Raw genomic sequence first — 110,811 nt, 5'->3', positions numbered from 1 at the left:
AAAAAAAAAAAAAAAAAAGCCTTTCCCCCCGTAACCCCACACACAAAGACAGCCACTAAATGTTTGGGTGTCATCCCTGCAAATGAGATGGAATATTGGAATATTTGAGTTACGGATGAGTGAATTAATGGATAATTCAAATAAATGCAGAAGAGAACAACTGTAGCTTTTCCAGCTTTAGTAGCTTAAGGTTCAAAGTTTTCTTAGAGGCAGGGGTCAGAGAGCATGCTTAGTTTTTAATTTCAAAGAATTTTCTAGAATCATATAGCACAGCAATAGAAAACAAACGTAATTGGTTAGTCTCTCTTAGCATAATGAAATTTTACCTGTATCCCATACAATCAGTCCCATTAATCCAAAGTGGTATAATATCCCTCTCATAAAAGTATATGCCAAAGTGGACTTACATTTTCACTAAATTCCAACTTGCAATGACCTGTTTCCCACAAACCATCTTTAATTCTTACAATTCCTTCTAACTTGTGTACTGAACCTTTTTGACAAGCCCTCTGTGTCCATTCTCATTTCTACTTTCCTTAGCTACCTGGATTCTTTCCCTCACCCCCAGGGTTATGATGTAATTTTTATTTGTAAAACCTTCAGAAAGGACATGCCTGTTTGCTCACCACTGTATCCTGGCAGGTAGTACTTGACTACGAACTGTCACGCATGACATAGTGCTTACAAGCACTAGCTCTGTCGCTAGGCTAAATTCGAACCCAGACTCTTGCCACTGAACACCTCTTAACACCTTTAGCAGTTTCCTTAACCTCTCTTGCTTCACTTTTCTGATGGGTAAAGTGGGTAGACTGTCTTTATCTCATATAATCATGTGCGGGTTAAACGATCAGCAGCAAAAGTGCCTGGCATATACAAGTATTCACAAAATACATTAGGGAAGTAAGAATGACACAGGAGGGCAAACCATCTCGAGAATGGACCTCCTTAGCACTAGTTAGGTGCAGAACAATAATTCCTAACAATGTCCTGTTTCTTGCAGGGCATGTGCCAAGGCACAGGGAAATGGTACGGTGCAACAGACACAAACCCTTTCAGTAAGACTAGGAGTGGGAATGGGCATGGGAGATGGGACTGAGACCAGAAGTGGCAAGTTTTGTAGGGATTAGAGATGTATCATCTCAAATTTATCCTGTAGACTGATAGGGGAAAAAGACCTGGTTCAAACAGGTGAAGTGGGACCCACTTGTCTACATATGTAGTGGACAAAACTGGAGACATGAATACAAAATATTTGGCTGTTTTTCATACTTGGTGGAAGTCAACGTCCACCATTATCTTTAAATAAGAAAACATTTGGCAGTTTATAACACACATATAAATTCTGTTCAGGAAAACTTAGTTTGCTCATAAATACCCGAAAACTTAGTTTGCTCATAAATACCCATGTTTAGCTCTCCAGTCATTGATGGTCCTCAGCTCACTGGATCTTCATGAGGTTGAATCTTTCTAATTAGAAAGTATGTGTGGCTGGGTGTGGTGGCTCATGCCTGTAATCCCAGCACTTTGGGAGGCTCAGGCGTGTGGATCACCTGAGGTCAGGAGGCGGAGGCGAGCTGTGATCGTGCCACTGCACTCCAGCCTGGCGATAGACGGAGAGTCCGTCTCAAAAAAAAAGAAAAAAAGAAAGAAAAAAAGTATGTGTGAACGGTCCTTAACCAATACATCCTGCATACTATTTTCCCTAAAATGTACCAGATACAATAACCTCATAGCCACTTTAGATAGTTATGCAGTCTAACAAAATTATAACTGGGGCCTTTACATGAAGACTATCCAGAGCCAGTGCCATTTGACCATTTCTTAGCCCGGAATCAACCATACTAGCTTCTACCTGCCACTCTGTGGTGTTTAGCTCCAATGGGGTGGGTGGGTGCATTCTACAAGGCCATTCTGCCTGCCCTTCTCCAATCCTGCTTTGCATGCACTAAGATTCACAAAGTACACTGTGAATCTATTTTACTCACTGTTTCGAAAAGCCAAAAACAGTTCCTTAAAAGAAGAAAATAAAGAGTGGGTATACTGAGGATAAGAGCCCAAGATTTGTCAAGCTATCATGTGGGCAATGAACCAATTTATTTTTATCGTTATAAAAACAGGAGTTGGCTCATTACTTATCTGTTTCCATTACTACGAAAACCAAAGCAGAAATGTATGTAACAGGAACATGAATATAATACACCCTTTGGTGTTCTGCACCTAATGCTTTGAAAATGTTTTGATGTTTGTGAGGAAAATCTGAACTCAACCAAAGAAAAAAACCAGGAGACAATATGATAATAAGAGGCATATTTTATTCAGTTTCCCAGTAAGTCAATTAGAAACATGCACTGCTAAAATGCAAGTTACAATTCAAATGGTACCATAAATAATTAGAGTATACACTGAGCATTTTCAGAAATCAGCTTCCATATCTTGATCACTAAATGGAAAGGTTCTTCAGAACAGTCCCTTACCCTATATACAGAAGGAGAAGAAAAATTAAGGATGCCATAATGACATCTATCAGAATAACTGGAAAACATTTTAATTTAGCATATATTATTGACATGTAAAAAACACAAATGAATTTGTTGTGAACATTTCTATAAGGAAGACATTCCATTAGGAGGAGAATGATAAAATTCATGTTGAATATATGCTGGAACTAGGATACTATTAAGAAAGAAACACATTTATGAAGCCCAATTGGTAAAGATGTCATTATAACTAAAGGAGGAAAATTACATATTTGAATATATGGCTTCTTTCCTATCTTCAACATTCAAAAGGGCCATTTCTTAACTACTTCGCCTAAATTTTATCATGTTGATTCCTTTGTTTCCTCTCAGAGATTTTATTTCTACCCCATATAGCTAGAGTTCTGCTTACAAATGATAAAATACAGGTAAAGCATTAAGAGGAATGCAAATATGGAACAAAACTGAGAACATTACATTTTACTTCCTCTACCACATACCCTAAAACAGTACATAAATATTTCATATTGAAAAAAAAGTCCTGAGTACTTATTTTTGTTAGGAATAAAGTGGTACTTAATAATGGCAAAACATTTCTATTATTTTAAAACAAAATTTTGAGAAAGTAGAGTGAAATGAGATAGCTATCAGGGAATGAAGAAAACAGGATGTATTAATAACGATTTAAGGGTGAATATAAGATGCTCCCCCTGGTCAAAACCTCGAAATTCCAACCTCATTTCTGATGACCTTCAAGAATAAAGTCTATCCAGAGTGTAAAAAATGTCTGTGCTTTCCAGATCTCAACTATTCTCCCAACCCTAGAAAAAACTGTAACATCTTTGAGAGCCATACCTAACACTTCTATGAGCCCTCAAGTCTGACCAATCACTTGGTATCACTTTTGCCATAAAGTATAATAAAAGCAAAAAATTCATGACAGATAGCATTTGAAAACTATACAGCTACTCTAAAAGAGGAATGCACATTTATTCAGGAGCATTCACTAAATAAATTCAATCTAGTAGGTCTTGCAGAGTTCCAAATTGCACCTCAGCAAAATTACAGAGTGTAGGAAAATCATGTAACGTACATAAGAGAGTTGATAGGGTTCCTTTCAAATAGGTAGTCTGGATATGCTAAATTGGGGAGTATAAAAAGCCCAGAGTATCTTTTTCATTTCCCTTAAAAAAAATGGCTCTGAATATTTTGTCTACTTTAAGACTGGAACCCTGGTTAATAACGAGGTTTCTAAAGGGTAAGTTGGGGAATAGATACTAAAGGAGTTGAACAGTATTCTTAATATTCCAGTTTGTATTCTTTTGCATCTGCCTAAAGCTGAAGACCACTTTTAGATATATGCTATTCTGGTGGTTGCTGTTTTTCTAAGAATCCTTAACATCCAATTTTGACAACCATGTGTTATGTGGAATCTCAGCATCCAGCAGCCTTTTATATTACTAAAGCTGACCACTATTTTTATTTTAGGGGAGGAGAAACTGGGGGAGGGGGAGAGGCAGGAAGTATGATAAAACAAGCACTTTACAGACGCACACCACAATAGCACTAATTCTAAATATCAAACACCAATAAAACCCAAATCATAACGCTGAAAACTAAAAAATTAGACAAAAAATAAATGAAGGATTTTTTTTTAATAAATCTTTTATAGGACAGAAACCTTAGCTCATGTCTTCTGGTTGTCATCATCTTCCACTGAGCTGCACCTAAAACACAAAGAACAAGTAACAAGCAACTTTGTTTTTTAAAGAACAGGTAATAGTTTTGAAGGTATAAGATGAACTGTTTCTAGTGGAACTTACTTAAAAAATTATATAAAATGAAGCCATAAACATCACCAGAAGCATCAAATTGCCAACTACTTGGGGTGAAAATAACTACAAAAGACTTGAATATGCAGCATATTATCACCGAAATAAATAATGGTGGGAAAATCACTACCCATTTCATTAAGGTAGAATAGCTGCACCTGTGACGCCTTAGTTAAAAGGCTTCACTCTACCTGAAGATGAAAATCACCTTGTATTTATTTTAGTAAGTCTAAACCGTGAAGAGACGGGGTGTAGGTTCAGAGGTGGCTTATTATATCATCTATCACCTTCCTGGCTGTAGTTCATTTCATGTCTTTAAATGGAGCAAAACCCACCAGAAGAATCAATGCTGCTATTCTGATTTTCCATTCTTGAATGCACCAAAATGTGCATGCTTGTTGTAATTAGGTGCCTGGGTGAATAAAAAAATCCCATTTACAATTTAAAAATATGATTTGAACCCCTAAAATCTGATTATTTTCCATATTCCTCAGGGAGACAAGCATTAATTTTACCCCCCAAACAGCAAAGATTACATATATTTCTGAAAAATTCTCTTCTACCATGTTAATAATACAAATTCCTTTGTGTTGCAAAACCAAGCTGATTTACACGATTTTGTCTTAAATTGTTGCTAAATGTTTATCTACACATGCTGTCAGAAATAACCTTGTTAAGAAGGTGAAGCTGGTGTCTCAGCAAATCAGACCCCTTGGAGAAGGCGTCGAATGGCCTGTGCCCCGTTTTCCTTTTTCTCTTTCCGCACCATCAAAAGGAAAAGTGAGAAAATAGCAGAAACATTAGTTAAATCCTGAATTATACCCCATAACCTACAGGAATAATCTCACTACACTGAAAGCTGACAATATTTGTAGGATTTTTTGAAATAATTAGGATCCTAATTATTAATAAACTGGTAATTTTGGCTAGGTTTACATCTTTAACTAATAATACTTTCAATTAAAAACTTTCAGGAAAAAAACAAAAGGTTGCTTTTAACTATTTATGGTTTACCTGACTTACCAGCACTGAAGACAAAAACTTTTAAAAATGGCTACAAATGCCTTGTTCACAAAAGACTTTATTATCTAGTGATGCATACTGAGAACATACAGAAATCTGCATGGTCCACTTCACATGCAGTAGAACAATCTTCACTTTACAATAAGTGAGTGTCAACTGTTTTATGCAATAGACAACACTTTAAAGTCACATTCTTAAAGAAAAGCTTCATTTACAAAAGAAATAAAAGGTAAAGAAGCAATTACCGCTTTTAAAAAGCAGCTGCTTTGTTCAAGAGTGGAAGGTTTATGCCTGTATTGAAAGACAACATGATCACAAATAATGAAAACAATGAACAAATGAAAAACACTTTTACCATAAAGCAGTACACTTTCAAAATGACATACAAATAGTTAAAAATTTCATTACGTTGTCTAGCCTTTAAATATGAGGACTTTCAGAATTAGGCCTCAACATTTGTAATTAGTAAATGAAAACTACGCATCGTTTCTATGTCACTAGGAACTATATTTAACAAAATGTATATAAAGTCTATAGCAAGTTGATTTAAAAAAAGTAAAGTTAATAAGAAACAGTACACTGAAGGCGCTCTATCCATCAAGCGCGTTCTCTTCCAATTTTAAATGTGATGAACAAACAGAAATTGTAACTATGCCACAGTTGCAATGCCAAAAAATAAAACAAGATCAGTTATCACACATGCAGGGAATTCTGCCACAAAGCTAACATCCCTCATTTGTCAGTTGTTCCAATAAAATAACATCTTAAAACACCAGAGATGTTGATGGTTTAGCTTACCTTCAGTGTACTGAATGCTGCACACAACCTGCTTTAAAAGGAGACCATCCCTGCAGGCAGGCTCAAGAAGGAACAGACCCCTTTCGGCACTGACTACACCAAGGGCATGCTGCTGTGGCCTGCACACACACACCTAGGAAAACGTGAATATAAACAGCATTTATGCTGGCCATTTTATCTCAAGACCAAAATGAAGCCAAGTCTGCTAAGAACAAATCAACCACCCAATATTACTACTCATTTCATAACAGATGCTTTTGTCTTTATGTGAACTGCAACCATATACATTAGCACTGTAATTTTGTGCAGTCTTGGCAATTTAAAACAGTCTACAGTGAAATTTCACGTAAGACACAAAACAGATTAACTAACATTTCTAAAAGAAATATCACCCTTGGTGTTAATTCAAATATATCATGCTTCCTCAAATTTGCTGGAGAAATATTTATAAGTTTATATACATTAATAAACTGCTGTGAAATTTCTTCAGTCTTTGTATTTACTCAAACCCTTGGAGTTTCTTCATCTTGTTTAAATTTTTTCCTGGATGAAGGCATGCTGTAGGGCCTGGTTGATGCTAATTCGTTTAGCTGGGTCCAACATCAGAATCTGGTCCAACAAGTCCTTTAGCTGGTGTACTTTCTTACGTTGGTCTTCAGGAAGTCTCTGGCACCCAATCAAGTCAGCCAACAGGTCCTTAGTTGGATTAATGGTGCTCATAACAGTAACTTTCTCCTAAAAATAATTTTTAAAATGCGTATCTCTAAATAAGTTACTAAGCATATACAACTTAAATCAGATTGTTTTGGGGTCTATCAAAAATATTAAAAACATACATATACATACAAAATATATACACACAGTGCACATTTTGGGCAATGACAGACTGCATATATGACAGTGGTCCCTTAAGATTGGAATACCATATTTTTGCTCTCCCTTTTCTATGTTTAGATACATACATACACTTACCACTTGCAAAAGTGCCTACAGTATTCAGTCCACCAACTTACAGTTCAGGCCTAGAAGCAAAAGGCCATACTACTTACCCTAGATGTGTGTGAGTGTATGCTGTGGTTATGTGACGCATGACTGTATCATCATCATCTATTCATTTAAAACTTTGCTGTGGTTTCCTCTATGCTGTACATCTTTTTAAAACGTAACCAAAAAACTTAAATGAAAAAGTTGATGCCAACTCTGGGCCGGGCGCGGTGGCTCACACCTGTAATCCCAGCACTTTGGAAGCCCAAGGTAGGTGGATCACTTGAGCTCAGGAATTCAAGACCAGCCTGGGCAACACTGCAAAACCCATCTCTACTAAAAATACAAAAATTATCCAGGCGTGGTGGCACACAATTGTAATCCCAGCTACTCGGGAGGCTGAGGCATGAGAATTGCTTGAACCTGGGAGGCAGAGGTTGCTGTGAGCCAAGATCGTGCCATTGCACTTCACCCTGGGTGACAGGTGACAGAGCGAGACTCAGTCTCAAAAAAGAAAAAAAAAGTCAACTCCAAGTTAGCAATGAAAATTTACAATAAGATAAGCATGAGCTGTTTGCACTGTACTTTCCCTACCCTGAAGTGGTAAGTGACAGACATGTAAATAAGTTAATACCCTGAAGTATTATTAAGTGCTCTGACAAAGACAGGGACATATGCTATAATAATGGGACAAAAATAAGGAAATCATTACTTCAATCTGGGAGTTTTCAAAAGGCTCATACAGAATGTGTATTTCAGCTGAGGCTTGAAGATGATACATTTTTTAGGGGGTCGGGGGTGAGGCAGCACAGGAAATGACTAAGCTCAGGGAGGCCTGTTAGCAAAGGCACAAAGGTCTGAACCAGCACGCCTTCTGGCCAAATGTGGAAGGGTGGGGGTTCTGAATGTACTGAAGAGAGGTCTGAAAACTGAAGAAAGCAGCTGGATTTGTCATTCTGAGGAACTTAAATATTATTTCATAGGTAACAGGGAGCCAACAAAGGTTTTTAAGCAGGGACAGGAACATGACCAGATATGTTTTCAGAAACATCACTCTAGCAGCAATAAGAAAGCTGGATGGGAAGCCAGACCAAGAAAGTAATCCAAAGAAGATGTGACGAGGGCCTAAATATGACCTATAATAAAAATAAATTAATTATGCTAGAAAAACATTTTAAAATCCCTCCATCTTTTCCATGGTCTGATGTGTTTTATTTAGGAATTGGTCAACAGCAAAAAGGAAATACTTACTTTTGGGTTTTTGTTTTTTTTTAATTCACCAGCTCGTATGATTTAGTACTCAATTAACAATAAAATAACTATTGCATGCTGCATTTAAAACACTTACCCTCTCTGTTACTTTATCAACTTCTATGTACATGAAGTTGAGATTTTGATCAAAATGCTGATCTTTGAACACACCTTTTCGAATCATCTACAAAACAAAACAAAAACTTGGGTTTTGAACTATTATGAAACAGTCAGGCCTACTAACAATTTAATTAATATACAATAAGTCAAATAAGTATGTTATTTAGTCTCTGTAGGTTTGTTTGATCTCAGATTCCCTTGATCCCAGGAATTCATTAACATCTTTGCAAAAGCAAATACCAATGCTGTACCTAAAACTACTCAATAACATGAAATTATATTTGTCCAGGCAGTGACTTAAAACAATTATAACATCAAATTGTCCTTTCACTATTTAAAATTGGAGAGTCAACAAAGACTTTAAATTATTTCTTCCTAAAAATATCACAGAACTCAGGTTTTTTCTCCTTGGCAGTTAGGAAACCTAATGCCACTTTACTAATTATGCTCCAACAGCCCTGATACAGGTGAGACTTCATTAAAACTAATACCAACATAGCTCATTTTTATGTAACTTATTCTAAAAAAAGTCCAACCTAATAGAATTTGGACAATATGTACAAATCAGCCCGGTCAACATAGTGAAACTCCATCTCTACAAAAAAATTATTAAATAAATTAACTGGTTGTGGTGGCACATGCCTGTAGTCCCAGCTACACTGGAGACTGAGGCAGGAGAACTGCTTGAGCCCAGGGGTTCGGTTCAAGGCTGCAGTGGGCTATAATTGTACTCCAGTCTGGGACACAGAGCAAGATCCAGTCTCAAAACAACAACAACAACAAAGCACAACTGAAAACCATACAGTTTTCTGAACTTTAAGAAAAATGTGTAAATCTTTAGAAATTCAGCAAATAGGCTGAAATCTTAAAAAGCTAAGTTACAGCCGGGCGCGGTGGCTCATGCCTATAGCTACTCGGGAGGCTGAGGCAGGAGAATGGCATGAACCCGGGAGGCAGAGCTTGCAGTAAGCTGAGATCGCGCCACTGCACTCCAGCCTGGGCGACAAAGCAAGACTCCGTCTCAAAAAAAAAAAAAAAAAAGCTAAGTTATGGCCCTCAGATACTTTAATAAATGGTTACATTCTTGCTTCATGTTAAACAGAAACTAGCATTATAGCTGAAGTATCAGGGGTGAGTTAGAAAGATATTAAATAAGAAAAGGTACCAAGAAAGGTACCTTACTTTCTCAAATAACCTCCAATCTTTAATAAATTAATTAACACCAAGTTCCTCTTACAATATCTAATATTCACCTATTCATTCTCTGGCCACTAAGCACATTCTTGCATTTTACCTAATTCGATTTACATCTTTTTCCATTCTGTCTTCCAAACATTTTGAAACTTTTACCAATAAGGGTGTATCCCCAAAATATTGCTGCTGTCTGTCCATCATTGAAAAAGTTCTCTTATCCTTAGCACTTGGCTGATTAGAACCACTAATTTAAAACACCAGAAAAGGGAAAGACCCTAAGAAATCATGATAACCATCTACCCACCTTTCTGAAATTTTTGTTTTATAGCTCACTAGTGGTGAGCAAGTGTCAGCAGTCTTGCCAGTTAATAAGAAACTAAGACCTTAAAGAAGCTCATGCTAATGTCTTACCTTATTTGGCATCTTTCCTTTGAGATCCATTGCAAGCTTCAGCATATGGTTATTGGTTTTGCCAGGGAATAAAATTTTTCCAGTATAGAGTTCGTATAAGGTGCAACCTACAGACCACATATCTATACCATAGTCATAGCTTTTACCTATAACTGAAAACAAAATCAAAGTTTTAATATACGAGGATAAAGAAAACTGACGACTATTAATTTTTATTTCCACGAATGAGGGGCTACCTTAGCTTGGACTATAACCACGATCTTCATGCCTTAGTTTGACAATTAGTTTTGTGTTCTTTCCCACTAATTCTTAATAGAGACTCAAACTTAAAAACCTTAAAAAATGGAGGTGTGGGGGAGGAACTTAAAGGGCAAAAGAAAATATGTATTTCTTCTCTTTTCTCATTTCGCCTTTGGTGGAGGTGCTAATCAGCCTCAACCAAGGCAACAGGAAAAAACAAAGGTCCCATACAATCCATAAATGTGATAATCAGACCTTGAATAATCAAGAGCAGTCTTCTAAAGTCGAGGATTTTCCACAACTGTTTTGCTACTCTTGCCCGACATGATCAAGACTCCTGTCACAACTACCTTCATTCCACCTGAGGAGGATGAACTTGCTATGGTTCCCTTCCTCATGAATGAACTGGTGCAGCTGCTGAAGTGTGATGGAAAACAGTGCTTAGACATTAAGTATGCGGTTTCCACCACATATGATGGCCCAGGTCAAAGAACATTAAGAAACTTACTGATTTCAGGAGCACGATAAAATCTACTGACAAGATAAGGTGTTATGTCATTATCCGCAACATGTGAAGCCGACCCAAAATCGCAAAGCTTTAAAATAGTTTTGGATTCATTAACCTGCAAAACATTTTTTCAAGGGAATTTAATTCAAGCCAGGAATAATTAATACAAATAAATAAAAATTATTGGCTTTGAAAAGTTTTATTAATTCCAATACTGAGAACAAAGACATTCATTTAAAAATTCCTTTTCTATTTATTTTTAATTCAATTTCCTAACTATGAAAAGTTAATATGTATCAAATATTCATTACAATGAGTAAAAACTGTTTTCAGTGAGGAAATGGATATCACAAAGTACATTTAATTTTAACAACTGCATTTTTAAAAGGGTAGGGTACTGAGAGAAAAATCTAATTTCATGAAGCAAAGCATCTTCTAAAAAGACCCTGAATACCTGAATAAAGTCAAGTTTTATAACTAAGGAATCAGACTTAACTTTCAGTTGCCAGAGAATTACGATGGCAATGAAAGCAGAAGGGTGATTCAGAATAAACTTGGACAAAAACAAAATATTCTTCATCTGAAGCTGCTATATGATCCCAAATTTAGCCATCACTTCAAGTCTAAAAAATACTAAATCCCTCAAATATAAAGAAGGTATTAGTCAAGAAAATGTTAAATATATCTGGCAAAACTGATAAACATGAACTCTATATTAGTCATTTGTTTCTTTTTTCCTTTGTAAATACTTCAACATACACAGTAATAGTGACATCTGCTGAGAAAGGCTGGAGTTGCTCCCATGACTGCTGCCACTCATGAGTCAGAGGCATGTTCAGGATTAACAAGTGAAGATAATTCATATTCCAGAGTCCCTTCCCCCCTTCAAAAGAGACACACACAAATTCCGAGTTGGGACTTGAACTTGGCCTACTGCTCCCACCCCAAAGCAGCATAACACTTTAGCCTTAGGCAGTCTCTATGGGGAGACTGGACTATTATAAATGATATCCAGAGTTAAGCTATTAATAGGAACAGAAATGATTATTTTTAACTCCCACATTGATTACTATTCTTTTCATCCTGGGAATCAGAAAAGCATCTTAAAATAGAAAAGTTATTTTAAAACTTTTTAAAGTATAAGCTGAATTCAGCTACTTAAGCAGTTTCAATACCCACAGAAAACTTAAGAACCATTTTAAAATTAGAATCTATCAGTGGAACTCTTGGGCTGGCTAAAATGCCTTAAAGAATAGCAGCGTATCCATACTCATATGCACTTCAGTTTGCTACACAACTTCTACTCCTGTCATGAGGAATGTGGTACTTAAACCACACTGATACCTGAAATTACGAGCTAAAGGCTTTGGATTTTCATTAACAAAAATCAGCTCCGTCATTAAGGTCTATTTTTCCCTTCCCCAGGAAGAAGGGAAAACATTTCTTAAATGTATGTGAAAACCTATACTAGTTTAGCATTAGGTTTTAAAAACAAGAGTTTCTTCTGTGACACTGGCAAATGTGTTATTCTTTAACCTCCACAATGCTTACTGCTCACTGTAAATGACCTTTTAAATTGTACATGTTTTGCATATTCTTTGACATGAACCATGTATTTCACAATTAAAAAACAAAAAATTGGCTCACGCTTATAATCCCAGCACTTCCGGAGGCCGAGGCGGGCAGATCACGAGGTTAGGAGATCAAGACCATCCTGGCCAACATGGTGAAACCCCGTCTCTACTAAAATACAAAAATTAGCTGGGCGTGGTGGCACCTGCCTGTAATCCCAGTTACTCGGGAGGCTGAGGCAGGAGAATTGCTTGAACCAGGGAGTTGGAGGTTGCAGTGAGCCGAGATCACGCCACTGCACTCCAGCCCGGTAACAGGGCAAGGCTGCGTCTCATAAAAAAAATTGAGGTGAAAATCAACTATGAAATTGGCCACACAAATTTACAGTTCATTTTTAATGTACCTACCATTTCAATGAAATTACTCAGCTCCCCTAACTCCAAGTTACATTAGATATAAAATACAATAATAATTCAGACCAAACATAAAAATGGAATGCACCTCATTACTAATGTGGTTGTCTGGAAGGAAATAAAGGAAATATTTTAAGATATTAACAAAAAAGAAAAAGAGAAATATGAATTAAATAGCTTAGTTATTGATTAAAAAAAAAACTCCTTAAACTTTAATGAGATCACCATTTTTTAAAGAATTTATCTTGGCCAAGCATGGTAGCTCCCACCTAGAATCCCAGCACTTTGGGAGGCTGCAGCGGGAGGACTGCTTGAGCCCAGGAGTTTGAGACCAGCCAAACCTCATCTCTAAAAAGAATTTTTTTAAATTAGGCAGTCATAGTGGCATGTGCCTGTGGGTAGTCCCAGCTACTGCGGAGGCGGAGGCAGGAGAACTGCTTGGGCTTAGGAGTTGGAGGTTACAGTGAGCCATTATGGCACCACTGCACTCTAGCCTGGGTGACAGAACAAGACCTTGCCTCAAAACAAAACAAAACAAAACAAAAAAACAAAAGAAAAAATCAAAAGTATTTATTTTGTTATAGCTCCAAGAGTTCCCAATAAAGAACACCTTACACGCTTAGCTTTTAGTCTTCAGGATCTCTCCTAGGCATCAACTGTAGGAGAATTGATAAAGAGAACCCATTTTAAAAAAAATGAAATGCAGAATGTTACCAGCAGATAAGCTGGAATTCTCCAACTTGCGAACACGCCCCAAACTGAAGGCCACAAAACAGGGTGAAGTAATGGGGCCGGGGAGGGGAGGAGTGTGTGTGTGCATTAATCACATCACTATGATAATATGTATTTCAAAATTTCAAAAACATATACATTGTGAAATCTGCACGTTACCACCAGAAGTCACTAGTCGAAGAGAATTAAGATTTCAAAAGGTGAGAACACATGGACACACAGGGGAACAATACACACTGGGGTCCGTCAGAGGCTGGAGGGTGAGAGGTGGGAGAGGATCAGGAAAAATGGGTACAAACCCTCCACGACACAAGTTTACCTATGTAACAAGCCTGCACATGTACCCCTGAACTTGAAAGTTTAAAAATAAAATAAAATAAGCTTCAAAAGCGATGCCTTTAAATATAATACCTATAACCACAAGTGAGCTTTACTGTGTTTGAGCCCCCAGGAGCCACAGCTTAGGGAGCTATAAAATTAGCAAACAGAAGAGTACGGACACTCCTTACTTCAAAACAGCAACATGTGCAGCATTTTTCTAAAGGTAACAGAAGAAACTCATTACTACAGTAAAGCATTCCAGGATTGGTGCATACTTTAAATCCATCAGTCAAAAGAGAAAAAAAAGGGACAATTGCACATTTCCTTTTTCTTCATACTTGTCAATAAAATTTCACTGTCCGATTTCCAAGAAAGATAAAAAAGTATTAGTCATTTGAAATAGGTTATTAATATACTGAACTATGTTCTAAGATGTCGTTTCTCATAGTAATAATATTACTGCTAGTAAGAAGTGAAATGTATGTTCAAGATGTACAGTGCAGCTTGGCTGTTTGACTTACCAGGATATTGTCTGGCTTGATATCTGCATGTAGGATATTGCATCTTTTAAGGAGTTTCAATGCCAGGAACAACTGCTGACTATAGGATCTTACAGCTTTAATATGAAGACCAACATCTTTACCATATTTTTTTAACACCTCTCGTAAGTTCATGCTTTTAGGAGAAAATTTAAAAAAGAAAACAAAATAGGAGTTAAAATGCAAAATGGAAATATAAAAAGGCAAAAACATTTGCAAACATAATCAAGCGCAAAATAAAAATATGTAAGAACCACCCCCACATTTGATAAATCATTTTATATTGAAAGGAGAGCATATCAAATTGTATGTATATAACACAGTTTCCGAATAAATTCAATTTTCTAAATAGGTAGGAAGAAAGATATGCAAGGTAAAACTCCCATTTCGATTTTAGAATAGATTCACATCTGAAAACACAACAAAGCCATACTGTTGAGATAAAAATTCCTTCCTTGAAATATTTCATTTTAAGAGAGACTCTCTGTTGAACCCGGGAGGTGGAGGTTGCAGTGAGCCAAGACTGCACCACTGTACTCCGGGCGGAGCAACAGAGTGAGAGACTGTCCCAACAACAACAACAACAACAACAACAACAACAACAACAACAACGACTAGCTGTTAACCGCAAGTTAAAAAACAAAAACCAGAGCTGTGTGGATAAAACAAATCAAATACGCAGAAAATCTGTTACAGCATTTATCCAAAATGAGATGGTAAAGATGAAGAAGTTAAATTTGCAATTTAATGCACAGGTTTTGACATTGTACCTGAGAGGCTCGAATACGAGACAAAGATGCTGCTTGTGATAGAAGTGCCTGAAGAGTCTCAGACAATGAAATTTGTCATCAGGATCAGCATCATTAAGTTTTTTCAAGAACTCTAATTCTTTTAAACCAGTCTTTTGCCTAAAATAAAAAAAAAATTGGGTTAAAATTGAACATATACAGAATTTAGGAGCACTAAATAATGTATTTGCTAGCCCCAGTCTGACCATCAGGTGATGTGTGGGAGGAGTCTGTATATTTTTAAGTACTAATAAATCTACTGAGAAATGGTGTCTCTATATATCATTCACATAACACTTTATAGTTAGTCAACTATCATTATCATACATAGAGTTAATTTCCAAAATAATCACTGCACAAAACAGAAACATTGAAGAACAAACCCATCTTATTTTGATTTTTAAAAAATTTTGATTTTGCCTGAAGGAATATCAATCTTGTATATTTTATCTCAAAACAGGCCAGGCACGATAGCTCATGCCTGTAATCCCAGAATTTTGGGAGGCAGAAGTGGGTGGATCACTTGAGGTCAGGAGTTCAAGACCAGCCTGGTCAACATAGCTAAACCCTGTCTCTACTACAAATACAAAAATTAGCCAAGGGTGGTGGCAGGTGCCTGTAGTCTCAGCTACTCGGGAGGCTGAGGCAGAAGAATGGCTTGAACCCGGGAGACGGAGGGTTTGCAGTTGAGCTGAGATCCCACCATTGCACGCCAGCCTGGGCAACAAGAGCAAAACTCCATCTCAAACAAACAAACAAACAAACAAAAACAAACAAAAAAACAAAACAAAACCCACATCTTGACATTATTTTTAACAAAATGGAACCACACTGCACACTAGTCTTGGTTCCTTTAAGAATGCAGTAATGGGCCAGGTGCAGTGGCTCATGCCTGTGATCCCAGCACTTTGGGAGGCCGAGGCAGGTGGATCACTTGAGGTCAGGAGTTGAAGATCAGCCTGGCCAACATGGCGAAACCCTGTCTCTAGTGAAAATACAAGAATTAGCTGGGCGTGGTGGTGGGCGCCTGTAATCCCAGCTACTTGGGAGGCTGAGGAAGGAAAATCCCTTGAACCCAGGAGGCAGAGGTTACAGTGAGCCGAGATCATGCCACCATGCCACTGCACTCCAGCCTGGGTGACAGAGCAAAACCCTGTCTCAAAACAAACAAACAAACAAACAAACAACAAAAAAAACCAGAACATAGTAATGGATGCCTTATCAAATTTTAACACTTGGTTATCTGAGGAAATTCTTGTTACAATTTGTCAATAAGCTACATTTTATAGTAAGCAGCTAAATACAGAAGTTGGGGCTGCCCATCAAAACAAGGTCCTTTCTAAGCCTAGGGCAATCTAAACTTAACACTTATTTCCAACATTTCAAACACATTAAATTCATTTTAATATCAGCTCAGTGTGTGGTATTAAAACACACAGATATGGCAATTAACTTTCTATTGGAGGAAAACAGGAACAAATTAAAAAAAGACAGATTCTCATCACTCTGATAAATTTTCACTTTTTTGCAGGTCACCATAGTGACAGCTAATCAACATGATCCTTTCATTTCTCAACTCATCTTCAGATAAAGCAAAGGATGGCATAAGACAGGCAATAGAGGGAAGGAGTTTAAATTGTTATTGGTGCATACAGTAGGTACTACAATGCACTGAAATGAATTAAAAATAATCAGCCTGTTGTTCTAGTACATATGACATGGCTATAATTTTAAAATCCAGTCAAAAACAACTGTTTCCATTACTTTATAATTGCAATACTTGTTTTACACATTCTATCATGTATCACTTTAAAAAAATAGTTTAAAAATATGTTCTTTTGTAACTATCTGTACTGTTAAAGGTTTCCTCACGTCTTCTGAACTTACATGAGCTCATTGTTTCTGATGATCTTTACAGCCACTTCTTGGTTGGCTCTTGCATTATCTCTGGCTCGTACAACATTACTGAATACACCTTGCCCAGTGTAGCCATACACATTGTAACGTTTATCTAGGACTTCACCTATGTTCACACCTAAAAAGGCAAATTGAAAAATTAGAATTCTGACTATAATAAATAGAATCAGAAAGTAGGAAACGCAGTGCAGTCACTTAAAAATTGTGTTAAATCTCTACTATTTGGTTTCCTAGACACAATGAAGAATCAAAGCCATGCCTCCACTGATCACTCTATCAGAGTGTGGTTAGAAGCTGCATGCCTAGTTCAGATCACTACAAGAGTTCTTGTTGTCCTATCAACTGCTGATGATTTTAACAATGAGTAAGTTTTTCCAATTGTAGTCCCGCGTGACAAATACCGCATGACTGGCATCCAAAGTTTCCTGTTTGTCGTTTTTCTTGGTTTCAGATCAAGACAAGTAAGTGACGTACCCCTTCCTTCTGGAAGACTATCTCATGGCTGAAAATAATTTTGAATATATTTAGGCTGTACATCAAGACTTTACCTCACTCCATTTGTGATGTTTCTGGGCTGCTTTTAGAATACACACGAGTTCATGCAGCTGTTGGATGTGCCACACTTTTTAAAGATGGCACTGTGATGTGATTTTTCAGAGTTCTCCAATAATCTGTGATTGCATCAAGCAGCATGCTTTTGCATGGTGTTACAATGAACTCTAAAGTTAATATAAAATGTGAACTTACGATAATAGCCTTCTGCATCGGTCCAGTTATCTCTGAGGTTGGGATTCTCTTTGAAATCTTTTCCAATGCCAGCGGCCCGAAGACGAGCACTCTGAAATTAAAGAGGCAACATGAACAGTTTACCCACTTGTAGACATTTAAAGCACTTCCTTTAAAACACAAAAGGGTAACACCAGATATAATTTAATAAAAGCATTTTATTCCAAATTAAATAAACTCTTACTATCACTTATGTAAATCCAACATAGCTGAAACATGAGACCAAAGTATCTTGATTCAAAATAACACTAAAAAAAAAAAAAACCCTCCCAGCCTGGGCAACAGTGACACCCCTTCTCTACTAAAAATTAAAAAACAAAAAAAAAAGCCAGGTGTAGTGGCATGTGTTTGTAGCGCCAGCTCCTTGGTAGGCTGAGGCAGGAAGATCGCTTGAGCCCAGGAATTCAAGGCTGCGGTGAGCCATGATGTCACTAATTACTGCACTCTGCACTTTAGTCTGGGACAGAGGGAGACCCTATCTCAAAACAAAAGAGAAAAAAAAGAAAATAACTCAAAACCAGATACAAATTTCTATAGCTGTTATACCATTTGTGTTCTTCCCATACATGTATGAAATGTAGTAAGTCACTGGCTGCACTAGTTGACACTATGTGGAAAATTGAAAAATTAGAATATATGGTACTCCTGATTATTCTTTTTTTTTTTTTTTTTTGAGACGGAGTCTTGCTTTGTCGCCCAGGCTGGAGTGCAGTGGCGCGATCTCCGCTCACTGCAAGCTCCGCCTCGCGGGTTCATGCCATTCTCCTGCCTCAGCCTCCCGAGTAGCTGGGACTACAGGCGCCCGCCACCACGTCTGGCTAATTTTTTTGTATTTTTAGTAGAGACGGGGTTTCACCGTATTAGCCAGGATGGTCTCGATCTCCTGACCTCGTGATCCACCCGTCTCGGCCTCCCAAAGTGCTGGGATTACAGGCGTGAGCCACCGTGCCAGGCCCTTCTGATGATTCTTTATTGCACCTTACTCTCCAAGATACCCAGAAGACTCTTCAATATCAACCAAGCAAATGAGTATTGACACCAAAACTGGGTCAATACTCATTTCATCCTCTAATTCATTTATAGGTTGGTGTTCCTATTGATCTGTGTGTGTATGTGTGTGTGTGTGTGTATACATATACATGACTATTTATCTTACCACATTTTTATTTTCCCTGTTACATTTATCTTCTCTACCTCCTCTTATGAAGGCCTCTTATTTCTCATGTCCTTTGAAATTTATATTGAAAATGTCCCCAAGTTTGACCACGTTCATAGTTTAAGACTTTTCCAACATAAGGCATCAATAAAAATTTAAGAAAAAAGTGGTGAAATCACCAAAATTTCTTAATCTACTCCTTATAACATTTCCAATTCTTCAATAAATTCTATTAATAAGTTCTCAATCACCTACTAATATAATATAGAGGCCCCAAAGTGGAGTCTATTCTAATAAAGACCTAGAAAATACTGTTATCTCCTTATGGCACCTAACTACCACATGTATGTGTATGTATTTAAATACACAATACTGTACAAATGACTACATGTTTATCATTTGGTGTTTGACTTTTATAAAGCTCTCAAATTGTTTTGCCATACCTGTCTTAAAATTTTTGACATTAATTTTAGACTTATAAGATGCAAAACTAGTAGTTTTCAGATTCCTTTCACCCACACTGTTCAAAATATTTATTACATTTGCTTTATTCTTCTTTCTCTATATGTATATACACACCCATACATTTGTTATTTTTTTTGTTTTAACACTTGATTTAAAATAACTTACATCAAAATACGCAGCAAACATATCATCAGATTCTGTAAACATATCAGGTGCCAACAACTTCTTCTGAGATGAACCTTAAAGGAAATTAGCATTAATGTTTGAAAAGTGAAGAGACGATTTAAAACACAAAATAAGTGAATGGGAGTTGAATTACATTAATAGTAATTCAAACTTTTTTGCCCTCTTGCACATCAGTTTCCCAACAGTATTCAATTTAGAATCACTTTATTAACATTTATGATACATAAAGGTATTCACTTTTTAGTAACAGAGTGCATTTCAGAAAGTTGAAACACTGGCCAGGCATGGTGGCTTACGCCTGCAATCCCAGCACTTTGGGAGGCTGAGGTGGGTGGAACACCTGAGGTCAGGAGTTTGACACCAGCCTGGCCAACAAGGCGAAACCCCATCTCTACTAAAAATACAAAAATTAGTCGGGCATGGTGGCAGGTGCCGGTAATCCCAGCTACTTGGGAGGCTGAGGCAGGAGAATTGCTTGAACCCGGGAGAGGGAGGTAGCAGTGAGCTGAGATCGCGCCACTGCACTCCAGCCTGGGCGACAGAATTGGACTCTGGCTCAAAAAAAAAAAAAAAAAGTTGAAAGACCCAATGTTAACTTTTACTATTCTTAGTTTACATGAATAAGCTAATAGCTAAGCAATGACTTCACATTAAAATAAAAGCTCATCTTTAAAACATGTTATTTGCACCTTAAATCCCAAAAGGTTAATATTTCAACTATAGATTTAAATCTCTATGTATCTCTCCCTTTGAAAGTCCAATAATCCCACAGAAAACCTGGCTAAAAAATAAAAGGATTTTCTAGAAAAAAAAATCCAGTTGCTTTAACCATATGAATGCATGCTCATTATCACTTACATTAAGGGAAATGCAAATTAAAACTACAATGAGGTATCAATTTCTGACCTCTGATACTAGCTAAACATCCAAAAGTACAACAACATTCTGTTAACAAGGCTCTGGATATACAAGCACTCAGAAAGACGGCAAAATGGTACAACCCTTATAAAAGAGTGGAATTTGGTAATACATAGCAAAATTATATATTCACTCCCTCTTCTGACCCAGCAATCCCACTTCTAGGGAACTATTGTAAAACACAGTGGCCAAGAATTAAAGAATGACTTAATGCACAACGCCATTATAATCAGTACCCAATGAATAGACAGAAACTGGACACAATTCAAATATCAAAGTCTGACTGAATAAACTATGGCGGAGCCTATAAAAAGGAGTGAGGAGAAGCATTTCGATCTAGGTATGTATAGTTTGGTTTTGTGTGTGTAGGTAGGATACAACATATACACACATACATGCATACATGAAAGAATGTATTAAGAAAAAAAAGATGATTCCTAAAAATCAAAAGCAAATGAAAATAAACCTAAGCCTATCAAATTTGTGGCATACCATACAGAGATTTCAAATGATTTTAAGACAGAGAATTGTGCCTATACAACTTAGAATGTATCCTAAAAACCACCACTGAAATTTTAAGCCACAGTTAGTATATTTAGTAATGATAATCATACTGATGTCTAATGTGTATAAGTTTCAAGATAACCTATCTGTAATCATGTTAAGAACTAAATTTTTCACTGTAATAAAAGAGATAGAAATATAAAATCGTAAGTTAATAAACCCCAATAATCTCAATTTTAAATTGGCAATATCTGTGTAAACTCCTCCTTTCCAAAAGAGTAACTACTTCCTAACTTTGTCCAGTGCAAAGGCCCAGAAATCACAGACACTAGTAAGTGTGCAGTGATGTCTAAATGGCATTTCCTATTAAATGGAACCAGGGATCCTTGGAGAAATAGCTGATTCTGCTCTGGGCAGGACATGCACAAGATAAACCTGTGCATCTTGCTAGAGCAGGAGTCGGTAAACTATATACAGACTGTGAGCCAAATGTAGCTGGCTGCTTCTTTCTGTATGGCCTATTTTTACATTTGTAAGTGTTCGGGGGTGGGGGAACAGAATACTTTGTGGCAAGTGAAAATGAGATGAAATTCAAATTTCAGTGCCAAAGTTTTTTCTGGAACATAGCCATGTCCGTTCAACAATGTACTGTCAGCTGGGCGCGGTGGCTCACGCCTGTAATCCCAGCACTTTGGGAGGCCGACGGGCAGATCATGAGGTCAGGAGATCGAGACCATCCTGGCTAACACGGTGAAACCCCGGCCCTACTAAAAATACAAAAATTAGCCAGGCGTGGTGGCAGGCGCCTGTAGTCCCAGCTACTTGGGAAGCTGAGGCAGGAGAATGGTGTGAACCCGGGACGGGGAGCTTGCAGTGAGCCAAGATCGCGCCACTGCACTCCAGTCTCGGCGACAGAGCAAGACTCTGTCTCTTAAAAAAAAATAATAATAATAATAATAACCATATATTGTCTGTGGCAGGTTCTGCCCTCCAACAAGTTCACTATATGGAACTGTAAAGGAAAAGGCCAATATAATTACTAAAGGCTCAACCATTTACTACCTAACCTCTTAGACAAAAAGTTTGCTAGTTCCTGTTCTAGAAAGTAAGAAAGCTATATTGAATACTAAAGGGCTGGCACAAAAGGACAAGAGAAATCAACTGAAAAAGTGCTCCTTTCCCCAACCCAGTTAGAGAGACCAATCTGAGCTTCAGAAAGAAAAATAACAGCACCAGATCGAAACACATCAAGCACATAATGACACCAAACGATGAACACCTAACAAAACAGTCAAAATCTCATTAGACATCTCCGGAGCTTGTTAGGGCACCAACTGTATTCTAAAAATTGGTAAATAAAGAAAATAATAAACATGTATTTACCCTGCCTTTCCTATACAAACTATCTTTTGGGGTAACCAAAAAGTGGAAACCTCTTATTTAATGTTTTAAAACATTAATGTTCTTAACTGACAGAGAGACAAACAAGTACTCAGAAGGGGAATAAAATCATAATTGGATTTGCTTTAAAATAGCAAGCAAAACAAAAGGTAACGAATATGTGAGAGTTCAGTATACTATTCAGGATATGTGAACTAATAAAAACACATTTATAGAGAACATTTGTAAGGACATATTTAATATTATATTACTGCGATATTCAGCAGAAGCAACATGTCTAATCTTTTACTTTTCCCAATCCCACCCCAAATAAGGTCTCTTATTATAAAGTTACAGAGCTAAAAATTCAGAGAAAAGCGTCGCCAGGACAAAACTCTCTCACCATTATTCTGTTCAACTGTCATTAGATTATGCTTGGCTTTCACTGAGGCCTCAAATGTATCAACATTTTCCCGTTCATACTCTTTAACATCAGCAGCTACTCGCTCCAGAATGTCATCTGGAGATGGTGATCGTGTTCTCGTACTGCTCTGGGGGCTGCTTGGTTCAGATGGCACAGACATGTTGCTATCTTCAGCAAGGTATTTATATTTCTGTAATAACAATACAGAAGATAATACTTTCATAAAATTGGATGCTATCCAAATACATTCATGGCTAAGAGTTGCTGCAGTGAACAGTTAAGAGAACGTAGCAAATAATGTAACAAACCAAATGGTATTTATTGGTTCAATCAAATCCGCAATCCCTTATGTAATTTCTAAATTCACAAAAATCTGAAAAAGTTTTTCTTTCTTCAGTGCACATTCATCAGGTGGCAGCACTGGACCTGATCAGATGAGGCACCATTTATTGTCTTATTTTCTCCCCAGTGTGACTATTACAGTATGCCTCACTGTAGAAATATTAACGTGTTTGGTTATGGGGTCTGCTGCAGACCCCACTGATGGCACATAATAGAGGCACCATATCACCTTTCTAAAACTCAAAACTTTCTGAGTTCCGAAGCACATATGGCCCCAAGGGTTAGAGGTAAGGGGTTGCGGACCTGAGCAAGAATAAAAAAAGATTCATCCACATCTTCAGGGATATCAGTTTATTAACTACAATTTTACCAGTGTCCCAGAAAAGCTTCCTCCGGAATTAGTTTTGCCCTACTTCCTTTCTGGTGATGCAAGTTCTGTTCTTCACTCCAACGTGGCATACTATTACCTGATTTACGGTTTGCTATGTGTGTTTAGGTAAGCTGCCACAGCTGTTTTCTCCTTTTGTCTTCTAAGGAAGAGCTGACAACCTTCCAAGTCACCAAACCTTATAATTAAATGGCTATATCAAGATCTTTGTATAACATTCTTTCCCCACCCAATCTTCTTCATCATCTGGCTCTAGTCTTAAAATTATTTTTCAAATGTTTCATTTAAACCACCATATTCACATTACAAAACTTGCCATTACTAAATATTAAAATATTTACTTTATTCACATAGTAACATGCATAATTTTTTGCTAAATAAAATTCCTCCAGTTTATTCTATACTCATACGTGTTCATTAACTTAGAAAGCAAACTTCAGATTCTCATGTTTTACAGAAGAGGTTTACATCAGAATTCTATGTATAAACAACCAGAATTCTATGTATAACCAACAAACAGCAACCATCTCAGTTTTAGTAACTAAAAAAAGATCATTTTTTCAAACCTCACAAAGATAATTTTATATATACTATCCTTTTCTAAGGACCTGTTCAACTGTTATTAATGCTACATTTTTGTTAAAGCAAAAAAATCTTTTACTACAATAATGGTTATTTTTCATTAAAATCACATACCTGAACAATTGCCTGCCTTTGGATTCTTCTCTGTTCTATTAGGGCTTCTTCATCTTCTTCCTCTACATCAAAGTCTTCAAGGCTTAAAGAAAAATTCAAACACCCTTAAGAGATTCTAAAACCATACCCCTTATACATTTTAAAGTTAAAGGCAGGAAAATGTAGGTATCAGTAAGTTAGAGCAAAAGTCTTAAGTCCTATTACTTTTGTTTCCAAACCATCTCAGTTAACTGCCTGGTTTGGAATGTGGGGAAGTAACCTAACCTTTGTCTCAGTTTTCTTCTCATCTATTTCATGGCACCAAAATTGGGAATAAAAGAAATAACTCCAGGTTTACAAAAGTCACCACTAGTTTTTCCATGACCTTAGTAAAGTCACTTTACCTATCTAGCCTTAGTTTTCTCACCTATGAAATGACGGCAAGGGTAAGATAAGTAAATTGCTACCTTTTCTGGATGTCAGAACCGCCTGAAAGCTCAAGAAAGCTATACCCGTATTTCCCTATCAGAAATGCACATGCAAATACTTGCATATAATCTGAAGGGGAATGTGGCTCTACTCCGCAACACTGCCCCCAACCCTCCGCACTTACCCTCAAATACCACCTCCACAATCTTTATGATCCTTCCCAGTGCAACTCCTTCAATGATCTTACCTCCTGAATGTTCGCTGCAGAAGAATAGGCAAACTATACTCTGATTCTATCAGAATCTATGTAGAATGCCCTTCCCCCATCCAACTTTAATCACCTGGTTTTAATCAGGGTTTTTCATCCTTAGCATGATTTGTTTTTTGATATGGATAGTTCTTTTTGTGTGTGTGTGTGTGGGGGGGTTATCCCGTGCATTGTAGAATGCAGTATCCCTGGCCTCTAGCCAACAATCACAACAAGAAATGTCCTCAGACATGTCACCAGGAAGGCAAATAACCTCCTGTTGAGAATGGCTCTAGATTTGTCCCATTTATTTTTGAGATATTCCACTTAGACAATCAAGTCTGCATTTTATTTATTTTTGTTTTTTGAGACAGGGTCTCACTCTTTTTGCTCAGGCTGGAGTGCAGTGGTGTGATCAAGCTCACTTCAACCTTCTCCCCCCAGGGTCAAGCGATCCTCCCACCTCAGCCTCCTGACTACAGGCGTGTGCCACCAGGCCTGGCTAATTTTTGTATTTTTTGTAGAGACAGGGAAAAATGTCCCCACAACTGTATTAGACACTTGAAATGTTTCTACATTTTCACGTTGTAAAAAGGACACTCATCACAAAATAGCCTCAATTGCAAAGTATGTATCATCTAACACAAACTCAAAGGTCTAAACTTTTATAGAAAATTCCTCCCAAAATCTAGTAACTCTGGCTGGCAGGACTAATGTATGTATTGTTCATAATAAAAACAAAGGGTAGGCTCACAATAAAATGAAGGCCCAATGTTCACTCCAGCCAAAGCTGAAACACCTACATTCAGAAAACCGCTTACTAACTCTGTGATACAACCTATACAATATTCACAAAAGACTAACTTTTAAATTCAGAGCCAAATTAATGGAGCCACTTATAATATTTAGGTGGAAATTGTTTAACAATTTCCAAGTCAAATAAGACTTCTCTAAACTGGAAAAACAAAGTTATGGGAAAGTTCTATTCTTACTTATCATCAGACGAAGATTCCTGCTCAACTTTCATTCCTTCAGAAAGACTTCCTTTAAATTTATCTTCCTTTACTTTGCTTCTGCTCCTTCGTCTACGACCACCGCGTGATCGAGACCGCCTTCGCAAGCGTGATCTGCTCCTCCGACCTCTGTCCCTATTTAAAGAAGAAAAGACAGGTATACATTTTTTTAAATGTCAAAGTGGGAAAGGCATGCATGTGTGGGCACAGGGGATATATAGAAATTCTACTTTCTACTCAATTTTGCTGTAAACCTAAAACTCTTCTAAAATATAGTCTATTTTTTAAAAAGGTCATTTGAAAATTTTAAGTAAAAGAACAGAACATCAGAAAGACTGAGATAACCAGCTTAGCTGAAGATAACTAAAACATACCTACTCCTTATCAAATTCTGAACTAAGAAATTCTTCCCATGGATATGAACTTGAACTTGAATATAAGCTCTATAGGGATAAATACCTACTGTTTCTTTGTATTCTTACAGCACCAAGGTTGTATACACAGGCACTGGAGTGAAGGGAGAGACTGAAAAGGGGCAAAAGGGAACTTGGAGTGATGAAAACGTTCTCTAACTTGAGTGTGACTTATTTGTCTGTCAAAATTCACCCAACTTTACAACAAAAAGCATTTTACTTTATGTAAGTTATATAAATATATATATATTCAATGAGCTCAACTTAAAGAAACCTCACTAACATGACAGTAAATGAGTACTTAAAAAAAAAAAACTGGGGGCTGGGTGCAGTGGTACACACATATAATCTCAGCACTTTGGGAGGCCAAGGCAGGCAGGGAGCTCGGGAGTTTGAGACCAGCCTAGGCAACATGGCAAAACCCTGTCTCCACAAAACATACAAAAAGATTAGCTGGGTGTGGTGGTACGTGCCTATAGTCCCAGCTACTGGGAGGGTTCCTTGAGCCCAGGAGGTTGAGGCTGCAGTGAGTTGTGATCGCACTGCACTCCAGCCTGGGTAAAAGAGCAAGATCCTACCTCAAGAAAGAAAAGAAAAGAGAAGACAGAAGGGAGAGGGGAGAGGGGAGAGAGAAAAGAGAAAGATGGGAGGGGAAGGGAGGGGTGGGGTGGGGAGGGGAGGAAAACCCTCAGGCAAGGAGAATGTCATGAGAGATGATAGCAGAGATGAGAATAAAATCTTAGAATGTGCAAATTGGAGTAAAGAATAGTAACAGATCAAATTGAGCTGAATATTGGTCCAACATGAACACACAAGGTAAATCAGAAACAGTCAGAACATGTCACAAAACCCCCAGGAAGCCTCAGGAATTGGAGACTTCCTATCCTCTGCAAGATGGTGTGAGGTAAGAGCTGAGGACAGAATTGGTTGAAAGCCTTTATAAACAGCCAGACTCGGTATAGTCCCCTCCCCAACTCAGTGGAAAATGTCAACCACTCCCTTCACATTCCAGCAGAACACTTAAGATTTGCTTTCTAGAGAAGTGTTGGTCACTCCAGATACTGAGAGGCACATACCAAAGATAGACAGATTATAAGGAAGTTTACATTATGAAGGAAGAGAACTCTACTGGTAGCCAGGTCTATTTCCCAGGAGGAAATGAAAGGATTCCGGAAAACTCATAGCCCAAGAAAATATCACTAATATCCAAAAATATCTAATTACTCTGAAGTGATAACCACTAGCTGACAAGTTCTACACTGTCACAATAGAAGAAAAATCCCATTCAGCTTTGTCAGTACCTAAATATTAACTCAGAATAGGCAGCAATGAAGGATCCAGCTGTGTGAGAAAAGTCTTCAAATGAAAAGTAAACATGCAGCAAAAGGAATCTGGGAAGAAACACAATATAGCAAAGAAAACTATAAAGAACAAAAATCTCACACAATAACCTCGCTATTGTCTGAGAGACAAAAAATACTATTTCAGGAAAACATGAATAAAATGTTAATACGTGGAACAATACAGAAGGTCCAATTGGAAAAACCGGAAAGAAAGAAAAAAAAAAAAAAGCACAAAAATTTCCCAGAAGGCCATAAACTCCCTGCTTTAAAGGGCCTATCTAGTAATTAGCAAAATAAATGGGGATAAAGATCTACATACCGAGGCACATAATAAATTTCAGAACACAAGATATTTTTTATAAAAAGGGAAGAGAGAAAAAAGCAAGTCTTGAGATCAGCTTGGAGCGAGAAGACTAGCAGTGTCAGAAAGGAGGTCCTCTCTTCCCTCCTCTCCCAACTATTTGCTCAGCAATGAATACATACAGGATCACAATGATTATACTGACTCTAGAAGAACAAAAAAGTGTGATGAAATTAGGCAAAAGTGAAACATGAGTAAGGGGTAGTATTAAAAACCCTCATTGTGGCTGGGTGCAGTGGCTCACGCCTGTAATCCCAGCACTTTGGGAGGCCCAGACGAGCTGATCTCATTTGGGGTCAGGAGTTCGAGACCAGCCTGACCAACATAGTGAAACTCCATCTCTATTTAAAAAAATACAAAAAAAAAAAAAAAAAAGCCGGGCATGGTGGCATGGGCACCTCTGTAGTCCCAGCTACTTGAGAGGCTGAGGCAGAATTGCTTGAACTCAGGAGGTGGAGGTTGCAGTGAGATCGTGCCATTGCACTCCAGCCTGGGCAACAGAGTGAGACTTTGTCAAAAAAATAAAATAAAATAAAATAAAACCCCTCATTGACCAGAGTGTACTCAGACCATGCATTTCCACTTCTAGGAATACAGCATACAAAAATTCTGAGAGATATGTAAAGATGGCTACAATATAAGCCTTTGTTTCTTAAAAATTATATTCATTTATTACTTCAATTAAAAATGTTAAAAGATTGGCGAACAAATACCCATTTATGTTTTATATCAAAATATTTCATGTATGTATGAATTTTAAAAAATGATTCCCTGCTTTATAAACCACCTTTTTAACCTATTACTGACTACATATGCTTCAGATAAAATGGTTTCTATGGCAAATTAAATAGGCCTTTGCCTAAGTCTACAGTAACTATCAATATGCAAAATTAATATAAAATGTAAGAAACTGGGCTATATATTTACTACTACATGATCTACCTTGCCGGTTAAAAAAAAAAAATCCCTAAGCCTGGCTCATTTAGTATCGATTGATAAAAGAGAGAAAAAAGTCCTATTTTTAAAAGATTAATTTTATTGCATCTTAAATGAGCAATGATTTGTTTAAAATTCAAAGGAAACAATATAAAAGAAAACCCATGTGTAGAGATTGCTGGTAAAAGGAAACTATGGGAACACAACTACGATTTTTCAGAGAAAACTGGTCTAAAAGAAAACCTACCAACTGAGCTCACTGGTGGTTCAAAAACATTCAGAGTTTAATGAATCACAAGGATGAAATGCCTTTACCTTCTCCGAGGAGATCTGCTTCTTCTTCTTGGAGACCTGCTACGTCTGAGTGGGGAACGAGACCTCCTTCTAATGGGAGATCTACTTCTTCTTCGGGTTGGAGACCATCTATTGATGGGGCTGGCATCTTTTGATCTTTCACGTCTACTGAGGATATCATCTCGAGGTCGTGTTCTTAAGGGGATCAAATGCAAGTTAAAAGAAATATAAATCAAAGTAAATGATTTTTTTCTATATGCAAGGAACATCTGTAAGAAAAGGCACATTAGCCTAAAGAAAGTGAACTCTGATTAATGTGTTTTGTAACAAAATTTACTCAGATGACCACAATGACATTTTGGTGTTACTGCAGGCAAACAATGAAAGGTCTTATTTCCTCTGGTCCCACAATTTGAAAAATTACTAAAGGTTATTCATACCGGTAAAGTCACTGATTCTAATTTCAAATAAACAACTCAAATAAAACCTCCCCAAGTGAGTATAATACTCCATTTACTCAAATATTCCATTTTCATTGACGACTTTTTCTTTCTACATCCTGACATTTCTCCAATTAAGGATCTTTTTTTTTTTTTTGAGACAGGGTCTAACTGTCGCCCAGGCTGGAGTGCAGTGGCGCAAACACGGGTCACTGCAGCCTTGACCTCCCAGGCTGAGGCAATCCTTCCACTTCAGCCCCCCTGAGCAGCTGGAACCATAAGGGCATGCCACCACGCCTGACTAATATTTTGTTTTGTAGTGATGGGGGTCTCACTATGTTGCCCAGGCTGGTCTCGAACTCCTGGCCTCAAGTGGTTCTCCCTTGACCTCCAAAAGTGCTGAGGTTACAGGTGTGACCCACCATGCCCGGGCAAAAATCTTCTTTTTAATGTCAAGTATAATAGGCCAGGCACAATGGTTTACACTTGCAATCCCAGCACTTTCAGAGGCTGAGGGAGGACCGCCTGAGCCCATGAGGTTGAGGCTGCAGTGGCTGTGTTTGTGCCACTGCAGCCCAAGTGACAGAGTGAGAACTTGTCTCAAAAAAACAAAAACAATAGCTAGGTGTGGTGGCTCACACTCGTAATCCCAGCACTTTGGGAAGCTGAGGCAGATGGATCACTTAAGCTCATGAGTTTGAGACCAGCCTGGGTAACATGGCGAAACCCTATCTCTACAAAAAATATAAAAATTAGCCAAGTGTGGTGGCATGTGCCTATAGTCCCAACTAATAGGGAGGCTCAAGTGGGAGGATTGTGTAAGCCTGGGAGGCAGAGGTTGCAGTGAGCAGAGATCATGCCACTGCACTCCAGCCTGGGTGACAGAGTGTGACCCTGCCTCCAGCCTCCCCAGAAAAACCCCACAAAAACCCAACTTTTCAACACTTATCACACAAGTACCTTTCAGTGAGTTTTACTCTTGTTTAATGTGATATTTGTATTACAACAGGCCTTTCCACAGCTTAATTTTTTAAAACAGGTTTTGAACATTTCTTAATGTTATTCCAGGTTTGGTCACAACTATTCAATCTGAACAGTCAGACTGTAAATAGGTTTGTCTCCATAATCAAATAATATTACAGTATTTTCTTCATTTATTATTATTATTATTTTTTGAGATGGAGTTTCACTCTTGTTGCACAGGCTGTAGTGCAATGGTGTGACCTCGGCTCACTGCAACCTCTGTCTCCCAGCTTCAAGAGATTCTCCTGCCTCAGCCTTGAGTAGCTGGGATTACAGGCATGAGCAACCACACCCAGCTAATTTTATATTTTTAGTAGAGACAGGATTTCTCCATGTCGGTCAAGCTAGTCTCGAATTCCTGACCTCAGGTGATCCACCCATCTCAGCCTCCCCAAAGTGCTGGATCACAGGCGTGAGCCACTGCAACTGGCCTTCCTCATTTAATACAAACATAAAAACACAACCTGCCTTGCATGTTTCAGCACAGTATACAGAACCCAAGAATCTTTCTCTGATCCAGCCAAAATGAGCAAGGTAGACTTTGACTCAGATCTGTAGTGCTTACTTCTTGGTAGTGCTTACTTCTTGATAGGGCCATCTGAGGAAACTCTTTTATTTAATCTGCTCACATACATGCACAGTCTCAAAAGACCAGTTAAAAAATATAAATGGGCTGGGTGCGGTGGCTCACGCCTGTAATCGCAACACTTTGGGAGGCCAAGGCAGGCAGATAACCTGAGGTCAAGAGTTTGAGACCAGCCTGGCCAACGTGGGGAAACCTCATCTCTACTTACAAAAAAAAAAAAAAAATTAGCCGGGCGTGGTGGCGCGCACCTGTAGTCCCAGCTACTTGGGGAAGCTGAGGGAGGAGAATTGCTTGAACCCAGGAGGCGGAGGTTGCAGTAAGCCAAGATCACACCACTGCCCTCCAGCCTGGGCGACAGAGTGAGACTCCATCTCAAAAAAACAAAACAAAACAGAACAAAAACAACACACATATGTGTATATATATGTATATATAAATGGATGGGATAAAGTAAACTAGTATAGAAAGAAGAGTGTTGTCTGCTAAAATGCAATGAAAATAAACGGTGGCTCAGGCCTGTAATCTCAACACTTTGGGAGGCCGAGGTGGGCGGATCACGAGGTCAGGAGTTCAAGACCAGCCTGGCCAACATGGTGAAACCCCATCTCTACTAAAAATACAAAAATTAGCTGGGCATGGTGGTGCGTGACTGTAATCCCAGCTACTTGGGAGGCTGAGGCAGGAGAATCGCTTGAACACAGGAGACAGAGGTTGCAGTGAGCCGAGACCGCGCCACTGCACTCCAGCCTGGCAACAAAGCAAGACTCCGTCTCAAAAAATAAAATAAAATAAAATAAATAAATAAATAAAAATAAAGAAAATAAAAATGTTCACCCTCACTAGTCACCTAAGAAATTTTGATTAAAACAATTTTTGGGTTTTTTGTTTTGTTTTTAAGAGTGACAAAATACTATATGGTATCCTGGTAATAAAGGTTTTCCTAAACTTTCCTAATACAGTTTTAGGAAAAGGGGCAGTTTACATAGTCATAGAAGTAGAAGTAGAAATTGACCTAACTTTCCTGGATGGAAATTTAGCAATAACTTTCTACAATGTAAATGTACATACCCTGAGACTTTGCAAGTCCACTTCTATGAGTCTATTCTATAAAGAAACCTCACACATAACCAAGGCACATCTTCGCATATAATAGTGAAAAACTGGAACCAACCTAAATTTTTCATCAGTTTCAATAGGAGAATGATACTATAATACATCTACACTGAAATACCAGTTGCTGTCAGGCAGAATGAAAAACAATCTATATGTTTTGTCGCAGAAATGTTTCCTGAAAAAAGCAAGCCACATGTGAATATGAATAACATCACTCTAGTTTTGTTAAAAAAAAAAAATTCCCTTATATTCATGTTATTGTCTGTACAAGGAAAGACCTAAGATAACGTAAATTTCTAAGGAGTGGTAGTGGAGAAATGAAAAGAGAGCCAATTTACAGGCTTATTTGGATTTCTCTTTAATAAGTAAGTATGCACCACTTCTGTAATTTAAAAAAATATTTTTGTTTCAAATACTCAGCTCTAGTCCTTAATAAACTCCTCAGAATTTGCTCTTCAAACAAAGCAAACTGAAAGACCACCAAGATAATTAAGAAGCACTTGAGATAACAGAATCAGTAAAACTAATCACTGCCTCAATCCAGGAAGCCAAAGGAAAAAGGGGCTATTTCATTACAGTGCCACTCAGAGGTAAAGAATCAAGATGCTCTTAAGACACAGCACTTGGAAATAAAATTTGAAATTTCTCTGAAAATATGATGACTTCACTTTCAGGGTGAGTTTACATTTATACCCATTCACAGAAAATATTATTATGAACACAGTAAATGGCTAGGAATTAATAACATCGTTATATAGTATAAGCCAATTCTCTTTTAATAAGCAAAACCTAACTGGCAATTTCATAATACTTAAATACTAAATACAAAAAAGACATCAAGAAATCTGTTCCTAAAGTAGTTTAAGTGGTATAAACACTCCTCCCTGCAAATACTTCCGTTCTATGATCCTACGTAAATTATATGCATTCTCTGATTCTATTTCATTTATAAATTAGGTATAAGAGCCCCTTCACCTCATGAGTTAAGATAATCACATGAGGATTTATAAGAACTAAGACAATATATTATTCAAATAATACAAAATAATTTCATATACTATTCTTCTTAAGCTTAAGAGATACTACTTTTCAACAATGAGATTATATGTATTTATACAAATTTTTCCATTTTAATTATACTTTGGGGACCAAAAAATATTGGTATTGGTTTCTATTTATACAGTTAAAATTTAAAACTCATGCAAATACAAGAGAATGAACAGAACACAATTGTTAAACTGATTACCTTTACCCCTTTTCAAAGTTAAGAGTTTCAGCCTACACTGTTCATGAAGTAATAATCCTCTCTCTAGACGCCCCCAGTGAAGATTTATCAGCCAAATTACATGGATTGAAAGGAGTGCCTTAGCAAACTAGGTATTAAATCAAGAATGTGAAAAAACCCAATTCTATCATCAAGCTCAGTATTTGTTAAACACCTATACTTAAAATACTCATCGACAAAAGTGCAAATATTAACATGGTTAATGGATTGGGTTACTTAAAATTATGAAACTCATTACTACTTCATTTATTTTTATTTTTACTTACTACTTCATTTTTAATGGTCCACAAGTTCTAGTTTTCCGTTTAAAATCTCATGCACTGGCAAAAAGCTTTAACATTTTGTACACAAGTTACCTTGGAGAAGAAAGTCGTCTCCTCTCTGGTTCTCGTCGTTTTCTTTCTAAGGATCGGCTCTTGGCTCTTCTCCCAGGAGACAGTGTCCGCGAGGGGGATTTGCTCTGCTTAGATCTTCTATCATTCAAAAGTGGAGACCTGCTTCTTCTTGATTTATCACGTGGTTTTGGAGACAAACTTCTTCTTTTAGGACTACGACCAGGTCTTCTGCTGGGTGACCTATTTTCTTTCCCAGATGAAGCATCTTTAGAGGGAGATTTAATTGGCTTCTTTTCTTTATCAGTTTCAGACCGTTTTGATTTTCTCTCTTTGGACCGTGACCTTCTGTCTTTGGATTTACCTCTTAAATCAACTGGGGATCTGGATTTTTTACCTCGATCGCGACTTCTACTTTCATTTATAATTGGGGATTTTTTCCTATCTTTTGATTTACTTTTATCTTCAATTTTAACCTTATCATCAGTAGGAGATCTGGCCTTACCAATTTTCTCTTGAGATCGCCTTCTAAGGGTAGGGGATTTTGATTTCCTTGCTTGATCTTGAGACTTACTTCTTTTGGATGGGCTTTTAGATTTTTTCCTCTCCTTTGACTTGCTCCTAGTTGTTTTCTCTTTAACGATTTCAATACCCCCCTTACTTTTCTTTTTATCAGACCTATGTCTAGTCCGTTCTTTGGATCTGCTTTTACTTCGTTTTTTTGTAGTAATTTTATTGTCCACAAGTTCAAGTTTCCCCTTTGTACTTGAAGATCTAGTACTAGACCTATTTCCATTTCTTGCCTTTTCATGAATCTCCCCCTCTTCTTCAGAGCCAGACTCATAACCTTGCAAAATGAGCCCCATACCAGACTGGACCTTTCCTTCCATTAACTCATTATCAAGTTCGGCCTTAATCAAGGCTCTCTGTTTTTCCAAGTCTTCTAGCAAAGCTAAATCATCAAGTTTAGTTCTTTTTGCTGGAGACATACCCTCTTTATCAGAAGCATCAATAACCTCTTTTCTTTTGTGTTTCTTATGTTTATGCTTATGTTTATGTTTTTTATCCTTCTCTTCTTCTGAGGAATGTTTATGTTTCTTATGTTTACTTCTGTGTTTATGCTTCTTTTTTTTGTGACGACTGTGCTTATTTTGAGACTGGTCTTCTGATACTTCTCCATTTTCTTCATTTATACTCTTTTCAGAATTAGCATCTTCCATCCTATAAATATATCAAACACATTTTAAAATCATATCATTTATCAAGTATTCAAAGAGCCATAAGAAAATAACAGTAATGAGAAAATACATCTCAATGTAATACATGAAGTCAGTCACTAAAATTTTTTCAGAACAGCTTCAGACATTTTATTTCAAAGAAGGTCTACGGCAAGTACTGAGTTGGATAGTGATACAACTTTATTGTGTTTCTAATGGTTGAACTCACCAAAAGTATTAGAGGAAATCCCCAATGGAGTGAGCTTAAAAATTACAGGTTAGAGAAAAAGGGAAAAGCAAACCAGGCACAGCAAAACCTCATTAACATTGATTTAGTACAAGAAGCCACTCAGTAACTTAATTTTTAAACCAACATTTCTCATACATTAACAACCAAAGGGCCCGTTTTCTTTTTTAATAAGACCTACTAACTATTAACATACACTGGAAGACTAATCTCCTTCTCCACTTGAAATTCATAAAACTTGGTGTCTCTACAGTAAATCCAGCAAGTCACTTGTTTTGAGCAGATTTCATCTTATACCTTAAAAACAAAGCAAAACAAAACAAAACTCTAGAGCCAATACTGAGCTATACCCAAAATAAGCACTCAATCAATGTGCATTGGTAGCTGATACTGATGATGGTGATAGTATAAACACATCCTCAAAAGTTAAATCTTCAAAGTGAACTAAACCAGAAGTTAGGACCCTAGGCTTGTAGTAAGCAATCATACGACATTAGGCTGAACCACATGGAAGGGCCTTTTGTAAGTCAACAAGTCTAATATCAGTAATTTAATATAGTACAGCCCAATATTCATTCAGCAAGTGATTTAATCTCTCTGAATTTCAAATGAGAACTCAGTTTCCCAAAATACATTCACATTAACAGATGCTATGGAAATAAATAAATAAAGTGGGGGATTCTGTGCTTAAATGTTTGGCTTATGCTGAGTTAAAAAGTTTATGATTCTAAATTATTTTATCAAGCCCTTGGTGTTTAATAATCCCAGGTTAGATACCGGTTCAAAAGCATTATTTAACTTTCTCTTTAAAAGTTACTCTATAATAAACCATCATCCTAGAATATCAGACCAAAAGTGGCCTTAAATTATCTAGATTCAGGCCATCATACTATTTTCGGAGGAAGCTATGGATTATTTTGTCAGGTCTTCATATTATATATTCCTATACTTTTAGTAAGTTTATCCTTCCAACCTAAGAATTCATCCGTCTACTCACAATCTCTTTAACATTTAAAAAAAACTCACCAACCACGGGTAAGCATTAAGCCACGTGGCAGGAAAACAGATGTACAAGCCAGGCACGGTGGCTCACGTCTGTAATCCCAGCACTTTGGGAGGCCAAGGTGGGCGGATCACCTGAGGTCAGGAGTTCAAGACCAGCCTGACTAACATGGGGAAACCCCCTCTCTACTAAAAATACAAAAATTAGCCAGATGTAGTGGCACATGCCTATAATCCCAGTTACTCGGGAGGCTGAGGCAGGAGAATCTCTTGAACCTGGGAGGCGGAGGCTGCAGTGAGCCGAGATTGCGCCATTGCACTCCAGCCTGGGTGACACAGTGCGACGCAGTCTCAAAACCAAAAAAAAAAAAAAAAAAAAAAAAAGAAAGAAAACAGATTACAAAACCAGTATCTGCCTCCTTCAAAGAAATTAATGTCTGGTGGAAAACTAAGTCACATGACATAACCATAAAATACTGGAGAAGTGCAATGATGAAGACACAAATAGGGGCATTATGGGAACACTGAAGGATCACCTAAACTCATTTCGAGAACGGTCAGGGACAGTGTTTTGTAGATCACAGAAAGAAACCAATTTGTTAAGCAGGGACGTTAGGAGGAAAGAAGAAACGTTTACTGAGAAAGGACAGGGATTAAAAAAATAAAGGTTGGCCCAGGCACAATGGCTCACATCTGTAATCCCAGCACCATGGAAGGCCAAGGCAGGAGGATCACTTGAACCCAGGAGTTTGAGACAAGCCTGGGCAACACAGTGAGACCTCATCTTTACTAAAAATAAAAAAATTACCTAGGTGAGACCTCATCTTTACCAAAAAAAAAAAAAAAAAAAAATTAGCTATTCAGGAGGCTGAGGTGGGAGGATTACTTGAGCCTGGGAGGTCAAGGCTGCAATGAGCCATGATGGGGCCACTGCACTCCAGCCTGGGTGACAGAGCAAGACCCTGTCTTAAAAAAAAAAAAAAAAAAAAATTGAGTAACACTGCCCTAGAGAATGAGTAAGGAATTAACAAAAAGGGCAAAAGGGGCATTTCAAATAGAGAAATAAGGTGACAAAAGGCAGTTATATATAGCAAACTTCAAGTCAATCAGTGTTGTGAAAGACACTGAGGTAAAGATTCCAAGTGGAGCCAGGCATGGTGGTGCACACCTGTAGTCCCAGCTACTCAGGAGGCTGAGGTGGAAGATCACTTGAGCCCAGGAGTTTGCAGCTGCAATGACCTATGATCACACCACTGCACTCCAGCCTGGGCAACAGAGAGAATTCTCCATCTCATTAAAAAAAAAAAAAAAAAAAGATTCCAAGTAGACCAATTCCAGGAGATAACAAGATAATATATGATTCCAGGAGTGGGTAGTTGAGAGAGAATTAAAGGTTCACTGGAGTCACAGAGGCCCAGGAACTGCAAAAGTAGGTTGTCTAGCCAGGTCTCACAGTCTTGAATAAACTTGCTGGGAGAAGGGGTGGGGGAGAGAGAATGGCGGTATGACTGAGAAGTTACTAATTAGTTGACAACAATGAGGGGGAGTGAAAAACACATAGCCACTACAGGGTACCATACTCAAAGAACTTTGATTTTTGGATGTCACATTGCCAACTTCCATTTCTGGCAGGAAAAGGTATTTAAGAGATGTGCAGAAGAAGCTACGTCCTCTGGTGAAAGTCAGGTTTTAATTTGGGTTGACTTCTCTCTAATGGAGCATGAGAAGACACATGACAAATACAGTAGTGTTCGCTGGATCATTAATTTTTCTCAAAGACTTGGAAAAAGTGCAGTATCTTGGTATTATAAAAACACCACCAGGCCATGTGCAGTGGTTCACACTTGTAAGCCCACACTTTGGGAGGCTGAAGTGGGAGGATTCCTTGAGCCCCGGAGTTCAAGGCCAGCCTGGGGACCATGGTGAGATCCTATCTCTACAAAAAAATTTAAATTAACTGGGTATGGCAGCATGTGCTTGTAGTCCCAGTTACTCAAAAGGCTGAGGTAGGATCACTTGAACCCAGGAGGGGATCACTTGAGCCCAGGAGTTAAAGGCTGCAGTGAGTCATGATCACACACTGCACTCCAGCCTGGGCAACAAAGGAAGACCCTATCTCAAACACACACACAAAAAAACACCATCATTGTTTTATTATGGAAGGGAAAGAAGTCACATAGATTTCAGTAAAAAGATTCCAAGACATTTCAACTTTGTTCTTTATATAGGCTATATTCTCATCCTTTGTCCCCAGAAATCTCCCATCCCATAATCCAGAAGGTCTTTTTTTTCCTGAACCTTGACTTACAGGGGGAAAAGTCTGAGAAAAATTTAGGCTAATTCAAGTTATGAAGGTAGGAGAGTCTTTAAAGATTGAGAATGATCTTTAGGCATATAAAATCGAAGTGCCCAAAGTACAAAATTCTAGTCACTAAGCTCAAATTCAGAATTACCTAAAGTTTTGAGTTTTAACTCAAGACTGTCCTCAAGACAAAGGACAGCTGAGTGGTTAAGCAGTCTCTGGAGCCAGACTGCCTGGGTTCAAATTCCAGTTCCATTACTTACTAGTTGTGTGGTCTTGGCAAGTGATCCTCAGGCATTTCATCTACATGATGGAGAAAATAATAGTACCTACCTGAAAAGGTGTTATGAAGTTTACACAGTGAACAGATGTTAAATGCTTATGACAGTGCCTAGCACGGACCAACCCCCACCCCCCCACCAAATAAGCTATTATTATTGTATAGATGCTAGATAAATATATTTATTCACAAAAATCCTGTGGAGCTGAGAGGGCTGCTAATAAGAATGTTATTTTTAGGAACAGCATCAAAGAGCATAGATTCTGGAGTCAAACTACCTGGTTTAAATGCTGCCTCCAACATGACAAAGCTATTGTGACCTTAGGCAAGTTGCTCTTCTGTGCCTCGGTTTCCTCAACTGTAAAAAATGGGGAAATAGTACTGACAAATCATAGGCTTATGAAAATTAAATGAGTTCATAGTATAAAAGGCTGTCACACTAAGTGTTCAAGAAATGTCTCTCCATTTGAGTTGAGAATTTTGAGTTTCAAGGGACTTGCCTAAGGTCACACATACAACAAACCAGTGAGAAGGCTGTTATTTCAAGTCAATCAAAAGATCTTCCATTTGATTAAGATGCTTTAGAAGTCAGATTATGTCACTACTCTTTGTGAAACTTTATTGCTTTCTACCTTATTCAGAGCAAAAGGTCCTATACTTACAGCCCCAACATCCCCCACACTCTAAACCTAACACTCTTCTCCCACGGTCACCCTGCTCCAGCCACACCATGTTCCTTGAATAGGCATACTCACATCTCAGGTACGTGGGACCTGTTTCTCCTGCCAGGAATGCTTTCCCCAGATACATGCATTCCTGGCTACCTTGGCCTACCTTGTCTTTGCTTAAACGTCACTTTCTCAAACAAGTTTTCCTGATCAATCCATTTTAAATGCAAAACCACTCCACTGCACACATATTCTCCTGTGCTTAACATTTTTCTCCAAAGCAATTGTTACCACTAATGTAATTCTTGTTTGTCTCTCCCTATCATAATGTAAGCACTATATGAGCAGAATTTTCATTTCAGTTCACTGCTCTATCTCTAAGGGCCTAGATTATCTAATCTATAGCAGGTGCTCAGTAAGTATTGTTTGTGTTAATTATATACATAGAATAACATAAGGCCGGGCACGGTGGCTCACACCTGTAAACCCAGCACTTTGGGAGGCCCAAGCAGGCAGATCACTTGAGGTCAGGAGTTCAAGACCAGCCTGGCCAACATGGTGAAACCCTGTCTCTACAAAAATACAAAAAACTAGCCGGGCATAATGGCGGATGCCTGTAATCCCAGCTACTCCGGAGGCTGAGGCAGGAGAAGTGCTTGAACCTGGGAGGCGAAGGCTGCAGTGACCCAAGATTGCGCCATTGCACTCTAGCCTGGGTGGCAGAACAAGACTCTGTCTCCAAAAAAAAAAAAAAAAAAGGCTGGGCACAGTGGCTCACACCTGTAATCCTAGCACTTTGGGAGGCTGAGGCGGGTGGATCACCTGAGGTCAGAAGTTCAAGACCAGCCTAACCAACATGGAGAAACCCCATCTCTACTAAAAATACAAAAAAATTAGCCGGGCGTGGTGGCGCATGCCTGTAATCCCAGCTACTCGGGAGGCTGAGGCAGGAGAATTGCTTGAACCCAGGAGGCGGAGGTTGTGGTGAGCTGAGATCACACCATTGCACTCCAGCCTGCGCAAAAAGAGCAAAACTCTGTCTCAAAAACAAACAAACAAAAAGCATATAAAAGTTGTCTAAAGCTGATTTACACTATCAATAGATAGTGTAAATATAGACTCTTAGAACTTGAAAGTTAAGATTTTTGCTTTGCTCAGTTTTATCTCCAGTGCCTCACACAGTGCACACACATAGTAGGCACACACCTATTTTCTGACTGCGTGATATTCAAAATTACTTACATTTCATCAACCCCTCCCAAAGGAAAATCAGTTTTTTGAACCTTATCTTTTCTAATGCTAACAATTTACAAAAATCTTAGGAGTTTCATTAAAAATTGTTAAGAGTTTACCCACTGAGGAATCAACTTCTATCAAAAGAAAATCTAGCTCCTAGAGCTTCTGGGAATTAGAAATACATCACGATGACCAGTATCACTGTAGAAGGGTCATTCTCATGAGTGACTAGTTTCCATTGTAAATTAATGAGTATTATCTCAAGAAATAATGAGTAGGTTCCTGCTAAAAATGCTACCAGCTCGGTACAATTAGGTTAACCTTAATTATAGCATTTTCTTATACAGGGGCTAGGCATACAATGGATCTTTACCAGTCTCAGCTCATCTCTCAATGCAAATGTCACAAATGACAACTAAAGTCTGACCAGGTCAATCTGGAAACCGTGAAACGTTGAGTCAATGGCATAATGTATTACATACAACAGGCTTGTGCTAAAACAGCTAAATTAGCTTTATCATCAACGACTTGCTTCTAAAGCTCAAGAAAAAGGTTTCTTGTTAAGAAACCTAATGGTCCTCTTGGATAGTTTATACTGACAATAAATACAGGCCATATACATTTCATTTATATACATTTACGCTTTAACATTAACATTTTACAATTTAATATCCCACATTTAGCCAAGTGGATGTGTATACCAACCTGGTCAGAACAGGTTTATCACAAAATATTTATTGAGAACCTATTGAGTATTGGATAACATTCTTCAGATCACATTATTTGGAAGCAAAGGTGGATGAGAAGTACAGACAACATGGGGTTGCTTAACAGTATTTATTTGTTTTGTTAAGTTTTACCTTTTAAAAAACCCAAGTCTTGAGGCATCCAGCACAATGAATGAAAATCGTGGAACGCCTTTAAAATAACATAGTCACGGTCAGGTGCAGTGGCTTATGACTGTAATCCCAACATTTTGGGAGGCTGAGACTGGCGGATCACCTGAGGTCAGGAGTTTGAGACCAGCCTGGCCAATATGGTGAAATCCCGTCTCTACTAAAAATACAAAAATTAGCACAGCATGGTGGTGCATGCCTGTAATCCCAGCTACTCGGGAGATAGAGACAGGAGAATCACTTGAACCTGGGACGCAGAGGTTGCAGTGAGCCAAGATTGCGCTACTGCACTCCAGCCTGGGCAACAGAGACTCGGTCTCAAAAAAATAAAATAGTCACCAATCACCAACCACCAGCGTTATTTTAACTTCTTCTTTCACATTTTTTTCCAAACAATAGTCTTAGTGAATTTATTTGGTAGGCATTCAAAATATACAGAGACACAGAGAACTGACTGATTTAAATTTGTGTATGAATAAAGCTGTTTTTAAGCTAGACAATTCTTTAAAAATTTTTTTAGTGGTGAGCAAAGTGAACGCCACTGCTATTTACCAGGAAAGTAATTAAGCCTATTTCTCTGACAAGTTAAAATGTATATATTTTTTAAGAAACTGGGTCTCACTATGTTGCCTGGGCTAGATTCAAACTCCTAGGCTCAAATGATCCTCCTGCCTCAGACTCCCTAGCACCTGCAGCACTTGAGCCCAGTAGTTCAAGAACAGCCTGGGCAACATGGGAAGACTCTGCCTCTACAAAAATATTTAAAAATTAGCTAGGCATGGCCCGGCACGGTAGCTCACGCCTGTAATCCCAGAACTTTGGGAGTCTGAGGTGGGCGGATCAAGAGGTCAGGAGATCGGGACCATCCTGGCCAACAAGGTGAAACCCCGTCTCTACTAAAAATACAAAAATTAGCTGGGCGTGGTGGTACGTGCCTGTAATCCCAGCTACTCGGGAGGCTGAGGCAGGAGAATTGCTTGAACCAGGGAGTCCAAGGTTTCAGTGAGCCAAGATCGCACCACTGCAATCTAGCCTGGAGAAAAAGTGAGACTCCGTCTCAAAAAAAAAAAAAAATTAGCTGGGCGTGGTGTCATATGCCTGTGGTCCCAGCTACTCCGGAGGCTGGAGTAGGAGGATCATTTGAGGCTGAGGCTACAGTGAGCCATGATAATGTTACTGTACTCCAGTCTGGGTGACAAGAGCTCGTGTTTCAAAAATAAATAAATAAAATGAATAAAAATAATTAATGTAGCTATAAAAATCAGAATGGGTCCAAAAGACCAACTAGTCTTAAAACATTCCCTCTGGTCTCCGCTTTGCCAAATCAGGTTTGAGAAATTAGTTCTCAATAAATTAGACATGTCACATCAAAAAATGTATCTTTCTGGGACAGTGGGAAAAAACAAAAATAATTTCCTACTTGAAAAGCAATTTAAAAAGAAGCCACATTGTATAGTGGGAGGCCAGACAGTACAATAGTTAGCAGCAGGGCTTTAGAACCAGACTGCCTGAGTTTAAATGGGTGTGCCACTGAGTGTGACCTTGAGCAAGCTACTTAATTTCTCTGTGTTTCAGTTTCATCATCTCTAAAATAAGGAAAATAAAAGTATCTACCTCCCTAGGGTTGTTAAAAGAATTAAAGCCTTCAGGGAGCTTAAAAGCTGCTTCTTATATTTATTCTTTCTAAATTTTCTGTTTTGAATAGATTCTATATAACTGTAAACTACTCAGTGTTCTCTAAAGAACTGTTGTAGACACTATATTCAGGGACTCACTATGAGCACCAGGCATAGTTTGCTTTCATACCAAATGGTTATCTTCTTTGTTAAATACTTTCAAACTACTGAAAGTGAGACATATACAGACCAAATATCACATTTACACCAAGTGCTCTGTGGGGAAGGGAAGTTAAAGATTATCTCTGTTACTCATACAGCAGAGGCCTAAATATGTATTTTTGAAATTATTAAGTCTAATATTATTTGAATACAGTATGTGAATAAACTATGGCTGACCCACTCCTGGAAATGAATCTGAAACATCCCTAAAACCAAATAAATGGACATAATATTACAGAACTTTTCAGATTAGTAGAAAATGTAACCACATAGCATGAGATCTGCACGGTACTGGCATAAACACTGTAACTGTGCCACACAATGAACTTGGTGAGAAACAGTAAGAGGTTAAAGCTAATTTAAAACTTCAGAATCCATTTGTTCTCTGCTAAGTCAAATTGTAAAAATAATACAGCAGTTTTGAAAAGCCCTTAATTAAAAATTCCGTTTCTCTGCCTAGCTGAGTAATGCAGATGATTGAGGAGCCCAAAACTGGATGCACAGCAATTAAGTGTCAGGTTGTCTGGTGGCAAAGATTTCTTCTATAGCTCAGTCACAAGTTGCTGGGAGACTATACCTCTTTCTAAGATGGCTGGAAACATATCAGACAGTGCAGATGCAAAAAAAAAAAAAAAAAACGGTCGCTATAGGAACATTGCCGTAAAATCCATTCTCTCTGTTAAGGTTCTTGTTTGAGTTTTCCTAACATAGACATGAACAGCAAAATACTGCTTTAAGTTAACCAATGGTTAACCTTTGCAGCATACACTCGTATTTTTTTTTTCATTTTTCATTTGGCCGCATGGATTCTTAATATTAGCTTAATTATAGACACAAAGTGGTTTGGCAGTAGCTAGCAATTCCCACTACTCCTTCCACTCGTCCTCCTAAAGAAGGGTTATAAACTCAGGCCAAAAAAAAAAAAAAAAATGCCAGGCCTCAAAACCAAAGACTCTATCTTACTTTGCCTTAAGTTTGCAAGTTGGTAAAAAAGCTGCCGGTAGGCACTCAAAACAAAACAAAACAATACTGGGTGACTGCTGGACTAAAGAGTACAAGGTGACGAGATCAAGTATCCCGCTAGCCACAGACTAGCTCTGGGATGGCCAGAGAGTGTGACCCCAGCACCTCCGCTCTCTGCTTTCAGGTCCTAAACTGACACCAGTAAAAGGACGACTGGGGGTACCGCATGAGGAAGAAAAGACTTCGGGCTTGGCCCGCCTGCTGCCACTGACCCTCGTGTCCCCAACACCGATGCCGCTAAGAGCTGCGGCCAGGGAGCTCAGATGGGTCCCCAAGAGAGGAATAGGAAAGCGCGACCTCACTGCCGCGGCAGCCGCCACGCGCACCGGACCTGTAGAGGCCGCTCGCGCCTACGCCTCCCGGGGCAACGACGCGCGGCAGGCCGCGGCCGCCTTCACCCCAGCAGCCGCGGCCTCTGGGAGAAGGAAGCTCGAAGGCCGCCTGCTCCCCATGCCTCCCACCCCACAACGAATCGCGCCGGAAAAAGCAAAGTTTGACTCTCGCCGTTAGGCCCGAACTTTCCCGCCAGCCCGTGCAGCTCCCACTCAGCAGTCCCCGGGCTCCAGCCTCTGGCCCACTCACAGAGATTACTTACTCTGGCTGCTCCCGTAGCGACTGGGTCTCCGCGGCGGCCATCTTGAACTTCCTGACTCCTCGGCGGCGGTGGCGGCGGCTCCCGGACGGTGGAGGGTAGGGGAAGTGGAGGAAGAAGGAAAAGAGCTGCCGCGCATGTGCCGACCGCGTAGGGAAGAGCTGGGTTCTGAGTCCGCGCTAAGAATCCGGATATAAAACCCCACGTCCCGGGACTAGCGCAGGGCGTAGTGTCGCAGCTTCCGGGAGCATGGTGGGCGGTGCTGCTAAGGATTGAGGTCGAGTGTCAAGCTTGAGCTCTTCAGTCAATGCTAGAAATGGACGTTTAGTTATTGAATCCCGCTAACGAGGGGAGCCAACAAGAGAGGGATGTCGGCATCGGGTGTGCGGTTCCAAGAAGTGATTGGCTGTGGAGATTAGAAGTTGGGTGAAAATTCTCTTAAACTCGGGCAAACGAATTGATGATTTTTCCCCTGGTCGGTGTTAGAGACACAGTAAATGCTTAACCATCTCGCTAGATAGCTCAACTGAAGTGGCATTAACTTCCCGGGAAAGTGTGTAGAAAGGCATTTTTAAATACTGTAAACTCGAACGTAAATATCTTTTAATATGGAACTGTTACTACATTTAACACTGAACATCTTTTCAACTTTTACATAGTTCAAGGGTGACACGATTCAGTTCGTTATTTCCGTAATTGGAACGTGTAATGTTTTTTGGCCCAAGTTGCGTTATGTGATTTTGTTTTCTTCTATAACGACTCTACAGTAATGGGGTAGAATGGAATATTGTGGGGAAAACATTTACTGGCTCTTGGAGAACTCTCAAAACCAATTAGGTTCTTTAATTCCTCTTTAAAAAAAATATTTCTCGGCCTGGCGCTGTGGCTCACCCCTGTAATCCCAGCACCTTGGGAGGCCGAGGCGGGCGGATCACCTGAGGCCAGGATTTGGAGACCAGCCTGGCCAACATGGTGAAACCCCGTCTGTATTAAAAATACAAAAAATTAGCCGGGCGTGGTGGCGCGCGCCTATAATCCCAGCTACTCCGGAGGCTGAGGCAGGAGAATCGCTTGAACCCGAGAGGCGGAGTTTGCACTCAGATCACGCCACTGCACTCCAGCCTGGGCGACAGAGCAAGATTCCATCTCAAAAAAAAAAAAAAAAAAAATTATCCATACTTTGGAACCTGGAAGCAGCGTGACGATCACTTTCATTCTTGTAATCATCTGAGTTTGCCTTTGTCCTAGAAAATTGAGTTCGGAATCTCCAGACTCCATACATATCTCTTGATTTCCAGGAGAGAAGGGTTTTAAATGTTCTTACAAAACGTCTCGTTGCCTGAATTCCAAACGTTTTGAAATGTTAGGGCCAGGCGCGGTGGCTCACGCCTGCAATCCTTTAGCGGTGGCTCAAACGTTTTGAAATGTTAGGGCCAGGCGCGGTGGCTCAGGCCTGCAATCCTCTAGCACTTTGGGAGGCCGAGGCGGGCGGATTGCCTGAACTCAAGAGTTCGAGTCCAGCCTGGCCAACATAGCGAAACTCCGTCTCTGCTAAAAATACAAAAAATTAGCCGGCGTGGTGGCGCCTGTAGTCTCAGCTACTCGGGAGGCTGAGGCAAGAGAATCGCTTGAACCCGGGAGGCCGAGATCGCGCCATTGCACTCCAGCCTGGGCAACAAAAGCAGAAACGCCGTCTCAAATAAACAAACGAAATAAACTTAGTAAACTATTTTAAAATAATGTTAAAATTAACGGTGTATGTAGTAGAACTGTGAGAGATCTCATCTTGGAAATAGAGTGATATACTTGAAGGCAGAAGATTGGGTCAGGTACTATTAACACGTTTTACACATGAACAAACCGATACTAAGAGGTAAGGTAATTTGCTTATGATTGAGTTCCCAAGTACCAAGCTGATTTTTGAACTAAAATCTGACTCGAAAATCTGCTCTTTTCTTATCAGGCTGCTTTCTACAAAAATATAACCTCGCTTAGCATCTGCTTGTTGAGCATCCACCCTCACAGCTCTTTGGCATTCAAATGTTTGTTGAGTAGGGGTAATAGAGCACTACGTTCGAATCAGAAAATGCCTTATTTTTCCTTGCTTGCAAGAGCCTATTATAAATGAATGCCTTGTTTTCGCTGTGTCTCTTTCTTGTTGTCGAGAGCTCAGGCTGGTCTTAATTTCTGCAACCATAGTATTATCTCCCAGGTCTCCTTCTGCCCTGTGTATTTTGCAGTTATGCTTTATGTGGAGATGAAGCATCCTAAGTGTGGGGAAGGATATATGGGGCCCGAACAATAGGTGCTGAAGCCAGATTGTGACTAAAGTTGGTATTTGAACAAACCAAGTCTTTATTTTTTTAAAGAGCATGGTAAAAACTAAGTTTCAAAAATCGATGCTGGCAAAAATTTCCTTGAAAAAATTCTCACCAAGTTCACTTGCACGGTACTACCTGGGAAATGAAACAGATTTGTCAAGGACACGCCCAAAACTATGTTGCTGTTGTAGTTTTCAAAGACTGGGACCTTCGGCAGGGGGAGTTACAATTAAAGCAAACATCGGCGTATCAGTTTATTCATTCAGCAAACGTTTATGAAGCAACAAACGTATGCCCAATATTTCAATCTTGCTGCTCTTCCTCCCCAGATTCAGGAACCTTTGCAACGGAAAGCGGCCCCGGGCAGGCGCCTTTTGAGCAGAGGAGTAAAACCGGTAAGTCAGCAGTGGAACCCGCCTCCCCGGAAATCCTTGGAGGGGGCGGGGCCCTGGGGGGCGCGCTCTTCCCAGCGGCAGCTGGGGAGGCGCATGCGTACTTGCGTCATCGTTGGGTAGCAGCGGGGAGGCGTGGGAGGATCTGAGGCCTGCGGTGGGCCTTGGTCCCTTATGTCCCCGCCCCGAAGCCGCCTGCTCCAGCTGAGGGCCACCGGCCTCTATCCGTCGGTGCCGATGCTCCTTGCTTCCCAGCCAGAGCGTCTCATCTCTGGGCCCGGAGCCCCAGGCTCGTTCTCCTCAGCCCCTGCCGGCGGCGGCGCTCTTGCCGCCATTCCTGTGAGGTCGTTTTCCGGAGCAGCCGGGCCGGCCGAGGAGTAAGTAGGCGCCAGAGTTCTAGCTCGGGCATCTGCCTCGGGGCCCTGTCGCCGCCGCGCCCCGGATCCTGCGTTGGTCTTGTCCGATAAAGCGGAGGTCGGCCCTGCTTGCTGACGAGACCGTAAAAACCACGGCGCTTGGCGCCCTGCCGCCGCCACACCACACCAAAGTGTACCTGCCCGAGGCTGGCTTCGGGCGCGAGCTTGCATTTGTGACTTTCTTTTACCGTCTTTGTTTGCTTCGTTTTAAATATTACTTCCAGATAAGGGACACATTCTCGAAATACTTTGAAAACAGTTTTGAATTTTGTTCCTCCCGTTGAAACGGATTAAATTTGGACCTTTCAAGCTACACTGTGCAAATCATCAATCTCAATAAGCTCTTAATAGGCTCATTCTTCCGTAGGCTACAAGCAAAATAAAGATCATAACATCCTGCGGAGGAAGCCATTGGTCCATGTAGAGTCGCCAGATGTCAATTAAGAGTAGATCGCTTTTCAGAGAATACTTAACGACTCTGGTTTAGACCTGGACTTGGAACTTTGAGGTGTTTGGAACACTGGGCAGAATTTTCCTTTGTTACAAAACAAAGTTTATGAGAACGTAATTTGTTTTTGTTGTTTTTGTTGTTAGTATTGAAGCAATTTTGGTGCAAACCAAAGGATAACAAAGCAAAACAATGAAAATCACCCAGAGTTCCATTACCCACACTGAACCAACTTGAATATATGGGTTTATTTTGGCTTTTTTCTATATGAAATGTTAAATTTTCTTGTACTCACGTATAGAATATGATAGTTTGCTCTTTCATGTAACATGTCCCCCAATTTTTACATACATAATTCTAGTTTCAGTAAGCATTTTTATAACTACACTCTTTTTCCTTTGTTATTGTATGTCTAGGTTATTTCAACTTTGCACTGTTGCTTGTAACTACTATGTGATGAGGCAGTAGCTAGATTAGTATTTAGAACGTGAGCATTCAAGTCAGGCAGACCTGGGCTTCACAACTTACTGTGCAATTTCAAAGAGTTTAACTTTTTTGAGCCTCATTTTACACAGTAACATGGGGATAATGGTTCTGATTGCATAGAATGATTATGAGAGTAAGATGAAATAATGAGTGAAAGTGCCTGCAGCATGTATTGTTAGTAAATGCTGTATTACTGTAGGCAAATTTTCTTTTGTTGTGGTTTTTTGGTGACATGTATGATTTATTTCCAGATTTTGAATATACTTAAATACTATTAACCACAGTAGGGGTATGGGGTTTGATACACAGCTTTTCATATATTTTATACAATATATTGTGTGTTTGATACACAGCTTTTCATATACTTTATTATAAGTAACACATGAATTAGAAATAATTTTTCACAATAGGAAAAAATTTTTAAAAATTAAAATTTGTAATCCTGCTAACCATAGGTGAATAGTCACATTTTGGGCAATCCTGTTTTATGCATATATATGTAGTGGTTTTATTTTATTTTTATTTTTTGAAACGGAGTCTTGCTCTGTTGCCCAGGCTAGGTTGCAATGGTGCGACCTCGGCTCTCTGCAACCTCCGCCTCACGGGTTCAAGCAATTCTCCTGCCTCAGCCTCCCGAGTAGCTGGGATTACAGGCGCCCGCCGCTGCGCCCGGCTAATTTTTATATTTTTAGTAGAGACGGGGTTTCATCATCTTGGCCAGGCTGGTCTCGAACTCCTGACCTCGTGATCCACTCGCCTCAGCCTCCCAAAGTGCTGAGATTACAGGCATGAGCCACCGTGCTGGGCCTGTAGTGTTTTTTAAAAATAGAATTATATTATAAATTGGGCTTAGTAACTTGCTGAAAATGGCAGAGGCCAGTGCGATGAGAGTGGGGTGATTAAGGGAGTAGGAAGTAATGCAGGAAAGGGAGTTTGTAGGATTCAGATTTCACTGAAAGTGTACTGGACAGGTTGGGCATAGTGGCTCAGGCCTGTAATTGTGTCACTTTGGGAGGCTGAAGTGGAAAGATCCCTTAAGCCCAGGAGTTCGAGCCAGCCTGGGCAACATAGGGAGACCCTATCTCTATAAAATAAAAATAAAAATAATTATTTTGAAAAAAAGTTTACTGGACAGAGTAAGTTCAGGGTTGAGGAGTGACCTGATTTGTTTTAGAAGGCTCATTTGGCTGCCATATGGAGATAGACTGCAAGGGACCAGGGGAGGAAGATGCAATCCAATTAGGAGAGTATTTAAGTAATCTCTGTGAGAGATGGTGTTAGTTTCGATCAGGGTGTAAGTAGGGAAAAATGATTGGGTTCTGGATATATTTTGAAGGGAGAAGTTATAGGATTCACTGATTGATGGGATGTGGAATTCAAGAGAAAGTGACTTAAAGAATTTTGGTTTGGGCAGTTAAACAGATACAGTTGCTACTTACCAAGATAGAGACTGAAAGTGGGGGGAAACTAAATAGAGTTCTGTTTCAGTCATGTTACCTGTTGTGGAGTCTAACTAGTTGGAACAGGAGTATGAAAGACTTAATCTTCTGTTCTTGAGGTATCAATTTGTCCCTTCATTTCTGTCAGTTTTTGCTACATATATTCTGTTACTAGGTGCATCTATCCTTGTAAATTGTTACATCTTCCTTGTGGGTTTATCCTTTTATCATTAAAAATGTTTCTCTTTTTCTCTAGTAACATTGTTTTAAAGTCTGTTTTGTCTGATATTAATGTAGCTATTTCAGTTCTCACGTGATTACTATTTACATGCTTTGTATCATTGAATCTAAAATGTGTCTCCTGTAGACATATAGTTGGATCTTGGTTTGTTTTTTGTTTGTTTGTTTGTTTTTTGTTTTGAGACAGAGTCTCGCCCTGCCTCCTTGGCTGGAGTACAATGGCGTGATCTGGGCTCACTGCAACCTCCACCTCCCGGGTTCAGACGATTCTCCCACCTCAGCCTCCCCAGTAACTGGGATTACAGGGGCCCGCCACCACACCCAGCTAATTTTTGTATTTTTAGTAGAGACGAGGTTTCACCATGTTGGCCAGGCTGGTCTCGAACTCCTGACCTTGTGATCCACCTGCCTCGGCCTCCCAAAGTGCTGGGATTACAGGCATGAGCCACTGTGCCTGGCCGGATCTTTTTTTTTTTTAATCTGATAATTTCTGCCTTTTGATCCAATTGTTTAATCATTCACATTTAATGTTATTGATATAGTTGGATTTATGTGTGCCATCTTATTTTTGTTTTCCTTATGTCTTGTCTTTTTCTTTTCCTGTCTCTCCTTTACTGCTTTGTTTTGGATCAAGTGAATATCTTCTAATGTAGCATTTTAATTTCTTGAGTGGATTTCTTACACTGTTTTAAGTTTTTTTTAGAGACCGTAGTGGTGCTCTAGGGCTTACCGTACAATTAGCTTAACTTATTAGAATCAGCTTCGGATTTATACTAACTCAATTGCAGTGAGATATAGAAACCTTACTCCAATATAGTTTTATTCCATGTCCCTGTTTTTTTGTGGTTTTGTTGTTGTACATGTTATAGTTGTTACAAACTCAACAATACATTACTACAATTATTACTTTTACATCATTTAAAGAAAATGAACAAAGGAAAGCAAATATATATTTGTAGCTTTTGTTATAGTAACCTTATTTATCATTTCAGGTAGTTTGTTTCTTTTTCTTGTGGATTCGTTACCATCTGGAGTAATTTTTTTTTCTTTTTCTTTTTTCTTTTTTTTTTGGAGGGGTAACAGGGTCTTGCTCTGTTGCCCAGGCTGCTGGAGTGCCGTGTCATGAATATATCTCACTGTAGCGTCAAACTCCTGGACTCAAAGTGATCCTTCCACCTCAACCTCCTGAGTAGCTGGGACTACAGGCACATGCCACCAGGCCTGGCTAATTTTTGTATTTTCTGCACCTCAGCCTCCTGAGTAACTATATTACTCTATAAGCACACATCACCACACCCAGCTAATTTTTAAATTTTTTATAGAGACAGAGTCTCACTGTGTTGCTCAGGCTGGTCTCTTAACTCCTGGCCTCAAGTGATCCTCCAGCTCTGGCCTCCCAAAAGTGCTGGGACTACAGGCATGAGTTCTTTGTGTGAATTCCTTGTATATTTTGGATATTAACCGCTTGTTAGATAAAAGGTTTTTCAGTATTTTCTCGCATTCCGTGGATTGCCTTTTCATTTTGTTGTTTCCTTTGCTGTGCAGAAGGTTTTTTGTTTGGTTTAGTTCCATTTGCTTATTTTTGCTTTTGTTGCCTGTGCTTTTGGTGTCATTTACAAAACAAAGAAACAAAATTATTGCCAAGACTAATGTCATGGAGCTTTTCCACTGTTTTCTTCTAGTTTTACAGTTTCATGTCTTACATTTAAGTCTTTTCACTTTTTTTTTTTTTGAGACAGAGTCTCCCTCTGTTGCCCAGGCTGGAGTGCAGTGGTGTATGATCTTGACTCACTGCAACCTCCACCTCCTGGGTTCAAGCGATTCTCCTGCCTCAGCCTCCCGAGTAGGTGGGATTATAGGCATGTGCCACTGTGCCTGGCTTATTTTTTGTATTTTTAATAGAAATGAGGTTTCACCAGGCTGGTCTTGAACTCCTGACCTCAAGTGATCCACCCGCCTCAGCCTCTCAAAGGACTAGGATTACAGGCAAGAGCCACTGCGCCTGGCCTCTTTTAACCATTTTGAATTGACTTTTGTGGATGGGGTAAGATAAGGGCCCAATTTCATTTCTTGGCATGTGGTTATCTAGCTTTTTCAACACCATTTGTTAAAGAGACTATCCTTTCTTTATTGTGTACTTTCGACACCTTTGTTGATGATTAGTTGGCCACATAAACGTGGATGTATTTCTGGGATTCCTATTCTGTTCCGTTGGTCTATATGTCTCCTTTTATGCCAGTACCATACAGTTTTGATTACTGTAGGTCTGTAATATAATTTGAAATAAAGAAGTGTGATGCCACCAGCTTTGTTCTTCTTGCTCAAGATCGTTTTAGATATTCTGGGTCTTTTGGGTTCTGTATGGATGTTAGGAATTTTTTTTTTTTTCTGTGAAAAATGTCACTGGAGTTTTGCTAGAGATTGCGTTGAATCTGTAGACTACTTTGTGTATTGCAGACATTTTGACAATAATGATTCTTCTGATCCTGAACATGGGATAGCTTTCCATTTATTTGTGTCATCTCCAGTTCTTTCATTATGTATTGTAGCTTTTAGCATACACGTCTTTCCCCTCCTTGGTAAAACTTATTCCTAAGTATTTTATTCCTTTTGATGCTATTGTAAATGGGATTGCTTTCTTAATTTCTTTCTTGGATACTTCACTGTTAGTGAAGTGTAATTGATTTTTGTATGTTGATTTTGTATCCTGAAACTTTACTGGATTCGTTTATTCATTCTAACAGTTTTTAGTGGCATATTTAGGGTTTTCTGTATATAGGATCATGTCACCTGCAGAGACAATTTTACTTCTTCCTTTCTGATTTGGATGCCTTTTATTTCTTTTCCTTGCCTAATTTCTGTGGCTAGGATTTCTAGTACTATGTTGAATGTAAGTGATAAGTGTGGGCATCCTTGTCTGTCCTTGTCACATTCAGTTGTATGTGCAATACTGGAACCATCCAGCTCATAGTCACATAATTCCTCTTTGTGCAGCCTCATGTAAAATCACACCCCTGTTCACATTTTTTTCTGTCTGTCTCCCACCTCTCCAGGCCCCTGCCCTGCAACTTTCAGCTACTTCAGACTCTCAGAAGACTAGCCTCTAAATACCTCAATTTATCTGCACTACTGTGATCTACTTGAAATTCTCTTCCCTCTTCTGCATTTGTAATGGCATTCAGGCCAAAAGCTGTAGTAGTTTTAGGGCTCTCTTCATTTGCTTCTCTGCTCCTAGGGATCATAGTGCTGTGCTATCTGTTGTCCAGCATCTGACACAGTTGGTTTTATATTTTGTCTAGTTTTCTAGTTACTAAGCAGGTTAAGTCTGGTTCCTGCTGTTCCATATAGCAGGAAGCAAAGGTTCTCTCATGAATTGTTAGCATAATAACATAAGCGTGGATTCTAAAAATTCATTACACAGATCCTGGAAATCTGTTGACTATGTTTTATACATTCTGTGAAAGCTAGAGAATATATATTTGTTTTACTATGTGTATCACAAATAAAATATCAATTTCATGTGCCAGAGAATTGAATACAGTATCAAAGGGTCATTTCATAATGTTATCATCACCATCCATCCTGTAAGTCCTTTGAAATTTCTTCTTTTCTATGGATCTAACATTTATCAATAACGAATTGCTAAGCATCTATATTAGTTAGCCCAGTGTTTCTCAAAGTCCACTGCATGTAAAAATCATCTAGGGAATCTTGCTAAAATGTGGATTCTGATTTAGTAGGTCTGGGGTGAGGTCTTCCCTTTTGCAATTCCAGCAAGTTCCCATGGGATGCTGGTACTGGTTAATGGAAGTCACTTAGAGTAGCAAGGAGCCTGTTTGCCTAGTATTTACAATGAGCACATGTTTTGGGTATCATCAAAACAAGAGAATCTAAAAATGTATGGTGTGGGTGGAAGGTTGTATTGTTTGATATTTCAAAAAGATCATTGAAATCAGAAAATCTCAGAGATATGTTGGATTTCATCACATTTATTCCGTGGCTTAATGTTGTTTTATTTTGAATATATAATAAGAGAGATACCACAAATCTTTAGCTATTAATATTTAGGGATGTTAATGTCCTTAATTCATATTGTCTCAAATGTGATTCATTCCCTCTATAGGTATACTAAAACAGGCATTCATGCCTACAAAACCATCTTCCTAACTTTCTTTCCTCTTTTTAGTCTCTTCCTGAACCAGTGACAGTGGTTCTCAAACATTTTGGTCTGAGGACCCCTTTATGGCCTTAAAAATGATTGAAGAGCTTTTATTTATGAAGGTAATACCTGCTAATACTTGTTGTAATCTATTAACGTAGACAAATGTAAAAATTTGTATTAATTAAAATATCAATAAACCCATTATTTGCTAATATAAATTGCACTTTTTAATGAAAAATAACTTTAGTTTCTACTGTGTGCTTCTGCATTTTGAAAATATGTCTAGGATATGGTATGTATTTAGGAGATATTTTCTAAATAAATGCATATTCATTTTTTAAAATGGGACAAATGTAGCATAGACATATTTTTGCTAACAATATCCATATAGTTGCAAATTTCACTTTTAGAATTTGCTTTCAAAAACAGGTTGTTTATTCTTCTTTGTTATGCCTTAATTAGTAAATCATATATTATAAAACTTCTTCAATGCAATTGGTCTTTGGTCAGCCATTGACATAGGAAGAATTAGAAAGAGTCCAGGGCTCCTTGGTACTGGCTGTGACTGGATAAGTAGGTTGTGGCTTAGTTTGTGTTTAGGTGTCATAACTAGGCTAGGTTTGGGTCCCAGAAAGTGCTAGCCTTACTGTAGGAGAGGAAATGGTATTGCTGGGTGTGTCCTCAGGTCAGGAAGTGGGACGGGTGCAGTATTGAAGCCCAGGGGGGTCCTTGTGACTGGAGGAAAGGTGAGGTTTCCAGTAAAGGATTCAGAATTCGGGCATGGTGCAGCATGCCTATAGTCCCAGCTACTCAGGAGGCTGAAGTGGGAGGATCACTTGAGACCAGGAGTTCAAGGTTGCAGTGAGCTGTCATTGCGCCACTGCACCCCAGCCTGGGTGACAGAGTGAGACCTGTCTCAAAAATAAATACATAAAAATAATAATTTTAAAAAAAGGATTCAGAATTCTAGAATACATATTATCTTTCTATCATGCAGATCTGTTCTTAGGATTGTATTTTCCAAATCATGAATAAAATAATTTCCAAAATACTTACTGGGAAATTATATGTATGTACTGTATTACTTGGAATAAAAATCAAATAAAAGTCAAACTTCTTAATGTGGCCTGTAAAGCCTTGATAATTTAAACCTTGCCTATTTTTCAGTTTAATCTTTTAGCCACACTGGCCCTCGTGTTAATCCTAAAACATGCCATGCTTTTTCCTACATTAAAGCTTAGGGTTTTTGATATTTCTACTGCCTGGATTTCTCTGTTCTCACTCTTCCTCTTGATCACCATGGCTTATTTTTCAAGTGTTGGCTTAAATGTCCGTCTCACAGATACCCCTTATCTAAGTAACAGCTTTCCCTCTGGTTCCTAGATAAATTAGGACCTGTTTTTTCTATAACTTTCTTAAAGTATCCTATTATTTTCCCTGATAAAACCTTGTTGGACTGTTTGTTTGTCAGTATATTTATTTGCCTGTTTGTTTGGTGTCAGTTTCTCTTTTTTTCTGTGTGTTTTGTTTGTTTGTTTGTTTGTTTTTTTGAGATGCAGTTTCACTCTGTCACCAGGCTGGAGTGCAATGGTGCAATCTCGGCTCACCACAACCTCCACCTCCCAGGTTCAAGCAATTCTTCTGCCTCAGCCTCCCGAGTAGCTGGGATTACAGGCATGTGCCACCATCCTGGCTAATTTTGTATTTTTAGTAGAGACAGGGTTTTTCCATGTTGGTCAGGCTGGTCGCAAACTCCAGACCTCAGGTGATCCGCCTGTCTCGGCCTCCCGAGGTGCTGAGATTACAGGCGTGAACCACCACACCCAGCCTGTTTGTTTGTTTTCTTATTAGACTATAAACTATATGAGATCAGACCATGTCTCTTTTGTTTATCACTCTGGCCTGCCTGCTAACACAGTGCTTACACATAATAGTAGGTGCTCAAGACATACAGTGTTTGATGGATGAACGTAAAATTGTAAGAGCCTGAACTAGTGTAATATTGAAAATAGGGAGGAAGACATGAATTAGGAAAGCCTTTGAAAAATTAGCATGTTCTGTGATAAAGCTACATCTAGGCAATATTTTTTGATACTTTTTAAAAAAAAAACTGTAATAGCTACCCAATATTTAGGAATGATATACATCACACATCTCAGTGAGGTATGTAGCCTTTTGTACTGGTGAAGAGAGCCAGGTGAAGTCTAATTCTAAGGATCTAAACACTCCATTCTAGTAGAGAGCCTGGAGAAGTGCTCTTGCATAAGCTCATCCATGTAAGACCATCCATAACTTAGCGAAATAATTTTCATTGCTGTTTAGTTGCAAAAATCACTCACTGTTTTGCCTTCATAAGATTATCGGTTTTAGTGTTTAATCGTTCACAGCCTTGTCAAAACCGAAATGGCTAGGGAGAGAACTATTTCCCTACATTAAAACTTCGAGCAATGCTCTTCATAGATTTTGTTTTGAATTGTTTAGGCCCATCTCAGAGTTCAAGACACTTAGTCTCTCCTAAGAGAAATCATGGTCACAACAAACAGAGATTAAATAAAGAGCAAGAAATTAGAAGAAACTCAAACCATTCACTTAGATTATTTGTTAGATTCTGGCCTTAAAAAGAGACAAAGTTGCTTGAAACAAGTGATTAAACTGACATTTTTAGATTATTATTTTATTCATACCTTTATTGTGAATAAATTGGCCACATGATAACATTTTATAATATTAAATAAATATGATATATACAAATCTGTATACCACAACAATTAAATTGGAGGGTGATTTGTCATTTAAATAATTTATCATAGGATTTTTATAAGATCAAGCGCTTAGTGCATATCAAAGAGACAGAAAGTTTTCGTTTCAGTTCTGCACGTTCACTGAGTACCTCTTATGTACCAGTTGCATTGTTCTAGAATCTTATCTGTCATGTAAAGCTAGGTACACCTGAAATAGTTTAGTTATGGCAAAGTTAGACTGCAGTTATTGGCTGGGAATTTTTTGTGTATCTTCCATAAGAGGGCAGCAAAGGACCAGCATGATTTTTTCCTTATCATGAAGTCATAGCAGAGATTGCCTCATATTGCAAACTTAATAGAAATCTTCTCAGAGTAAGGGCAAGCAGAGGGCATGGTTACAAGTTTACTTACTGTCTAGCCTGTCTTTTATATGGTCTGACATGGCTTTTTAGTACATAGATTATCTCACATCACAGTGATAGCCTAGTGATTAAATGTTGATCCGGGGTCAGTTGTCAGGCTTTAAATCCTGGAACCATAACTTAACTAGCTTCGTGGTCTAGAAAGACTACTCAGTCTTTCTGAGCCTCAGTTTCTTCCTCAATTTTTTAAAAAAAGGAGGGCAAGGGATAGTAACAATGCCACTTCACATGGTTTTAATAAACAAAATAAAATTTGTGTCCTGAAGAGGCTAAGAACAGTTAAAAGGTGGAGCTAGAAAAACCACCCTATACTAGCCTTAGGTGTATTGTATTTATTTAAGTTAAACTCTTATTAAAAAGAGTCTCATAAAGGAAAATATAGGTCATTACTTTCTGTAACTACTTAGTATTTTTAGTTAACTAACATATATATCTATGTACTGACCAATTATTTGCTCATACAATTTATCAAACCAATTAAATATACACTGTTAAATTTATTTCCCTGTCCCCTGAGACAGAACCTGGCTACGTTGCCCAGGCTGGAGTGCAGTGGCGTGATTTTGGCTCACTGCAACCTCTGCCTCCCAGGTTCAGGCAATTCTCCTGCCTCAGCCTCCTGAGTAGCTGGGATTACAGAGGCCTGCCACCATGCCTGGCTAATTTTTGTATTTTTAGTAGAGATGGGATTTCACCATGTTGGCCAGGGTGGTCTCAAACTCCTGACCTCAGGTGATCCAGCCGCCTCGGCCTCGCAAAGTGTTGGGATTACAAGCATGAGCCAGCACGCCTGGCCTGAAAATACATTTTGATGAACAAAAAATTTTTAATTTTTTTTTTTTTTTTTTTTTTTTTTACCTGAGACAGAGCCTTGCTCTGTCACCCAGGCTGGAGTGCAATGGCGTGATCTTGCCTCACTGCAACCTATGCCTCTTGGGTTCAAGCAATTCTCCTGCCTCAGCCTCCCGAGTAGCTAGGATTACAGGCATGGGCCACCATGCCCGGCTAATTTTTTGTATTTTTAGTAGAGACGGGATTTCACCATGTTCGCCAGGCTGGTCTCAAACTCCTGACCTTGTGATCCGCCCCCATGGCCTCCCAAAGTGCTGAGATTACGGGCGTGAGCCACCACGCCCGGCCAAAAATTTTTTAATTTTAAAAGTCAATGTATATCATTTGTATTTTATAGTTAGTGCTTTTTTTGTATTGTTTAAATTTTTAAAATTCTTCCATTAGTCTAAAATGTTTTCATGTGTGCTTTCTACTAAGAGAACTTAAGTTTTGTTTTTGACATTATAGTTTTTAATACATTTGGATTTGGATCTTATATCTTGTATGATACAGAACTCTAATTTTCACCTTTAACTACATGCATAATCATTTTTTCCACCTCCACTTATTGAATAGTTCCTAATTTTCCCATCAATATCATGTGTTTCTTCTGGCATAGCCAAAGTCCCATAAATGTGTGGGTCTGTTGTAGTTTCCTATTTAATTCAGTTAATTTGTCCAATTTGTTTTATTATGCCTTAATTACCACAGCTTCACAGTAAGTCTTTATGTCTGATAGGGCAACTTCCTCTAGTGTCTTCAGAAATTTCCTGACTTTAAAAAAAAATCCTTATTGTTCATGCTTTTTTAAAAAATTAGCTTTACATGATGCATGAAAAAGATCTGTTGGAATTTTGATTGTAATTATGTTAAACCTATAGGTCAACTAATTACAATATTGAATCTTCTTATGCACAAACATGGTATATTTCTCCATTTATTCAGGTCTTTATTTAATGTCTCCTAATGTCTTTTTGTAGTTTTTACTTAGAGATCTTGCATATTTGTTATTATATTTACTCCTAGGTACTTGGTATTCTCTAAGATTATTGAAAATGCTGTCTTCTTTTTAATTACATTTTCAGGTATTTGTCATTGGTATAAAGAAATGTATTTGACAGTAATCTTATGTTCACCTTAAATTCTCTTATTTCTAATAAATTGTACTTTTTTTGGTTTTCTACAAAAATCATATCTACAAATAAAGTTAGTTTTGTTTATTCTTCTGCATCATTTTGAATTCAGTTTATTATTTCATGTGCTATTAGAACCTTTAATTTAGTATTATTTATTTTTTGATTTGTAAATCGGAATGCTTTTATTATCTTTTCATTTAGGATGATGTTTACTGTAGGTTACTTAGATAGGCTCTATGGAAATCTCTTTTATTTTTTCTAAGACCTTTTATTATGAATTTAATGTTGAATTTTATCAAATGCTTTCTCTGCATTTATTAGAATAATTATGATTTTTCTCTATCTGTTATTATAATGGGTCAGATTTATAGATTTTTCTCATATTAAGCCTATCCTTGTATTCCTTGGCTAAATCTAACTTGGTAATGTTTACTTTTTTCATAACTTTTAGCTATTAAGTAGATACCAAATTTTCTTTCAAGGTCAAGTTTGATAGTTATAAAAAGCCAGTGATACTAAGTCATAGAAAATATACTTTATTTTACAAAAAGACTTTAACTGTAAAAAGTAAAAAAAAAAAAAAAAAAAACCTGGCTGGGCACGCTGCCTCACGCCTGTAATCCCAGCACTTTGGGAGGCCGAGGCGGGCAGATCACGAGGTCAGGGGATCGAGACCATTCTGGCTAACACGGTGAAACCCCGTCTTTACTAAAAATACAAAAAATCAGCCGGGTGTGGTGGTGGGTGCCCGTATTCCCAGCTACTCGGGAGGCTGAGGCAGGGGAATGGCGTGAACCCTGAAGGGGGCGGAGCTTGCAGTGAGCCAAGATTGCACCACTGCACTCCAGCCTGGGAGACAGAGCAAGACTCTGCCTCAAAAAAAAAAAACAAAAAAACACCCTAGAATTTTAATTACTGCCTTTACTTTTAATTCAGTGGTTTTTAGTATATTCACAGAGTTGTGTAACAATCACCATAATCAATTTTAGCATATTTTTATTACTTCAAAAAGCAACTCTGGACTCATGAGCAGTCATTCACTCCCCATCTGCTCCGAACCCCTTTGTTCCCATCCGCCCACCCAGCCCTAGGCAGCCACTAATCTACTTTCTGTCTCTACAAATTTGCCTGTTCTGGACCTTTCATATAAATGGAATCAGGCAAAAGAAAGGAGATTTCAGTGCTCAGTGTTGCCAGGTATCTCTGCCTCCAGTTTTGCAACTTCCTGGAAAGCTCATTTTGTTCAGATTGTCTGACTGCCTCTATCTGTCCTGCCTTCCATGGATAGCAGAGATTTCATCTCTTTTGTTTGCACAGCCTTGAAAGGTGCTTGATACAGAGATGCTTGGTAAATACTTGCAGAATAAATTATAAAAGTAACACATACTCATAAAAATTTTAAAGTAAAAATATGTATAGTAATAAGAAACACTTGGTGCTTATTACATATCATCCAGTGGGATAAATGCTTGTAAGTGTAGTCAGCCTTCTGTTTCCCCGGGCTCCAGATTTGTGGATTCAACCAGCTGTGGCTCTAAAATGGCATCTGTACTGAACATGTACATATTTCTTTTCTTGTCATTCCTTAAACAATACAGTATAACTATTTACATAGCATTTATACTGTATTAGGTATTATAAGTAATCTAGAGATTATTTAAAATATACTGGAGGATGTGCATAGGTTATATGCACATACTATGCCATTTTATATCAGAGACTTGAGCATCCAAGGATTTGGGTATCTGCAAATTTTGGTATTCTTGGGAGGTCCTGGAACCAATCTCTCACAGATACCAAAGGATGACTGTATTCTCCATTCCTTTTCACCAGCTGAGATAGTACTGTTATCTGCACTTAACAGATTAAGAAAGAGGTGTAATGAGTAATTTGTTTAAATTCTGTGGTTGATTGTGTTACTTTTCGACTGTATTCTGTGCTCTTCCCTACAGGAGGATTATTCATTCCTGTTTACTTGAATTCAGGCAACATCATGTAACTTGATTTAAGGAACCGATACATGAGTGGAAATTCTGTGTGGCATTTCTGAGCAGAAGTTTTATGAGGCAGCACATGCTCACTGTGTTACCTGTTCCTTCTGCCATGAGACTGGCAGATGGACATTCTCTATCAGCCAGGATATCAGAATGAAGAAATGTAGAACATAGACCAAAACACCAATGAGAAATAAGCCTTTGTTGTTTTAGGGAAAGTGTGTTACCAGAGCATAATTTAACCTATCCCAAGTGAATACATGTTCATGGAGTTAATATCTATACCTGAAAATTGAAACTCAGGTTGTCTACACCTAACTATGCCTCTGTCTTTTCCAAAGGTATAAAGTAGGAGAAACTTCCCCATGATCCTACTCTTCCAGTGTTAACTACAGTTAAAATTTAGTGTAAAATTATTTAATACTTTTTCCTATGTGTATGTCAATGTTCATTTTTTTAAAACTGGGACCACTTTTTATGACACATACTATTTTAGAGCTTCCTTTTCCTACTTAGTAATATAAAATGGACCACTGTCACAGGTTAGGTTTTCCATAAACAGACACTGAGTTTGGAATATAAGATTATTTTCAGGGATCTGTACCTTTAAAAGGAGAAGTGAAGAAGTAGGATTGGGGAGAGCAAGAAGTAGAGCTGTGATGCTGGCCCACAGATGTCTCTCTGGGGTTCGTATTGTTTGTCAGAATTATCCCATATCTTGTAGAAGTGGCCATGCTTTTCAACCCACTCCTTACTCAGTGGCCTGACGTGGGCTGCCCTGAGCAAGGTAGCTTTCTGCAGCTGAAGCAGACACTGAAGTTGCTGGCAGCTAACTCCATCTTTGCAGCTGGGCAGCAAATCCTTTCTTGAAGTGGGATCTGGACATTTATATTTGTCTAGCACAGTTCATTTTTTGCATCACTTGGAAACCCTTCTCTGTTTTCATTCCTTTTGTTCTTAATGTATATTCTCAAGCCTCTTGTCTAAAATCACTAGATAAGTTTGTTGTAAACTGTCTTAACTATAAAATGAAGAAGGTATAGTTAACTATAATATGAAGAATGCATTGGAAGTGTAAATTTTAAAGGAGTTTGCTGATTAATAACTCGTTGTAACTTTTGTTCAACGATGTTTGATGAATACTTTTTTTTTTTTTTTTTAATTTGAGGCAGAGTCTCACTCTGTTTCCCAAACTGGAATGCAGTGGCATGATCTCAGCTCACTGCAACCTCCGCCTGTTGGGCTCAGAGATCTTCCCGCCCCAGCCTCCCAAGGAGCTGGAACTACAGCCTTGTGCCACCACGCCCAGCAAATTTTTGTATTTTATTGTAGAGATGGCATTTCACCATGTTGCCCAGGCTGGTCTTGAACTACTGGACTTAAGCAATCCGCCCACCTGGGCCTCCCAAAGTGCTGAGATTACGGGCATGAGCCACTGCGCCTGGCTGACAAATACTTTTTAAAAATATCCAAGTTTCTGGATTTTATTCACCTCTACAAAAATGATTTAAGTCCTGTAGAAACATGTGCCCACAAATGACACAGTGATCTCCAGCAATGTGTTCAACAGCACGTAGAGCATAATTGAGCATAACAGACATTTTTAAATTTGTTGTCTCAAATTCCATTTAGATTTGGCTATTGATGTGAAATTAGGGACGTCATTTTTCACTAGATTACTTTCAGTGCTGGAATCCATACTTAAAAAAAAAAAAAAGAAGAAACTAAATTTAGTATATCTTTCTTTGCCACTTCAGGCTTCCAAAGGAGAAAAATTCATGGATAAGTCATTAACTGTTACAAATGCATTATGTCTTCAGTTGTGATGGTTATGATAAAACCTCTGTTTATTTTATATTGGTAATTTAGTAAAATTAGTTGATTCAAGGAGCTCTATCATAAATGGGAAGTAATAAAATGATAATAATTAAAGCAGGTTATTTTCCTCTGGTCATTTTTGCATTCTTTGTAGCTCATGAAGTAGATTTGTTGCTTTCATCTGTGTCTGCCATGTATGTTAGGCAGGAAAGAAAGGAAGTAAGAAAGATACAGCCGTGTGGGGAAAGGAGACAGAGGGAAGGAGGAGGAAAGAGAAGGAAGGAAATAAAATCAACTCTTCGTTTTCTGCACTTTCCCTGAGCAAGTTCTTTTTTATTTGTGTGTACAATGAATCTTTGCGTTTCTCCCTGCCATGCCCCCTCCCAACCCCTTTGGCTAATAGAAAGCTCTGAAAAAAATTTTGAAACTTATATCCAAATGCAGTGGATATAAATAAAGTTACTTATTTCCCCTGGCTTTTCAAAAATATGAGTGAGTGTTGGATATCAGAAAGCTACGTTACTTTAGATCGAGACCATCCTGGCTAATACGGTGAAACCCCGTCTCTACTAAAAATACAAAAAATTAGCCGGGCACGGTGTTGGGCGCCTGTAGTCCCAGCTACTCGGGAGGCTGAGGCAGGAGAATGGCATGAATCCGGGAGGTGGAGCTTGCAGTGAGCAGAGATCATGCCACTGCACTCCAACCTGGGCGAAAGAGCGAGACTCCGTCTCAAAAAAAAAAAAAAAAAAAGACAGCTACCTTACTTATTGGAAAGAGATGATCTGTGTGGTCAGTATCAGTTTCTTCACAGGAAAAAAAAAGTGGATTAGTAATAGTGTTTACTAGGCACCGTGCTTTACATTTCCTTACTTAGTTCTCAAAACAATCCTATTACATAGGTATTATCCCATTTAACAGTTGAGAAATCTCAGTCACAGAGAGTTAAGTGACTCCCCAAAGGTCACATGGCTAGTAAATTACGGAGCTCTGGATTTCATGCCCTGAACCAATGTGCTATTAAAAGCCACATACTAAGGTTAATACACAAAATACATGTTATAAGATAGGCTCCAAATTGTTTTAGAGCTTCCCAGCAGTCAAACAGAAAAAAGGAAGCATGGTTATTTTCAAGACTTAGGATACATATGATAAAAGCAAAGCAGTTACTCAGCGGAAGTGCACCTTCCTCAGAAGTTGGGCCTGGAAAAAAACTTCAGATATTTATAAAATTGATGCCATACAATGTTGTGAACACTGTGTTTCAAAACTGCCCCCCAAAATAGTATGAAGCTTTTTTTTTCACATGACAAATATATGAGAAACCATTATTATTATTATTACTGTTTTGAGACAGTGTCTTGCTCTGTCAGCCAGGCTGGAGTGCAGTGGCTCACTGTATCCTGAAACTGCTGGGCTCAAGGGATCCTCCTGCCTCAGCCTCCCAAGTAGCCAAGACTACAGGCACACACAACCATGCCTGGCTAATTTTTTTTTTATTATTTTTTGTAGAGACAAGGTCTTGGTATGTTGCCCAGGCTGGTCTCAAACTCCTGGCCTTAGGCAATCAATCTTCCTACCTCGGTCCCCCAAAGTGTTGAGATTACAGACATGAGCCATCACGCCCTGCTGAAACCATTATCTTATGATTTCTGATGTGTGACTCTTTCATTGTATGGCATGATCCAAGGATAGATTATACATCGATTCAGTGAACGCATGGACTCTATTCTTCTGAGCAGTCCTCCATGAGTATGTGTTTTGAGGCTAATCTTTTGATAAGGATAGACTAGCAAAGAATTTGATTGATTCTTTCCGTCAGGACTCTAGAGTAGAAATATTGTGTATTGTCAGTTAAAGGCAGATCTTTGAATTTTAACAAAGCCAGCAGAAGGCAGGATTCATACACTTCCAGGTATGTCTGAACAGAAGCCTGCCGGACCACAACACAGATGTGATCTTCTAAGAGTCTTTCTTGGTGTAAAATCCCATGATTCTACAGGGTTTATTCAGATCCTAGTGTCTTTTTTTTTTTTTTTTTTTTTTTTTGAGACGGAGTCTCGCTGCCGCCCAGGCTGGAGTGCGGTGGCGCGATCTCGGCTCACTGCAGGCTCTGCCCCTGGGGTTCACGCCATTCTCCTGCCTCAGCCTCCTGAGTAGCTGGGACTACAGGCGCCCGCCACCACGCCCGGCTAATTTTTTGTATTTTTAGTAGAGACGGGGTTTCACTGTGTTAGCCAGGATGGTCTCGATCTCCTGACCTCGTGATCCGCCCGCCTCGGCCTCCCAAAGTGCTGGGATTACAGGCGTGAGCCACCGCGCCTGGCTTAGATCCTAGTGTCTTAACGAGTTGATGTAAGAGTACAGTGCTATATTCTATGAGGGTGTTATTATTTGTAATGAAAATAGGGAGAATAATTACACATTCTTGCTTTCTTTGGATCAGAGCTTCTTTACTGGTAAATACTCCCCTTTTCATATTTTTGTACCAGTCATCATAATTTCAAAAATAGTATAATACTGTATTCTAAGCATAACATTTTAACTTGTGTTTATATGTGAGAAGTTTAGAAAATATAATAAGAAAAAATAAAAATCTCCCACAATCCTACTGGAGGCTATGAATCTTCTCAGTCCTATCTGTTCCTGCACACATGCCAACGAACTAAAAAGGATCAGAATATGCACACTGTTATGTAATCTACCTCATTCATGTAATAATGTATCATGGATGACTCGATGCCGTTACATATTAATAGACATAGTGCCTGCAGAGTATTATGTGGACACACTCAGGGCTGATGCTCTGCTAGTATCTTCAACGCTGCTGGAATAGCCATGCTGGTTGCTAAAATATGGAAAGACTTCCATACTGGTTAGTAAATGGTGCTGCCCTGAGCCCTCTGAATGCCTTCCCACTGGACCTCCCCCCCCATCACACTCCCCAGCAACTAAAGGGTTAACGCCTGTCCCATCTGGGGCCTCTAGGATCCTGCTATAGTAGTGTGGCCAGCCTGCTTTCTGATTGATCAGTGCCCATACCAATGGTTAAAATTTTGGATCTCATTCTTAAATGTATCATACCACATTGTTGGTAATATTTCGTGTGCTTATTAGAAAGTATTTTTCTGTTAAATACACATACGTGTGTATATTTTTAAGTCTTCCGACAGACTTCTTTGACATGTTATGTCTTCAGGAAGCCATAGGCTCTCATGGGAAATTGGTCTCTGGAATTATAACTGCATTAATGTAATAATATATATTTACTAGAACAGTGGTTTGACATATGAAAATCTCTCTCTGTCCCCCAAGCTGGAGTGCAGTGGTGCGATCTTGGCTAACTGGAACTTCCGCCTTACGGGTTCAAGCAATTCTTTGCCTCAGCCTCCCAGGTAGCTGAAATTACAGGCACACGCTACCAAGCCTGGCTGATTTTTGTATTTTTAGTAGAGATGGGGTTTCGCCATGTTGGCCAGGCTGGTCTTGAACTCCTGAGCACAAGTGATCCACCCACTTGGGTCCCCCAAAGTGCTGGGATAACAGTTGCGCACCACCACACCTGGCTAATTTTTGTATTTTTAGTAGAGATGGGTTTTTGCCATGTTCGCCAGGCTAGTCTTGAACTCCTGAGCTCAAGTGATTCACCTGCCTTGGCCTCCCAAATTGCTGGGATTACAGGCGTGAGTCACCACACCCAGCCAAAAGAGCAAGTAATTCTTGCAAATTTTTTACCCAAACCTTTAGAATGTGTTCTTTTTTTTTCTTTTTTTTTTTTTTTTGGTTTTGGGTTTTTTTCTTTTTTTCTGAGCATTTATGAAATGGCTGTGAACTTCTAACTTCTAACTTTCCAAGTTGTCTCTTTTTGGCCCTAGGAGTAGAATTTTTCTTTAATTCTCAGCTGGTGAGATCTGTTGCCACCACAGTTTAAAATAACGATTAAGTACTGAGGCCAGCCCATGCCTGATCCTTCAGTGATGTTAGGAAGGTGAATGCTTGGCTGTTTGAAAGCTTCCTTATTGTCATTTCCAGTCCATTCTCTCTGCTTCTATTCCTTTTCTCCCAAAACATTTCAGTGTTGTCAGTTCATACTCTGGCATCTTTGGAAAAAGAGATTGTTGTCTTTTTATGAATTTGTCCAAATTTTAGTTGTTTCTGGTTAAGTTTAGACCAAGAGGGATCCATATCCCTACAGGATTACCCCTATTTCAACCAGTAGATGAGGAATATCCAGCTTTAATTTGTCAGAGCAAAAATCCATTAATGTTTTCTCATTACTCATAAAAAAAATCCAACTCCTTACTGTGGCCTATAAACCTCTCCATGATTGGCCATCCTTAATTTATCTCTTTTAGTCTTGAAGTTTCAGGCACACCTCCTTTTCTTTTATTGAAATTCTCAAAGCCAGGTGCAGTGGCTCACCTGAGTTTATTCAAGGCTAATCCGTAATTAGGGAAATAAAGGTTACAGCTGCCTGTTAGTGACTCAGGTCGTATAATCACATTCCTTTAAGGCTCAAAATAACGTTCCAGTAGCTTTGATTTTGAATTACTTATTTTCACAAGTTCTATAAAATTACAGAGTTCTCATCTATTTTTGTTGGCAGCTGTTTGCCTAGCAGTTGAAAGTGCTTAGCACATGATAGGATATGATAAACATTTGTTTAATTTATTTCAATATTGTCAGTCCATATTCCAGCTTCTTTGGCAGAGGAGACTGTTGTTTTTATATGAATTTATCCAAATTTTAGTTGTTTCCAGCTAAGTTTAGACCAAGAGCCCCCACAGAATTACTTCCATGTCAACTAGTAGAGGAAGAGCTTTAATTTAGGATTTCAATGCCACACCACAATTACCTAAAGTGACTGAATTGAGCTACTGAATAATAGTCCTTCTAGAGAAAATTTTAGACACACATTTCATTTCTGTTATTGCTGACAAGTGTTTTATTTTATAGAATAAAAGGCATCTTGCCTGGGATAAAATTTCGAAAGGCTGTGTTTTTGTAGCACTTTCTTTTTTGGAAGGATCTCTTTTTAGCTACTCTGTGTCATGGTGATGTTGAGTTCTCTGTTGGAAGCTAGAGTTCCTGGGTTTTTTGATGTTTTGTTTCTAGGCTTTTGGGTTTTGTTTAAGATTTGTGTTTTTGGAAGGAACATTTCCATGGTTATGCCCATTCCTTCTACCATCCTTGAAAAAACGAGCCAGTAGAGTAATCTGATTCCTGGATTACTACTACACAGATGTCTTTTGTATCTGCCTACACATGAAACTGCTAGGCAAGTTCCATTTCCATGCATTTACTTCCTTCAGTGCTTTTTAAAAATGAAGCACTTTTAAGATTAGGAATGAAAGACTTGGATTGGCAAGTTAAACAGGGATTGGCCTACATTATGTTAATAGTCTAAACTCAATGTAGGATTAATTTAGAGGTACAGTGTATGAAGGGAGAGACTGTTTTGGGAACAAAACTAAATCAAAGCTTTGAGCAGAATTTGCACACACGTGAGTAATACTATATGCAGAAAGACTGCTGTACTTAAAAATAGTTTTCAGGTTTTTAAATATAAAGTTTCATGTTGGAATAGTAAAATAAAACATATGAACTTTTACTGACATGGAGCAGTAAAATTAACTTTTCCTTGGAACAGCTTGCATGCTCATCGCTGCTCCACACAAACCTAGGGTAAAGATGCCCATGATCTAGCAGTTTTCTTCTATGAACATTGCAGAGCATTTGCACAGACATGCTTGAATTTACACTCATGAGTCAATTTCAATTAAGAAGAGGGAGTAAGAGAGGGACCTCCTTCTCAGGGTTAAGGAAGGCCTAAATTATGAAAAAGTAGTGCAGCTTTTTTCTTAAGTTAAAGTAACGGTAAATTTACACCACATTTCTCTATGAATCCAATATATGAAAAGTTTAATTTGCATATTAACTATTGCTGTGCAGACAGCTTGTCAAGTGATGATTTTGACAGCCTGGTGTCTGTCTCCATTCTGCTGGAACATCAGACGCCATTTCTCTTCCTCCTGAGAAAACCACCTCTCATACTTTGGTATCCCTCTAAAGTGTTTCAATTGTAAATTACTACTAATATATAATTACTATTCATTTATAGAAGCTTCTAGCTTAAACATAAAAATATACTAAAAGTGAAACAACCATAATCTTAACCTCTAGACATAGATTATTTTTCTATGAACACATTAACATATATGTCATAGTTACTATTGTTTTTTACAATAAAAGGCTCATACTATACATACATACAACTTGTTTTGGTATATATTTTGAATCTTCATAATAGCATTTGTAGATATGCTTTATTTTTTGTAGTTTTGTTTTTTTCTTTAGCCATCCTTGCAAATACTATGTATTTTGCTTCCTTAAATCAGTATTTCAGTAGGAAAAATTCTTAGAAATTAAACTGTGAGGGCAAGCAATTGTGAACATTTACATTTTAATAAGTACCAACAAATTACCTTAAAACGTATACCGATGGATACGCTTAGTAAAATGTAAGAGAGTGATTCGCTACATTCTTACTAGCTCAGGCATTATCAATTTTTTTTTAATTTTAAATTACTGCCTAAGAAATACAGTCATATATCTTGTTCTTTTATTTTAAATTTCTATTTGAGAAGTTATGCACTTTTTTTTGTTTGTTTTTTGAGACAGAGTCTTACTCTGTCATCCAGGCTGGAGTGCAGTGGCACAATCTCAGCTCACTGCAACCTCTACCTCTCAGGTTCAGGTGATTCTCGTGCCTCAGCCTCCCGAGTAGCTGGGATTACAGGCGCCTGCCACCACGCCTGGCTAAGTTTTGTATTTTCAGTAGAGATGGGGTTTCACCATGTTGGACCAGCTGGTTTGGAATTCCTGACCTCAGGTGATCCCCCCACTCAGCCTCCCAAAGTGTTGGGATTGCAGGTGTGAGCCACCATGCCCAGCCAGTTACGCACTTTTTAATGTGATTATTAATCACCATTATTTCTACTTATTCAAGCTGACTGTTCACATATTTTACCCTTTTTAAAGCATGCATTTTAAATAAATTGATAATAAATGTTTTTGTCAAATATTGCATGTCTTCTCCCCTACATTTATTGAATGCTTACTACATACTAGGCTCTGTGCTAAATACTTTACATACATTATTCCATTTAATCCTCACATTAATTTTGGGGAATGTGTTATTTTCATGTTCACACAAGGAAAATGGGTTCAGAGAGGTTAAGGAATTTGCCCAAATTTACAGTTAGTTTATTTTTATTTTGAGACAGGGTATGTCTCTGTCACCCAGGCTGGAGTGCAGTGGCACGATCCCAGCTCAGTGCAAACTCCGCCTCCTAGGTTCAAGCAATTCTCGTGCCTCAGCCTCCTGAGTGGATGGGACTGTAGGTGCCTGCCACCATACCCAGCTAATTTTTTGTAGAGGCAGGGTTTCACCATGTTGCCCAGGCCTGGTCTTGAATTCCTGAGCTCAAGTGATCTGCCCGCCTCAGCCTCCCAAAGTGCTGGGATTACAGCCACGAGGCACTGTGCCCGCTCCACAGTTTTAGAAGTGGCATTCAAACAGAGCTCAATCGCAATAAAAGGCACACCACAAACTATGATAATCCCCCACCTCTTAGATTGTCTTTTATCTCTTAACTTTGTGGAGGGTTTTTGCTTTGATTTTGTTATGTTATAATGAAGTTTTAAATTGTTAAGTTTTAAATTGTTAATCATTCCATATGGTGTCTAGGTTTTCCGCCATGATTATAAAGCCTTTCCCTAGTCCCACGTGATACAATTTTCTTTCTTATAATACTTTTATATTTCATTTCTTTTTAAGTCTTTGGTATATCTGACAGCAATTTATGTATGATTCAGATGTATATTTTTTTCCCCCAAGGTCCCAACACCTTTACTGAATAATCTTTTCCCCATAATTTGAGATGACACCTTTATCATACACTTATATGCCCTGTATATTTGAGTCTATATCTGGACTCCCTTCTGGTATAAAGAAGTGCAGTTGACTTTTGTATAACGACCTTATACCTGTCCACCTTGTTAAACCCTCTTACTATTTCTAATATCATGTCTACAGATTCTGATTTTCTGTTAAAATGGTTAATAATTCTGTCTCTCTCTCTCTCTCTTTTTTTTTTTTTTTTGACATGGAATTTTGCTCTTATTGCCCAGGCTGGAGTGCAGTGGTACAGTCTTGGCTCACTGCAACCTCTGCCTCCTGGGCTCAAGTGGTTCTCCTGCCTCAGCCTCCCAAGTAGCTGGGATTACAGGTGCCTGCCACTACACCTGGCTAATTTTTGTATTTTTAGTAGAGACGAGGTTTCACCATGTTGGCCAGTCTGGTCTTGAACTCCTGAACTCAGGTGACCCGCCTGTCTCAGCCTCTCAAAGTGCTAGGATCACAGGCGTGAGCCACCGCACCTGGCCCTTAACATGGTTAATAATTCTCTGATAAAGATTGTTCTAGTCTTTTTCAATCCTTTCTCATCCTTTTGATTCAATTTATTTTTCTTCTGTGCTATTTTTCTTCTGTCCTTCAAGTCTATGTTGTTTATTTTTTGATTTCTAAAAATAAAACCAAGAATACCAGAAAACCCTAAGGCTGAAGTAACTGAAAACCAAACTCAAAAATTGATCTGTAGGGTTGTTCAGTTACTCTGTCGGTTAGTCACCAGGTCGTGTAAGTGCAAGTCCTAATCAGGAAAAACCAAGACTTTGTGAATTAGGATGGGGACACTCCAGAGGATTCGGAGACCTCCTTTACTCCATGGAGTACTCTGAACTCAATGCCTTGAGCCTCCTCTGCTTGTCAAAGCCTTTCCTTCCTCTTAATCCTCCCGAGGGTGTTTTCCTCCTGACACCAAATGTGTGATGTCCGTTCTAACACCAGCCATTTCTCCAGTTCTCTAGACATCAACCGGATGTCCAATAATTCAATTAAATTCTGATACTGTCTGCCTGCGTTAGCATCCACCCCTACAAGTTAAAGGCTCAGTCCCACAATACTTTCCTACTTCAGATGTCAGCTGTAAATGGGGTGCCCAGGTGATCCACATTTCTGCCCAGGTGACTACAAATTTGGGGGTTCCCATGGCCCCTTCCCCTCAGTTTCTATAATTTGCTAGAATGCCTCACAGAACTCAGGAAAGCCCTAAAGCACTGATTATTCTCATCTTATTATAAAAGATAACAGCTCAGGCCTGGCACGGTGGCTCACACCTATAGTCTCAGTAACTTGGGAGGTTGAGGTGGGAGTATTAGAGCAGGTAGTTAGTCAGACCTGAGCAGGGCAGAAGAGGGTCCTTCCACCACCAGGAATGTTAGGCAACCATCAGGTGATGGTCAGGTGGTTGTTAACTGTCTCTTTAAAATAATAATTGGTTGCAGCCAGTGCTAGGGAAAGGCAGTCTCCCAACAGATAGAAAACACCTGAAACTGGTGACGAGCAGCTTCCCAATACGATCTCAGGAGTTGGGTGAGTGGGCTCAAGCATGTGCACTCAAAGGCAAAATGGCAGAGTTTAACGGGTATATGACCTTCCTCTAGGAACATTCAACTTGTAGGAAAGAACGCCTCAATGTGCATTTGTTCAACTTCAGTAAACACACTGTGCATTGGCCCCCTCCTAAGTGCTGGCAGGCCACCGCACATGCAGAATACCAGCATATGAAACCCCAAGTCAGAGGTCAAACTGGGCACTTGAACTCCTTAAGACTCCTGCTTGGCTATCTTCCAAGTGTACCTTACATTCTTTCATTCCTGCTTTAAAACTTTTTAATAAACTTTCACGCTTGCTCTAAAACTTACCTCCATCTCTCTCTCTGCCTTATGCTCTTCAGTCGAACGAATTCTTTCTTCTGAGGAGGCAAGAATTGAGGTTGCTGCAAATCGTGGATTTGCCACTGCTAACAGGAGGATTACTTGAGCCCAGGAGTTTGCGTCTCCAGTGAGCTATGATGTTATCACTGCACTCCAGCCTGGGCAACAGAGTAGGACCCTGTCTCAAAAAAAAAAAAAAAAAGATACTGCTGAGGAACTGCCAAATGGAAAAAATGCAGAAGAGAAGGTATAGGGAGAGGGGCAGAGAGCTTTTACGCCCTCTGTGGGTGCACCAGCCCTCAGTACCTCCATGTTTTCAACCCGGAAGTTCTCCAAACCCTGTTCTTTAGGAGTTTTTTTGGAGGAGTTATTGTGTGGACTTGGATCGATTAAGTTATTGGCCATTGGTGATTAACTCAACCTTCCGTCCCAAGAGATTGGGAGTGGGGCTAGAAGTTCCAGCCTCTAAAGATGCCTAGGTCTTTTATCAATCCACCCTCATCCTGAGGCCATCCAGGCAACCCCAGGCACCAGTCAGCTCATTATCATACAGAAGATAATCTTATCACACGGGAGATTCCAAGGGTTTTAGAAGCCATGTACCTGGAACTGGCACAAAGACCAAATATGTTTTATTGTGCTTTACCTCTCGTTTAAAAACATGTAACTCCTTGTTATGGGTTGAATTGTGTCCCCTGTTTCACGAATTTCATATGTTGGAGTCTTGACCCCCAGCACCTCAGAATTGTTGATGAAAAGAGTCAAACTCTGTAAAATATTTGAAGAGATTTATTCTGAGCCAAATATGAGTGACCAATGCCCGTGACACAGCCCTCACGAGATCCTGAGAACATGTGCCCAAGGTGGTTGGGGAATAGCCTAGTTTTATACATTTTAGGGAGACATGAGACATCAATCAAATACATGTAAGATATACATTGATTTGGTCTGGAAAGGTGGCACAACTCAAAGATGGAGGGTGAGGGGCAGTTCCAGGTCATAGGTAGATTTTAAAATTTTGTGATAGGCAATTGGTTAAAAGAGTTATCAATAGAATGTCTGGGTTTCGATAGGGGTTGTGGAGACCAACTTTTAAATTATGCAAATGAAGCCTCCAGATAGCATGCCTCAGAGAGAATAGACTAAATGTTTCTTATTAGACATAAGGTCTGTGTTGATGTTAAATGCTGGTTGGCTCTTTCTGAATTCCGTAAGTGGGGATGGTATAACGAGCCATGTCTGACCCCCCCATTTCCGTCATGGCCTGAACCAGTTTTTCAGGTTAACTTTGGAATGCTCTGGCAGAGAGGAGGAGTCCATTCAGATGGCTGAGGGATCTTAGGATTTTATTTTTGGTTTACAGAATATAGCCTTATTTAGGGATAAGGTCTGTAAAGAGGGAATCAAGTTAAAATGAGTTCATTATGTAACTGAGTACTCTCATTTTTCAGTTTATTTTTTAATTATTTTCTCCTCTTTTCTCCTCTCCCCTTTCCCCCGGCTTATGCCCCCAAAGCATGCCTGCCTCAGAACCTTCACCCTCTAGGAGGGGTTGCCTTGGAACTCCCACCCACCAGGAGGGCATGTCAAAAGCACGCCCACTTGGCCACTTTTATAACTTCTGCCCGGGAAGGCACCAACTCAGCTACCCAGTAGTTAAGGCACTGGGCCAGCAGGGGGACCCCTCGCCCTTGCTCACTCCTTCCCCGGCCTTGGATAAGTGCCCACTTTCTGCTCTGGGAGCAAAACGGCACATGTAAAAGGCAGGACTAACGTTCACGACTCTTCCCCAAGCTAGCTTCGGAAGAAACCACTTTCTTTATGCCAGACCTCGCTCTTGTTAATTGGACTACGCAGGCAGCAAGCAACTAACCCTCTGTTTGGTGACGGTTATGGATGGGCCCTAATCCGGTATGACTGCTGTGCTTACACAAAGGAGAAACTGTCCAGGCGCGGTGGCTCACGTCTGCAATCCCAGCACTTTGGGAGGCACAGGCAGGCGGATCATGAGGTCAGGAGATAAGACCATCCTGGCCAACATGGTGAAACCCTGTCTCTACTAAAAATACAAAAATTAGCTGGGCGTGGTGGCGCGTGCCTGTAGTCCCAGCTACTCGGGATGCTGAGGCAGGAGAATCGCTTGAACCAGGGAGTCAGAGCTTGCAGTGAGCCAAGATAGCGCCACTGCACTCCAGCCTGGTGACAGAACGGGACTCCGTCTCAAAAAAAAAAAAAAAAAAAAAAAAAAAAGGAGAAACTTGTACATGGAGATATGCGTAAATGTACAGGGACACAGGAAGAAAATGGCTTTCTACAAGCCAAGGACAGACGCCTGAAACGGATCCTTGCCTCACAGCCCCCAGAAAGAGCCCACCCTGCCCCAACACCTTGATCTTTGATTCCCAGCCCTCAGAACTGTGAAACAATACATTTCTGTTGTTTAAGCCACTTGGTTATGGCAGCTATAAGAAATTGATACACTTTTTTTTTTTTGAGATGGAGTCTCACTCTGTCAGCTGGGCTCTGGAGTGCAGTGGCACGATCTTGTCTCACTGCAACCTCTGCCTCCCTGGTTCAAGCAATTCTCCTGCCTCAGCCTCCCGAGTAGCTGGGATTACAGGCGCCTGCCACTACCGCCAGCTAATTTTTTGTATTTTTAGTAGAGATGGGGTTTCACCATGTTGGCCAGGCTGGTCTTGAACTCCTGATCTTATGATTCGCCCTCCTTGGCCTCCCAAAGTGCTGGGATTACAGGAGTGAGCCACTGCGCCTGGCCCTAATACACTTTTTTATATGAGGAAGTTACATTGCAAGAGCAAGTAAATATTCCTCTATACATCCCCAACCACTTCCACTGTATATAGACCAGTAGCTAGAGTTAAATCCCTGTATGCCCCAAGGGAAATTACAGATTTAACACAAGAGAAGGCTTACACATCAAAAGACTTGTAAGAATTTGATAATTTATGTCTTCTCTTCCCTGAGATAATTCTTCCAAAGCTTAGCATTCACTGGCTTTTGTTTATCATGCTCATGTCCACTGCCATTTTTTGATGTACTTAATTCATAGGTCCCTTGTTGGCCCTTTAGTCCTCATTATTCATTTGAAAGCTTCTGGACTACCATAAGGCTATCTATGAGATGTTGGTATAATGCCTTGAACATCTCTCTTATCTTACTTAGTACACTTGTATGACTTTAACTTGTATTTTCCCCACTAGGCCCTGTTTTGTGTGAGGATTCCCAGTGTCTAGCACAATGCCTGGTACATACCACGTGTTTAATACCTAGTTCTTAAAGGAAGAAGGAAGAGAGGAAGAGGAAGGAAATTCCATCCAATAAATGCTATCTAGGAACAATGTAGATTTATCTTTCTCTTTAGTTACTTAGGAGCTACATTAGTATCCTTAGAACTTGTGCTGGAGAGATTAGTGTTGGCAGTTTATTATTTCGTTACCCTTCGAAACTGCATGGGTATAACAGACTGTGGATAGTCTCACATGCTGTCTCCAAATACTTTCTCCCTAAAACTAGAGCATATCCTCTTAAACACTGGCCTTGTTCGCCACCACCATGGCCCAGAACCAGGCCCAATAATCCTGGGGAGTGTTCCTGATTAGAACTCTGGGTCAGAAAGGATAAAGATGACTTAATCTCGCAATCCCACTTTCTGCTCTGTTCTGATACTCTTGATGTACACATGTTCCTCTGCTAGGTGCTTTTCATTTTTTTGAGGGCCTTCAGTCTTCTGTTCAAGTTTGCATGGTGCTTCTAAGCCTTCTCAGTTTTGAAATTAGCATTCTACTCAGAATAGATAAATGCTGCCAACTTGCAGTTCTTTTGCTTGGCCCAGATTCCCTTATAGTTTGCAGGTAATTTTCAGGGTCTTCAGTATGAGATTATTTTCATTTCCTAGTTTCAACACAGATGGTTTTCTTCTTTACTTTTGGTTCATTTCCGTGCATTTTGGGGAAAGGAGATAGATAAATGTGCACTTTTCAGCTACCTTTCTGGACAATATTAGCATTTCCGCTTTACTTCTGAATATCCTTTGGACTCTCCTATATTGGAAAAAGAGGGTGATTTATGACTATTTTAATGGAAAACAAAAATAAATCTATAGACAAGTTGTTAGAAATATTAAGAGTTTAACAAGGTGAATATTATAACAGCTATACCTTCACCCAGCTACCCTTGCTGGGTTCTAACTCGCTGTCTCTTTCTCTTGTTGTTGTTGTTGTTTTCCCCCATGGGTGAGTTCTTTATGGCAGTCTCCACCATTTCCTCATAATCATTTTCCTTTTGATTTCTATATTCTGACATCCAGTTCCCATCATACTGCAGCAGCTGATCTCTCAAAATAAATTCATTGATTTTTTTTTTTATAATTGCAATTACATTTTTTCCCCTTTACTTTCCTTGCACACAGGACTGTATTTGATGCTGTTAATTAACCCTTCTTTAAAACTTTGTTTTTTGTTTACTTCTGTTTCTTTACTGACTGTGTACAGTAATCAGAAAAATCAGAAAAAGACCTGATTTTCTCTAAATCAGGCCTTTTTCCCTCAAGGATCTTTGTGGTTTTCCTTGAGGAGAAAACTATCTCTCTACATCTCCTTCTTAACCCAACTTCCACTCCGCTATTTTAATAGTCTATTGGATGCTACGGTGAACAATTTAAAAGACAGAAGGACTGGGTGACAAACGTGAGGGAATTTGGACTGATGTCTGCATGTCTGGCTTGAGTAACAGTAGGGACAGCAGTGCTGTTTCACATATACAAGGAACATGAGGGAGAAAAGGGCTCAAGAGGATCACTTTGATTACAACAAACAGGAACAATGGAAACCACCTGACATCAGTCCCAAACCACGAGTGACATTAGTCCAACCACTTCAAGAGAGTCTGAACTAGGTAGAAAGGCAAACTGATAGAGGCTCTCGGGAAAGGAGTAACTACTGAGAAGTCAGCAAGAGAAAAAGTAACTTGACAACACTGTTTTCAAACCATTGCAGCTACCTGAAAAGATCCCCTTTCCTGCTCTGGGAGGCTGTTCCATTTTCAGCATCAGCACTTTATCACAGAAGGCCTAAGCAGGGGAGAATGTTGCCACAGAAGCCAAAGAGGGAAAGTCTTAGTGAAGAGTCAAGAAAGAAAAGTCTTGGAGAAATACTTTTTGGTATGGCAGTGAGGAGTGTGGTGGCCTTCTTGAGAGCGCTCTCACTGCCTTGGTGATAGGGGCCATTTTGCAGTGTGTTGGCTGCAGAGAAGGCAACCTAAAGAAGGCATTCATGAAATGCAGCCTGCTTCTTGAACGAATCTGGATGAAAGGCAGGAGAATGCACGGCAGCTGGAGGAAAGCCAGGATGCAGGAGGGCATTCCTTAGGACAGTAAAGTGGACATACATGCGGGGTTAGAGAGCAACCCAGAAGCATGAAGCATGAGCCAGAGTCCAGGGTGCTTTGGAAAGATTTAGATAGGGGGTAGGGCCCATCCTTCTCTGTCATAGGAAGCAGGATGTAAATGGAGTTTCTCTGGTTGGCTGGAGGTTGAGGAAGTTTGCTTCCTATGGCTTCTATTCTCATCTACTGAAATGTGAGAAGAGGCAGTGGGAATGGAAAAGCTACCATGGGAGTGAGAGGAGAAACTCAAGATAAATGAAGGAATTTCTGCAAGCAGTGTGGAAAGCTGAACTGAGGCTGGAGCCATGCATTTGGGGTGACATCAGATCTTCAGCGGAGTGCTTTTTTTTTTTTTCCAGCTTCACTTAATAATGTGAATAAAGATGATTTGGGTATAGGAATTTGCAGGGTGGCTAATAATGGAAAACAAAGGAAAATGGGGTAATAATAGAGCCTGCCATTTCAGAGAGTGATCAAAGTGACTCACAGTGAGATCTAGACTAGAGAGGGCAGAAATGAAAGGACCAAAGAGGAGAAGATGATCTCAGTGGAGATAAAAGGTAGATGGACGAGGAAAACTAGAGAGCTAGAAGGTTGTGATTGGAGATCAGGATGATGGCATTTAAGAGCCAGAGGTGAAGTTTAAAAATAGGGATTGTGAGCTGTCCATGTTGGCACATGCCTATAGTCCCAGCTACTATGGAGGCTGGGCGGGGAGGATCACTTGAGCCCAGGTGTTTGAGGGTACAGTGAGCCATGCTCATGCCACTGCCCTCCAGCTTGGGCGATAGAGCAAGACCCCAACTCTAAAAAAAAAAAAAAGAAGGAAAAATAGGGATTGTGCAATAGAATCAAACACAGAGGTCACTGGATAATAACAAACAGTAGTTTATGAGTAGCTTTTGTGTAGCTTTGTTTTTTTGATTTTTGTTTTTTTGTTTTTTGTTTGTTTGTTTGTTTTTTGAGACAGAGTCTCACTCTGTCACCAGGCTGGAGTGCAGTGGCACGATCTTGGCTCACTGCAACCTCTGCCTCCCAGGTTCAAGTGATTCTCCTGCCTCAGCCTCCCGAGTAGCTGGGACTACAGGCACTTGCCACCACGCCCAGCTAATTTTTATATTTTTAGTAGAGATGGGGTTTCACCATGTTGGCCAGGATGGTCTCGATCTCTTGACCTCGTGATCCGCCCACCTTGGCCTCCCGAAGTGCTAGGATTACAGGTGTGAGCCACTGTGCCCAGCCTTTGTGTAGCTTTTTGAACAGCAACACAATAGTGGATAGAGCTGTAAAGAACACAAGGAGAGGAAAGGAAAATTCAAACAGCTGCGGCTTGTTGATCTTTTAATGTCTGGTTCTTGATTTTGAATCCATTGCTGTCTTTACAGGAGGGCACTAATTTCCAGTGAAGAAGTGTAGGTTGCTTTGATCGTATCTCATTCTTACAAAATGTAGACTCACAATGGCTGTTGTTTTTTTCAGTGGGCCTAATGCATATAGCTTCCAGATGTAAAGGTAAAGTACTCCAAGTGGATGATTCATTTTAAATTAGAAATTAGCTTAAAGGCTAATAAAAGTTGAAAATAAAATTTATCTCAAACCTAGTTAGGTGTTTTTTCTTTTTGGCAAGAGAAAATGGATATGAGGAAAGTATTCTTCCTGTAGTGGGAGATCAGGGGCAATATGGTGATACGATAGCCATGGCACAGATAAAGTGGTATCTAATAATTTAATTTTATCTGTTTATTTGACTGTAGGTACTTGAGCATATAGTTGTTTTGTTGTTGTTGTTGTCATTTTTTTAAGAAAAAGCATCAGTGTTCTTTTGTTTTGTTTTGTTTTGGTTTGTTTTTGAGAGAGAGAGGTCTCGCTGTGTTGCCCAGGTTGGTCTTGTACTCCTGGCTTCAAGTGGTCCTCCCACCTTGGTCTCCCAAAGTGTTGGAATTACAGGTGTGAGCCACTGCACCCAGTCAAGTTTTCCTTCTTAAGTGATAAGAGTGATACTTAGAAAGATACTCACTTGGAAGAAGAGAAATTAAAAATTTTAGCACTTTTTGGCCACCTAAAATAATTGCATGGAAGAGTGACCAAGAAAAACGCTGAAAAAAACTTTTCTTTGGGAAAATATATATTCCTTATATTCCTTAAAGCAAAAATGAATAGAGAAAAATTGGCACCCCTGTTGTGTTAGAAACTATTTGAAAAATGATGAATTGTAAATATTGTCAATTTCAATACTCTGGTTTTGATTTAAAGTTTGAAATCGAGATTTTGTGATGGAATGATTTCTTCTCTTTGTATGGTAGTGAAAGCTTGCTTATTACCACAATACTAGAAACTTGGCCATAAACAGGAATCTATGTGCCTGGGCAGAAACTACCCCATAAACACGTTGTTATTTTAAAATCTTAAAGGAGAGAGGATATCAAAGTATACTCTTTATCATTTTCTCTTAGAAAATCTGACATTGTGTTTTTGGACTAGTAAGTAGAATAGATATTTAGCAGGAAATTTATATGTAGGCCTTTGGGCTTCAAAAATACTTATCCCTGTGATCCTTTGGGCGTATCTATGATGTCATGATGTTGAGGGTGTCAGCATAGTTTATTTTGTCACATTTGTGCTTTCATGAACATAAAACCTTTAATTCGTTTTCTTTAAAAGGTACAGTAGCACCATTTTAGTTAAGCAGAACAAGTTTCAGTTCATGTGACTCAATCAATGAAGGAAAATACAACTTTTGATAAAGACACCAGTGAGCATTTTATTGATTAATGGGATGCATTATTTAGCTTTATGCTTGCAGACAGGCTCAAGATTAGATCTTAGTACATTGGGAAAAACTTCAGGTACACAACATGTCCTAACTTTTGTTGTGTTGACATTCAAGCTAGAGTTTAATACTCCTCTGATGAAGGTATTAAATAATGTAGGTTTCTAAGCTGTATGCAACTAAAGCATATTTGCTTCATGACCAACATCTATATGCTGTGATGTTATCCAGTGAGTGAAACACAGGTCAACTGTACACGAAGCCTTTTTTTGTATTCCTATTTTGTCTTCTCCATCTTTCCTTTCTTAATATAGCATATTTTTTTCACTCTCAGGAAAGAACATTTATGCAGGGCTTGCTTACCCCAACAAAGCATAGCACAGGCGGGGCTGACACAAAATTAACGGGAGAAGTTTGAAAAAAGAGAACTGCTGGGATTAAGTGTTCAGTGATTTACTTGTTGTATTAGTCCATTCTCACGCTGCTGAGAAGACATACCCGAGACTGGGCAATTTACAAAACAAAGAGGTTTATTGAACTTACAATTCCACATGGCTGAGGAGGCCTCACAATCATAGCGGAAGACAAAGAGGAGCAAGTCACATCGTACGTGGATGGCAGGAGGCAAAAAGAGAGCCTCTGCAGAGAAACCCCCATTTTTAAAACCATCAGATCTCATGAGACTCATTCACTATTAGGAGAACAGCACAGGAAAGACCCACCCCCATAATTAAATCACCTCCCACCGGGTTCCTCCCACAGACATGTGGGAATCATGGGAGTTACAATTCAAGATGAGATTTGGGTGGGGACACAGCCAAACCATGTCACTTGTTGAATGCACTTGGATTGTACGGAGTGGGGCTGAGCTGCTGATGTGTGTGCTTCATCCACTTTGGGGCAATTTTCTTATTGTATAAACTGAATCATGCGCCTATCCTCATTTGGCTTCACGTTAGAACCAAAAGATGAGAGATATGTGCCCTTTAAATGGGCTTTTAGTCACATTTTATAACATAATAAATCTAATTTTCAATGAATATACCAACGTATATATCTAGAATAAGCCATTTGCTCAGGAAAACATATGTCAACATACTTATATGCAGTAAACGCCAACTGAAGCTTAACTTTTTCTAACAATTCTGAAGTCTCAGAACATTTACTACCTCTTTTTAGGAATTGCTTCCAGAGCCATAAGCACATTTTTATAAATATTGCCAACAGTGATATAATATCTTCATCCATTAACATTAAATTGAATTTTTTGCAAATGATCAAAAGGTCATTCCGAGTAAATTCTGTTGTATAGTGCAGATGATCAAGCTGAGTATTTGCCATGTTTTTATTTTAGAAAAGAGATGTTGCTATAACATAAGTAAATAGATTCTCGTATGTGGCAGATAAATTTACTTGTAATCTGCTCTAGAGTGAAATTATTTTTTACATATAAGCATTGTCATCATTCTAAGGATTATTGAATAATGAATATAAAATGTTCTTGTGTATTTGTGTATGTGTATATAATTTTTTGAAAGTTTCTTTATCCTATTGACCCTTCTCATAAACAGTAGCATATATATATTATATGTAGTAGAATTTATATAGGAACATTGTCTTTTTCCCAGTAATGCTGATTCTAAACTAGATTATGTAAATTTCATGTAACATGACATTAAGAATAGTGGGGTGCTAAAGATATTTAGAAATGATTTTCAAAATTGTTGTATTTCTAACATAGAAGGATATTGTCATTTTAAAATAATGTAAAGAAAAAATGCCCCAAACTATCTCTTTAATAAAGTTTTTTTTTTTAAATAAAAAACCATTTGTTCAACACTTTATAATGTATATGTTATTTCTCATACCTGGTGTTTTTTTTCATAACAACTAGAGAAAATTGCTATTATCATTATTCCCATTTGAAGAGGAGCCTATGAAGTTTCATTAGAGGTAAATCATCTTGCTCAAGATCACAGAGCAGTAAGTGTTGGAACTGGAATAAGCCTAGATTGTCTGACTCCAAATCTGTGCGTGTGTGTTTAATGTTTTAACTTTTATTTTAAAAGTTCAGGGTACATGTGCAGGTTTGTTACACAGGTTAACTCGTGACTCGGGGGTTTGGTGTACAGATATTTTGTCACCCAGGTACTAAGCATAGTGCCCGACAGTTTTTTTTTTTTTCCCTGAGCCTCTCCCATCTCCCATTTTCCTCCCTCAAGTAGGCTCCAATGTCTGTTGTTCCCCTCTTTCAGTCCATGTGTTCTCATCATTTAGCTCCCACTTGTAAGTAAGAACATACGATATTTGGTTTCCTGTTGCTGTGTTAGTTTTCTAAGGATAATGGCCTCCAGTTCCATCCATGTTCCTGTAAAGGACATTGTCTCATTCTTTTTTATGGCTGCATAGTATTCCATGGTATATATACTACATTTTCTTTATCCAGTCTACTGTTGATGGGCATTAGGTTGATTCCATGTCTTTGCTGTTATGAATAGTGCTGCAGTAAACAGACAAGTGCATGTGTCTTTATGATAGAATGCAAATCCTGTGGGTTTTTTAATAAGATAATTTATATGTGAATACTTTGCAGTAGGAAAATGGAGTATAAATCAAAGAGCATTTGACAAGATCGAGTCCTGGCTCTGTCCCTGAGTAGCTCTGTGATCTTAGGCAGTTTATTTCATCTCCTTTCTTGTGCCTTAAAGTTAAAAGACAATAAACTTGGAGAAAATATTTGCATCATATGTAACAGATACAAGATTAACATCCAGAACACATAGCCAATTCCTAAAGACAAATAATGCAACAGACTGTGCAATTTAACCGTATAAGGTAAAACAACTAAGGAACACATGAGTGAAAGCATAGAGAAAAGCTGAGACAGGAAATGTTACCAGGCACCTGAGAGAAGCTGTTTCTCATGACTGAGTGCTCATTTAACATGTCAGTTTTTTAACAAGGCAAAAAGAAAATACACTGTGGAACAAAGTTTTCATCATGTGACAAAAAACAACATGCCCATTCTTCAAAAACAAATTTCCTTAGGACTTGATATGGTCTGGCTCTGTGACCCCACCCAAATCTCATCTTGAATTGGAATTGGAATTGGAATTGGAATCCCCACGTGTTGGGGGAGAGACCTCATGGGAGGTGATTAGATCGTGGGGGCAGTTCCCCCATGCTGTTCTTGTGATAGTGAGTGAGTCTCATGAGATCTTTGGTTTTGTACGTGTCTGGCATTTCTTCTGCTGGCACTTTTCTCTCCTGATGCCATGTGAAGAAGGACATATTTGCTTCTCCTTGTGCCATAACTGTAAGTTTCCTGAGGCCTCCATGCAGAACTGTGAGCCAAATAAACCTCTTTCCTTTCCAATTACCCAGTGTTGGGCAGTTTTTTACAGCAGTGTGAGAACAGACTAATACAGGACTCGGTAGGAGGGATTTAGCATTTGGTGATTTGGATAGGAAACACTGATTTCCTGATACAGTGGATGACATCTTCAACAGTGCTTTTCCTCAGACATGGGCAACTCAGGTGGATGCTCATCTTATCCTTGTTTTTAATTTCAAATTTATGTATTCCTTTAATAAAATTAACATATAATCAAGGATTTAAGAAATATCTATCAGTACAGAAAGGCCCCAATCTTCCCTGCCAGTATTCACAGCTCCACAGACGTAAATACTTTAAATGTTTTTGGGTTATGTCTTCTCATAGTTATTTCCATAGCTTCCAATGATGACATGTGTTTGCTGTGATTTTTTTATTTATCCATATTAATAATTTCTACTGGGGCTTTCTGCTCTGAGAGATTCCATAGTGAATGAGCTGGTGTCTCAGGCTTTAAACAATCATTCATGCTCTTTCTTCCACCTCTGTGGAGGCCACATTGGACTGTGACATTAGTGAGAAATAAACCCTTATTATGCTAAGCCACTGAGATTTGGGGGTTGTTTGTTACCACAACATAGCCTAATTTACCCTGACTACTAAACTGCCCAATTTCCTCACCAGTGAAGCTAGCCTCACTGGTGAGGAATAAACTCTATAGTGCCTCACTCTTAAATATAAATGCATAAGCAAGATTCATCAGATATTTGAGGAAAGTGTTCACATGAAGAACAGACTCTTAATCAGAAGCAGAGGAACTCATAGGTAACAGAGACAATGCAACGAATAGAAGAAAACATTTGTTTTAAAAGCCGGGCGCAGTGGCTCACACCTGTAATCCCAGCACTTTGGGAGGCCAAAATGGGTGATCACCTGAGGTCAGAAGTTCAAGACCAGCCTGGCCAACCTGGTGAAACCCCATCTCTACTAAAAAATACAAAAATTAGCTAGGTGTGGTGGCATGCATCTGTAGTCCCAGCTGCTAGGGAGGCTGAGGTAGGAGGATCAGTTGAACCCAGGAGGCGGAGTTGCAGTGAACCGCAATCAAGCCACTGCACTCCAGCCTAGGCAGCAGAGCGAGATCCTGTCTCCAAAAAAGAAAAAAAAGAAAACATTTGTTTTAAAATTAAAATCTGCAAAGATAAGGAAAGATATTAAACCTATAAAACAAGAAGAAGGTGCTATAGAAAATAAACAATGAGAGAACAAGAAAGAACTTTTATAAATAAATAATAGAGTAGAAACTAAGATAAATAAATAGATATGCAAATGTTCATAGCAGTTTTATTTATAATAGTTCCAAACTGGAAACAACCCAAATGTTCTGTAATGAGTGAATGATTAAACAAATTGTAGTACATTTATACTGTGGAAATACTACTAACAGTAAAAACAGAAAAACAACACACACATAGCTTAGAAGAAATTATGCTGAGTGAACAAAAGCCAATCTTAAGCATGTTGTGTGATTTCATCTATGCAACATTGATGAAACATCATTTTTGAAATGGAGAACAGATTACTGGTTGTCAGGGATTAGGAATGGGGAAGAGGGAATAGGTATGTTCATAAAGTGGTAACATGCGGGACTCTTACGGCTATGGTACTGTTGTGTATCTTGATTGTGATGGTGGCTATCCAAGACAACACAAGTGATAAAATTGCAAAAGTTAACGCCAAACACACACACAAACACACACGGGCATGTGTAACTTGTGAAATCTGAATGAGCTCTGTAGATTGTACCAATTTCAGTTTTTTCTAGTAGCTGTATGTTTAATATTGCTGTAAAGATACACTTTTTTATACAGTTATTGTTAATAATTTGAAGATGTTTATTGCATTCTATTTTTAGTGGGAAAACATGTAACATACTTTTATTTAGCACGACATTGTGAAATACAAAAAACATGTAACTGAGTAAGCAGGATTTTTCTATTCCTAGCCCATTTCTGAGGACTAAATCATGAACTGCTCCCAATGTAATTAAGTATTTCTTGCAATAGTTGGGCACCAAGTTTAAGATTTATTAATTTTCTCCTCTCAGTATAGGCAGCAATTCACCATTGTCTTTCAGCTCCTTCACAATATCCAATCCTCCCACCAGCTCCCCTTTCACATACAGCTGAGGATATGTTGGCCAATTTGAGTAATCTTTTAATCCTTGCCGAACTCCTTCATCCAATATATCGAATGTTTCATATTCACCACCAGTACTATTTAGTATTTCCAGAATTTGTTTCCTGAATCCACATTTTGCTTCCTGTTTGTTTCCTTTCATAAAGAGCATCATAGAAGCTTCATTTGTCAGCACTTTGAGCCTTTCCTCTAATTTGGGAGCTTTGGGACAAGTTGTTTCTAGTTCTTCAGATGCGTGTAGCTCCTTAATTATATCAAGTCCTCCTATGAGCTCTCCAGAAACGTAGAGCTGAGGATAGGTAGGCCAATTGGAATAGGCTTTGAGCCCCTGTCGAACCTCTTGATCTCAGAAGACATCAAAACTGCTAAACTAAATATTATGTTTGTGAAGAATTTCCACCATCTGCTTGCTGAAACCACAGAGTGGTTCTTGAGGAGTTCCTTTCATAAACAGCATGCAGGGGGCAGCATGAGTCAGTTTCTGTAAGCGAAGGTTGAGATCTTTAAGATGTTCATCAGTGCTGGGTGGGAAGGAGCCGCTAGACGCATGTCGCTGAGCTTTTTGGTCTTTAAGATGTTCATCAGTGCTGGGTGGGAAGGAGCCACTAGATGTCGCTGAGCTTTTCTGGTCAACTCTGGGATGTGTGCACCATCTAATCGGTCAATTTTCTGAGAATTATTGAAAAACAGAAAAGTGGGAACAGAGCCAATTTCATATTTTTCAGATACTTCAGGAACACCTTCAGCTTCCAACTTCACAAATGAAACTTGAGGGTGTTCTTTAGCTAACTCTGCCGTAACTTCGTTCATCTGTGCACATTGTGGACCACAAGGAGGGACTTGGCTTTGAGGCGCAGCAGCTCCTCAAACTGGCCGGCTGAGCTGACCTCTTCTACGGCTGCTGCAGCCGCCCCTGCCACCGTGCCACCGCCACCACCAATTTCAATTTTTCAGTTTCGATATTATGCTATAGTCGTTCAGGATGTTAACAGCGAGGGAGTCTGGGGGAGGGGTGCATGAGACATCCCAGTACCTTTTTTTGAATTTTGAAATAATATTTCCTGTGAATCTATAATTATTTCAAAATAAAAAGCTTTAAAAATCTTCAAATAAATAAACAGATACTTTGGAAGATAAAGTCAATAACATATCCCAGAAAGAACAAAAAAGGCAAGTGTGGAGGACAGAAGGAGAGAAGGGAAGGGAAAAGATAAGAAAATTAGAGAATCAACTCAGAGGTGCATGATATTGGGAATTCCAGAGAGAACAGAGTAAACAAAGGAGAAGAAACTAAAATAATAAAAATCTACACGAACTTGAGAACATGTGCTTTTGTACAGAAAGGGCTTCCCGAGTGCCCATTGCAGTGATGCAGAAAGGCCCAGCACACCGGAATGACCTTTCAGAACACTGAGAGGCAAGGAGAACATCTGTGCTGGATTGCCTCTTGTCAACCTGATGACACCACCGTTCTTCTGAGGTTGGGAACTATACTTCCCACAATTCTGTTCCCAAAGTGGCAGGGATGGAGCTGAGCTTAGGCTCGGTGAAAGTCTGATTTGCAAATGGCTCCTGCAGGGTGCCCAGCCTGCCAACAGCAGAGACAAACATTGAGCCCATGATGTGGCACTGTTATTTGGGGGAATCAACAGTTTAAGTAACGTGGACCATTTCCATCTTGCCAGAAGCACTGCTTTGTTCTCACTGGAGATGGATGGATTGCCCTCCCTGTCCACAGTGGTTCCTCCAAAATGGTCATCTCTGGACTTACTTACAGAATACCTAATGTATGATAGTGGCACTCTTCCTAGCTTTGCTTCTGACAAGGAACTGATTTCACAGCAAATGAAGTGCAGCAGTGTGCTCACGAAAGCATGATGTTGTGAATGCCTTTATTTGGAATTCACTGGTCTTACCATGTTTGCCATCATCCTGAAGTTTGGCTTGATAGAGTGGCAGAATGGGCTTTTGAAGATTCAGTTATGGTGCCAGTTGATAAAATAACTTTGTGGAGCTGATTTAGTACCCGATGAGATGCAGAACATACTCCGAATCAGTGACTAATTTATGATGTAGTTTCCCCCACAGCAAAGATACGAAGTTTTAAAAATCAAGGAATGCAAATGGGAGTAGTGTCTTTTACTGTACATCTAATGATCTACCAAAGTTTTGGATTTTTTATCCCCACAACATTAAACTCTGCTAGTTTAGAGGTCTGGGTTTCCAGGGCAGGAATACTTCCACCAGGGAACACAACAGTGGGTCCATTTAACAGGAATCTGAGACTGTCATCTGGTCACTTTGTCAGACAAATGTTTTCTGTGCTAGATGGGACAACTGATCTTGATTATCAAGGGTAAATTGGTTGGCTACTGCACAATGGAGGCAAGGAGTACCTGGGCTCCAGGAGATCCTCCTGGTAATCTCCTGGCACTCCCATGCTCTGTAGTAAAAGTTAGGGAAAACTATAGCAACCAGAACAAGCAGAACAATGTCGCACAGAAACTTCAAGAATAAAGATTTAGGTCATCATACTAGACCAAAAAACAAATTAAAAAACTGACTGGGCTGGGCACTGTGGCTCACACCTGTAATCCCAGCACTTTGGGAGGCCAAGGTGGGCGGATCACTTGAGATCAGGGGTTCCAAACCAGCCTGGCCAACATGATGAAACCCCGTCTCTACTAAAACTACCAAAAAAATTATCCAGGCATGGTGGTGGGCACCTGTAATCCCAGCTACTCCAGAAGCTGAGGAAGGAGAATCACTTGAACCCAGGAGGCAGAGGTTGCAGTGAGCTGAGATCACGCCACTGCACTCCAGCCTGGGCGACAGAGCAAGGCTCTGTCTCAAAAAAAAAAAAAAAAAAAAAGCAAAAAAACTGGCTGAGGTGCTTGCTGGGGACCAGTGTGATAGGAAATGAGTGGTGGGAGAAGGGAATTACACATACCAATTACAGCCATGTGACCAGTTCCAGAAACAAGTACTCTAGTCATTAGAGATATTTTCTATATTGCTTAGATATGGACATTTGTATATATAAACTGATATTTTTCTTTTTTTTCTCTCCCATTCCAATACCCTCTAATAGTATCAGTGTACGAATCATGGTTACTCATATGGTCCAGTTTTAAGTTATAGGATAGCAAGATAAGATTGTGAATCAGAAGATAAACATTTATTCACAGATGGATAAAGTGGAACTCTGGGTTTCTTCTTTTAGGTTTGGTTGTATGAAGAATCATTGAATCATATAATGTAAAAGCATAATGTTGCTAATATCTTTATTTGGAAGTTAAAGATTAAAAATAGGGTGTATGGATGCCGAGCTGATGAAGGAGTAGACTCTGCTGGATTATCTGGTGTTAGCACAACTCTCACTCATTTTTAAGGCTGAGAGCTACATTTTCCAGAATGGTTTCCTTTTCTATGTGGTTTTTGGTTAGAGTATGCTTGTGAGAGAAACTCGTATGAGATTTGGAAGATGGAAGTGAATCAGTTGCAGCGAAATGTGCAGGTAGGCAAGAGCTTCACAGTGGCTTCCTGGCAAACTCTTGAGAGGATAGTTGGTGGAAGCTTCTCAGAGATTCCTGAGAATTTCGGTAAGGTTTTGAGAATCACCTCTCCTCAATGATTCAGACTGAGATGTTTAGCATAGATTTCTCTGATTTTTGGTGACAGATCCAGTGACCTTTACTCCTTCAGCTCTTCCAATAGTCATGAAAGATCCTAATTTTATATTAATTTCCTTATCTACAGAATGTGTAGGCAGAGTATGGTGTTGAACACCTGTAGTCCTAGCTACTTAGGAGGCTGAGGCAGGAGGATCACGTGAGTCCAGGAGTTCAAGACCAGCTTGGGCAAAGTAGTAAGATCCTGTCTCTTAAAAGAAAGAAGATGACAGAATACATAAAATGACTTCTTTTTATTTTGTAGTATACTGACTGATACAAGATTCTAAAAGCTTCCAGAGAGAATAAAAGATTGTATACAGAGAATGAGAAGTCAGCATGGCATTGAATGTATCAACAGTAACTTAAGCCAGATGAAAATGAAGCCAAGCCTTTATAATTCTGAGGGAAATTGATTTCTAAGACAGAATTCTGTATCCAGCTTAGTCAATGGTGAGGGTAAAACAAAGACATTTACAGACATGAAAAGTTTCAGGATCTTATGTCTACTTCCCTCATGAAGCAATTGAAGGATATGCAACATTAAAATTAGGAAATGAGCCTAAGAACCTAAGGAACCTAAGGGATTTGGAAAACAAGGAAGCCAATACAGGAGAGAAGAGAATTCACAGGATGATGGTTGAGTGAATTTCCAGTATGGAAGTTGTGCAATGGGCCTGAGGACCAGGCAAGGCTGGGCAGTAGGATGGAAAGCTGTTGGGGAAGGCCGGGCACAGTGGCTCACACCTGTAATCCCAGCATTTTGGGAGGCTGAGGCTGGCGGATCACGAGGTCAGGAGTTCGAGACCAGCCTGGCCAACATGGTGAAACCCTGTTTCTACTAAAAATACAAAAAAATTAGCCAGGCGTGGTGGCACGCACCTGTAATCCCAGCTACTTGGAAGGCTGAGGCAGGTGAATCACCTGAACCTGGGAGGCGGAGCTTGCAGTGAGCCAAGATTGCGCTACTGAGCTCTGGCCTGGGACAGAGCAAGACTCCGTCTCAAAAAAAAGCTGTTGGGGCGATGTGGCCCAGGGAAACAAACATGTGGGATCAGTGGACCTGATGACTTCCACCACATTAAGAGGAGTTCTTCAGCTCTATCAGAGAGTTTAGGAAACATTAGTAAGAGTACCTAGAAAATGAAGCAAATGAAAAAATGAGATAATTTTTAACTCCTGGAAAAAACCAATGTTGTACAAGAAAGGGAAATAGAACCATACTATATTATGTAGCTCATCAGTGAACGGTACTGTCAACAAAAAGAGTCAAACTGTACAATATTTGAAGAGATTTATTCTGAGCCAAATATGAGTGACCATGGCCTGTGACAGCCCTCAGGAGACCCTGAGAACATGTGCCCAAGGTGGTTGGAGAGCAGCTTGGTTTTACACATTTTAGGGAGGCATGAGACATCAATCAAATACATTCAATAAATATGTTGGTTTGGTCCAGAAAGGCGGGACAACTCAAAGCTGGAGTGGGGGTGTCCAGGCTATAGTTAAATTTAAACATTTTCTGGTTGACAATTGGCTGAGTTTGTTAAAGACCTGGGATCCATAGAAAGGAAATGTCCAGGTTAAGATAAGACTTTGGAGACTAAGGTTCTTTTGAAGTCTTATAGTGGCTGCCCTTAGAGACAATAGATGGCAAATGTTTCCTGTTCAGATCTTTAAAAGGTGCTATTTTTTTCTTTTCTTTTCTTTTTTTTTTTTTTAGACACAGTTTCGCTGTTGTCGCCCAGGCTGGAGTGCAACGGCTTGATCTTGGCTCACTGCAGCCTCCACCTTCTGGGTTCAAGTGATCCTCTTGCCTCAGCCTCCTGAGTAGCTGGGATTACAGACATGCACCACTATGCCTGGCTAATTTTTGTATTTTTAGTAGAGACGGGGTTTCACCATGTTGGCCAGGCTGGTCTCAAATTCCTGAACTCAGGTGATCCACCCGCCTCCACCTCCCACAGGGCTGGGATCATAGGCGTGAGCCACCGTGCCCACGGAGATTCTTTACAGATGCAGATTTTCCCTCAGGAAGGACAGCTTTGTAGGGCCATTTTGAGATATGGCAAAGAAACATGTTTTGGGGTAAAATATTTTTATTTTCTTTCTTGTCTCCTAATGTTATGCCAGAGTCAGGTTGGAAAGTAAGGCATGGTATATATATGGAGTTAAATAAACCCCACTGCTGAGAATTTATGGTTTGTAGGGCATGACTCCCCAGACCCCTTAGATAGGAATTTGGGCAAGATAAAAAAAGAGCATAGTCCTCAGTGTTTATATAGTCATAACAATATAAGTATTAGATATCAATTTAATCAAGAATTGGGATACAACTGTACTAGAAGAGTTCTTGTATGTAGGTAAGGTGTGTGATGTTTTATAAGAGTACTAAATTCTTATGCTTCATCAGAAGTCAGCATATAATATTTAAAATAAGCAAGAAATGGAAATTAAAGAATATTAGTTAGAAATATGGAGGTAAATTTCAGAAGAAACAGCTAAAAATGGCCAGGCATGGTGGCTTATGCCTGTAATCCCAGCACTTTGGGAGGCTGAGGCAGGTGGATCACCTGATGTCAGGAGTTTGAGACCAGCCTGGCCAACATGGTGAAACCCCATCTCTACTAAAAATATAAAAAATTACGCGTGGTGGCAGGAGCCTGTAATCCCAGCTACTCGGGAGACTAAGGCGGGAGAATCACTTGAACCCGGAAGGCGGAGGTTGCAGTGAGCCGAGATCGCACCACTACACTCCAGCCTGGGTGACAGAGCGAACTCTGTCTCAAAAAAAAAAAAAAAAAGAAAGAAAAGAAAAGAAAAAAAAAGAAACAGCTAAAAATGCTGAAAGGGTTGCCTCTAGGAAGTGAAAATGGAGTTGGGAAAGGAAGAGTAAAACAGGGATTGATATTTTTCTTACAGTCATTAGAGTACTATTGGGCTTTTGAAATTAGATATATTTCTTACTCCGATAAAAAAATTAAACATCAGAGAAAAGTATAGGAAAAATTAACACACACATGGGAAAGGACATTAATAGGCAATTCACAAAATACAAAGAACCAATTGACATAAAAATTTATTTTACTAAAAAATTAGGTAAGTAAAAACATGCACAGCAATCAAGTATGTTTTTCCATCGAATTATAAAAAGTCTGACTTCTCTGCTTATTGTTTTTCCTGTTCAGTAGATTGGAAATGTCATAACACTTACCTTGATTAATTTATTTCAAGGAAGCAATGAGATAATGCACAAGAACTCTAAACTCTTGTATGAATAGAAAGCAATGGAAAACAAGAAAGCTGCCTCCAGGATACAGTCCTCAAATCTGGCTAAAAAGATAGTGCCAACTTTCACATTTGACATTCTTTTATTTAAATAGATAATTCCAATTGTAAAAGTATCCCCCTGCCCCGCATGAGATTCGATAGGACTACTAAGTGGAAGGACATTTTCATGTTTTCTGACTTGGCCCTGTGCAAAATGTTTGCTCTTCATTAATCTATCTAATTACACTGGTGGAAAGAGCACAGAGAGAAATGAGCATGTAACATACACATTAGACTGTTCTTATCAGGTGTTTCAAAGGTGCTGGGTCATGTTTAGGGTGACCACACGTCCTGGTTTGTCTGACACCGTCCTGGTTTATGGCTGTATTCTAAGAGTGATTATCAATAGCACCTACTTTTATTCTCAGAGTGTTCTCATTTGGATGATAAATTATATGGCTACCCTAAGTCAACAGGTATTAATTTATGCTAATTAGAAGAGAAAATGCTTTAGGTACCATATGAGAAAAGGTAAATTTGTTATATTGCACATGTTTTAAGACATTGGATTATAGTCTTGATGACACAAAATACTTTAATATGTGTGTGGCTAATGCAGTTAGAATGAGTTTTGTTTTGTTTTGTTTTCTCTCTCTCAAAAGATAACTGAAATCTGCTTAAGCATTTGGACAAATTCTTTGTTGTCAGCCCATATGCTTCAACAGCTTACTATGGCGTTTGTCCCAATAAATCTACCGTAAGTTGAAATATGGTAAGTCAAAACTGCATTAAGAAAAACATTTTTAAAAGTGAGAAAAAAAACAAAAAACCTGCAATTAATACCCCGATAAACCCATCATAAAGTGAAAAAAATCATAAGTCAAACATCGTAAGTTGGTGACTATCTATATTCTGTAGCATGTTGACAGGGAATAGATAGATTTATCCTGGAAAATATTAAAGTCAAATGATACAAAGAAACCTTGTCCATTAAAAACAAATGCCAGTACAGCTCCTATGAAACTTTTTTTTCAAACTTTTATTTTAAGTTCAGGCGTACATGTGGAGGATGTGCAGGTTTGTTATACAGGTAAACATGTGCCATGGTGGTTTGCTGCACAAATCATCCCATTACCTAGGTGTTAAGCCCAGCACTCATCAGCTATTCTTCTTAGTGCGCTCCCTCCTCCTACCTCCAACCCTTTGACAGGCCCCAATGTGTGTTGTTCCCCCGATGTGTCTATGTGTTCGCATCATTCAGCTTCCACTTATAAGTGAGAACACGCAGTGTTTGGTTTTGTGGAACTTGTTATTTTTAACAGAACTTCATAATGGCACCACCTGATTTACTGCAGAGTGCACCCGTCTCTATAATCAATATTCTTAGTGGTGATCCCAAGGATCTACAACATTCTAAATTGTTTTCTATATAAGTAAGGGAATTTACAAATGATGATATCTACCTTCCTTATCAACCAAAATTTCTTGGAATGGCTGAAGAAAAAAAGTTATACTTTAATAACCTATCAGTGCACTGGAAAGTGAGAAAGAGTGCCATCAGCTTGCTAGAAACTAAGAAATTCCTGAAAGAGGGAAAGCAAACAGGCTCGCATGTATAGAGTAATGAGTCTAGAGGGAACTTTATCCAAAATAGGTGGGGGAGAGACCTTCTGTGAAAGTGGGGGGCATGTCCTCGGGGAATAAAAGGTGTGAGAAGAGGTCCCAGGGGCAATCATTGCGGTGATTGATTCATTAGGGAACTTCACTTAAGAGCAGGTTAGCCAGTTTCTGTTTTGGTTGAGCAACTGACAATGATGGCCTTGCTCTCAACATAAAGCAGACATTGTGAGTTCTAGAGATGGAGAGGCAGGGGAATGCCTCAGTAGCTAATGAACCTCTTAATATCTATCAAAATGTTACAGTAGGGAGCTAGTTAGACATGAGCAGGGCAGGAGAAGCCCCACCACCACCACCACTACCACCAGGAATGTCAGGTGACCATCAGGTGATGGTCAGGGGGTTGTTACACTGTTTCTTTAAAATAATAATTGGTTGCAGCCAGCGCCAGGGAAAGGCAGCCTCCCAATAGACAGAAAACACCTGAAACTGGTGATGAGCAGCTTCCTGATCAGATCTCGGGAGTTGGGCGAGTGGGCTCACACATGCACACTAAAAGGCAAAATGGTGATGTTTAACTGGTGCATGACCTTCCTCTAGGAACGCTTGACTGGTAAGGGAAGGACACCTCAAGAGCATGCATACAACTTCAGTAAACACACTGTGCGTGTGCCCCCCCCCCGCCAAGGCCTAGCAGGCCACTGTACATGTGGACAGCCCACCCCAAGGAAAGGATCAGGGAGAAGTAATGCAGTCCCGGAAGCATGCCAACGTATAAGACCCTAAGTCAAAGGTCAGACTACACACTTGATCCCTCAAGTCACCCACTAGGCCCTTTTCCAAGTGTACTTTAATTCCTTTCATTCCTGCTCTAAAGCTTTTATTTATTTTTTTGAAACGGAGTCTTGCTCCATCATCCAGGCTGGAGTGCAGTGGCGTGATCTCGGCTCACTGCAACCTCTGCCACCCAGGTTCAAGCGATTCTTGTGTCTCAGCCTCCCAAGTAGCTGGGACTACAGGCACACACCACCACACCTGGCTAATTTTTGTATTTTTAGTAGAGATGGGGTTTCACCATGTTGGCCAGGATGGTCTCGAACTCCTGACCTCAGGTGAGCCACCTGTCTCAGCATCCCAAAGTGCTGGGGTTACAGACGTGAGCCACCACACCCGGCCTGCTCTAAAGCTTTTAAATAAACTTTCACTCCTGCTCTAAAACTTGCCTCGATCTTTCACTTTGCCTTATGCCCCTCAGCCAAATTCTTTCTTCTGAGGAGGCAAGAATTAAGGTTGCTATTGACCCAGTAGGTTTTGCCACCACTAAGAAACCTGTGGAGATATTTAATCTTTTATCTGTAGCTGTCTGCTTAGGAAGAAAAGGAAAGGTAGCTTCTTCCATGACTCAGCTTTCAATTAATTTTTTTTTTTTTTGGCAGAGTGAATTGGGGCCCCAGGTTTTTATTTTCCTTTCATAAAAGCAATCAAGAAAAGACTTAAAGACAAGTGTAATAATGTTCAAAGAAGAACTTCAGGCGAATTAAATTTAACAGAGTTTAACTGGGTGAAGAACGATTTACAAATTGGGGAGCCTCCTGAGAAAGAGTAGGCTCTGAGACTCCAGTGCAGCCATGTGGTGGAAGAAGATTTATGGACAGAAAAAGGAAAGTGGTGTACAGAAAATGGAAATGAGGTACAGAAACAGGCAGATCGGTTAGAGCTTGGCGTTTGTCTTATTTGAACATGGTTTGAACAGTTGGCCATCTTTGGCCAAAACTCGGTGATTGGCACAAGAGAAGGTTACAGTTTGTTTACACCTCCATTTAGGTTATAGTTCATGATGTACCTTTAGGCTATAGTTCATGATGTACCTTTAGGTTCAGAGAAACCTTTAGGCTTAACTTAAAATATGTAAGAAGGCAGCTTTAGGCTAGACTTGTTTTAACAATTCCCCCTTTTTGATCATTCTCTCAAAATTTGGTCAAAATTGAGAAGATGACCAAAACTTTAGTCACTGATGGCACTATTACCATCATAAATGTACATATTTGCTCTTGAAACCCACTGGGAAATAGTTTAACAGTGGATTTTGTAAAATGGGAAAGAGGACTTCAGGTCACTTTTTTTTTTTTTTTTTGGTAAGGGTTAGAGTAGAGGGTACCTCTGTGTGCTGCAATGGCCTATTCACAGGAGAAAAAAAACAAAACTTGGTCTATTCTAGGATTTATGTGTTTCCTTAAAGTCTTAGTGTGATTATGTGGCGTTTAGCACAACTGACTCCATTTTGGTTTGGTCAGGTCTGCTGGGGCCTAGTGCGTGAGCTTAATCCTAAACAATGGCCTCCCTTAACTTTGTTTAAAAATTCCCTTTGTTTGGTCAGGTTCTCACTTAGGTGAGAGTGTGACCAAAACTTAGGGCCTCAATGCCTCTCTCCATTATTATTATTTTGGGTTTCTGGTCTCAGCACGTCATTCGTAGGTTAGGGTGCCCTCAGGGTCACACATTTCTTTTAGCTCTTGATATTCCAGTTGAAGAGAGACTGCTTGACATTCTAGAGATGGCGGCATGCAAACCTTTAAAACTTTTGAGGGAATACAGCACACCAGGGAGACTACTATTTTGACTATCCAGAGGATAATACCAAGAGTTTGGCGTATGCTCCTTAGCTAAGGTCCCCATAAACCAAACCACCTAAAATCAAACAGATCAAAGAATGAGCTAGATGGTCTACTCGCTTTAAGCATTCTCTTCGTTAATCCTCTGCAACTGAATCTCTGTAATACCTGATGTGATGTATTTCTTCTTAGACAACAAGAAATGCCAGCAGCTGTATAGATACTTCTTTGTTTAGTCAGTAAGTAATCTAGAGCAATTCTATTATTTAGCATCACTTTCACAAGAGAATTTAAAGTCTGTCATGTAAACATAGCCTTTGTAGTAGAATCTGCTATAGAGCCTATCATGAGGGATCAATTTTTAATTCACTCCAAACCATGAAAATTTACTCCAAACTGTGAAAAAGGACGTAACAAAATGATGCCCTTCTAGAAGAGTTTAGACCTTTTGGCAATGTGCTCTTTATTATTATTTTTTTTAATTTATTTGTCATTTCTGAGACGGAGTCTCACTGTGTCACTCAGCCAGAAGTGTAATCGCTTGATCTCGGCTCACTGCAACCTCTGCCTTCCATGTTCAAGCAATTCTCCTGCCTCAGTCTCCTGAGAAGGTGGGATTATAGGAGCCTGCCACCACGCCCGGCTAATTTTTGTATGTTTAGTAGAGACAAGGTTTTACCATGTTGGCCAGGCTGGTCTCAAACTCCTGACCTCAGGTGATCCACCCGCCTCAGCCTCCCAAAAGGCTGGGATTACCAGAATGAGCCACTGCATCCAGCCGACAATGTTCTATTTAGCTCATGATGTAGGTTGAGAGGATTGAACTTAAGTTCTCTTCCTGACTGATTATGAGGCAACACATGTACCATTAAAATTTCTCAGCCGGGCGCGGTGGCTCACACCTGTAATCCCAGCACTTTGGGAGGCCGAGGCAGGCAGATCACGAGGTCAGGAGATCGAGACCATCCTGGCTAACACAGTGAAACTCTGTCTCTACTAAAAATACAAAAAATTAGCCGGGCATGGTGGCAGGGACCTGCAGTGCCAGCTACTCGGGAGGCTGAGGCAGGAGAATTGTTTGAACCCGCGAGGTGGAGGTTGCAATGAGCCGAAATTGCGCCACAGCATTCTGGCCTGGCAACAGAGCAAGACTCTGCCTCAAAAAAAAAAAAAAGGAAGTTTAATCGACTCATGGTTCTGCAGCCTGTCCAGGAGGCACATAAGGCAGCTTCTACTTCTAGGGAGGCCTCAGGAATCTTACAATCATGGCGGAAGGGGAAGCAGGCTCATCTTACATGGCTGGAGCAGGAGCAAGAGAGAGCGAGTGGGGAGGTGCCACATATTTTTAAACAACCAGATCTTGTGAGAACTCACTCACTACGCAGTACCAAGGCGGGATGGTGCTAAACCATTCATGAGAACTGTGCCCCCATTATCCAGTCACCTTCTACCAGGCCTCACCTCCAACACCAGGGATTACAATTTGGTGTGAGATTTGTTTGGGGACACAGATCCAAACCATATGAGAAACTTAACTCTGAAACCCTGTGTGAATATAGTACCTATCAAGGCTCGACATAGATATTGAGATGTTTTCTAAATTAATCTTCTCTCAGTCTGTTCTTGTAAAGTTACGAAACCAAAAGAAAATAGAATTAACACTGTCTTAGTCTTTTCTGGCTGCTATAACAAAACAGCATAGACTGGGTAATTTATAAACAACAGAAATTTACTTCTCACGGTTCCAGAGCCTGGAAGGTCCAAGATGAGGCTCTGGCAGATTTGGTGTCTGATGAGGGCCATTTTCCGGTTCATAGTGTTACTGGTAGAAGAGACCAAGTTACCCCGAGTTACTGCTGGCGAATCCATAGGCATCTGCAGCAACTTCAGCCCTGGCCTCCTCAGAAGAATGAATTCAACTGAGGGGCATAAAGCAGGAAAAGAGGCTGAGGCAAGTTTCAGAGCAGGAATGGAGGTTTATTAAAAAGGCGCTAGAACGGGAAAGGAAGGAAAGAACCCTTGGAAGAGATCCAAGTGGGCGCCTGAAGGTCAAAGAGAGAAAAAAGCAGAGCCTTGAGCCTTGATCCTAGGAGTTTATAGGCTGGCCTCTTTCCCATGATTCTTCCCTTAGGCTGGGCTTTCTGCACGTGCAGTGCCCTCCTTACCCTTAGGAACTGAGTTTGCACAGTTTAGATGCCCAGCAATGACTCTGAGTCATGCTTACCCAGCATTTCCTTGGAATCAACATGTGTATCGTCAATAACGTGTTGCATACATTACCACAGCTCTGCTGCTCTTCCTAGAAGCTGATTAGGGAGCACGTTTAGGGAGTTAGACGCTTGCCCATCTGAGGCTTTCTTCCTTTTTCTGATGGCACGTACCTGGAACATCGTACTTTGCCATTTTTATGTCTTAATGTGCATGCCCAGGAAGTTGCTTCTCCCTGGGGTCTGCATTCAGTTAACATTTTTTTTTTGTTAACATATGTGAATCATCAGGAAATGACCTCTCCCTGGCACTGCCCAATTATTGTTTTTAAAGAGGCAATGCAATGATTGTCGAACCATCACGCAGCATTCCTAGTGGGTGGCGGGGGAGAGCCCTCTCCTTTCCCGCTCATGCCTATCTATCTACTTATAACAATAGTGGACACACCTTCTAGCTGTGTCTTCACATGGTGGAAGGGCAAATGAGCTTCCTTGGTCTATTTTGTAAGAGCACTAATCCCATTGATGAAGCCTCTGCCCTCATAATCTAATCACCTCTCAAATGAAAGGGATTGGCCAGGTGTGGTGGATCACACCTGTAATCTTAGCACTTTGGGAGGCTAAGGCAGGCAGATTGCCTGGGGTCAGGAGTTCAAGACCACCCTGGGCAACATGGTGAAACCCATCTCTACTAATACATACAAAAATTAACCAGGCATGGTGGCGCGTGCCTGTAGTTCCAGCTACTCTGGAGGCTGAAGCAGGAGAATTGCTTGAACCCAAGAGTCGGAGGTTGCAGTGAGCCAAGATTGCGCCACTGCACTCCAACTTTAGTGACAGAGCAAGACTCCATCTCCAAAAAAAAAGGAAGAAAAAAGGGGATTATCCTCTGTATATAATCATGTTAGGGGTTAGGATTTCAACATTAGAATTGCAGGGGAACACAGACATTCAGACCATAGCAAACACCAAACACCAACTAGGCAAAAAAGAACAGACCCCCAGTGCCATCAGGGTCACACTGACATGTAGAAGCCCACCCACATCTGAAATTCTGAACTCCTCTACCCCTGGGGTGGGCTGAGGGATCATCTGAAATGACGCAGACAAATGAATCTCACTTTCTGGATTTATTTATAGATCCCCTGTGTTGCAGAGCTGTACTCCCTTCCCACTGTGGCCACACACCAACCTGAACAGTATCTCAAAACAGCTTGAGGTATGGTGTGTGCTCTCTAGGATGACTCCTGCCTTTGAAATGGTCCCTAATGCTGCCATAACCGCCCAGCCAGCTAAAGCTGAATATATTGATAGTCTCAGCTCAGAACAAATTGCAGTTTAGCGTTTCCTACCTGAGTGTACAGGCACTAAGTCTAGCTTTGCTTTTGAAGTTAATTGTTCTCTCCTTTATCTGTCTGATATGGCCCTAATCTATATTAACACATTACATTTGCTCAAAGGTAATTTTTATCCATTAAAAATAACTCGAGAATGTTCTTTTCTTTGAGAGAATCAGCACTCCTCCATGACTGCTTTACATGTTCGCTATTTGAAGAGTGCCTCAATCACTGCCAGACCTCTTTTTCCCTTCAATTAACTCAGAGCATCCAAGATTGAACTCATCATCATTGCTTTGAGAAGGCAGCCCTCCCTGGCCGCTGCTGCAAACCCCATTTCCAGGAGTTCCATGACTCTGCTGTCTGCCAGGCTACAAGACCTCTGATTCTTCTTACTCTCTGTGTTCACTAAGAAGTATCATTTTGTTTTTCAATTTCCTGTAGGATTTTTCCAGTCCTGTCCATTTTTATGCTTACCCCCAGTCCAGATCTTCATCTCTTCACACCTGTATCCATTATGATTGTATTGTACCTCCTATTTCCACAAGCTTAACAGTTGTCTTCGCATTCAGCAAATACTAATTGTCACAGTGTGCTAAGCCTTTCCTGTCCAATTCCATCCTACACACTATTCCCAGACTAATTTTCTTAACATGTGCACTTATCACTGTGCCAAGATGGTCAGTTGATCCCAGTCTGCTTTCTTTCCTTCAGACATAGAAAGAGAATTTCTAGTTGGGCACTCAGTTAAAAATTTCCTCCCATCGATTTTTCTCACATCCACCTCTTCTGGGACTCTACGATTGGAGGTTGACCTGTGTATTGGGCCATTCATTTTCTTATTCTTCATTTCCTATTTTCTATCTCTTTATCTTTTGGCTCTACTTTCTGGGAAATTCTCTCATGATTATCTTGTAACTCTAATACTGAGACTTTCTTCTTCTCACTCTGTCTTTGTTTCCTCTGTGTGTGTGTGTGTGTGTGTGTGTGTGTGTGTGTGTGTGTGCGCCTTTCATATTGGCTGCTCACACATCTGGTGCTCCAGGCTATCTTCCTTTGTAAGAGTAGAGCCTGTGAAGCTGATTGACAATTCTGTGTGCGTGGGAAGTTTGTCAACTATGGTCTTCACTGCAGGGTGGCCTAATAGAGTCATTTTATTGGAGAACTTCCAAAGTCAATATTTGTAGGTCTTTTGCCTTGAGCTGGTCATCTTCCCCAGGGAAGAATCTTCCAGACTTCAACCTGGAGATAATAGGCCTCACTCTCAGTTCTCTGGGAAGTTGTTGAAGGTCTAGACATCAGTTAGAGAAACTTCCCATCATTCCTCTTGTTTTCCGTCCAGTATCTTCAAACTCAACTGTGCTTGTACAACACTGGTTTATTATCTCCACATTTCTGCCAAAGTAGGAGAGGCCATCTGAGCAGGGTCGACAGACTTAGCAAATCAAAATGCAGGCACCCACTTACATTTAAATTTCAGATAACAAGTAATTGTTTAACATAAGTGTGCCTCATGCAATATTTGCGACACACTTATACTCAAAAAATTATTCATTCCTTATCTGAAATTCAGATTTAACTGGGTATCCTATATTATCTGGCAACCCTACATCTGGGTGTTAAACTGCTTCTCAAATAGACTTCGTGCCAATCTTCCTGTTTTGGACCCCATTTTTACCCCTACAAGAGATGCCTGGATCTGCCAGTATCTGATCCTTCAGGCAATGCGAATCAAGCTGTTTTCCAGTTTATCTTGGAGCTGACTTGGGAATGGCTTTCTTGGGTCTGCTAAGTCAGTTACCACTTGCCCATCTGCTTTCCAGCTTCCAAAATTGGGTGGCTGTTTGTTTTTCTCTTATAAATCTATAAAGCTTTATAGGCTTAAGTCTTTTTGTTTTGTTTGTTTTGCTTTAGTATTGATTTTGGTTTCTTTTGCTCATCATAATATTTTTGGTTTTTAAGCATCTCAATTGAGGTGTTACGTTTTAAGCCATACAATTTGTGCCATTTGGCAAATGTACATGGTCGGGTAGCCACAGCCATAATCAACACATAGAGTATTTCCCACTACCTCGGAAAATTTCCTTCTGCTGCTTTGCCCTCATTCTCTTCCTCCACTCCCTGGCCTCTGGCAATCACTGATCTACTTTATGTTATTTTAGTTTTGATTTTTTACAGTTTCATAAAGTGAGATCATGGCATATGTAATCTTTTGTGTCTGGCTGCCATCACTTAGCATAATGCTTCTGAGATTCATCATGCATCACGCATTGCTGCGTGTATCAGCAGTTTTCTCCTTTTACTGCTGAGTAGTATTCCATTGTATGAATATATACAATTTGTTTACCCATTTGCCAGTTGAAGAACATTCATTTCCAAGTTTTGGCTATTTGAATAAAGCTGCTATGAACGTTGATATACAAGTCATTGTGTGGTTACATATGTTCATTTCTCTGATGTAAATTCCTAGGAGTGTTTCTGAGTCACATAATAGGTTTATGTTTAGTTTTGTAAGACATTGCAAACTGTTTTGCAGAGTGGCTGTACCATTTACCATTTTAAATTTCCACCGGCATGTGTGAGGCTTCCAGGGGTTCTACAGCCTCAAAAATACTTGACGTTGTCAGTCGAATTAATTTTAGCCACTTTATTGAGTATGTAGTCCTATCTTGTTGTGGTTTTCATTTGCATTTCCCTATTGATTTTGAGCATCTTATTTGCCATTCAAATATTATCTTTGGTAATGTGTCTGTTCAAATCTTTTGCCAAATTTAAAAAATGAGGTTATTTATCTTCTTATTGATCTTGTAAGAGTTATTTCTATGTTCTGGATACATTCCTTTTCAGATAAATGATTTGCAAATGTAGTTAACCCCCATTATTCATGGATTCCATATTTTTGAAATCAACTATCCACTAAAGACTTTTTATAACTCCATTTAAGATACTGTAAGGACATATTGTGACTGTATGGTCAATGATAGCCATAGGCCCACTCAGACATTTCACAGGGCTGACACTATGTGTCACATAGCAGTGTGATGCAGCCTGGCTCTGGCGTTTCCAGTCTTGGCCCTAGATTTCCAGGGGATGAGATCACCTCAGCACAGATGCAACTCTCATAAATCTTACAACGAATCTGACACTTAGAGGAATAGCTTAAACTCTGTGAAAGAAATACCTGGTGACTGACCCAGACTGAATACAGGTATAAGAAAGGAGATGAGTCCTCCAAACTCTGAGAATGGTCTCTAGATGGGGACCCTCCTGGTCAGGTGGTTATCCAACCCCTGACTGTGTCCGGCCCGTGCCACCAGCCTGTCCTGCTATCCGTCTAAAAAAAGAGTGCTGTGAGAATAAACTGAGCAGCTGATGTTTCTGAATACTCATCTTTAACATCATCAGATGGAAAAGGGAAAAGTCCCCCCTGGGGGAGCTGGTTAACTAGGCCCACCCGAGAGTTTCCAAAACAACACCCCCAACTCAGCACTCGCAGCACTTTTGTGGTCATTTGCAGACATGCAGACATGCAGAGTGGTGAAACATTTGAATTACTCGATGTGCAAAATCTCAGCTGAGGCTGTATAGGACGATGCTCTGCCGCCTTGTTCCAGCTCTCAAACCGTAAACAAATGTCCATTCTGCACCCTATATAGAGCCATGCTTTTGCATTTTTGTACTTTTGTTGGTGATTTTGCTGTTTAAAATGCCCCCAGGCACGGTGCTGAAGTGCTGTCTACTGTCTCTGAGTGCAGGATGCTGCGATGTGCCTGTGGAGACAGTACCTGTGCTGGATGAGCTGCCTTCAGCGTAAGTTGCTGTGCTTTTGGCATTAAGTTCAGTGTTAATGAAGCAACAGCCAGGTACATTGAGGCAAATCACCTCTTCCCACCAGAAAGTGCTAAAGTAGCATCTATAGTAGGTGACAAAACTGTGGAAAAAATGGAAAAGCGGCTAAATTTGTGGATTTGTGAGACAATGTGTGATTAAAACAAAAAAGTGTTGTGAGGCTGAAAGCCAAAGTCAGGAAAATGTCAAGCCCTTCTCAGCTAGCACTGACTGGCTCGCATGTTCCAGAAGGTGATATGACGTGAAAAAGGTTAAACCTGCAGGCGAGGCGGGTTCTGCAGATCAGGAGGCTGTGGGAGAATTGTAAAAACGCCTTCTGAGTGCTATACAGGAAAAGGGTTATGTGGTAGGGCAGGATCTCAATGCTGATGAGACCTGCGTGTTCTACTAGGATGTTGATAAACAAACCTCTGTAACACAAATGGTGTTTCAGCTGATGAAAACGTTGTGACCAGACGCTCACAGAACCTAACCTGTGCTTTCCCCAGGATAAATAGTTCAGTATTCATTAGTTCTGGGTTTGAGGCACATTCACAGAACATAACTACCTCGAATCACAAGAATCAGCTGTGCTTCCCTCTATCCCTGCCCTGGGGGCTCCAGTCCCATTGAACTCTCTGTAGTTGCCTGAAGATGCTTTTCCTGGGGTGCCCTCTCCTCTCTGTCTAATTACCCAGATCCATCCTTTAAGCCTCAGCCCCAGTGATGCCCAGGAAGTCTCTCTGGACCCTCCCCTAGGGCGGCTGGGAATCTTTTCTTCAGCACCGGGTGACATGCCCTGCACACACCTCTGGCTCAGCGTGCATCGCAGCAGCGGGATCGGTCACACACTCCTCCGCCTCCCCCACTAGCCTCTGAGCTGCTTCAGGGCAGGCCCTTTCTTTTCTTTCTATCTATACACACATATGTGTATATATGTATATTTGTATATGTGTGTACATATAGACATATATTGGGAGCTAGCAAAAACCAACACTGTAAGATAATATCCTATGTTACACTGTTATTTTATTATTTAAATTAATGTACAGTATCATGCCTATTTGATCAATTCCATGTTTTTATGTTCCGGTACTTAGCACAAAGCCTGGCCCATAGAAAGGATCAGTAAATATGTGTTGAAAAAATGTCTAAAAGTTAACAATATTTATTCATGCTACTGAATTGAGGCTTTCTGAGTTATAAGTTTTTAATAAGTAGATAAAATCGTTTGAAATTAATATATAAAATTAACAGCTTGTTCCCTTAAACATTTTAAACAATTCCTCTGCCCCCTCTTTTTAAAAATTTGATCTATCTATAATAAAATTTTGCTGAGCAAAATTAAACTTCAGCTTAGTCTAAATGAAATAACTAGAAATGTGGATAAAGCAGTCTGCATTAATGAGTTTTTACCCTGCTCAGTCTAATTATAGAATATTGGAGCCAGAGAGATCTTAATGTATGCAGGTATGAATAAGGTTTTTCCAAGTTAGCTAAGGAGGTAGGAAGGTGTATTAGTCCATTTTCACGCTGCTGATAAAGACATACCCGAGACTGGGTAATTTATAGAGAAAAAGAGGTTTAATGGCCTCACAGTTCCACACGGCTGAGGAGGCCTCACAATCATGGTGGAAGGTGACAGGCACTTCTTACATGGCAGCAGCAAGAGAATATCAGAGCCAAGCAAAAGGGGTTTCCCCTTATAAAACCAGATCTTGTAGGACTTACTCACTACCATGAGAGCAGTATGGGGGAAACTGCCCCCATGGTTCAATTATTTCCCACTGGGCCCCTCCCACATAATCTTGAATTATAGGAGCTACAATTCAAGATGAGATTTGGGTGGGGACACCGCCAAACCATTTCAGAGGGGAAAGAGCAGAAACAGCCTCACCAGGCTAAGTGGGGCCTAAAAGGAAGGTCATTCACAGACAGCGCTGGGCTTGGCTTTCTGATAGCAGCTCCGTGAATCACTAACTAGCTGTCTCTGTGTCGGCAGGAGTTTGCCACTTCGGGAGCTGAGGCTGCTGCTGTGGAAACCCAGCAAGTGCAGCCTTTTTGCCAGGGCTTGTCCTGACTCATTACTTCTACCACTACTCTCTCCCTTGTCTTAGACTTCTGCCCACGCTAACAAGCATCAACAGAGACTTCTACAGGTCTCTGTAGGGGAAAAACTTTTTCCTGTATGCTCTTAGGTTCAGTGCTTGGGACTCTGCAGATTAAACTGACAAAAGACAGGTTAACAGGAGAAAAGGCACACAAATTATATGTGATGTTAGTATTTTAATTGTTACATGCGCACAGGAAGGTCTCACACAAAAGGAAGTGAAAACCCAAAAAAGTGGTTAGGGCTGAGAGCTTATATACTATGTTAACAAAGGACAGTAAATTTGTGGAGAAGTGAATAAACGAAAGTGCTTGGGCTTCTAGGAGCAATAAACTGTGGGAAGGTAAATATATGGGGGAAATTATGGGAAGTAAGTGTTATTTTAATAAGGTTTGCTTATGCAGATTCAGATTGGTGTCTGGTAAGCATCATCTCTTCCTGACATGGGAGAGGACAAGGGGAATATCTTCACAAAGGGAATTTATGTTCTGCTTTTAGGCAGAAAGGGGGTACGTAGAGAGCTTATCTTGTGTCTGCTGTTTCTCGATTTCCTTCGGCAAAGCAATGTTTATGCCAAAGCGGCATCTTATGGAGTGGCAAACTCTTATCCCGTTTATCTCAAATTCAAATTCCCACAAAGAAAGCATCCCATTGCTTCAGATAGTCACCCTCCTTCTTGCTGAGTTGAGATCTCACATCAGTTCCTCTTCTGAGATAGGGTCCACCCTCTAAATGAGCTGCCCTTGGGCCCAGCACCTCCTCCTGGAGCCTGGACAGTGAGAAGGCACAGTCTACTTTCTCAGAGGGCCTGTCTGAGTCACACCACTGGGAACTCTTCTCTGAATCAACAGAGGCAGAAACTGATGCCTGAAAACGTGGGGTGGGAGGTGTTTCCTAGGAGGGTGCCCTTCAACCCTGTGATCTAGGTCTCTGAAGCATGTCCTTGCCCCAGTATTGAGAAGTCTGTCTAGTTGGCTTGTTTCTTTGACCTGCTCCAGTTGTTTGGGTTAAGCCTGCAAAGCCTGGATTAATAGACACATTTGGATAACAGAATGTTTACACATATTACCAAATAATTTATGGTTAGAATTTAAGGTTGTTTGATATCACTGGACACTGAACAAGTGGGCCCCCACAACATAGTGTTTATTTTCATTTTTTCATAAACCTAGATAAATGAATTGCTGTTTTAAAAACAAATACGTAACACAAGGGCAACTGGTATGAAGTTTACCAGAAGTCACGGTTAGTTAGAAGCTATTATTAATTTTTTTAGAAGTTTGAAGCAAGGCAATGTGGAACATTGTATTTATTCCATTGATATTTATTGAGAATCAACTATGCACCGGGCACTGTTCTAAGCCCTGGAGATACATCAGTGAACCAGATAGACACATTTCTTGCTTTCATGGAACTTAAATAGTATATGTAATCAACCTGTTTTTCCATTTTTTAGAACAATGAAGAGTAGGGCAGGAGTGGAATGAGGGTCAAAAGTAAGCCTTGGAGTCCTGCCCCAAAGTTTTCTAATTAGATTATGAAGGAAAGACCTTATGCAACTAAATTACCCATTTGGGTCAGGTGTGGTGGCTCATGCCTGTAATCTCAGCACTTTGGGAGGCCAAGGCAGGAGATCACTGGAGGCCAGGAGTTCAAGACCAGCCTGGCAAACATAGGGAGACCTCATCTCTATAACAAATTTAAAAATTGGTAGGGCATAATGATGTGCACCTGTGGTCCCAGCTACTCAGGAGGCTGAGGTGGGAGGATCATTTGAGACTGGGAAGTCAAGGCTGCAGTGAGCTGTGATCGTGCCACCGCACTCCAGCCTGAGTGACAGAGGGTCATTTGTGTCCTATTGATATTTGTAATAATTAATGGTCTTGTTGCCCCTTAGGGTTGCTTCCTTTTCCTTTTCCCTCACTCTCATTTTCCCTGACTAAAAAGGAAAAAAACTCAACAAATAACTAGTAGCTGGCATGTTAATTATTAGATCACTTTTAAGCTTTAATAAACCCAATGATGTACGATGAAACCTCAGGCCCCATAGCCTGAGTAGGTACCAGTTTCATCACAAAAGACCCATTGTTGCCTCAGCCAGTGTTCATTGAGTTATGCAGCCCCAGGCTAGCATGAAGAACCCTGCCCTATTTCCAGCTCTGATTTACTTTATTTGAAGCAGATTCATCGCTGCTCACAAAATGAGTTCCTTGCAACCCATTAAAATCCTCAAAGTACAAGGCCATGAATGGGGCACTCCTTCTTGCTACTCTCAGCAAATTAGCAACCTGATTCTAAAATTTATACAAG

At 39.7% G+C, this 110,811-nt stretch overlaps 1 protein-coding gene, 1 long non-coding RNA gene and 2 pseudogenes across 30 annotated transcripts; 1 reads left to right on the top strand and 3 right to left on the bottom strand.

Moving 5' to 3' along the window:
* Positions 1 to 2,292: 2,292 nt before the first annotated feature.
* PRP4K (pre-mRNA processing factor kinase PRP4K) lies at positions 2,293 to 45,595 on the bottom strand. 27 transcript variants are annotated; one of them, XR_008625548.2, is made up of 21 exons: positions 45,464 to 45,595; positions 34,184 to 35,380; positions 29,402 to 29,575; positions 26,013 to 26,168; positions 24,366 to 24,447; positions 22,919 to 23,129; positions 19,693 to 19,766; positions 17,868 to 17,958; positions 17,091 to 17,238; positions 15,186 to 15,323; positions 14,398 to 14,551; positions 10,839 to 10,953; positions 10,091 to 10,242; positions 8,463 to 8,549; positions 6,592 to 6,865; positions 6,131 to 6,263; positions 5,578 to 5,623; positions 4,979 to 5,065; positions 4,645 to 4,721; positions 4,159 to 4,204; positions 2,293 to 2,475 (listed from the first exon to the last, which is right to left on the bottom strand). XR_008625548.2 is itself a non-coding variant. In XM_003806704.7 (15 exons), the coding sequence occupies exons 1-15, from the start codon at positions 45,502 to 45,504 to the stop codon at positions 6,662 to 6,664; spliced, it is 3,024 nt and encodes a 1,007-aa protein (XP_003806752.1). In that variant the 5' UTR covers positions 45,505 to 45,595; the 3' UTR covers positions 2,293 to 6,661. The 27 variants fall into 27 exon arrangements, 1 of the variants encoding a protein (XP_003806752.1); XR_008625547.2 differs by having other exon boundaries at positions 6,131 to 6,865; XR_010112355.1 differs by having other exon boundaries at positions 4,979 to 5,623.
* A 91-nt stretch (positions 45,596 to 45,686) lies between these two features.
* LOC129397912 (uncharacterized) lies at positions 45,687 to 84,144 on the top strand. Of its 3 annotated transcripts, none has more exons than XR_010112371.1 (2): positions 45,687 to 45,737; positions 48,111 to 84,144. It is a non-coding gene; the product is annotated as an uncharacterized LOC129397912 (long non-coding RNA). The 3 variants fall into 3 exon arrangements; XR_010112369.1 differs by having other exon boundaries at positions 45,715 to 45,881; XR_010112370.1 differs by lacking the exon at positions 45,687 to 45,737 and adding an exon at positions 45,763 to 45,935.
* A 1,783-nt stretch (positions 84,145 to 85,927) lies between these two features.
* On the bottom strand, positions 85,928 to 106,954 carry LOC117980781 (glutaredoxin-3-like; annotated as a pseudogene).
* Positions 106,955 to 110,441: 3,487 nt separating this feature from the next.
* The window catches only part of LOC117980516 (protein Cripto-like), a 10,613-nt pseudogene continuing 10,243 nt past the window's right edge, over positions 110,442 to 110,811 (bottom strand).

Source organism: Pan paniscus, chromosome 5, assembly GCF_029289425.2.
Source record: "Pan paniscus chromosome 5, NHGRI_mPanPan1-v2.0_pri, whole genome shotgun sequence".
Lineage (NCBI taxonomy): Eukaryota > Metazoa > Chordata > Mammalia > Primates > Hominidae > Pan > Pan paniscus.
Note: the sequence above shows the minus strand (reverse complement) of the source record. Positions and strands in the feature narration are given on the sequence as shown.

Excerpts from the sequence above, each read along its gene's own strand:
- PRP4K (XM_003806704.7), bottom strand. The coding sequence starts at position 45,504 with ATGGCCGCCGCGGAGACCCAGTCGCTACGGGAGCAGCCAGA. Across the intron at positions 26,169-29,401 it reads AGCAGATCTCCTCGGAGAAG|GGACAGAGGTCGGAGGAGCA; the intron begins GTAAAGGCATTT and ends TTCTTTAAATAG. Across the intron at positions 17,959-19,692 it reads TGTTTGCTGCGTATTTTGAT|AGTGCTCGTCTTCGGGCCGC; the intron begins GTAAGTTATTTT and ends CTTTAATTTCAG.